This window comes from Solanum lycopersicum, chromosome 9 (assembly GCF_036512215.1).
Source record: "Solanum lycopersicum chromosome 9, SLM_r2.1".
In the NCBI taxonomy this organism is placed as follows: domain Eukaryota; kingdom Viridiplantae; phylum Streptophyta; class Magnoliopsida; order Solanales; family Solanaceae; genus Solanum; species Solanum lycopersicum.
Window position 1 is genome coordinate 51,251,353 of NC_090808.1, and position 144,179 is coordinate 51,395,531.

General features: G+C 34.1%; 7 protein-coding genes across 11 annotated transcripts; 3 read left to right on the forward strand and 4 right to left on the reverse strand.

Annotated features, from left to right (window-relative positions):
• Nucleotides 1–45,277: 45,277 nt before the first annotated feature.
• Nucleotides 45,278–49,704, forward strand: LOC101249574 (membrane protein of ER body 2). Its single transcript, XM_004247019.5, has 7 exons — nt 45,278–45,569; nt 46,760–47,227; nt 47,321–47,404; nt 47,821–47,883; nt 48,112–48,312; nt 48,784–48,845; nt 48,942–49,704. Exons 1-7 carry the CDS (start codon nt 45,371–45,373, stop codon nt 49,374–49,376), a joined length of 1,512 nt encoding a protein of 503 aa, XP_004247067.1. The 5' UTR covers nt 45,278–45,370; the 3' UTR covers nt 49,377–49,704.
• A 334-nt stretch (nt 49,705–50,038) lies between these two features.
• Nucleotides 50,039–54,402, reverse strand: LOC101249852 (uncharacterized). The gene is made up of 2 exons (XM_004247020.5): nt 53,783–54,402; nt 50,039–51,792 (listed from the first exon to the last, which is right to left on the reverse strand). Exons 1-2 carry the CDS (start codon nt 54,022–54,024, stop codon nt 50,397–50,399), a joined length of 1,638 nt encoding a protein of 545 aa, XP_004247068.1. The 5' UTR covers nt 54,025–54,402; the 3' UTR covers nt 50,039–50,396.
• Nucleotides 54,403–74,519: 20,117 nt separating this feature from the next.
• On the forward strand, nt 74,520–75,376 carry LOC101258895 (uncharacterized). The gene is made up of 2 exons (XM_004247234.1): nt 74,520–74,870; nt 74,933–75,376. The coding sequence occupies exons 1-2, from the start codon at nt 74,520–74,522 to the stop codon at nt 75,374–75,376; spliced, it is 795 nt and encodes a 264-aa protein (XP_004247282.1).
• A 998-nt stretch (nt 75,377–76,374) lies between these two features.
• On the reverse strand, nt 76,375–82,902 carry LOC109121049 (uncharacterized). Its single transcript, XM_069289644.1, has 16 exons — nt 82,802–82,902; nt 82,612–82,691; nt 81,810–81,949; nt 80,329–81,155; nt 79,865–80,237; nt 79,706–79,763; nt 79,524–79,616; nt 79,300–79,439; nt 79,102–79,149; nt 78,810–78,857; nt 78,598–78,678; nt 78,067–78,508; nt 77,825–77,966; nt 77,351–77,483; nt 76,755–77,266; nt 76,375–76,670 (listed from the first exon to the last, which is right to left on the reverse strand). Exons 12-16 carry the CDS (start codon nt 78,419–78,421, stop codon nt 76,496–76,498), a joined length of 1,317 nt encoding a protein of 438 aa, XP_069145745.1. The 5' UTR covers nt 78,422–78,508; nt 78,598–78,678; nt 78,810–78,857; nt 79,102–79,149; nt 79,300–79,439; nt 79,524–79,616; nt 79,706–79,763; nt 79,865–80,237; nt 80,329–81,155; nt 81,810–81,949; nt 82,612–82,691; nt 82,802–82,902; the 3' UTR covers nt 76,375–76,495.
• Nucleotides 82,903–83,762: 860 nt separating this feature from the next.
• On the reverse strand, nt 83,763–84,395 carry LOC138338567 (uncharacterized). Its single transcript, XM_069289543.1, has 2 exons — nt 84,375–84,395; nt 83,763–84,305 (listed from the first exon to the last, which is right to left on the reverse strand). The coding sequence occupies exons 1-2, from the start codon at nt 84,393–84,395 to the stop codon at nt 83,763–83,765; spliced, it is 564 nt and encodes a 187-aa protein (XP_069145644.1).
• Nucleotides 84,396–89,696: 5,301 nt separating this feature from the next.
• Nucleotides 89,697–100,211, forward strand: LOC101250151 (transcriptional activator FHA1). Its single transcript, XM_004247022.5, has 3 exons — nt 89,697–90,678; nt 96,404–96,561; nt 99,843–100,211. The coding sequence occupies exons 1-3, from the start codon at nt 90,024–90,026 to the stop codon at nt 100,050–100,052; spliced, it is 1,023 nt and encodes a 340-aa protein (XP_004247070.1). The 5' UTR covers nt 89,697–90,023; the 3' UTR covers nt 100,053–100,211.
• Nucleotides 100,212–120,384: 20,173 nt separating this feature from the next.
• LOC101250625 (ethylene-responsive transcription factor-like protein At4g13040) lies at nt 120,385–126,354 on the reverse strand. Of its 5 annotated transcripts, none has more exons than XM_004247023.5 (7): nt 125,971–126,354; nt 125,021–125,080; nt 124,665–124,795; nt 123,091–123,175; nt 121,202–121,376; nt 120,823–120,944; nt 120,385–120,738 (listed from the first exon to the last, which is right to left on the reverse strand). In XM_004247023.5, exons 2-7 carry the CDS (start codon nt 125,061–125,063, stop codon nt 120,578–120,580), a joined length of 717 nt encoding a protein of 238 aa, XP_004247071.1. In that variant the 5' UTR covers nt 125,064–125,080; nt 125,971–126,354; the 3' UTR covers nt 120,385–120,577. The 5 variants fall into 5 exon arrangements, with proteins under 5 accessions (XP_004247071.1, XP_025888573.1, XP_069144880.1 ...); XM_026032788.2 differs by having other exon boundaries at nt 121,202–121,373; nt 125,971–126,310; XM_069288779.1 differs by having other exon boundaries at nt 125,823–126,153.
• Nucleotides 126,355–144,179: the final 17,825 nt, after the last annotated feature.

A 144,179-nucleotide genomic window follows, 5' to 3' on the forward strand; every position in this document is an offset into this window, starting at 1 on the left:
AGTGTTTGGGGAAAGATCCATGGATGTTTGGGAGCTTTATAGTTGAAAATCAGAGAAGAAAAGTCGAAAAACCCGTCAGATAAGCCTTGGGGCGCCGCGCCTACCACAATCCCCCAGGATAGACTCTGTCCGTCAGGCTCTGGTGCCTCGCACCTCTCAAAGCGCCAGGGTCACCTAGAGTTCCCATTTCTCCCCCATATTTTTGTTCTAGTTCTTAAGTGATGTACCTATCGTTCCTAGTTGATTCGAACACTCTAAAGTACATCTAAACATCATGAAATCATCCATAAACATGAGATCATGATCCTTGAATCCATAATCCAATTCAAGCAAAGTTAAGATCAAAGTCAAAGAAGCTAAGAATCAAGTCTAAAAGTCAATAAGCAAGTCAAACTGAGTTCTTAAAGTTTTCAAGAGTCTTCAACAAACCTTGTTAACTTTGTTTAAAGACTCAAGTTACAAGTTAAGCGAGAGTAAAGAGTTGAGTTTATTCTCAAAAAGTTATAAGGGGACTAAGTAATCCTAAGAGTTACAAACATTTTCACATTCAACAAGTAAAGAGCCTTCGGGCTAGTTTTAAGACAGAAGTAATAGTTTTATGAAATAAAACAAGCAGGGAAACTATGATTTCCAAGACAGCTTTTTAAAGCAAAGTTTTTGAGCGTTAATCTCAAATCACAGAATCAATATGTTTTTAAAACATAAGCACCAATATAAATAATGGGAGTAGTATTGAGCAGCGATGTGGGGATGTGAGTTCATAGTAACTCAAGTCTTCATTCAAACCATGTAGCCATCATGAGTATCAAATGATCATACATTTTAGATGAACCCTTTTCATAGTATACTAGTGGATCCATTAGGCAGTTCAGGTCCTCTACTCTGGCAAGGTTAGGATGGCTGGGCAGCATGGGTCGAGTAACGCTGTATCATTACTATAGCTCTTAAGTGATGGTTGTCGGTTAGATAATCTCCCACAGAAGTATTGTATTTTATATACATCAATTATTTGTATTTTCACATACATCTCAGATATTATTTGTATACTTGTATACATAGTTTACAGCAGATTTCAGTCAGTTTTTCTCTATATTGCATTTACTTTTAAACTACATACATTGAGTAAGAGTTAGTAAATCATGAGTTTTGAACACAGCCAAGGTAAGTGTTCTTTCTTACTCCTTTTCAAGCTCAAGTTTCGTTTAGCATTCCAACTCGCATACTCGTAAATTCAATGTACTGATGCCAGTTGGCCTGCATTGTATTATGATGCAGTCGAATGTAACGAGGATCGACATCCAGCACCGTTGATCCAGTCGAGCATCCAAGAGTCTGTTGGTGAGCCTCCTTACATTCTCGAGGATCCATTTTATTATTTTCTAGTTTAGTTCATTAGGTTGTTGTGGATTCTGTACCAATATCCATCTTCAGTTATTAGAGGCTTCATGAACAAATAGTCAATTAGATTGTTGAATTTGATGTCTCTTTTATCTTACATTTCAGATGTTATTAACTTTGAGACTCAAGTGTCATTTGGCTGGATTATTACATATTGATCATGTTTCCTTGCAAATGAACTATACAGTTTATATTAAGCTAAGTCAAGTATTTCACTGAGTTAAGTAAGTCATGACAATGGTTCGCTCAAGGTCGGCAATGGTCATCGAGTGTCAGTCCTGCCCAGGATGTAGGCTCGGAGCGTAACACCTTGATGGATAGGATATTGATAAGATAATTTCTTAGTAGGAAGAACTTTGGAGATGTTGAGACAACAAGGTGAAATTTTTTTATCGCTCATGGGGTAGGATATCACACTGGACCTTAGTTATGAAGATTAACTGGAATATTTTACTACGATAGCAAAAAGATTTTTCCTTATCATGCTTATATTTCAGATTTTTTTAATCTCAAATAGTGATATTATTTAATCCTTATACTCCAACTATTAAGTTCAATTTCATATACTGGCAACAATCTACTGATAGTTTATTCAAGTGTAACTTAAAGGAGTCTGCAGAAGGTGATCCTGGACCTAGTTACGAGATTTCTTAATTACGAATCATGAGAATAATTTTGTTTATGTTAAAGTTAGAAGATCAAAGGATGAACCTATTTTATTGTTTGAAGCCACAAGTCTCAAGATAGGATAGGAATACTTTGAATGATTGGATGTTTTTATTTATAATTCTATAGAATGTAATGTATGGTATTTGAGTGGTTCATTAGATTATAACCTTAAAAATATATCAAATTACTAAGTTGAAGAATGTAATTTTCAATTCAGTGATGGTGGAAAATAAAAGTAACTTAGACAATTATTTAACTAATCAAATTTTCTACTTTACATATTTGAATCAATTTATCTATAATAACTCATGACAGGAACTACCAATCGAGGCAATTATCATATTAGGAATGAATAATTCCAAATTTATGTATAAGAAAATACCAAAATAAGAAATTTAGATTGATACATCACAATAATTAATTTAATCCAAGTGATGGCATAATTTTCACAGGAAAGATAGATATTGATTATTAGATGTAGAGTTCATCTACAACAAAAGCTTTGAGATGGTATCTATTTTTTATAGTGATGATAAGCTTGTAACTCAACCTGTAGAGAAGAAAATAGCAAGAGAGGTGAAGAATCATATAGTATAAAGCTGTAATAAGGGGGATTAATGGAATTTCATCTTCGTTTGAGTGTGGGGATATCAAAAAACGAAAAGGAGGATTACTAGACTACATGTATTGAGTTTAAGATTTCATCATTGATTCATGATATTTGTGACAAATCTAAATTTCCTTTGTGAGATCTATCCAAGATGAACTTTTTCTTACTGAGTTGTCTCTTTTTCTGTAATTGTTACATCCTCTCTGTGATCCCATAAACAAATTTTTGATCAATTCACCAAAGATTGAAGATAAAGCGGCAAAGTTCACGAAGTCATCCATCCAGAAGTTTCCTAATCTGTCAACATCTACTTTTTATCTTTCTGTAAATTTTGACTTTGTTACGAAATAGCTATTTTGTTAATTTCCTTTTGGATCAAGTATTTGGCTTGGTTATTATTGGACCTTTTTATTTTAAATAAATGAGTATTTTATTGATATTTAATTTGAAAAAAAAAAGAATTTGAAAGAGAAAAGAATATTATATTAAGTACTAGCAATAAAACAAATTGCCTATAAAGAGCTGAAAAAGTTCACATTGAATGACATCTTTTAAGTATAAAGATAAACTCTTATGTTTTGAACTTGTCTTTTAAAATCTCTTGATATTCAATTATCCCGTATGATGTATGCTAAGGGACTTGTATTGGATCTTCTCGGCGTCTTATATGTCATGTTGTGCTTAGGGTATACTTTGGGTCGTGACAAACTTGGTATTCACATCACAATATTTAGAAAGGTCCTAGAAAGTCTCATACGCCATGTCGAGTAGAATCCTGTTCATGAGTGTGAAGCGCATGAGATTTGCGAATGGGAGGCTATAAGATATTTAGGGAACTCCACTTCTTTCATTACCCTAAAAGTCGTTTGATAGAAGTTAACTCTATAATGTCTCTCTCCTAATACTCAACCAATGTCTACATGTTATGGACACTCGATGGGCATATGTTGAAAGGAATACAGGAGAATATGGAACGAAAAGATCTTCCTCAAGCTCGTCAAGTATTGGTCAACCTTTTGGCCGAGCAAGTAACTATTATAGATTTCAGGGCTACTTTTCGAGTGTTTTATCAAGCCATGAAGGTTCCAGACAAGAGGAAGGTTTTTTCCCAGTGAACCCAAATTTTGGTATAGTGGCATCTAAAGTGAGCGATTTCACTAGAATGAATCCTCTGAAGTTTTATATTTCAAAGGTCGAGGAAGTTCCACAAGAATTCATTGATGAAGTGGATAAGGTGTTGATGATCATGGGAATGACATTGGTAAAAAAGGCTGAATAGGTCGCTTATCAACTTAAGAGTGTTCCTCAAATTTAGTTCAGCCAATGAAAAGAAGAGAGGGCGGAAGATAAGGGTCCTATTGATTGGGAAAAGTGTAAAGTAATTTTTCTTGATAGATTCTTTCCCCTTGAGATGAGGGGAGGAAAAGGTGCTTGAGTTCATCAACCTTCGTCGAGAAAATATGTGAGTGAAGGAATATGATTTTAATTCACCCTATTGTCTCGATATGTTGCTACTATAGTTGTGATCCTAGGCAAGAATGAGTAAGTTGTTTCGGGTGCGTCCGAAATGGTTGTTATGGAATGTCTCACAATCATTCTTATTAGTGATATAAACATTTATTATCTTATGGTTCATTCTCATCAAATATAAGAGGAGAAACTTAAGGAAAGCTTTAGGGAGGCAAAGAGGGCTAAGACCGGTGATGATAACTTCTCATATTCAAAGTTCGATGGAAATAGTTGTTTTAAGTTCAATAGAGGTTTTCCGGTTAAGGTTCCTCCAATTCTCCACCTAAGTTCAAATATAGGGTGTCTAACCCTAAGCATCAAGGAGGAAATAGTGGTGGATATTCATTGTCTCTGTCTACTTTTACTAGGTGTGGAAAGAAACACAAGGGTAAGTGCTTAGTTGGCGTGGATGGTTGCTTTAACAGTGGTAAACATGGTCATAGAATAAGGGATTACCAATCACATGAGACCAAGGTAAGAGAAGGTAAGCAAGCTCCTCATTATTGTTCGGGTTCAAGTGCTCCAGGGAGAGTCTTTTGGGATGCCATATGTGGCTATGAGGTTTGATATTTTTCCAAAAGAGTTGTTAGATCATTTTTCATCTCTTACACAAGTTGATCATTTATTATGCCTAAGAGAGTCTATAGTAAGTGTTACATCTCCTTGTCCCATAGAGTCACTCACGTTGATGTAGAGCTTGATATGTTATATTTTAATGTCATCCTTGTTATGGATTAACTGCATTCATGTTATGCTTTTGTTGATTGTAGAAACCGTTTGGTCAATTTTAGTTTCCAAACAAATGTATCTTAGAGTGGACAGGGGGAAATTCTATGCCTAAGAGTCAGTTTGTTTCTTGTCTTAAATCTAGAAAGATGATCTCTGAGGATTTCATATATAATATTTTTCGGTTAGGGATATGGATTCCAAATTCCCTACTCTTGAATTAGTCCCCAATTGTTATGAGATTTCGTAAGTGTTTCCCGATGATCTATAAGATGTTCCTCTCAAAAGGGAAAGAGACTTAGGTATTAACCTACTTCCAAATATGCAACCTACAACTATTCCTCCTTATCGTATGTCTCTAGCAGTTTTAAAGGAATTAAATAAGCAATTGAATAATTTATTGGATAAGGATTTCATCCAACTGAGTATCTATCTATGGGGTGCTACATTTTTGTTTTTTAGGAAGAAAAATGGTTCGCTCCGTATGTGTATTGACTACCAACAATTGAAAAAGGTCATCTTTAAGAGCAAATATCCTCTTGCAAAGATAGATTGTTTTCTTGATCAACTTGAAAGAGTAATTTACTTCTCTACGATTGACCTCTAATCGCGTATTCATAAATTGAGGATGAAGAAAGATGACATTCTTAAGATGACTTTTCGAACTTGGTATGACCATTATGAGTTTTTGTAATGTCGTTTGGTATGAATAATGTTTCGGACGCATTTATGGATTTGATGAATAAGGTATTTAGACCATACCTTGGTATGTTTGTGATCGTGTTTATCGATGACATACTGATCTTCTCAAGCAACGACGATGAGTATATTGATCATTTAAGTATCATTTTGCAAGTACTCAAGGACCAATAACTTCTTGAAAATTTTAGTAAATGTGTGTTTTGGAATTTATTTTTGGTAATGGTATTGAGGTAGATCCTAAGAAGACGGATGCAATTAAGAGTTGGCCTAGACCTCTATCACCTTTGAATATTAGAAATTTTTTGGGTTTAGCCGAATACAATAGAAGGTTTGTGGAAGATTTTTCTTCGATTGCCTATCCATTAACGATATTTGACCCAAAGAAGATTAAGTTCATATGGTGAATATCGTGTGAAAAAAGTTTCCAAGCATCAAAAGATAGACTTACTTCCGCTTCGGTGTTTACCTTAGCAGATGGAAGTATGGATTTGCGGTTTATTGTGATCCATCAAGAATTGGGTTAGGAGATGTCCTTATGCAAAATGAGAAAGTCATTGCCTATGCCTCAAGACAACTTAAGATTCATGAGAATAATTATCCTATATATAATATTGAACTAGTGGAAGTTGTGTTTTCTCTAAATATTTGGAGGCATTATTTATATGGTGTTCATGTAAATAGTTTTACCATTCGCAAGAGTTTGCAAGTTTGTGTTTAAGCAGAAAGATCCAAATCTTCGCTTAAGGATGTGGTTATTGAAAAATTATGATATGAGTATTCTCTATCACCCCGACAAGACAAATGTGGTGGCAAATGCTCTTACTCGGTTATTAATGGATAATGTTGCTCACATTGAAGAGAATAAAAAAGAATTGGTTCGAGATGTTCATATATTGACCCGATTGGGTGTTTGATTGTTTAACTCTACCAAAGGTAGTGTTATAGTACACAATGGTTCAGAATCGTCCTTTGTGGAATATGTGAAAGCCAAGTGAGGTTTTAATTCGACTTTGGTTGAATTGAAGGAAGCAATACAAGAAGTTTATAGAGATTTTCTCCTAACGGGAAGATGGTGTGCTTAGGTGTCAAGGTCATTTGTGTATCTGTAATGTTGATTACTTGAGAGGTAAATTTTCTTGGGAAGCTCATAGTTCTCGATGTATTGTGACTTTTGGAAGGTCTATTTGTGGAATGGGATGAAGAAAGATATTGCACAATTTATGGCTAAGTGTCCTAATTGTCAAAAAGTGAAAGTTGAGCATCGAAATCCTAGAGGTTTGTCTCAAGATATTATCATTCCTACTTGGAAGTGGGAATATTTTAATATGGACTTCATTGTTGGTTTACCACACACCGGGCAACTATATGAATTTATTTGGGTCGTTGTGAATAAAATGACCATATGAGCTCATTTTATTCCCGTAAATGTCTCTTATTCAGCAGAGGACTATGCTAAGTTGTACTTGATAGAAATGGTTAGGTTGCATGGAGTTCCCTTATACGCTATCTCCCATTGTGATAATTAACTCACTTCTCAGTTTGGAAAATATTTCCAAAATGGTGTTGGTACTCTTGTTGAGCTTAGTACGCCTTTCATCCACAAATTGATAGGCAAGTGGCGCATACTATCCAAACCTTGGAAGATATGTTGAGAAATTATGTAATTAACTTCAAGGGAATTTTAGATGATAATTTCCCTTTGATCGAGTTTGCATACAACAATAACTACCATTCAAGCATTGGTATAGATCCATAATGGGCTTTATATGGTAGGAGGTTTTGATCTCTTATAGGTTGGTTTGAAGTGGATGAAGTTGCCTTGATAGGTCCTGAATTGGTATATGAAGTTATAAATAAAGTTTGTCTTATGAGAGAAAGGTTGAAAACAACTCAAAGTCGACAAAAACCTTATATCGATGTTAGAAGACGAGATCTTAAATTTGATTTAAATGAATTGTCTACTTCAAAATTTCACCCGTGAAGGGTGTAATGAGATTTGTAAAGAATGGATGTTTAGTCCCCGCTATGTTTGTCCATATCAAATTTTGAGGCGTATTATTAAGGTTGCGTATGAACTTGACTTGCCTAATGATTCGGCATCGGTCCATCAAGTTTTACATATATTTATGTCAAATAACTGTGTTGGAGATCTGATATCTATATATATCTTCAAAAGTTTTGAATTTAAGGAGAATCATTCTTATAAGGAAGTTCCACTTGAGATTTTAGACCGGAAAGTTCAGAGGTTGAGAAGTAAAAAAGTTAATTTTGTAAAAGTTTTATGGAGGAATAAGTTAGTTGAGGGTGCTTTTTAGAGTCCTAGGCGGATATCATGTCACTTTATCCTAATCTCTTTTCTTTATCCCTACTCTAGGGTGAGGTATTTAGCTCCTCATGGTTAACTCTTTTAGTGTCACTTGTCTTAGATATTCCCATGATTTCCTCCTTATGCATGATTCATGAAAAACTTAAATTTTAAGAAAATGAGTTAACTTGATTGATTTCTACATGTTCATGTGCATTTGAGTATGAATTGCATATAGACTTTATGATATGATGTTTTGAACATGCTTTAGCTTGGATTTGATGTTTCCTCTTGGATATGTGCATTTATGTGATTGAATCTATGTTGAATTGTTATATTATGTTCCTACCCTCTTTATAATTTCTTGAATCTCATTCGAGGACGAATGTTCCTAAAGAGAAGATAATGTAACACCTCAAATTCAAAAAGAAGAAAATTACAAATTTTGCAGGATCTGTTCCCAGAATGAATGGTGCCACCAACTGCCCGTAGGTAGCTTCGTGGGCGACTAGTCCAATTTTTTCAGAAGTGTCAAAGTTTGAGTTCTTTCCTAGGGTTCACCAGTATGGTTTGTTGTCCTCTGCACGACTCGTACATAGGGATCGTAAGTGAGCCCTAAACTTTGAAATTTTTTAGAGTGAAAAGTTGAGACCCACGACTGAGAATGCACGACCCATAGGTAGAATCATGGACCATACGTAGGTCCGTCATTGAGAGTCCAAAATTCATGGTCTCTGAACTCACCGACGACCAACCAAGTTTGTGGTCTGATAGCGAACCATAGGTCTGTCTATTGGTAAGGTCGGTAGCTATTTTTAGAGGTTTTTTTGGGTATTCTCTAATTATTCTAACCTAATACAATGTTGTTTTACCCTCTATTATAAACCTTATACAAATATTTCACCCCTAAAGTCTTCTAATCCAATTCATTATTGAAATTCCTAAAAGAAGAACAAGTTTGCCATCCCAAATATTGCTCTTTATAGAAGCTTGAAGAAGAAGACTAGGATTTCAAGTCAAGTCTCCAATTCCATCATTGATTTCAATGTTTTGGAGTATTTTCGTTAACAGGGTTCATAAATTCCCTATTTGAGTTATGTTTTTCTTCAGTTGACATGGAACTTTTCAATTATGATATTATTGATTGATTTATATCTTTTTATGCATGTGTAAGTTAAATCCCATGAACATATATGAAATTTATGTTTTTTTAGAATTAATAAAATGATTAAGTTTTTAAATCATGAAAGATGAGTCTGCGATGATATGCACTCCCTTATAAAAATGATTAAGTTGTTTTGAGAGCAAAAATTATATGTCGTTATTGTTGTGTTATGAGAGGATTTCTCATATACACATTGAAGGAATGATTGTGAAAGGGTTTTTTCACATAAAGGATTCTTAGAAATGAAATGTTTTCTAAACTTAACTTTGACACCACCAAACTAACATAAAACTAATTCTAATTTATGTGTGCGAAGAGATGGACAAGAAATAGAGGAATCCATGACAGCCTGAAAGATGTAGTTCACCCTTGGATTCAAAATCAAATTTCCCTTAATTGAGGTCTTAAATTTGACCCCGGAAGATTCCGCCCATTCAACAAGGAAAAAATAAGTGTAGTATCAATACACAAATCATAATGTAATGGTAGGATCGCCCGACTAACCTAAGATATGAATGTAAATAGTTTACTATAATATAGTAACATAGATGAATGGATACAAAAACAAGTCACAACCCACAAACTCTCACTTACATGTCATGACAAAATGATACCTGGATCCATGTCTCACATGATAACAAATGCAAATGTTTGATTCTCTTATAGAACCACAATCACATATCTAGACCTCTTATGGAACCCGAATTCAAATTGTTAGTGTAACACCGCGGTACTCGAGTTATCTATAGTTTGTGTACCAGTTTGTTACCCAAGTTATCTATATTTAGCATACGGGCTTTGTACCTAATTCAAGCAACAATCAAGTACAATCACATAGCAAAATGAATTAGACTACTTAAAACCATAAGCCGGAGTAACAAGTTCATTGCAAAAGATTACCAATATGATGTCATATTGTTTGTCTTTCTACTTTGCATTACACAAATAATACTACACAGAGTAGACATGCAAACTGTGACATCTCGTAACTCGTAATATAATTGAATAAGCTAAGAAACTAAAGTTTATCATTTATGGAGAGAATAGTAAAAAAATATCTGGAAAATTTTCTTAGTGTAAAAAGTGAGTTTTGGTCATTACAAAAGGCCATAAATTCTAGCTCCAGATGAGTTAGAGTCAGTTATTTATATAGTTGGAAAGATATCGGAAATATGTTTTCAATGCCGTTGGTTTTGTGCATTTTCAATATCGGCTAAGGGAGATATGTCTATCGAAAGTTGGGTTGTGTGACTGAGAAAAGTCTGAATTCGAATTTTAGTAAGGGTAAGTAGTCTTTTCACCCTACTATTTCCTAATTCATTTTAAGGGTTTATTAGGTGTAAAATCGAGCCTTAAGTCAATTTTAGAAAATTGGAATACGCTTAGGACTTAGAGAAAAGAGAAGAAGGATAAAGGAGAAAAGGCCAAGAATTAATCAAGAATGCCAAGATCTTCGAGTGAAATTCTTTGGGAATGATCCTTATATGGTATGTGAGGTACTTTTGTGTTGGGTTAGTTCACCCACACACCAATATGTTTTATCCATCGAAGTTTGAATATATTGAAAAATGAACATCGAAATTTTTTATGAACAATGGTTAAATTCTTGTTGGTTGAGTTGTAATATGTTTTAGTTGATTGGATTCATGTTTATGTAGTGTTTTCAGGTTTAATAAATTGAGTATTTAGTTTATTAGTGATTCTAAGTGATTGGGGGTAAGATTCAGGGAAGTTAGAAGGTTTACAGATGAAAAACAGACAAGAAAAGTCGGAGGTCCCACCTGACTGACCCTAGGGCACCACGCCAACCAGAGCCCCTCAGGACATCCTCTGTTTGACAGACTTTGGTGCACTGTTCCATCCAAAGTCTTTTCATCAAGCTCTAGCACTCCATGCCTCTCAGACTGCCAAGGACGCTTGGAGACCTCATTCTTTCCATATCTTTTCATACTAGTTCCTAAGTGATGTACCTACCGTTCCTAGTCGATTTCAATACTCTAAGGTACATCTCAACACCATGAAATCATCCATCAACATGAATCATGAACCTTGAATCCATAATTCAATTCAAGAGAAGTTATGATCAAAGTCAAGGAAATTAAGAAGTCAAGTCTAGAGATATGAAGTAAGTTAAAGTAAAGTTTCTTAAAAGTTTATAAAAGTATTATTTAAACGTTTTAACTTTCTTTTAAGGCTCAAGTTTCGAGTTAAAAAAGATTAAAAGTTGATTTCTTTCTTTCAAAAAAGTATAAGGGAACTAAGTATTCCCTAAAAAGTTGATGTCTCACCTTGGGGTGCTCCAGTCTTATATGTGAGAAAGTAGGATGGTTCCCTTATGATGTTTATGACTACCGCCAATTGAATAAGGTGACCATCAAGAATAAGTATCCTCTTCCACGGATAGATAATCTTTTCGAATAGCTTTAGGGTGCTTCTTTATTCTCGATAGATTTCAAATCTAGCTACCATCAGTTAAGAGCCAGAGAATGTGATATTCCAAAGACAACCTTTAAGACCAGATATGGGCATTATGAGTTTTTGGTTATGTCTTTTGGGTTGACAAATGAACCAGCAACATTGATGAATCTTATGAATAGAGTCTTCAAGCCTTACTTAGATATGTCTATTTTCATCTTTATTGATGACATACTATCGAATGAAGAAGATCATGCTAGTCACCTTAATATAGTACTTTAGACTTTGAAAGAAAAGGAACTATAAACCAAGTTTCCAAGTGTGATTTTTGGCTTAAGTTCGTGGCATTCTTAGGCCACATAGGTGATGGGATTAGAGGCAAAACCCAAAATATTGAAGCAATTCAAAAATGAAGGTTAGTTGAAGGGTTTTCATCTATTTTGTCTCCCTTTACTATGTTGAATCAAAAGACAGTAAAGTTTCAATAGTCTGAAACTTATGAGAAGAGCTCTCAGGAATTTAAAAAGAGGTTGACTACTGCTTCAGTTTTGACCTTATTGGAGGGTACTCAAGGTTTTGTAGTGTACTATGATGCATCAAGAGTTGGTTTGGGTTGTGTGTTAATGCATAAAGACAAGGTTATAGCTTATGCCTCCACACAGTTAAAAGTTCATGAGAAGAACTACCCAACCCATGACTTAGAGTTGATTGTGGTGGTTTTCACCTTGAAGATATGGCATTACTATTTATATGGCGTTCATGTGGATATATTCACTAACCACAAGAGCCTACAATATGTGTTCACCCAGAAGGAGCTCAACCTTGGACAAAGGAGGTGGTTAGAACTACTCAAAGATTATGACATGAGTATTCTTTACCACGCAGGTAAGGCTAATAAGGTTGTTGATGCCTCAAGCATGTTATCCATGGGGAGTACTGCCCATGTTAAGGAATAAAAGAGGGAGTTATCTAAAGATTTGCACAGACTTGCACGCCTGGGAGTCAGTCTTATGGATTCCACAGAAAGAGGGATAATGGTGACCAGTGGGGCTGAATCATCACTACTATATAAGGTTAAATAAAAGCAAGAACAATACCCCATTTTATTTGATTTGAAAGTGAATATCATAAGCAAAGAGTATTGGTTTTTGAACAAGGGGGAGATGGTGTGCTGAAGTACCAAGGTAGATTGTGTGTACCTAGGGTGGATGACTCTAAGAGAGGATCATGGAGGCGGCTCATAGCTCCAGATATTCCATTCATCTAGGCTCCACCAAGATATACCGCGATTTGAGAGGATATACTAGTGGGAAGGTATAAAAAAAGACATTGTTGAGTTTGTTGTCAAGTGCCCAAATTGCCAACAAGTGAAGGTAGAACACCAAAGGCTTGGAGAATTGGCTCAGAAAAAAGAATTTTTGTAATGGAAGTGGGAGATGATTAATATGGACTTCATCACAGGCTACCCAAAGTCTCGTAAACAACATGACTTTTATTTGGGTAATTATCGTTAGGATGACAAAATAAACCCACTTTTTGCCGATAAACACTACCCATTCGGCCGAGGATTATGCTAAGTTGTACATTCAAGAAGTAGTAAGAGTTCAGGAGTCCCGGTCTCCATTATTTTAGACAGAGGTGCATAATTTACTGCTTAGTTCTGAAAGTATTTCCAAAATGGTTTAGGTTCGAAGGTGAACTTAAGTACTATTTTTCATCCTCAGACAGATGGACAAGCATAGCATACTATCCAGACTTTAGGATATATGTTGACGCTTGTGTGATTGATTTCTAAGGGAATTGGGATGATCGCATACCTCTTATTGAGTTCTATTACAACAATAGCTACCATTCGAGCATCCAAATGATTCCATATGAAGCTCTTTATGGAAAAAGATGCAGATCTCTTATTGGGTTGTTCGAAGTTGGTGAAGCAAGGTTATAGGACCAGATCTAGTTCACCAAGATATGGAGAAAGTGAAAATAATTAAGAGAGGTTGAAGACGACATAAAGTCGCCAAAAGTCCTACACAGATGTTAGGAGAAGGCCGTAAGAGCTTTAGTTGGATGATTGGATATATCTTAAGGTTTCACCCATGAAGGGGGTTATGACATTTTGTAATAAGGGGAAACTTAGTCCCCGGTATATTGGACCTAATAAAATATCCAAGAGAGTTGGCAGTGTAGCTTATGAGTTGAAGCTACCACAAGAGTTAGCATCAGTTCATCCAGTATTTCATATTTCTATGTTGAAGAAGTGTATGGTGATATTTCATTAGTTGTACCAACTGAGAATGTTGGGATTAAGGATAGTTTGTCCTATAAAGATATACCATGTCAGTATCTAGATCGCCAAGTTCGCAAGTTGAGAACAAAGGAAGTTGTGTCAGTTAAGATCATTTGTAAGAACTAATTGGTTAAAGAAGCAACTTGGGAAGCTGAAGAGGAAGTGAAGAAGAGATATTCACATCTCTTTGAATTCGGAGAAAATACAGATCAATGTACTAATTATCTTCTTAGTACTTTATGAACTATGAGTAAGAATGATTGTTAATTACTTTTGGAGTGTTAAGTATTAAACTTGTTGTAACTATCCTTAGCAGAGTGAAAGAAATCTCATTCGAGGATGTATGTTCCCAAGGAGGTATATTGTAACATCTCGTAACTCGTAATAGCCAAGATTACGCTAAGGAACTATAGTTTATCATTTATGGAAAGAATAGGAAAAAAATCTATAAAATATCCGAAGTATAAAATTGAGTTTTGACCATTTTCAAATGGCCAAAAATTCTATCTCAGAATGAGTTAGAGTCAGTTCGTTATATGATTGGAAAGCCATTGGAGATATCTTTCCAACGTCGTCGAGTTTGTGCATCGTCGTTATCGGGTGAGAGAGATATGTCTATCGGAAGTTGGGCTACGAGACTGAGGAAGGTCCCAATTTGGATTTTAGCAAGGGTAAAGTTGTCTTTTCACCTTACTATTTCCTAATTAATTTTAAGGGTTTATTAGGGGTAAAAATGAGTCTTAAGTCAGTATTAGAAAATTGGAATATGATTAGGGCTTGGGAGAAAAGAGAAGAGAAGAAGGTGAAAGAAGAAAAGACCAGGAATTCATAAAAAATGCCAAGATCTTTGAGTGGAATTCGTGAGGGGTGATCCCTATAAGGTATGTGAGATACTTCTGAGTTGGGTTAGTTCACCTACACATCAATTTTTTTAATTCAGTGAAGTTTTAATAGATTGAATGATGAACATCGAAATTGTTGATGAACAACAGTTAAATTCTTGTTGGTTGAGTTGTAGTACATTTTAGTTGATTATATTCGTGTTTCCGGGATGTTTTTAGGGTCTAATCTATTGGGTATTGAGGTTATTGGTGATACTAAGTGATTGGGTAAGATCGATGGAAGTTTAGAAGGTTTAGATATGAAAAACAGAGAAGAAAAGTCAGAGGTCCCATATGACAGACCCTGGGGCGCCACGCCTACCAGAGCCCCTCAAAATAGTCTTTGTCTTACTGGATCTGTCATGCCGCGCCATCCAGAGTGCCTCAAGACAGTCTTTCCATCAAACTCTGCCGCTCCATGACTGTCCGTCAGGCACTAGCACTCGATGCCTCTCCGTTAGGCTCTGGCGCTCCACGCTTCTCAGAGCACCGACGACGCCTGGAGACCCCGTTCTTTCTCTATCTTTTCGTACTAGTTCCTAAGTGATGTACCTATCATTCCTAGTCGATTCCAATACTATAAGGTACGTCTAAACATAATAAAATCATCGATAAACATGAATCATGAACCTTGAATTCATAATTCAATTTAAGCGAAGTTAGATCAAAGTCAAAAAAATTAAGAAGTCAAGTCTAGAGCTATGAAGTGAGTTAAAGTAAAGTTTCTTAAAAGTTTACAAGAGTTATTTAAACTTTTTAACTTTGTTGAGGCTCAAGTGTCAAGTTAATAAGAGAGTAAAAGTTGAATTATTTCCTTCAAAGAAATATAAGGAAACTAAGTATTCCCTAAAGAGTTGATTAAGATAAAAATATTCAAGTCAAGCAAAGAGTAAAAAGTTAAGTTCATTTCTCAAAAGATATAAGGGAATTAAGTATTCCCTAGAAATTTTATAAATTATTTTACATTTAACTTAAGAGGAAACTGAGATTTCCCGACAGAGTTTTGTAGAAAAACAAAAAGGGAACGTTGTATCAAGAGGGATTTTTCAAGCTAAAAGTGTTGATCAAATTATCTCAACCCAAAGGAAGGACATTATTTTAAAAGAATGAGCTAAAGTATATTTTTTGAGTAGTATTGAGCACCGATGTGGGGATGAGATTTCATATTAACTCAAGTACACATGTAAACCATGTAGCCATCATGGGTATTAACGGGTTATACTTGTGAGATGATCATGTAAGTTAAGCTGGTAGATCCTCTAAGTTGAGGAGTTCTATGCGACGGCAAAGTATAGGACTGTTCTAGCATCATGGGCGAGACGTTGTATCACCACATAGGCTCATAGTGGTGGTTTTGAGTTAGAAAACCTCCCACAGAAACTATATTACTTTCATATATAAGTATAGTTGAGTTTGTTATTGCATTTCTTTAACGAACTAAATTGTTTTACTGTTTTACAAGCTTTATATATATCGCATGTGTTTTAAATTGCTTTATATACATACATTGAGTTGAGCAGAGTCAAGGTAAGTTCATCTTATTCTCATGAAGATTAAGTTGTTGTTAAGCAATCCAACTCGCATACTTGTACATTATGTACTGATGCTACTTCTCCTGCATCGTCTTATGATGCAGACATAGGTAACCAGGATTAGCATCCAACGTATCATTGATCCAATTTGAGCACTTAGAGTCAGTGGTAAACCTTCTTGCATTCTGGAGTATCCTTTTTATGCTTTCCAGTCTTTCTATTTCAGAATGTTGTAGGGTCTTTCCTAACATTCATCGAAGTATTCTTAGAGGCTTCATAGACGGATAGTTAGTAGTTTAGTAGAGTCTCTTTTATTTCAAATGTTATATTTGAGACTTACGAGTCATTTTGGCCAAGACGTTAAGTTAAGTAATTATGAAGATGTTCTTGTTTTATTATTGAGTTAAGTATTCCGCTGATTTAAGTAAGCTAGTCCAAGGGTTTGCTCAAGGCCAATAATGATCATTGATATCGGCCACGTCTAGGGTGCAGGCTCAGGGTGTGACATAAACATACATATATCAAAAGTATACAACAATCACTACCTCGAATTAAGCCTTTTAAAAACTCTAAATAACCTGATCTTTTCCCTTGAGAAGTGGTTGGCCTTGTTTTTGGTCTAAAACAAACAATATAAACAATAATCAATCACTAATGACCTATTAATTACCCGAATTTTTAACAAATCCTAACCTTATGCCAAAAATATGATCCACTTTCCCAACTTAGAGCTTTTTCCATCATCAATCATGCCCTTCCCCCCATGGTATAACTTAGATTCTAAGGCTTAAGAATCAATGCATGAGGTTGAGGAGTCAAATTCGTGAAAAACTAGTACAATCTACCCTAAATTTCCACTTCCAACCCCTAGAACACAAAGTGGAGAAAATAAGAGTTTTGAGGTTGTTTCTGCATAAATTCCGATTTAACCCACTATAGCAGCCTAGCTCGCTATATGGCGCAGTTAAAGAGGAACTTACCCTGTTATAGTGTTGTTCACAATCCACTATAGTGGGAGGCCTTCCGCTATAGTGTACTCGACAAAATTTCATAGATTCAAACTCTGAAAAATCAAATTTTCACAACATGACTTATTCACTTGATGTCCTGAATAAACCTTCCAGGCAAGATTAATTTCGGGGGTTATAATTACACAATTTTAAATCTAAAAATTCATATGAACTCTTTAATACCTTAGATATAAGGAAGCATCATTTCAAACTCAATGACACACCCCACATGTTCACACATGTCCCCTAAACCTCCTATCCCAATGAACACTCCGGAAATCCTTGACCTAGTCTAGAGCCTCACATGCCTAATGATGATTAAAATGATGTTTCCAGAACTAAACTAATATAATAAAGTTGATAGAATTAGTATATCTTAAATTTAAAAGAAAGATCTTGACGTCCGGAAACTAGTGAAATTGAACTAGTAGACGTCCTTGTGTTTTGTGAAGGTTTGGGAGTGTCATATGAAGTCTAAAAGTTGTAGAAAGAAAATAGGTAAAATAATGTTTATAAGGTCAAAACGTCCTGTCATGACTCCCCAAGGACCATTCTAAGTGTCTTTCAAGAGGACCCGAACATTGGTAAGAGGCTGCCAAAGCAACCTGCATACAACCAAGATGTGAAGGTGCCTGCGCGTCGCACAGCCATCACTGAGAAGGAAAAAATTTCTCGGGACGTGAGTCCTTCATGAGGCTCACTGACTCGACCCGAATTTCTATTAAAAAAGATTTGGAACCTCCCTCGTGATGCACAACCACTTTCCAGATTCGTTCGCGTCGTTTTTAAGTCAATTTGACTTCACAAAAAGACCCAATTAAGTGAGAGGTATTTTGGGTAATTAGAGGGTGACTATATATTGATTAAGGGTCAATTTTAAGTCATTTTAACCACTCAAATATCTCTTACTTCTCTCTAAATTCTCTCGCTAACTCAACTACCATTGAAGAGCATTGGAATCTTGGAGAAGAAGGTCAAGTTCTCAACTTTTCTTCTCAAATTTCGTGGATTAAGTCTGCATTAAGGTATGAATTAATCACTCTTGGGTTTACTTTCTCCAAGAGGTCCATTCAAAGTTGATTTCTAAATCACCCAATTTCAAGGGTTTTTCTCTACAAATGGGTTTTCTTCTAAACTTAAAATTGATGATCAATTGTGACGAGTTCTGATTACCCATGGTTAATTGAGTGTAGATTGTTTATTAATTAATGTTAATTATGGGATTTTTGCTTGGATCATGTCCTTTCCCTAATTTCCCCAATTTCTCTAAATCATGGATCTTGCTTATGAATTGATGGGAATTGATGAATGTATTGATTATCAAAGTTGTTTTAACTATTTTATTTCATTTATGGATTGCCTAGGGTCATGTATTGTTGGGATTGAATATAATTCATGATGAACCTTTTTCCCTATCCCTAGCTATCAATTGGACTTGTATATGATTAGGGTTGTTAGAATTAGTTATATCATTGCTTAAGTCACTATATTATGATGATGATGAGTGGGTTATTGGATACTTGTGATGAATTGAGGGTAATATTCTTGATGAAGGCTATGGAGGCTATTTGGTAAGACTTGTGATCCTCTACTCTTTACTTCAATATTGTTGGATTGTAAATGGTAATGATGTAATGCAATTAAAGTATTAATGTGGTTAAGTTAGGAAGATATAATATGATGACTATAATAATGGCATGATATGGTTATGTTGAATGTGATATCATGTTGAGGATATATTAATGCAAGTTTGAAGATGATTTCTCTTGTGTGCCTTAGATGATAAGATGATGATATGTTGGTATCACTAATGATGGTTGAGTAATGAAAGGAAATTCTCATCCTATGTCTAACGAGCTAAATGATACGCTATACAAGGGGGTTAGTCTCATGTGACCTAAATTCAGCTATGATTGTTAAGAAATGACTTAGTGACATTTCAAAAGGGACTTTAGTTTGGCACCGAGTGATCTTATCAATGAGGTGTTGACTTCCTCTAGAAGGGCGATGCACCAAAAATTCTCATAAGATGAGGGCTCCAATTGCTAATGGGAATGTAGAGGGTTCAAGATATAGCTCCTAGTTCCTTAACTATGTTGCATCCATAGAAAGACTATCTAGTGGATCCACCTAGAATGCAATGTTAATATTGGTCCTAACTTGACAAGTAGACCACCTTCTTTCAGTTTAGGGTTTCATGACACCGAATACCATGTTTAACTAATATGGTTTATTGTCGGTTAAGACGATTGTTCTCGAATATAAAATGAAAGTAATAAAGTGAACTCTTACTAGGGTGACTTAAGGGGTTCTTCTAAGTATAAGTAGGGGTATGAGACTCTACCTATACATTGAACTATATGTCCTTGAGGGAAGTCCAAGGAGGGTGTTGTTATGATTTTAATTATATTCATATGTTGACTTTACATGTTGATGATCCTATATGATGTTAGTTTCTCTTATGAATATGTTATTGGTCTATATTGACATATATGATGATGACTACTCATGATGCTATGTTATGTGAATTTAGGCATTACTTATGATCATTTTCCTTCTTTACTTGGTTGTGTGGGTTATGGGACTTCACATGAGATTGCACTTGTATGCTTGGGATGGGATTGTTGGTGAGGGTCTTATGAGATATGATGATATGAACTCTTGTGCATGTATTGTTATTATGAAATTATGTTGGAGTTACTTTGGCTATGGTCTTGATTTGCTACTATTCATGTTTTTATGACCTTATGTTGATAGTGTCCATGTTGCCTTGACTTCATTGATGATGTTGGTCTTGTGTTGCATATGGATTTGTCTTAATAAATATGTGATCATTAGCTTGCACATGCTCTTATTTGTGCATTAAGGCTTTCAAAAGGTACTTAGCATGACTTGAGAAAAACGTCCTTTTAACATGATTTCAAATGGTTTATGTGCATCTATTCACTTGAGAAAAACGTCCTTTTAACATGATTTCAAATGGTTTATGTGCATCTATTCATACTTAGTACAAGTGGTTGTACTAACACATATTCTTTATGTTTCTATAAATATGTAGGTACGGGCCGTTGAGGTATCAAGGGCAATTGCAAGGAGAGTTGAACATATTTACCAAGTCAATTGGTGAGTCCTCAATATTCGAGGATGGTGCCTTCTAACTAGCCTAGTCGGATTTGCTATAGTCTACAAACATTCTTTCTTTCATGTTGTTGAAGATATTGTTGTAAGCCCTATGTGGCAATTATAGATTTGTGTGAGGGTTATCCCCGAATGTTATACTTCATCTTAGATGGTTAAATGTGAGACGTTATTATTAGACTAAATCCTTATATGTTGATTATATTGTCTAAACGAGAAGCTTATGTAAGCTTCCTATGCGAGGAGTCTGAGTAAACTCCATCAGTAGTGTGTGAGAGGTCTATGTAAACCTCAATATATAAAAGTTTTAATTTTTCCGCATTTTTAACCTATTAAATATAATGATGAATGTTAAGAGGCTAGTTTTAGTCCTCTCCGAGGACGACGACGCCGATTACGTCTAAAGGGTGCCCCCCCGGTCGTGACACCCAGATTCCGTCTAAAGCTAGCCTGACTAAAAATATTTAAGTCGCTATCTGAAAAGCTTTTTTGTCCAAATTCTTTCACTATTGTCTTACTCATAACAATCGAGCCTAGTCGTCACATTGCTACAAGTATGATTTCTTCTTAATTAATGTCTTCAATTATATCCCTTAATTAGACACAATCATAAATTAATGATTTTTAGTTATATCTCAGATACATATATCTACATGAGGCACATATATGTATCTGCGGCCCAAAGTATGATGTAGACGTAATATTACAAATTGGCGTAAATCCAGTTAATTTCCATAGATTCTGCATTTGTTCTAAAAATTCAAAATAAATATACAGTTATATAGATGCGAACATATATATATATATATATATATATATATATATATATATATATATATATATATATATATATATATATATATATATAAGAATGGCCCAGTGGTGTTTATGCTACTTTAAAAAACTTGTGTTCCTTACATATGAGTTTGAACCCACTTGATACACGCAAGAAGCAGAGTTAGGTGGGGTTCATGGGTTTCGACAAATCTAATAATCTTTTCCTTAATCTTGTATTTGTACTAGAAAGTTAAATAAATATATTTAAAATGGGTACTCGTTAGTGAGTTTGATGGTTATTATTAGCTTGAGATCGAAGTCTTACTCGTAATTAAGAACCCCCAAACTCAAAAGTCTGATAATCTCATGACCCGAACCCAATTAAAAGATACTCTTTTTTTTAAAAAAACGGGTTCAAAAATTCTCAAAGATCTTGAGCTTCTCCTTTCCATAGTGGTAAGGCCCGAATGAAACCACTTTTGGTTCATAGTCCTCTTTGTTTTCCTTATTCTCTTCTCTCATCAACCATGTAACTTTTTGCATTTATCAGCATTTTCTTCCACTAAGAAAAAATTGTTCAATTTCAGTTAGACTTCACAAGTGAACAACTAGTATATTAATGGACAAATTACAGAAATCACATACTTTTAATGTAAAAATTACAATCTATCCCTTAAAAGTTTATAATTACATAAATTCATCAAAGAAATACAATAATATAAGCGTTAATACATTAAAAAAAAGGTCAGATACATTAATGGCCAAAAAATTAAAGCGCCGATGCATTAAACGGAGGGTCGAATACATGCGTTGATACATTGAAAGAGGATCGGATACATTAATGAAGGCTTCAAATATATTAATGACCAAAAAATAATTAAAGCGCTGATACATCAAAAAGAGGGTCCAATACATGTGCTAATATATTAAATGGAGGGTCGGAATACATTAATGACATTTTTTACTTAAGGGAAAAATGAGAAATTTTGGAGATTTGTAAAACTTATAGGGGATAATGGTAATAAATAAACTTATTTGTAAGATTTTTGTCATTATTCCTATATTAATTGGGTTTGGATCATGAGGCTATGAATATGGGCAGGGATGGATGGGGCGAAATTTAATGAGTTGAATTCAATTTTATTCAATAGGATGTCACGTAATAAATTAAAATAACTAAAAAATAAAAGACACTTAATTTTAAGAAAATAAAAGACACTTAATTTTAAGGGTAAAAATAGACCCAAAAAAGATGGATTAATGAGCATTTTTAGTTCAATAGGTGAATGAGGAATTCTTTGTTATCCTTCATTTGTAGTTTCTCATTCTCTTTTTTTCTCATGTTGAATTATGCACATAACATAAATCTTTGTAAATTGATTCTTAAAAAGCATGTTGAAATTTTAATCTGAAAGTGTTTTTACAGAATAGTGGAGAGGATCTTCATATTCAACTTTCATTTTAAAAAATTATGAGTATAAATAATAATTAACATTCAATAATTAGGCAGAAGAATATCACATTCTCTTAAATAAAATAATATCTCTAAGCCAAAAGCAGACATTCTAATTTTGACAATTACTACTTAACTACTTATGGGTCTAGCCAATAATTTGGAGACCAAAGTTCACAATTTTCCAGCCATAATTAAAATTTTACATCAACAATAACTAACTTCTCATCATAGTAAATGGAAATTTGATGCATACAATTTATAAGTTCTAAAACATATCATCAATTTGGTACATATGGAAATGATATAAATGCTTGATATATTACGAAACACACTTGCAACCATCATCATAATTATTATGTTAATTATTTTTATTATTGTATCACCTGTACATCTTCTTTTAAACCTAAGAGAAATATTGTATATATGATTTATGAAGAGAAAAGAATAATACTCTTTTTTTCATAAAATTTATCTTTAAATAATTAATATAAAAGGAGCAACACAAAATTTTAAAAATGACAAATTCTAGATATATGCTCAATTTGAAAAATGAATATTTATATTCTAGATATATGGTCAATTTGAAGAATGAATGTTTATATTCTAGATATATGCTCAATTTGAAGAATCAATGTTTCCACAAATAAATAATAGACTAATAAGATCAATAGATTATACAATATAAACGAAAAGTCAAATAAAAATACATTTTAAAAAATCATATGTGATTTTTCTTATTGAGTAATTCCTCTCACTACTAATAAATAATAATCTCAAAAATATATTTAAACTAAAGTAAGGCACTCTATCGCTAGTCACATATCAAATTAACTAATTAATCTTTCATTATGAATTTCATCAATAATTAAGAAATATAGTAAAACATGAATTATATTGTATAACTCTAATTTTCATATAGGACGCAAGATATTCCAATAGAAAACAAAATCATAAGAACGCATATCGATCAAAATATTAAAAAAGGATGTACAAAATACAAAAGCTTGACAAGACGGAATGGATAAAAACAAAAGAAAATTACTGCAATACAAAATGTTGAGCAAGACTAATTTTTTGCTTCATAAACTCTCATCATCCTCTTATCACTTACATGAAGACCATGCTAAGTATTTTATAGCAGTAGCTAGGATGACTTTTGAGTAGGTAAAATTAATTTACCCTATATTAGTTCGATGATTTAAGTCCATATCAGATTTATTTTAAAAAACTCTTCAAATACTCATTATTTTTACAACAAAAGAGAAATGAATTATTAATGTGAATTTGATTCATGCGCTGGTTTAAATGAGTTATTTATTAAATATTTAAATATATTTTCTAACATTTGTTTAAATTATTTTAATATAAGGGTAAAATGGTAATTCAACTTTGAGCTTTGAATCTTCCCACTTAAAATAATATATGATATATGACATTATTTATCCTTTTCAACTCCCTTTGCATTTTATTTCTTCAAGTCTTTGATAGTTAGAATAATATTCTATTAAAAATATGAATCAATAGATGAAAAGTATTGAAAAAAGTAAATTATAAATATTCTTTTATTTCTTCGTAACTTTCCATATTAAAGTAGGGTATACCAGGTTATCAACTTTTTAAATCAGATTCTATGAATCTAAACTCTTATCTTATTTGAAATTTATCGAGTTGTTACTTATAGACCTATATTATTGATTCATATAATAATTGTCTCAATGAATGTTTTTCAATGTTGAATTAATAAAGTCTTGCTTAAAAATAATAATTAAAAAGGTATTTGAAACAATCATTTATAAAAATGATATCAACGAATAAAACACATCTAAAAATTTAGAAAAATAAATGAATATTGATAAAATTTATTTAAATTTTAAGCCTCTAATTAATTTCACTTTAGGCCTCGAATTACGTTAAGTCTGTAACACCCTGTATCCAAAGCAGGCCAAAAAACAGCTTTACAGAAAAATCTGCAAGTGCAACTAACAGTGGTATCGACGGACCGTAGCCTGACCCACGATCCTCATGCATATCCTTCGATGGGGTCAAAAACTCCCGAAAAATCTCAGCCTAAGAAAATTGGTTAAGTGTTGGTCAATAGATGGACATATGGTCTGTATGTCAGACTACGGTCTATAGTCTATGACCATCGATTGAAACCCTACTCACCCACTCTCTTACAAGTGCCACGTATGACCAACACGGTCCGTAGGTTAACCCACAATCCGTAGGTATGACCGTAAGGTGGAATTAGTAGATAGTTAATGGGGAAGTGCAGTTGAGTCAATTTCAAATGGTCGAAACTGTTACCACAAAATTAATTAGGTGTATCATTACCTATTTACAGATAGATAATTGAGTTATCTTATCATAGCCACCGACCTTGCTAAAATCAGACCTCTGAGTAAAAACTTATGCCCATTTTAATAAATGCCTGTCGAACAGGCCCAACCTACGGACCAAACAATGAACCGTCAGTTCTGGTCGTCGTTTGGTCCGACAACAACTTACCCAGGGGTATTTTGGTCTTTTTCTACTTCGTTTAAACCTTAAGATACATCGTTTTGACGCTAAATCAATTTATTTTAGTCAGTTTAAGTTTAGAAATATAATTATTACTCACATAAGTCAAAATCATAAATCAAAATTAGAAAATTAGATGCAAGAAAGGAGAAAAAGCTCAAGAACCCTTGTTCAAGAACGAAGAAAGTTTCAAGCAGTTCCAGCCCCGAAATCTAAGTGTTTCTCTGTGAATTTCATCACCAGGTATGTGGGATTTGACTTGTGGGTTCTTTTAACCCATTTGGTCCTTAGTTTTTAGTCAGTTTTTTGATTCCCATATCATGATTAGACCTAAGATTTCTAGAACTTAATGAGCTTGTTAGTTATATGTTCCAAATCATATTATCATGTTATTATTCACTTTATTGCATGAATTTCAGAACCCTAGCTATGTATTTCTTTAGTTCTTGAATTACACATGCTAGGTTGGATATTTCAGTTACTTCAGATATACATGCCTCAGTTATAAATGCATAATTACCATATTAATTATTGCATTCTCAGTTTGCATGTTCAGTTTTGAGCTACCCAGTATTTATAGAAACTCGGTCATAATTAGTTAATCACATAAATCAATGGGATTAACATAATACCGAGTTGGACTTGGGTTCACCCAACCTAAATTAGTCCCAGAACTACTAGCCAAGTAGGTTGTAAGTCCCCTCTGTGGGTAATCAGTTTAGTGATCACGCCAGCATGCCATTATACCTTTGGCAGGTTATATTGGGTCCTCTCGATGGGGCCTATACATCGGACCCCACATTTAGCTCATGTGGTTTTATTATAGGTTGTAAGTAGCTCCCACATTTCAGTTAGACTCTCTTGCATTGGCCATTTATCAGTATACTCTGTATTCAGTTTCAGCATGGTATAAATTGTTCATTGTATTTAGTTAGCTTAGAAAATCAACAAATCATGTTGAGATTATTATACTTGCTTATGTGCTTATTCAGTTATGTTTTATTTCATTTTTACTCTATTTTACGTTCTCAGTACCTTTCAAGTACTGATGCATATGTGTGTTACTCTTCTCGTGATGTAGGTTCAGGTTCTCAGCAACCAGATCACGCATCAATCGATTTCAAATCTTCAATTCAGCAGATTCAGTGGTGAGTCCTCATTCTCTGAGGACAATAGCAATGAGTTCCCTTTCAGTATTTAGTCTTTTAGTTTTAGGTTTTGCTTGATTTAGCTGGGGCTTGTCCCAATATTTCTAGTTAGTTAGCGGCTTATCTCAGACACAGTTAGTTTCAGCTTAGTGTTGAGTTAGTAACTTCATTGTATTAAACTCATCAGTCTTCGTATTATATCAGATTTTGCATATGGGTATTCCCTATCTTTTTCATTATAATTTATGACTTAGCTTCCGCATCAGTTTATTATCTTTAGTATGCTCATGATCATGCCACCAGGGTTAGATTGGGATCACTTGTGGCCGTAGGTTCCGTGTCTGCGTCTTGAGGGTAGCTCGAGGCATGATAAAACTTTGTAGCTTTAAGTGTCCTAGGATGTCTGAAAAGTCGCACTAAGTAGAGTCCTTTTCATGGGTGCGAAGTGCATCACATCTAATTAGAGGGAAACTATGAAGTGTTTTACAAAAAACTTCACTTTCTTATTACTTTTATCATGCATAAGGTATGATCTGATTCCATTCTAACTCGACGTTGTGTGCTTAAGATCATGCCTTCTCGTGGAGCTTAGGCATGGAATGCTAATGCATGCAATGCTAATGCATTTCCTCTAGTACCAGATAAGGAAGTTCTAATTTAGAATTTCACAACGCCAATTCAGTTTTTGGCTCAGAGTATGAACAACCAGAACAATCAAAAAGTTCAAGTTCCTACTAATAGAAATGATCGATAAGTGGCAGTCAGAGTTTGTGATTTTGTTAGGATGTATCCGCCTTAGTTTTTAGGGTCACAGGTTGGTAAAGACCCATGAAGTTCATTGATGAGGTCAAGAAAATATTTTGTGTAATGCAAGTAACTGGTAGTGATAGGTGAAATTGGCATCCTACCAGCTTATGGATGTGACTCACATATGGGAATTCACTAAGTGGAAATACAACAGGGATGACTTTGTCTTTTGTAACTCAGTATAATAGGTCAATTTAGTGTTAGTCCAGAAACTCTCTCAAAATCTTTCTCCATCTCTACTCCAGTCGGTAACCGAGTTATATCTAGACGGGTATACAGAAATTGCCCTGTCACAGTATCTCAAAAAGTCACCTCACCAGATCTTGTAGAGTTAGAAATGGTAGACTTTGATGTCATTCTAGGCATGGATTGTTACATTCATGTTATGCCTCAGTTGATTGTAGAACCAGGATTGTTCATTTTTAGTTTTCAGATAAACTTATCTTAGAATGGAAGGGTATTAGTTTAGCACCTATGGGTCGATTTGTCTCTAACCTGAAGGTCAAAAAGATGATCTCTAAGGGTTATCTCTATCATCTAGTTTGGGTTAAGGATTCTAGCTCTGTAACCCAACTACTGAGTCAGTTCCAGTAGTCAATGAGTTTCTAGAAGTATTTCCAAAAGATCTTCCTATAGTCCCTACCGAAAGGGAAATCAACTTTCGAATTGATCTCCTTCAATATACCCAGCCTATTTTTATTTCTCCTTACAGAATGGCTCCAACAGAGCTTAAGTAGTTGAAAGATTTGTTGAAATACCTTCTAGATAAGGGCTTCATTAGGCCTAGTATTTCACCATGGGGTGCACCAGTATTGTTCGTAAGGAAGAAAGATGGTTTTATCAGAATGTGCATTGACTATAGACAATTGAACAAGGTCACTATCAAGAATAAGTATCCCATTCCCAGGATTAATGACTTGTTTGATCAACTTCAGGGTTCTAGTCACTTCTCAAAGATAGACCTCCGATCGAGATATCATTAGCTTAGAGTCGGGATAGTGACATTCCGAAAGTAGTCTTTAGAGCTTGATATGGTCATTAAAAATTTGTAGTTATGTCGTTTGGACTAACCAATGCTCCTACAACTTTCATGGATTTGATGAACGGAGTATTCAAGCAATACTTGGACTTGTTCGTTATCGTCTTCATTGACGATATCCTCATTTACTCTAGGAATGAGGAAGAACATGACGAGTTATTAGAGAATTGTTTTACAGACTCTCAAGGATCGCCAATTATTCCCTAAGTTCAGCAAATGTGAGTTGTGGTTGCAATCCGTTGCTTTTCTTGGTCACATTGTATCTATTGAAGGGATACGAGTGGATTTAAAAAAGATAGATACAGTGAAACAGTGGCCCAGACCAACCTATGCTGTAGATATCAGAAGTTTCTAAGGTCAAGCAGGTTATCATAGAAGGTTTGTGGAATGATTCTCCTCCATAGCCTCGCCATTGACTAGGTTGACTCAAAAGATGGTCAACTTTCAATAGTCAGATGATTATGAGAAAAGCTTTGCAGAATTAAAAATAAAATTGACTACAGCTCCTGTCTTGACTCTACCAGAAGGTTCAGATGGTTATGTTATCTATTGTGATGCATCTAGAGTTGGCCTAGGTTGTGTGTTGATGCAGAGATAAGGTTATTACGCATGCTTCTAGACAACTTAAGATGCATGAGAATAACTATCTAACTCATGAACTCGAGCTTGCAGCAGTGGTGTTTGCACTCAAGATATGGAGACACAACTTGTATGGTGTTCATGTAGATGTGTTCACTGACCATAAGAGCCTTTAATATGTGTTCACCCAGAAAGAGCTGAATCTTTGCCAGAGGAGATGGCTTGAGCTCCTTAAGGATTATGATATTAGTGTGCATTATCATCCTTGTAAGGTGAATGTAGTAGCAGATTCTCTTAGTAGATTATCTATGGGTAGTGTAGTCCAGATTGAGGAAGAAAGGAAGGAGCTAGTGAAGGATGTTCACAGGCTTGCTCGTTTAGGAGTTCGCCTTATGAGCATATCAGATAGTGTTGTAATAGTTCAGAATGGGGCAGAATCTTCTTTGGTAGTGGAGGTTAAGGAAAATAAAAAAAATGATCCAATTTTTCTTGAACTTAAAAATGCAGTCCACAATCAGAAAGTGGAGGTTTTCTTCCAAGGGGGAGATGGTGTACTTCGATACCAGGGTAGATTGTGTGTTCCTGATGTGGGTGAGTTGAGAAAGTACCTTGCAGAATACCATAACTCTAGGTATTCTATTCATCCATTTACCACTAAGATGTACCGCGATCTGCCGGAAGTCTAATGGTGGAATGACGTGAAGAGTGATATAGCAGACTTTGTGAGAAAGTGCCCCAATTGCCAGAAAGTCAAGGTAGAACATCAGAAACCAGGAGGTATGAATCAAGAGATCGACATTCCTACTTGGAAGTGGGAAGTGATCAATATGGATTTTATCACAAGGTTATCGCGTACTCGCAGACAACATGACTCAATTTGGGTGATAGTTGATAGGATGACTAAGTCTTCTCGCTTTTTGGTGGTCAAGACTTCATATTCGGCAGAAGACTATGCCAAGCTTTACATTAATGAAATTGTGAGGTTTCATGGGGTTCCTTTGTCTATCATCTCACATAGAGTTCCTCACTTTACCTCTCATTTCTTTAATTCATTTCAGAAGGGTCTTGGTACTCAAGTTAACCTTAGTACAACATTTCATCCACAAACGCATTGGCAGGATGAGCGTACCATTCAGACCTTAGAGGATATGTTGAGATGTTGTGTGATTGATTTCAAAGTTAGTTGGGATTATCACCTTCCTCTTATTGATTTCACCTACAATAATAACTATCATTCTATCATTCAGATGGCCCCTTATGAGGCTTTATATGGGCGTAGATGTAGATCTTTTGTTTGTTGGTCTGAAGTAGGTGAAGCAGCTTTGATAGGTACAGATTTAGTCCTTTATGCTATGGAGAAAGTGCAACTCATTAGATATAGACTTAAGACAACCCAAAGTCATCAGAAATCTTATGCAGGTGTAAGGAGAAGGGAGCTAGAGTTCCAAGTTGATGATTGGGTTTTTCTGAAAGTCTCACCTATGAAAGGGTGATGAGATTTGGAAAGAAATGGAAGCTCAGTCCTAGATATGTAGGCCCTTACAAGATCTTGAAAAGGGTTGGCAAGGTGCCTTTTGAGTTAGAGCTGCCAGCAGAATTAGCAACAGTGCATCCGGTCTTCCACATATCACTCTAAAAGAAGTGTGTGGGTGACCCAGCCTCTATAGTGTCATTAGAGAGTGTGGCGGTTAAAGATAATATTTCTTGTGAGGATGTACCAGTTGATATTCTTAACCGTCAGGTTAGAAGGTTGAGGAACAAAGAAGTCGCTTCAGTAAAGATTTTATGGAGGAGTTAGTCCATAGAGGGAGCTACTTGGGAAGCAGAAGCATCCATGAAAGCCAAGTATCCTCACCTCTTCCCTTCTGATCCCACTCCAGTTTGAGATAATAGTTCCTCTAAAGTTTTTCAGTCATTCATGCATAAATTCAGTCTTGGAATCATGTTCTCACAGTTGATACTTGCATTTTTAGCGTATTTGCATGGTCTCGGAACTCAATTCAGTCAAACTTAGTTCTCAGTGTTTAGTAGTAGGGTTTGCATCTCTCTCCCTCTATTCTAGCTAGTTTAGTCTTCATGCGAGGACGAATGTTCCCAAGGGGGTGATAATGTAATACCCCGTATCCAAAATAGGCCAAAAATTAGCTTTACAGAAAAAAATCTGCAGGTGCAACCAACGGTGGCATCGACAGACCGTAGCCTGACCCACAATCCATCTTATACATCCATCGATGGGGTCGGAAACTCCCAACAATCTCAGCCCAGGAAAATTGGTTAAGTCTTGGTCGACGGACTAACCTACGGTCCGTAGGTCAGACTACGGTCCCTAGTTTATGATCGTCGATTGAGACCCCATTCACCCACTCTCTGACAAGAGAGACGTATGAACAACACGGTCCGTAGGTGGACCCACGGTCCGTAGGTCTGACCGTAGGGTGGACTTAGCAGACAGTTAAGGAGGAAGTTCAGTTTAGTCAACTTCAAGTGGTCATAACTCTTAGAAAAAATGAATTAAGTTTCCCATGACCTAACTACAGATGATAATTGAAGTAGCTTTACATAGCCACCAACCTTGCTAAAATCAGACCTCCGAGTAAAATGTTATACCCGTTTTAGTAAAGGCTTCTCTAACAGGCCCAAGCTACGGACCAAACGACAAACCGTCAGTCCTGGTCGTCGTTTGGTCCGACAGCAACATACACAGGGGTCTTTTGGTCTTTTGCCACTTCGTTTAAACCTTAAGATACATCGTTTTGACCTTAAATCAATTGATATTAGTCCAGTTTAAGTCTAGAAACATAATTAAAACTTCCCTAAGTCAAAATCATAAATCAAAAGTTAGAAAATTAGAAGCAAGAAAGGAGAAAAAGCTTAATAACCCTAGTTCAAGAACGAAGCAAGTTTCCAATAGTTCCAGCCCCGAAATCTAAGTGTTTCTCTGTAAATTTCATCACCATGTATGTGGGATTTCACTAGTGGGTTCCTTTAACCCATTGAGTCCCTGGTTTTCAGTCAGATTTTTGATTTCTATATCATGATTAGAGCTAGGGTTTCTAGAACCTCGTGAACTTATTAGTTATATGTTCCAAATAAGATTATCATGTTATTATTCAGTTTATTGCATGAATTTCAAAACCCTAGCTTTTATGTATTTCTTTAGTTCTTGAATTACACATGTTAGGTCAGATGTTTCGGTTACTTCAGATATACATGCCTTAGTTATAAATGCATAATTATCATATTAATTGCTGCATTCTCAGTTTGCATGTTCAGTTTTGAGCTATCCAATATTTATAGTAACTCCGTCATAATCAGCTAATCACATGAATCAATGGGAGTCGCATAATACTGAGTTTGAATAAGGTTCAACGTACCCAAATTAGTCCCAGAACTACTAGACAAGTAGGTTGTAAGTTCCCTCTGTGGACAATCAGTTTAGTGATCACGCCAACATGCCTTTATACCTTTGGCGGGTTATATTGGGTCCTCTCGGTGGGGCGTATACATCGGACTCCACATTTAGCTCATGTGGTTATATTATCGGTTATTAGTAGCTCCCACAGTTCAGTCAAACTCTCTTGCATTGACTATTTATCAGTATATTTAGTATTCAGTTTCAGCATGGTATAAATTGGTCATAGCATTCAGTTAGCTCAGAATATCAGCATATCATGTTCAGATTATTATACTTGTTTTTGTGCTTGTTCCGTTATCTTTTATTTCAGCTTTACTCTATCCTACATGCTCGGTACCTTTCAAGTACTGACGCATATGTGCGCTACATATTCTCGTGATGTAGGTTCAGGTTCTCAGCATCCAGATCACGCATAGATCGATTTCCGATCTTCAGTTCAGCAGATTCAGTTATGAGTCCTCATTCTCCAAGGACAATAATCATGAGTTTCTTTTTCAGTATTTAGTCTTTTAATTCCAGTTTGTGCTAGATTTAGTTGGGGCTTGTCCCAGTATTTCTAGTCAGTTAGAGGCTTATCTCAAACATAGTTAGTTTAAGCTTAGTGTTGAGTTAGTAACTTCGTTGTATTAAACTCATCAGTCTTCATATTATATCAGTTTTAGCATATGGATATTCCCCTTCTTTTCATTATAATTATGAGTTAGCTTCCGCATCAATTTATTATCTTTAATATGCTCATGATATGCCAGCATGGTTACCATGAGATCACTTGTGGCCCTAGATTTCATATCCGCTTCTCAGGAATAGCTCGGGGCATGACAGAGTCGCCCCTGATAAAGCCACATATTAATCTTGCAAGTTCAAATTAATTTTAAATATCAAATTAGTTTTTCTTTTTCTCATTGGTAGAGTGTTAATTACATGAAAAAAATTTCTTCACAATTTTATGGATTAATAATATATATATATATATATATACACACACACTGTGGTTGCCTTGAAAGTGATTAACATGTGCTTCATCATAATAATGGAGGTGGGATAATATGGATAATCTAGTTCAATTAGTAACTCGATCCACATAAAAAAACTATTGTCAAGAAAATCATATCTTGATTCACACAATAGCAAAGTGATATTTAGTGGTTAGGGAGGGAGATTCTAGTCTTCTAAATTCCATCTCTATAAGTAAGATGATTGAATTCTCTTTAAGTAAGATGATTGAATTATTTTCTTCTGCAGAATTATTTAATGATCATTGAGTTAATAATATCATTATATTTAGAATTACTAAAGTTTTTAGCGATATTTATATAGAGTGTTAATTATAAATATTAATATTTATTATTATCGTTAAATATAATATAGCGGAAATTTAATTCTTATGCTAAATTTTTTATTTATCATAGTGTAATGTCAATTAGATGAAAATTACACGGATAAGCTAACATATACTAGTTACTTAGTTAACATAGCTACATTTTACTTAACTTACAATCATAATTACGTGACCCACGTGCATTTGTATAATTCAACTTGCTACTTGTATAAATTCAGAATTTGTAATAGTTACCATAACTTGTATATAATCATCATGTTGATATATTTGATTTGTTTAAAGGGAAATGCACAAATACCCCCTCAACCTATGCCCGAAATCCCAGAGACACACTTATACTATATTAAGGTCCTATTACCCCCTGAACTTATTTTATAAGTAATTTTCTACCTCTTTTTGGCCTATTTGGCACTAGATTGAAAAAAAGTCAACAAGCGTAGGGCCCACAAGATAGTGCCACGTAGGCAAAAAGGGGTGGAAATTATTAATAAAATATGTTCAGCGGGATAATAAGACCTTAGTATAGTATAAGTGTGTCACTGAGATTTCGAGCATAGGTTGAGGGGGTACTTGTGCATTATCCCTTGTTTAAATTTATAAAAAATTGTAGATACTTATCATGTTTGTATATTGATAAGCGAATCATACAAACAAAAATATCCATAAAAAATAGAGTCGTCCAATATGGACTAGGCCCGTTGGGCCGGCCTGGCCTAACCCAGGATTTAATAGGGGTGGGCTAATTTTTGGAGCCCATTTAAGAAAAGTATTTTTTAGCCCGGTCTGAATAAAACTGTTGATTTGTGGGGCCTGAGAAATATTGATAGAGTCGGCCCGTGGTCAATAAAAATTAATTAAAAAACATAATATTATATTAAAATTTAAAACTAGATAGTGTTCAAACTCAAAATTAACAATTAGGTTAGTATTTATATTTAGATATTTATACTTTTACTTGAAAAACATAATAAATATTATAAAGATAATTTTATTTGTGAATTTGATTAACAAGTAGTTATATTAACATCATGTAATATTATTGTTGACACTCAATTTTGACCCTTCATGATTGGAATTAAATTTCGAATTTCTTATATTCTAAATGACTTGAAATAACTGATTTTATAAAATTTAAAATATTTTAAAGATATTTTAAATAGTTTTAAACATTTTTTTATAATTTTTTATGTAATATATATGTTTTATATATAATTATCACATTTTGTAAATATTTCAAAAATCATCTGAAAAAGATTTTGCTTTTGCATAAATATTTTGTTTATTAGTTTAGTTTAAATTATAGTTAATATTTTTGAATGAATAGTTTGATGAAGTTAATTATTTTAATCAGTTAAAAATTTAAGAAGCTTGTTAATTAATCTTATTTAGATTTTAGCCCATTTTACAAATTAAACTCAATTTGGCTATATTCTTCACAATTCAGTGGACCCATTCCCAAAATCTTGGCCCAACTTTTTAATTCACTCAATTTTTTTTTTGCTTCCATTTTCCAACCAGCCCAACACCTCAACAAATTCTCCATTTTCTGATTCCTTCAGCCCATTATTTTAAACCCCGTACCCGACCCACTTTTATTTTTCACAAAAGAAAACCCATCCCACAATTCCAATACACACGTATACAGAAACCACCCAGACGACCCGACCTTGTTCATCTTCTTCGTGATTGACCCAGAAACGCAACAATACCAAAACACCCTCCTATATGGGTTCTTCTTCACACGAGGAGACGCGTGCACGTACCCAGTACTATTTTCTTGTGCTTCGTCTGCATATGCCCTTTTTACGTCTATTTTCTCAAATTTGCAGGCTATTCAGACTTCTCCTTTCATATTTGTTTGAGTTTCCACTTCTCATTTTGCATGTCTTAGTTTTGTTTTCATGCTTACGTAGCCTTGGATATTAGTGCTTTATGCTTCTAACAGACATGATCTCCTACACTGTGATAATGGTGTTCCATGTTACCTTGACTAAAATGTGTCTCATTTCATTTCATGATTCTTAATGGTTCGCACTTTCTTAGTCTTATTTGCTTAAATAGTTTAAAGACTTAAAAGTAAATCTAACATGACTTAGAGTGTTCAGCTCATTATTATTATTATTATTATTATTATTATTATTATTTGGATATTTTAGAAAAAGGAATTGATGTTTAGAGCAAAATCTAGTTTACTGTCAGAATATAGCTTCTCTATTTGCAATCTATTATAGTGTTAATTTTCTATGTCTCAAACTTCTCACCTTATTGTCATATAATGTGTTGTTTTGGTTTGTTAGGAGGCAACCTTTATGTGCATTTTTAAAACTAAACATAGAAATAGCTTCCTAGTGTAATAGATTGTTTTGTTTGATTCTAACTAGTTTTGGTTAAGTAATATTATTGTCATGTCTTTTTTAATTCCAACGAGAAAGTTTCGCTTATTGAATTTTGACGTTCTGCTTCTAAGATTTCATGTCCTGACTAAATGACAGTTTTGTTCCTTCAGTGAAGGTGCCTTTATTTCTCTAAATGATATAGCTCTTGTTAGCTTAAGTTTGACACTAGATTGCTTTCACATATGCTTTCCATACTTATTTGCTGACTTTCTTTTGTTTAAACTAAAATTGTGATTATTTCTTTTTCGATTTTGCATATGAGGCAAAGGTATTAGGATTGGAAGATATACTCCTTGTTTTTGTTTGCTTCCTCTTACGTTGGGCAGACTTAGTTTTCATTATTAAATGTTGTTAAGACTTTGTTTACATGTTAAGTTAGTATCAATCCTCTTCTTGATTATTTACTAATTCATTTTTTTTTCTCTTTTCTTTGCACAAATTACTCCTATATGCTATATTATAGCTTCTCGCAAGTGTTTGTATGGTTAATTTCCCTTGTTCTTGGCAAATGTATGAGCTTGTCTTGGTTGTAGATAATTGGTTAAGATTCAAGTTTGGAAAAGGTTTGAAATGACTGCTTCTGAGATTTACTTTTCTAGAACTCTAATCTGAGCATATGAAAAATTGTTTCCTTACTCCTCTGTTTCCTCTTAAATTTTCATTGTTCTCATTAGTTCTCATATAATGTTAAGATTTGTTGATCTAAAGAGGTATTGTCTTTGGGGTGGAAAAATGATTTTGTTCAATTAAGCCTGAAAATTCTATTGCTTAAACTCTTATATGCCAAATTGAAACCATTGCCTTCTTAATGTTCTTGTTTAAGATTTTATTCGTTTATGTGTCTGTTATCTGAAATTGGATTCGCTTATGGAATGGTTTCTATTTGAATGGTATTGGGCGAAAAAATTTGTTAGCTTTGAACTGTCGTCCCTTAGAATGTATATTATTTTGCCCTTACAGTTTTGTTTGATATCTGCATGTGAATGTATAATCATGTTCATGCTTTCCTCTTGCATTTGTGTCACAGAATATTGTTGTCTATTTGATCTGCTGCTTGCCGAGACAAATGGTTCGAACCATTTTCTTGTGCTTATAATCGAGTGTTAGTTAGGGTAAAATGGAGGTTGTAACAGCTTGCTTGGACCGTCATACTTATCTTTAGATTTAGTTTTCACATTGTCCTATTTTTTTGTTCAAAATTATGATAAGTTATGTCCTAGAAAATGGCTTTGTAAATGTGCAAAGCTCTGTGTCAATGCCTTTCTGCCTCTTGCATGATTGTTTGAGTTGGAATATGACACTCATAATTATTTTCATGGCATTTTGTTGCTTGCTCAAATTTCTTAGCAGTACCGTGTAGTTAGGATCACTATGGTTTAGTTTCTTTATTCGTTTTAAGAAATCATATTTTATTACTTTTAAAATATTATTCACTGTGTTTTGGATTCTTTGCATGATGATAATTAGATCGTTAATTTGACTTGATATTATTCATGTTGAGGTTCTAATTTTACTCTTTTGTTTTCCTCCTCTTGCATTAACACTCTCTCTCTCCAAATGAGTCCAATGGACTCCCTTCGCTTGCACTCTCTTCTTTCCGAGTCAAATCTCCACCAAGACACGAAAGGAATGTTAGGTTGTGGAGCCTGATTAATATATATGACTGTTTACGCGGTTTAACCTCCGCGGTGAGGTTGCCAGTGGGTTATGGGGGCGGGAGCCCCTCATCCGAAGTAGGGTTTCGGGGCAGCGCCCCGACCTAAATTTACGTTTGTACTATTTATTCTCCATTTATTCACTGTAATCAAAAATACTCTGATTTATTAATATATATATATACCCCACCGCCGTGGAAGTTTACTCGCGGGGTGTTACCACGAAATATTGGTTTCTCTCTTTCTCTCTCTCTAGATCTCTCATCTCTTTCTCAAGAAAGTTTTTGTGTTCATCATTCATCAAGTGTGTGTGCGTGGATTCGATCCTAACAACAAGTATCAGAGCTAAGGAGATTCAACACGATCACTGAAGATGGATAGTTCAAAGCTTGAAATTGAGAAGTTTGATGGATCTGATTTCAGTTTCTGGAAGATGCAAATTGAAGATTATCTGTACCAGAAAGATCTTCATGAACCATTGACCAGGGTGAAGCCGGAATCCATGACGGAGGAGAAGTGGAAACTCAAGGATTGCCAGACTCTAGGGTTGATCTGGTTGACTTTGTCAAGAAACGTGGCGTTCAACATCGTGAAGAAAAAGACTACATTCGGTCTGTTGAAGGAACTGTCCAACATGTATGAAAAATCATCGGCAATGAACAAGGTATATTTGATGCGTAGATTGTTCAATTTACAGATGTCTGACAATGGATCTGTTTCTGATCATATAAACGAGTTCAATATGATTGTGAGTCAACTCAATTCTGTGGATATTAATTTTGAAGATGAAATTAAGGCGTTGATTTTGATGTCATCTCTGCCCGAGTCTTGGGATACTGTTGTTGTTGCGATTAGCAGTTTCCTTGGATCTAAGAAATTGAAGTTTGATGAAATCAGTGATGTTGTTCTCAGCGAAAGTATTCGCAAACGAGAAGTGGGAGATTCATCGGGCAGTGCTCTCAACGTTGACCGAAGTGGGAGAAGTAAGACGAAAGGCCAAAATCAACATGGTTGATCAAAATCAAAGAATCGAGGAAAATCTCCGAACAGATCAAACGTGACTTGTTGGAATTGTGGAGAAAAAGGGCACTTTTGGACAAGCTGTACAAAGCCAAAGAAGAAACAAAATCAAAAATTTGGAGATGACAATGATTCTGTAAATTCAGCAGAAGACATTGTGGATGCTCTAATCCTTATTGTAAACAACCTGGTTGAATCATGAATTTTGGATTTTGGTGCATCTTTCCATTCGTCTCCAAGCAAGGAGTTGTTCCAAAATTTCAAATCTGGAAATTTTGGAAAGGTGTATCTTGCTGACAATAAAGTCTTAGAGATTGAAGGAAAGGGGGATGTTTGTATAAAGACGACCTCGGGAAACCAGTGGACATTGGAGGATTTCAGATATATTCTTGGGCTCAAGAAAAATCTGATCTCTGTTGGTCAGATGGATAGCATGGGATATGCAGCAGAGTTTGGGAAAGGTTCGTGGAAGATTGTGAAAGGTGCTATGGTAGTAGCTCGTGGTACCAAATCTGGAACCTTGTACACCACTACAGGGTGTATTAACATGGACGTTGTTGTTGAAGGTGCTTCCGGTTCATGTCTGTGGCACAATAGACTTGGACACATGAGTGCTAAAGGAATGAAGATGCTGGTTGTAAAAGGAGAATTAGAGGGTCTGAAGTTTGCTGATATAGGTCTTTGCGAGAGCTGTGTTATGAGCAAACAGAAAAGAGTAAGCTTCACAAAGACTCCTAGAGAGCCAAAGAAAGTGTGGTTAGAAATGGTTCATACAGATGTTTGGGGACCATCTCCAGTATCATCACTTGGAGGATCCAGATTCTATGTTACCTTCATTGATGATTTCAGCAGGAAGGTATGGGCTTACTTCTTGAAGCATAAGTCAGATGTGTTTGCAACTTTCAAGAAGTGGAAAGCTGAAGTTGAGAATCAGACCGGTTTGAAAGTCAAATGCCTAAGGTTTGACAATGGAGGAGAGTATGACAAATCAGAGTTCAAGGCATTCTGTGCAGCTGAGGGAATCAGATTAATGAGAACAGTTCCAGGTAAGGGAAAGCAAAATGGATTTGCTGAGACAATGAACAGAACATTGAATGAGCGTGCAAGGAGTATGAGGATACATTGTGGGCTGCTCAAAACATTTTGGGCGGATGCTGTGAGCACAACTGCATACTTGATCAACAGGGGACCATCAGTTCCTTTAGGGTTCAAGATTTCAGAGGAAGTGTGGACAGGAAAAGAACTCAAGTACTCACATGAGGACTTTTGGTTGCACTCTTATGTTCATGTTGATCCAGAAAAGAGAGACAAGCTTGATGTCAAGAATGTGAAGTGTTACTTCATAGGCTATGGTTCTGATTTTTTTGGTTAGAGGTTTTGGGATGACAAGAGCAGAAAGATCCTGAGACATTGTGACGTGACATTTGATGAGTCTGTCCTGTACAAGGACAGAGAGCAAAAGGTTTTAGAGATTACAAAGCAAGTGAGAGTTGAGGTTGAGTTGGAGAAGAGTAACCCCAGAGATGTCGAAGTAGATACTCAACCAACTCCTACTGAAAAATCTGAAGTGGAGCATGTTACACCTGAGCAGGTATTAAGGAGATCATCCAGAACCATTAGGGCACCAAATAGGTATTCACCTTCATTACACTATTTATTGTTAATTTATGAGGGGGAACCAGAGTCTTTTGATGAGGCCCTACAGGTGGAGGATTCGATCAAGTGGGAGCAAGCCATGGATGATGAGATGAGGTCACTTGAGAAGAACGACACATGGGTGTTGACTGAGTTACCTGCAGGGAAGAGAGCTTTGCTGAACAAGTGGGTGTTCAGAATCAGGATTGAACCAAATGGCAAAAGAAGGTTCAAGGCTCATTTAGTGGTTAAAGGATATTCACAAAGGAAAGGTATTGATTGTGCTGAAATATTTTCTCCTGTTGTGAAGTTAACCTCTATTCGAATTCTGTTGAGTATTGTTGCATCAGAGAATTTGCATCTAGAGCAAATGGATGTAAAAACAACATTTTTACATGGAGATTTGGACAAAGAAATCTATATGCAACAACCGCAAGGATTTGTGGTTCCAGGCAAGGAACACATGGTGTGCAAGCTCACCAGGAGCTTGTATGGACTAAAGCAAGTACCAAGGCAGTGGTACAATAAGTTTAACTTCTTCATGATCGAGAGTGGATCCTGCAAAGCTGAAAAGGATCCTTGTTGTTACTTCAAGAAATACACTGATTCATATGTCTTTCTACTCTTGTATGTGGATGATATGTTGATTGCAGGATCTAGTATGAGGCATATTAACAATCTGAAGACAAGGTTGTCTGCAGCGTTTGAGATGAAAGATTTGGGTCCACCGAAGCAGATTTTGGGGATGAAGATTTCTCGGGATAGATCTGCTGGAACTTTAAATCTATATCAGGAGGTGTACATTGAGAAGGTGCTGAGCATATTCAGGGTTAATGATGCTAAACCCAGGACTACTCCATTGGCAAATCACTTTAAATTGTCAAAGGAGCAGTCACCCAAGACTGCCAAGGAGCGTGATCATATGGCACTTGTTCCATATGCTTCAACAGTTGGGAGTTTGATGTATGATATGGTCTGCACTAGACCTGATATAGCACATGCTGTGGGAGTTGTTAGCAGGTACATGGCGAACCCTGGGAAAGAGCATTGGGAAGCTGTGAAGTGGCTTCTGAGATATCTGAGAGGTACATCCAGTACTTCACTTTGTTTTGGCAAAGGCAAGGTGACTCTACAGGGTTTTGTGGATGCTAATCTTGGTGGGGATGTGAACTCGAGCAAGAGTACATCCAGGTACATTTACACCATAGGTGGAACAGCAGTGAGTTGGATGTCCAGGCTTCAGAAGTGTGTTTCTCTTTCATCTACTGAAGCGAGTATGTGGCAATAGCTGAAGCTGGGAAAGAGATGATATGTCTGACAGATTATCTGGAGGAATTGGGCAAGAAGCACAGCGAGAAGATTCTTTACTCAGATAGCCAGAGTGCCATAGAGTTGGTGAAAAATCAGTGTATCGTTCGAAGACAAAGTACATCAGAAGGCGGTACCATTTTACTGGCAGGGCAGTAGAGGATGGCAATATGTTCTTGGAGAAGATAGAGGGTGCAAAGAACCTGGCAGACATGTTGACGAAATGTGTTGATGTTGAGAAACTGGGGTTACGCAAAACCTTGATTGATCTTCTATAGTTGTTGCTACAGATGTTGCGGTGCGATAATGATGATGATGATGAAGAGATTTTTCTTTTGATAATGTATTTTTTGGATGACTGAATCAGTCTCCAAGTGGGAGAATTGTTAGGTTGTGGAGCCTGATTAATAGATATAACTGTTTACGCGTTTTAACTCCTCGATGAGGTTTTCAGGGGGTTAGGGGGGTGGGAGCCCCCCATCCGAAGTAGGAATTCGGGACAGTGCCCCGACCTAAATTTTACGTTGTACTATTTATTCTCCATTTATTCTCTGTAGCCAAAAATACTCTGATTTATTAATATATATATATATATATATATATATATATATACCCCACCGCTGTGGAAGTTTATTCACGAGGTGCTACCACGAAATATTGGTTTCTCTCTTTCTCTCTCTAGATCTCTCATCTCTTTCTCAAGAAAGTTTTTGTGTTCTTCATTCATCAAGTGTGTTTGCGTGGATTCGATCCTAACAAGGAAAGCTGTTGTGATCCAAAAACCAGCAGCAACAGTAGCTCCAAAGAGCTAAAACGAGGAGCAAAAAATTGGGTTAAAACCCATAATTAACGAGGCAATAGCAGCAGCCTTTAAAAGGCTAAAAACTGAAAATTTTGGACTTCCAAAAAGTCCAATTCGAACTGCAGCAGCAACATCAATCAGAAGGCTGGGACATGGGCTGAAATAAAAATTTTAGCCGCCCTATTTTCCTTAAGTTCCCTGCTATCATTTCTATTTTTTTCTTAACTTAGATGAATCTTTGGAGTTTTGCTTTATAAATTTCTGTTTCGCCATCTTTAAGTATTTAGATTTTCCAAAGTTATTTCAAGTTAAGCGACTTAAGCTCTTAGGCTAACTTGAGAATAATTTATGTTCTTTCATATTTAGTAGTTAGCTTTGAATCCATATTTCGTGAATTTGAACTAGCCATTTGGTTCAAAATCAATAACTTGGATAATTATTAAGTTAAAAGATATTTTTGACTGTTTAACACCTTAAACATCTTCCTTACTTATCAAGTTAGTTGATCTTTATTTATTTTCATAAAATAATTCTATCAAGTGACCTTAAGTTTTTCCTTAAAATTAGCCAGCTTTAAAATTTGTCGGTCAACTACGTGTTAGCGGATTCTCTAAGGTGCCTAAACCCTTCCTTAGAGAATTCGTTGAACCCTTACCCAAAACTCTATTTTATTTTATATGTTTTCTTTCAAAAAAATTTATTTTAAATGGTTTTCTTATTTTTTTTTCCTAAAAAATAGGTGGCGACTTTCCAAATTATAAATTTTTTCCAAAACCTTTAACAAAAATGACCAAAGTTATGCAATCGGCTTCAAAACCTTTTAGTTTTTGAAATCGGGTCGTAACAATTGTTTTGTCGATATTTATGATAATATTTTTAAATTATAATTTATAATTTAAGTTAATAATTATAAAAAAAATATAAATTTTTTTTAAAAAAAAAGTGGACCGTTCTGGCAAGCCTGTAGCCCACGTACTTGTGGGTTGGACCAATCATTTTCTGGCCAGCACAAAAAATGGGCTAGCCCGGCCTGATCCGTAAAATGTCAAAGTTTGTATGAGTTAGCTCGGATGAGATGAACTAGCCTATATTAACAGCTTTAATAAAAAACGAAGATATAATTATAAAACATAATTAAGTAAAACGTAGGTGAAATTTCTGCCACTAAGTTAATTAAGGGCTCGTTTGGCCATAAATTTTCCAAATAATATTTGAAAAAAATTTGGCAAATAATGTTTGTCCATACAATTTTTCATTATTTGGCAAATATCCCAAATTTCTAAATACTAGTTTTTTCTAGTATTTGGGTCAAATCTCATTATTTGGGATATTTTGCAAATTAAAATTTTACCCCAATCTTTTATCATTTACAAAAACACCCTCTCTATTAGTTGTTTGCATTGTATTACATAGTTTTTTACGTGAATATCAAAATAGTGATGAAATGTTTAGTGAATATTATATAATGATATGATTATTGATGAAAATTATTAAAAATTGGCTATAGGTAACAAAGTCATGTGTTTTGTCTATTTCACGATGTATGAAATGATACTTGTTGCATTCACTTCAAATTACCACATTGCTTTAATGTCATGGACAATATTTGTTATTCTTGTAACGAACATCCAATTGACTTGCAATACAAACTTTTAGTTAGTATTTAAAACTAGTGTGTATACATCATATTTTTCTAAAAAAGTGAAATATATTTTTCAAATCTTATGGTCAAATACATGGTGAAATTTCACTCAAATTTTTACTTAAATAATATTTGCCAAAAATATTTGAAAATCTATATGACCAAACACTAGCTAAAATGAGTAGGCCTAGCGTGAATCTCACATCTGAAATCAACTAAGTCAGGTCAACTATGTATGTAGACTGTAATGATGACCTAGTACTTGGATTTAAATATTAAGAAGTATACTAGTATTAAATTGCAAGAAACTTGACTAAAGACATTTAGACAGGTATAGCCACGTTGTAGACATTACATATAATTTATTCAAGTCTACACTAGATAGAAGAATCATTACCTGGAGACAATCTGTAATTTTCAAATATATGTCTAAAAACAACTACTCCAAGATCCTTTTTAAGATTATCATGTTCCTTTGTCCTTAGCATAACCAAAATCAATAGTTAAGTACGTACGTTCATATATTGATGTGTAAGTTAATTATTTCGTATTTTAATTAAAGTGAAGTTGGAATTTTTATTAAGGTAGAGGAATATTTAGAGGGCTACTGCACGTTAACTCATATATATGTATTATCATTGTATTTTTTTTATATGTATAAAACTATTTAAATTGTAGACGTGTGAACTTATGTTTAAAGTATCATACAGTGATTAATGCAATGATGATTAGATGATCCTTCCGAGTGAGATTAGAAACTTAAATGTTACATCTATTTTGCTTAAATATCATACAGTGATTAATACAATGATGATTAGATGATCCCTCTGAGTGAGATTAGAAACTTAAATGTTACATCTATTTTGCTCTTTTTTTTAGAATTGGGTAATACCTCTCTAAATGAATATTGTTGGCACTTAGTGTTTTAATTATTATTTTTTTCTTCCAATCTTTCAAAGTCTCAAGTCTGTTATATTAAAATAAAATCCTAAAAGAAAATTATTTTATGTTTAATGATAAGAACCTAAAAATCAAATTATATATCTTAAATCCTTCTTTTCGTAACATATATAGTGACTCATCCACTTTGTAGAATCATCGACACGCCCCTGCATTAAGAGAATTCAAATATGAAAGAAGTTGATAGAGTTCAACATCTACTACATATATTTATAACTCCCGTCTAAAAAAAGAAAACACTTAATTATCATATTTTTTTTTCCCTCTTGTATAGAACGAACGAACAAGTAGGCGTTTACATGTTTTTTTCACACTTCTCTCCTAAGTCCTAACCACCTTCATTTATTACCTATTTTTTTATTAAAAAAAAAACTAAAATAAGATTTAATAATTGACTAGATTGTTTTCTATTTATATCACATGAATTTGGGTTTTAGAGAGATACAAGTTGAGTTGTAGCGTGCTGCATACCATTTCACAAGTCTTAGTGCCACCAAAAAAAAAAAAAAAGTCCAAATTGACATTATGGCAATGGAGGTGGCCCCCCAACACAACTGGGCTGAGATGGTGGAGGAGACGGTGGAGGAGGCACTCATCATACGTGGGGCTCGACGCTCTGCCAACGTTGATGGTGTTGTTGTTAATGAAGATAAAGTATCCTCTGGCAGCGATGGGGAAGAGGCTAGCAAGGACAAGACTAAAAATAACATCTACTTTAATGAAGGTAAAAAAACTTCTATCGTCTATACTGCTTTTACATCAATAGAACTGAAAATTTTAATACAATACTTCACTTTTGATGTCAGTAACTTCTGTTTGGAGAGAGTAACAATTGATACATCCTAGATTTAAGAGTGAAAAAAGGAGAGTATACTCTCGAACTTAAATATTTTTGTCATATATTTTGAGATATTGATATTTTTATCATAAAAAAATTAAAGCATATATGTTTTTTATATTAATGCACATACTTATATCATAATTTTATTCATCGACTCGACATTAATTTAAATATTGAATCGACGAATAAAATTGTGTCACTTGTCCCAATATAATGTTACACGAGAACATATATATAATTGCCAAATCAAGGCTTCTTAATTGAAGTTTGACTTTAGCTTTATACCAAATAAACGATTTTGTGGGAATTTTTTTTTTGGTATTACTATATTTGTCGCTTTATTATATTTAACTATAATAATAAATATAAGTATTTATAATCAATATTCTATATAAATATAATTAAATTTTTTATTAATTTTATATTTAACTAGATTAATTCAATTGTTGCTAAATAATATTGCATCAATATTAAGAAATATCTATTGTCAAAAATGTCTTTTTTATCGTAGTATAGCCCAATTTTAAAGTCAGCTAATAGCTAGATTAAACTATAGTATATGATGACGAAATTAGGATTTTAAAAATCAGAACCTCCTAGCAAGTTTATAGCTAACAAGACGTGACTGATATTGACCCTCCTCTATATTTCCTTTGTTTTTTGTTATTATAATCTATTAATGTAGGCCACTTCAATTTTTGGCAAACCATTACTATTTCCTTTTGTTTAACAATAATAGCTTAATTATTGGTAAAAATATTTATTTATTAATAATTAACACTCTTAAAAAGGTAATATTAATATCAAAGATCGAACACACAAGTCAAATAATTTTTGCAATTTGTTAATCACTACACTAAACATTCACGGTATTACAATGTGTCAAAACTATTCACTATACAATATAATTTTAGTACGAAAAATGAAATTTGGACCACGTTTCCTCTGTATCCCAAACCTCATCTTATCTTAGTCCAAAATATTTATTTCGCGGACTGATAGTAATTGTTTTAATAATTTCTCTTTTATTTTACTATACTAGCTAGTGAAGTTAAGTTACCTTTTCCTTTCAGTAATTGACGCTGTAGACTTTCACGTTGTTCTGAATGGTGAAAATCATGGTAATGGAGATATTATTTGTGGTCCACCTTCACTAGGACACGATGAGTCGGAAAATCCTAAGGGTGAAATAATTTCTGATGTATGTAAGCCACTTTTATATGGACAAAATGATAGGGAAAATCCCAAGGGTGAAATTGTTGCACAAGCAACTACTTCTTCAATCAGCAAAGGAAGTGGAAATGAAACAATCATTGAAGAACAAGTTGAGGAAGAAACGGTTGAGTTGGAGTTTTTTGACACAACATCAGTGGATAAGCTAAAACACACACATAATGCATACTGTCCGAAGTGTAATTCTCATATAACTAAAGTTGTCCTTCGAAGGGTAAAACGAGAAAGAAGGATTATAATTGAAACTCATGGCCAAAAATCCGAGCTACTTGGATGCCTCTCATGCTTCAGTGTTTTCGTACGTATAGGTATATATATATATATATATATCTACAACTTCTATTTTCTTATGATCAACACATGATGATGACTGGTATGTGTATCTTGTTCAATTTATGCAGGAAAGAAGCTCAATCCATTCCCGATATTTGGAAATGGAGGAGGAACTACTAGTACAGAACCACATCTCCCAAACATAAATGAAGGTATTTAGTCATGATAACTACTTTCATGTATGATTAGTTGAGTCATTGATTTGTACCACTTTCTAGTTCAAAGAGTTGTGGATAACATTAGCACAATGCATTTGCTTAGCTGATCAAGCCTATAAGTTGGAGTTTTGTATTTTTCACATGTATTACTTTACTTCAGCAAATTAGTATTGTTAAACATTCTTGATATTGTTAGTTACCTGCCCTGTGTCTCTCAACATTCTTGTAACACGAAAAAGATCTTAATCTTCTCTTTTAGCCAGTTTCAACATTTGAACATGCATATTGGTTAGTGCTTAACATGTCAATGGCAACAAGTTCTACATGTACTGCATTACTTGTTGAAAGTGACATGAGGCAAAGACTTATTTTCTTTCTACTAATCTTTGGGAAATCGGACTACTTTTCAGGTGGCTTCATTCCAGGGATAATGCCTCCCAAGAAATCACCAACTGAAATTATAGAGGATAAAGGTGAGTTTGATGGAAAACTTAAAGATATGTAGCACAACATTTGTTTTCCAGTACTCGTGTGGTGCATCAGATTTTTCCAATCCTATACATGTATCATTTGAACATTATTACTTCAGCATATATAGTTGTATGTCAGTTGAGTATTGTGAAGCATTAGAGATTAGGTGTTCATTATGTTACAAAGTTTGTAGGGAAATATGTTTTCATAGATATAGCTATATAATGCAGGAGATGATTGCCGAATTCCTATATTGGAAGACCCAAGAGCTTCTCCATCAACGGTGAATCCCAGCTACCCACGAAGACCAGTTGAAGTTAAAGATTCCAGATCACTGGAGATTGTAAAATGCATAGTATATGGAGGTTTAATTGAAGCAATCACAAGCTTGGGTATTGTATCCTCTGCAGCTGCATCTGATGCTGACACAAGTAAGTTATTGAGACTTTATTTTGATGCTGAGCTTGTTAAAGAAATGGACTTTGGGCCTAACTAGCTCAACCCCAATTTCTAACTCACGGGGGAGGATCTTTCAAGACCAAATAAGTAGTAAAGTAGACTATGTCTTCCAACTCAACCCCACCCCCTCCTGCAATTGGAGCATGGTTACTATAATATTGGGACCCAACATGGGGTAGCCTAACTCAATCCCAAAAGCTAGATCATGAAAGAAAGATCTCCCAAGTCCTCATCCCACCATCTATGTGGGACTCAATTACAGAGCTACTACAACTGAAAAACCAAGAATTATGACTTCCATGGATTTGGATAGTGCTGATGCTTAATTGCTGATAACAAAGCTAATAAAACTGGAAAAAAAAAACAAGGGTTTTAATTCTTTTCGCTCCTATATCTTGACAGAATAAGAATGGCTTACGTATAGATTTATCTTGATACTGCAGTGAAGATTGTTACTATTGGAGTGGCGAATTTGATAGGTGGACTTTTTGTCATTTGTCAAAATGTAAGTATTGTCTTGTTTACACTTGTTGACTCTTGTTCTACCTTCCTTTCTGCTTCTGCTTTAGTTCTTGCTTCTTAACTATTCTCAAACTTGCAGTTGGTGGACTTGAAATATAGTGTTGGAGGAGGTTCCAATTACCAAGTAGATCGATATGGAGAACTACTTGGCCAAAGAAAACATTTCCTCCTTCATGCTACTTTTGCAATTTTGTCATATTTTGTGTTTGGACTTATCCCCCCTGTAATATATGGCTTCACATTTCGTAAGAGTGATGACAGGGACTACAAGCTTATAGCAGTTGCCGTGGCTTCTCTACTGTGTGCTATTATACTTGCTGCTGCAAAGGCCTATACACAAGCAGCAAATAAGTTCAGTAAATACTTCAAGACTATTTTGTCTTATGTTATAGCTGCAGGTATGGTATCTGGTGTTGGTTATGCAGCAGGTCATTTGATTAAGAGGCTCATGGATGACATGGGATGGTTTGACTCAAAGCCGATTTCACAAAATCCAGCCTGGGCATCCTATTGACACCTTCTCTGTGTTGTTAAATCCTGAATTCCTTCTTCGGCGAGCTTTAGAACCTCTGAGAATTTGGTTAAATGAGTTTTTGTATTCTTTGTTCCTATGTGATATTCTGGTGGATGTTTTTGTAGCCTCTACTTGTGGTATTCAACTTGATCTCAATTTTCCTGGGATTGTTCCCTGTTATAATATTTATAAAACTTACTTGGGTGGGGGTATACACAGTTTGGCCATAACTCATTGGCTGATGGTTGTTCAATATTATCTCATTATGTATTATATTGTATTATCTTTTATTGTGTTGTGTTATATCAATATTAAGTTTATAAGTGGACAGAGGTGGTGCGGATCCGTTTTTTTGAGCTTGGGGTGTACATTACAAGTGCACTGTTTTGTAAGGCTAAAATATTCAATAGCCTGTTTCTGAACCTTTCACAACTCTGATGGAATATGTGGTAATGTTGAAAGTATTAAAGTATTCTCGTTGTGGTTTTAACAAAGTAAGTATTCCATAAGGCAATAGGAATTAGTATAGACAGTGGAGTTGGACAATCAGTTTATGACAGTAATATTAAGGATATTTCACCTATTAGTGTACCTCATATTCAACGAGCTCTTCTAATATAAAATTAGAAACATATAAACTAACAAAGATTGCTCTTCTAATATAAAATTAGAAACATATAAACTAACAAAGATTTCATAAAAGGTAGACAACTCAACAGATGATAAAGAAAGAAATATTGTTTTTTTTAGGCTATCTGTACTTTATCTCTTCCACTAAAAAGTACTTTTTTCTACTATTAATAAGAGGCACACATGTCATGAAGACATGTGTGCTTGCAGCCATAAATTTAAGTATCCCATAGATCCTCAGCTGTACATCACAGATGATTAGACTGCCTTTACTAAAATTTTCTTCTTCTCGAAATACCTTTGCACATGTAGTCACTATAATTAGTTACAGTGTAAGCCCAAAGAAGGAGAGCTTGGCTCAAAAGAATGATTTTATCTAAAGTTTGTTAATCAGAAATTCCATTTTGGTGATGAATTTGCTGCACTTTGACGGGGTCTGGTCTGTGGCTCCAAGTTGTTCCGTTTCTTCATGATTGAAGATACCGTTGGGTTAAAATAGTCACTACTCCTTTGAGAATTCGCCCCTTGGGAGTAGACTTTCCTTACTTGCATGCTGCTCCTCTGCTGTTGTTGTAGCATTGCTCTGCGAGCACCCACATTTTGTTTGGCTGTTCCCCATCTGTTGTGGTTCACACAACTTTGGCTCCTCCCTACCTGTTGAAACCTTCTTCCTTCTTTAGGACTTGGAAAATTTCGACTTTCAGCAGTTTCCGCAGAATACATTGTAATCTCTCCGTCACTACTGTATCCATTTTCCATTTCCAATATCCTTATAGAAGAAGAACTTGATTGAACTTCACTCTGGATCCCATTTACAGATCCAGTTGAAGCAATCTCAGCATCTGCCACAGGATTGGATTGCCATATAGTACCTTTTCTAACTGGATGCTCCAAGGGAGGTTTGTTGACAAAATTTTCACCAAAGCTGGAACGGATTCTTCTGGCAGGTTGCGGTGAGCCAGAAAATTTTGCAACCCTGGGTGGAAAGTTGATATCTAAAAGCTGGATGTGAGTACCTTCCTTCATCTTAACTGGTACTGAAGTTAAATTTGGTGACTCATAAATTTCAGGAGTTGGAATTCCATGTACACTACTGACAGCATGAGGATCAGTAATTAATGCTTCCCCTTCCATATTAGTTGCAACTGCGGAACAGCTTGGGCCAGACTGCTCTCGAGGTTTTGACAATCTGTTTGATGATGATGGAGTCCCCCCATTTTCAGCTTCAGTTGACTTAAAAACACGCCTCATCGTGAAGGAAGCACAAGAATGATCACTCTTTTGACCAGCTGACATCAACCGAATTATTGGTAACTTGGGTTTGTTGAGGTCATCAAGGTTGCCCTCCCAATGCTGGTTTAACCAGTCACATATTATGGGGATAGGTATACCAAATTGCATGGGACATTCCTTCTTCCTCGATGATGAAGAGGATGCTGAAGTGGTTGAGGATTTTGAGTTGGGAGATGTCGCAAGCTTCATAGGGTCACATACCATGAATGCAAGATTGCCATGAGCATCAAAACCAGCAGAACCTGGCCTCCAGCTTATGCCATCAGTTGACAGCTTTATAAGATTATCAGTGGCTATTATCACTTTTCCTTCACCAACTGTCAACTCCTTCTCCTCGCTATATCCTAGCAGGTAAATGACATTACCTAGCTCCAAATTAGGTTTGGAACAAGTTTTTAGGTAGTGAGGCTGCTGAAGATGTGCATTTGTGTCTCCATCCATGACATCAAGGCCAACTATTGTCAGATCTAATATAGAACTGGTTATAAAGAATCTGCAATAGAAGGGTATAAAATCAAATGCATGAAATTGAGACAGCTAGCAAAAGGCAGAACTTGTGTTACCAATGGACAAAATTATAAAGAACTAGAATGCATAAAAGCCTTCACTTATCAGCTAGCTAAAAATTTTAAGATGTACTGAATGTAACTTATAGTCACTCAAACGTTATGTTCTTCCCCAGATAGAATGCCCATTGATCTTCAGAAATACATCAGATTCTAGTGAACTATTTACATGATCTTCATCCTATCCTTCGAGTTTCTTCATCTCTCTATGAAATAGATCACTACATGCAAAAATTGTATACAGGGATTTCTTAACTTTGTTTTCAGAAGATCATATGTGATATTAATGCATGGTACTCTTTGTGAAGCTGCTTTATTTTCGTATTCTATGAAACCAGAGCACACACAAGCAAGACACCAATACTGTTGCGCGCACACATGGTACAAGAGTCATAATTAAATTCGACCGGCGAGACCGGTCGGTTCAGCCGGCATGGGACCGCGCCAAACCGGGCCGGGTCGACTGGGACATAAAACTGAACTGTCCCATCCCACGTCCCCTTGCCAGGCCTAGTCATGACCCATCTGATAACCTCCATGTTGGAACACCAACTAGCCGAAATACCAGATATCATAATACCATGAATTAAATGAGTTAACAAAATTGTCAAGACTTCTGTTAAAATGTCAGCACTAGTAACTAACAATCTAAATTTCATCAATGTGTGATTAGGTCGGAAAAAGAAATATCCATCAGAAATCCAGATCTAATTTATGACTGACTATATTTTGACAACCTTGTTAGTACAAACGTTATTTTTAAATTTTGGCGACTCTGTGCAAGAAACTCCGTATAACAATCATCAGAGACACAGTAGAAACTATCTCATACTCAAACCTTGACCAACTTTTTAAGAAACTCCCCCATCTTTTCGGTAACAGGGTCGTAGACAGCTAAATACAATCCTGTGATGCTAGTTATTCCATTTCTAATAATCAGCGATCATGAGGTTCTTATTTATTCATTTTCCCTCTCTAGGAGGCAAATGGTACAAGCCAATTTCAATACACAAATACAGACAAGCTTTCTGCCTTCTGCTAGTATGAAGCAATTTCATGAATTAACATCCTCACGGGCTTAACAGAAACAAAGGGATCACGGAGATTATTGACCATCTTTCTGCTGAGTTAGATACATAGCAACAGCTTCCATTATGGTCACAAAAGTTTGAATACTAACAAATGAAACATTAGCAGCTGCTTCTTCCTTGACCTCATACTCAATCGTGGCTTTGGTGATGCATGTTGTTTCAGACTTCTCTATGACATCAAAGCGGACCTGAAAGAACGTGAATCCGTGATCAAGAATCCCACCTTCCACCACCAGAGCTACTTTTACCTTTTTCTCATCATCCACAACAGTAAATCTTTCCTTGGAATAGGTAAACAGCGGAGTGCCAGGTGGAAAGGTTAGTTTAAGGACTGTCCCAGTACCGCCATCACCTTCAATTACATCAACCTTGTGTAGGACATGAGGGAGCTCTTTGACCACAATATTGGCCAGTTGAAGCGTGCCATAGACCTTCCAAGCTTCACTGGCAGGCACAGCTACTTCAATCTCTTCAGAAATTGTTCCAAACATAATATTTGGTGGAAGGACACTAATAGTTCAAAGATAGAAGTGTTTAACTAAATGAATATGCTCTTTCATGTACCCCCTATGTATATAAATTCCAAATCAAGACAAAATTGCACGCAAAGAGAATAAAGTTTCAGAGATACCAAACACTCTGGTTAAAGCCAGCCGACCAATTATTCAATGCAGTTTTAGGTACAACCAACATCTGTTAGGGCCTAACAACAACTACAACTAATTTTATACTAATGGAACTCCAAGTCTGGAGGTAAAACGTAGAGGAAAACATTTTATCTTTTAGTGTGTGAACAATACGATACAATAACTGTTACTAGACGGACCTGTGGGGGAAAAGGCAAGCGGCGACACCATTTTGGAGGCGGATCTCAGCAGCTTCAGCAGCAGCAACAGAAGGGAGAATAGCATGAGTAGTGAGCAAAAGATTCCGGTGGATCAAGAAACCAGTAGCAGCACCAGCAATATGTACCATAGCAGGACCTTTAGTAGAAAAAATGGAAGCTTTCATTCTCTCAGACTTGCCACCACCATTACAGAAACACCAAGAATCTACCAAAACCCCCATTTGTTTTTTTAGGTGAAAACTCAAAATGGGGTTTTTCTTTTTCACAATTGATCCAGAATTGAAGCTAAAAATAACATATTTTCCAGCTCACAATGAGTGTTTTGTCACTCCAAGTAGCCTCACACTTGTGTACAGTCCATAGCATTATTCTGTTGTATGGTTGATAGAGAAAGATGGTACTTTTTGGTAGTTGTTAGAGAGAAAAGTGGGACAAGAAGCTAGTAAAACGCTAAAAATGGGACCTTTGTTATCCTAAATATGGGAGAAAGTAAAATGTATTGTCTGAACTCTGAAAGAAGAAGAGAGACGAAACTGGAAACACGGCTACTTCTCGCCCTCTTTTTCTTCCTTTATTTTTTTTTTTTAAATTAGGGAGGCATTATTGGCATATTTGATGAATAATTTTGTCAATGAAATGGAGGTTCCACTGTGTAAAAAATTTCTAAGAAACTAAAATTAAGTATTATGCTATAATGAATTATATTATATAGTATTGTACATTTATATTATGTTCTTTGATAAATATCATATCTGGACAGTGTATATTATTTTTAATTGTTACTGTGACATTCTAAAGAATTAACTCCTACTTTTGAAATAGAATTAGACTTTTTAAGATATCACGAAGGAGGATTTGTGAGTTATTTTAATAAGTGTTAAAGTTAAGAAAGTTACGGTATAAAAGTTGTTCTAAATGTCAAAGAGGAATTCTATGAGATTTTCGGTCAAGTGTTCATCGATTTTCTCTCGGTATATGAAGAGTTAGAGAGTTAAAAACGTTGTGAACGATTTAGTGTGTTGGAAACTAGACTCATAAATCTTCGTTTTGATAGTTCATGGACATTATAACTCCTGATATATTGAGAGAAAATTATTGAGACATATAACTCAAAGTCTCTGAAAATTTCTTAATTGCACTAACAATAACTTTTGTCGACTTTTAATTCACAACTTCCTTAGCTTTTACACTTAGCATACAAACATTGTGCAATCAAAATAACACAGAAAGCATTCTTCCTAATATGTTAAGAAGTTTAGTCCTGTTCCAACAGTACGAGTCAACTCCAATGTCCAAAGGGTGGGGGTGCTATAGTTACATGTTGAACATCAATAATTTGAATAATAATTTTTTTAAACAAAATAATAAGATATTGATAGAGCTGCTATAAATAGATAAAGTAAAAAATAAAATAGAATTATTAAATAATAAGCAAAAGACAAAATTAAAATAAAATATTAAAGTGACGATATGAATCACGAATCGTGATCACACCAAATCGATCGTAACACAAAATAAATATTTATCATTACATAATAATGAATTTAAACAATGTTATACAATTAAAAAAAATAATTAAAATAAATTTTATATTTAGATCAACAATACAATAGTTAACGGTGATCCGATCACTTTGATAAATAATGTATTCATGGTCTGTTTTATTAAATTATTTTGATTATCCTTTGAAATTTAAGTTTGAGTACTACCATTACTTAATGATAAGATTTTTATTCGATATAAAATTTAAAAACTCTTAATTTATTAAAATGAACTATTTTTTTAATGTAAAAGTCAAAGAAAATAAAATAAAGAGAGTGTTATTAATTCATTGAGTAAGTAGATTATCTATTTAGTTTATTAATGCACTACTAAGTTCATATATGTATATTTTAAGGTGATATGAACCTTGGTGGATAACTATGTATAATTTTAAGGTGATATAAATCTTGGTGGATAACTATGTATAATTTCAAAGTGACATTTGGCTATGGTATCTCAACACTATAAATAGAGATACCATTAACCATTTGGAAATACACTTGAATAAGAAGAAAAGTTTTCTCCTCCGTCTACTTCTCTTGTCTTCTCCTCTTTATACTTATATTATTATGGCTTGACTTTATAACACGTTATCAGCACGAGACGCTAGCCAATTGAGATTGACTTTTAGTTTTTCTTTAACTCATATTTTGGTTTATCTCGTTATGAGATCAAGGTATTATATGCATAAAATCATATATGTATTTTCTAAAATAATTTGTGATTAGATTGCAATAGTGTCCAGTCACTAACATTGACCAGGAACCAAAGGCATATATTACTATTGGTTGAATATGGCATATGCTATACAAAATTTCTTAAATGAAAGAAGGTATAAAGTTTTAATAGCATGAGTTTGAATATTATCTTAATTATTTTGAAATACTCAAAGGGTGAGTTATGTTGCACTTCAATCTATTATACCATTAGTTGAGGGTAATACGGTGGATTAAAACCCTACCGCACCAAAAAAGATAAGACATCAAGTTAAAGTTCGGATGCACCATAATGAAAATATTTGAGGGTAAGACGGTAGATTCATGATCTATCGCACCAAAGGTAAGACATCAATTTGAGTTTTGATGCATCATGATGATAAGGATTGGGTTCGAGTCCCATAGAATTATGGCATATCATGTCTTACATGGATAAGATATTGAGGTTGAGTCTCAAAGCACCATAGTTGATGATAAAATGATGATTAAGGCAAAAATAATATATTTTAATGAAAATTCTTGAAATTCATCCTATTGAATTTGCTCCATTCCTTGAAAAGAATGTGGTAGCAACATATAATAACTTTGAAACACTCTAGTTGATTTGCTCCATTATATCATATGGATGTGGTAGCAGTAAATAATAAGTCTGAAAAACGACAAGTGATTGAATGTATGAATAAGGGCGTGGATGAACAAAATTATAATAGTTATCATTGTGATAATTATAAAAGGAAGAACACAATGGGTTCTCCAAATATTGCATCAAACTGTGAACGTAATTTTTATCATCATAATGGTATGAAAGTTCATTGGACCGGTGGTCATTGTGCGACCTAATAATTTAATAAATTTATAAAAATCCTTCATCAAAAGAAAGAATATAAAGTGGTGGTGCACTTTATCTTTCAAAGTGATGTTAAGGTGGATCATGCAAGCATGTCAAATAATAGGAGATGACATAAATAAAAGTTTATTGTCAACTCACGAAGAGATTGTGACCTGTAATAAACATTGTGAAAAATGTTTGCCTATTATTGAAAGTGAATATGACAAAATATGAAGGAAAAATATGAATAAGAACATATTCATGTATGGTTAGATATAAGACTGGTCAACGGACCGGAACCGGGTCACCGGACCGGAATGAACCGGTACCGGACCGGACCGGAATCCGTTGACCGGAATTTTGACCGGTACCGGGATGAACCGGACCGGAATTACCGGGATGGTTCATCGGTTCCGTCCCGTTCCACTATATACCGGGACGGAACCGGAATGAACCGGAACGGACCGGGATGGAACGGGACGGGATTAACGGGACGATATTTTTTAAATTACGAAAATATAATTTTTTTTATTTTTTAAGTATAAATTAATAGTTTTTAAATTTATACTATAATTTTTAACTTAAGTTTATTTTAAAGATATTTTATTAATTTTTTTTATTATTGTTAAGTTTGCAAGTAATCTAATAAAGTTTTCAAAATTTAAATCTTTTGAAGTTTATACTTTATAAGTTATTACTTATATTTATTAATATTTATTTTATAAGTTATATTTATAACTTGTATCTTGTAAATATTAAATAAATAAAATTTGCAATTTAAAAAAAGTAAATTAAATTACAAAAATTAAAAAATATCAATTTAATTTATTTAAATTTGTAACAAATTACAATTTCAATTTACAACTATTAGTAGAGTACATAGCTTACGCAGCCACCTTCTAGGAAGGGTTCTGTTTCAACTATGTCTCGAATGTAATACTAATAGTTGTATAGTCCAGTAAATCCTCTTTCTAACTCAGCTAGGGATTGATTGTGATCAACTTCTGGTCTTGGTAAAGCTCGTTGACGATCTTGAATTTCGATGCCATCGTCACTACCACATCCAATAGTTGAATCTATGAAAAGTTCAAATTGACTATCTAACTTTGGAAGTCCTTGATTTCTACGCTCAGCATTTATCCAATCTCTAAATAACACTGATATCTCCAGGCTGTCTTCTGCTAACGAATATCTGTGGTCTCCAATTTGAAATCTTGCCGCGCTGAAAGCTGCCTCCGAAGCTACTGATGATCCTTGAATTGCAAGCACATCCTTCACCATCCTACTAAGTTTTGGATATTGAGCTCCACGATTTCTCCACCAGTTCAATAGTTCCGGTATACCATTATCGTTTGTAATATCATCTGTACCCTGTTCAAGATATTTAACAAATTCACATTTATTAGAAGAGTCAAGACCAAGTTTATGTTTCACTCGTCCATGAGCACCTACTTGATTTGTAGACGTTTGAGGATTTTCAACATTATCTAAGAATGAATATTTATCATACATTTCTTTTGCAAAGTATTTTATACTATTTTGACATGTTACCAAATCAGGTTCTTCTTCAGGTTGAATATCTAAATTCTGATAAATGCATTCAACTAAAGCTTTTGTACCATATTCTTTATATTCGGGGTTGAAAAGAAGTGCAGTTAAATAAATTTGAGGAATAGGAAAAAAATATTTTTAAAATTTTGTAATTATAACTTCAATAGCAGAGGTGAATAAAGTATTTGTTTTATATTCAGAAAAAATAGATGAAATCTCACATATGTGTATTAAAATTTCAGAAATAGTAGGATAATATATTCCAGAAAATTTTTTAGTAGCATCATAAAATGATTTCAAAAATATTCTAAGTTCATTTACTTCATCCCAATCACTATCATTAATTTTAAATTCAGGATAAGCATTATGATTATTAAATAGCGTAGTAATAGGTTGTCTATATGCATAAGCAACTTCAAGCATATCATAAAAGGAATTCCATCTAGTTTTTACATGCTTCGGAACTTTTCTAAACGGAATTTTAAATGCATTACAAAGTTCTTTAAATTGATTAATTCTACTACTACTATTCATATGAAAAATATAAAAACAAGCATTATCAATTTTATCACAACTATTTTCAAATAATTTCACACCGTCACTAACAACCAAATTTAATATATGCGCGGCACATCTAACATGAAAAGCATATTTACTAATAGGACAAAGTCTAGGTTCTAGCAAATTAATAGCATTTAAATTAGCAGAGGCATTATCTAAAGTAATACTAACGACTTTATCACAAAGACCAAAAAAATCTAAAATTTCCAACACAGTAGTAGCAATATAAATTCCGGTTTTTTTCTTTTGACAAATTTTATAACCAATAATTCTTTTTTGTAAATTCCAATTATAATCGATCCAATGCGCAGTAACAGTTAAATAATCAAAACCATTAGGACTACGACCCATATCAGTAGTAATAGCAACTCTACAATCCATTAGTTCAAAATAGGCACGTAAATATTGACAATGTTTTTCTTGAAATTCGAAAATATCTCTTTTTACCATGCTTCTTGATAAACCTTGAAAACTAGGATTATATGTTTCACGAATATAAGCAATAAAACCCGGATGTTCTCCAAAACTAAAAGGTAAACCACAAACAACAACCATTTTAGCAAAGTTTTCACGATCACGATCCTTGTTATAGGTTCGATGTGTAAGAGGACCACTTGGGTTCGAAGTATTTAACTCACTTTGAACCATATTTGATCCTCTAACCGATTCTTCAACATTACAATTTCCGCCAACTTCAAGAGAAGACATATATGCAAACCACTCTTTACTATGCTTGTTAATCAAATGTTTTTTTAATCCCCCCGTTGAACCTCCCGTCCCACCAGATGTATATTTAAAATGTTGTTTACAAAGATTACATATACTAAAAGTTTTTTCTTCATTCAAATAACAAAATTTCCACACATGTGATTTTAAAGAACGTTGTACCTTGGTCTTACCTCTAGTTGGAATAATAAGGGGACGAGTAGTTCCAACCGGAGGTGGAGCTTCAATACCTATACTATTGACTGTATTGAGGTCGGCGGCGGGGCTAGTCGGTGTATCATCTAAATCTACTTCTTCATCTAAATTTAATTGTTCATCCGTTTCCACTTCTTCATTTTCTTGATTAATACCATAATATCTTTCATAGAGTTCATGGGGAGTCGGACTATCTGAATTAATATTTATAGGACCGGGACGGGAAAAACTAGTTTCATTCACATGCGTAAATTCATCTGTATTTATTCTAACAAGAGGAATTTTAGATTTAGACGAACTAGCACCTTTGTTAGTTTTTTTAACTAATTTTTTTACTGATTCTACTAGACCTTTTTTACTTCCACTTTTTTTAGAAGACTCCATGATATAAAATTATAAATTATAAAATACGAAACTTAACAAGAACAACTTACAAGTTAAATAATAAATACAAAAAATAAATATAAGATTAGAGAGTGGAACGAAGTTACCAAACGTTTGTATAAGAACAAACGATTATAATGAAAATTAAAATATTGATGTCGAAACTTGAAATTTGAAGAAGATTCCTCCTCCGAAATACACCAAATGACCAAATGATATAAGTTATACTTATAAATATGAATGTAATTTGGAAATATATATTCTCTCAAATACTCAGATTATATTTGTAAGTTGTAAACTTGTAAATAAAATTTTTTTTTACACACAACTCTAATTTATACAACAAAAAGACTAGCCGTTTTAATTTTTCCGTTTGGGGTGGGGGGGTGGGGGGGGGCTGCACTGCAGCTGCATTGCTTTATGCAGACTGCAGTCTGCAGTCTGCAGGGCGGGCAGGGGCGGGCAGGGCGGGCAGGCGGGATTTTTGAAAAAAATTTAAATTTTAAAATATAATTTATAAAAAATATAAATATAAATTATATAAAATATAAAATATAAAAAAATTAATATATATTAAATAAACCGGACCGGAACCGGAACGGACCGGACCGGAACCGGAACGGACCGGACCGGAACCGGAACGGACCGGACCGGAACCGGAATGAACCGGGATGAACCGGTACCGGTACACCGGTACGAAACTACGGTTCCGTCCCGTTCCGTGTACCGGTTTAGAATATCCCGGCCCGTCCCGTAAGCAACCGAAACGGGACGAACCGGAACGAACCGGAACGGTACCGGAACGGTACCGGTACGTCCCGTTCCGTTGCCCAGTCTTAGTTAGATATATGTCACAATTCACCTCTACGGGAGGTTTGAGAGAAATAAATAAATTATATTTGGTAGGAATGACCAATGGTCGTGTACATTTATATGTCATAAATATTGTGGCATGATTATTTGAACCACCGAAAGCCCAAAAGAAATGAATAATTCTTGCCTATAAAGGTTGTGGCCATTATTGTGTGGCAATATAAATTTGTCATTGGTTTTGTATTTATGGTACAACAAAGTAAAACAAGAAAAATGTCTTGCTCGTAATAATTTTGACCATGACAAATAATAATATAATTTTTCTCCTTGAAGGAGAAGTTCACCATATGGATGGTGTCATGGAATATGTGATAGTACACAAAATTAATTGCAAGGTCTAACGAGTTGTGTTATAACAAGAGGAAAAATATTGAGGTTGTAGCAAGTCTCAAAAGAAATTTTTTAAGTTTCGAATGACTTAAAAATAAATATTGAGACTATAAATTGTGAAAAGATTTATTATGTTCAGATTACTATAATCGAAATGGATTATAAATATTCATGTAAAAGATTATCCATTTTTTCCTCTTGTTTGTTGAACACAAACATGGACATACTGATAAAGTCACATGCAAAAGTAAATTATAAGTATACTAGAATAATGATCAGTTGGCATGACATGTCGACCATTCTGATTTAAATGTTATGCAAATGTAATTGAGAATTCATGTGGATTTATATGATGAAGAAATAAAAAGTTCTTCAAGAATTCTCTTGTGTTGCTTGTTCTCTTGATAAAATTATCATTTTACCAAGGTTGGAATTGTATTACCTTAGATTATTTGAAACATATAAAAAGGTAAATATGGGTCATTCACCTGTCATGTGGATCATTTACTATATAATTGATGTATCTATGCAATGGTCACATGTGCTTTGCTGGCAATATACAAATTGATGTTTGTAAGATTGTTTGCTCGATTGTTAAATTAAGAGCATCGTTCCAATTATGAAATTATACAAATAATGTTGGTTGACTTAGCAGAAGTTGTAGCCTCCAATTATAGCTAAATCATGGGTATGAGAGCAAAACTCTCAAATAAGATTTGGTATGAGATAAATTTATTTAACATGTATCAAACACATGTATGCATCAAGCCAAAAAGGTTTTCCCATCATACTGGTTCAGGTTCAGAAACCAAATAATTTTCATCTAAATTTTGATTGTGTGCTTATGATTTTAATTATTCCATCACGCACAAAGATGAATTTCCAAATAAGGTTGGAATAAATTTAGATTTTCTAACATTAGGGGGAGAGATGATTGACAACTTAAAATTATTTATGAGGTTAATTATGAATTATCTAGATTCTCGTTAAAATAAAATGTGAACTTGAAGTTCAAGAGATAATTCTTTTGCATAATGTTGCAAACCTATTGCCAGATTAATTTACTGACCCTTTTTTATAAATTTAGTTGCAAATGCTCCAATGAGAAGTCTTGAAGGACAAAGTTTATGATACGCTTGAAGCATAATAGACCGATCGATTCCAAATATAAAATTCCTTGAAGAAGGAGAGGAGCAAATGCTTAATGGTCATAATAATGAGGCAAGTGATATAAAAGAGCACCTTGACATAACACTTCATAATACCTGCGAAAAAATTCAGGTACCTGAAAATGATGAAGAAATTGAAGAGACCTCGATAAATTATGTCATATTGGAATCAATATAAAATAACTGTTGAAGGTATCTTTGATATGAAGTAGCGCTCAATCAAAAAAATTATGACGAGGATCTTGAATTTAAATCTGTCATAGAGTATGGACGGATAAATGATTGGCCAAGTAAAATGTGTAATTCAAGTGTATTTTGTTTCACTTAGAAAAGTGATGTTTGGATTGATAGTCCATAAATTAAATTATAATGTCAGTGGGGTACAAATAAATTATTATGTGATGGTATAACCGTAAGAATAAGTACGGCTTGTGCCTTGGGGCATAAAGATTTATCGAAAAAATCCTGACATTATTGGAGATGTTTCGCCTATGGTGGAAGCAATGAAATTTGCTTTGATCTGGCAAGATATGAAAACTTGAATGCATATAATGAATAATTATCATGTCTAGCTAGACAATACTAAATGGTATATAAAAATCCTTGAAGTAATTGAGGTGTCTGAAACATATAAGAGTTTGAAAGAAACTTTTGCATACAGCTTCAAGAATCCTTATATGGATTGAAATAGTCAAAGAAGAAAAGGTACCGAAGAATGACCCTAATTAACCTTGCATTTTTATGAAAAGAACTTGCTAAGACAGAATTTTTTCTTGACCTACAGATTGATAATTTGATAAATAAAATATTTGTCTATCACTGCACATACACATAAAAGTATTGATGCAATTTTATATGGATAAATCACATTCATTGATTACCCCAATGATTATTAGATTTCTTGACATAAATAAAGATTGAGTTTGATTTCAAAAGAAGGACAAAAAGTTTCTTGGTGATGAAACTCCATATCTTAGTGCAATCGGGATACTAATACATCTTGCTAATACTACTCGACTAGATATCTGTTTTGCAGTTTATTTACTGGCAAAATTCAGTTTCTTCCCAACAAAAGGACATTAAAATGATGTTATGTACATACATGAATATCTTTGAAGGACTGTAGACATTGAAATTTTGTGGGACTCTACTAGATGCAATTCGAGTTGAGACACTGTAAATTGTGTTCAACTCAAATAAGGATTCTTGGAGGCTACTCAATCCTAACCCTAGTTTATGCCTATATAAAGGGTACTAAATTTCCTTAAAAGGCATCTCGAAAATTCCATAAAGAGATCAAGATCTCGAATACCCCACAAGTTGATGGATTATTCACATAGAGAGGTCAAATCTATATCATCCTAGTTCGAGAAATACGCCACTAACTGCCCTCGAATCATGGATAAATCTTAGGAGAGTAGAATCAAGGAATCAACAGAATTGTACTCACATTCTATATTGATCAATAAAATCATGTTTCTTCATATTTTATTTGTGATTGCAATTTATTTTCTGTCACTTTAAAATTTATTGTCAACAAATTGGCACGCCCAGTGGGACCAAATCTGCCTCCATCTCTTCTCTCTTAAATCAAATCTGAAAATTTGAAACTCCAAAGGTGGAAAAATGAGTACTTCAAACCTCGTCTTTGAGTTTCATCAAGTCTACACTCCGACAAGCCTCGAAGCAGGGGGCAGTTGTAGAAGTGAAGTTGTATTGATAAATCCATATTAAATTTGGATTAAATCTTAAATCACCATACGTTGACCAAGTCAAATTACTGGTTGATAAAGTCGGATTAATATCTATGTCAAAATTGTAGACTTAAATCAAATCCAAATCACTTGGGTCAGTTCATTAAGTTGACAAGATGAGCCTTATTCATGTTCTTCAGCCCTAGGGGTAAAAATTTCTCAGACCAAAATACCCCTAAAACCCTAACTCAAGCCTATATAAAGAGGTCTTATTATGACCAGAAGACACACAAAAAGACATACATACAAAAATACATAGTTGCTCTTCAGTGGTGATCTGCAAGTCTTTCGCATACAAAGAAGTCTTCATTCCAAGTGTTGAGCCTCAAGTATTACATCAAATCAAAATCAATCCATGAAGAGTTTTACCTTGATTTTTGAATATGTTGTATACTTTGATGTCTAGTTTCTATAGAAATAAGTCACTTATCGTTTGAAATCTTTTACACCAAGATAGAGACGTTTTGGTGGGATTGCAGAGAGCTATAAAAAAAAAGACAGATCTGATAACAAACTTCAAAAATCAATTACCGTCATTTCTGAAGGGTTTTGATTTTGAATTTTGAATATGTCATAGCTCTCTGAGCCTATTTTCTGGAACATCAAACGAATCATGATTTTGATATTTCTACAACAAGTTATGAACTTTCTACCGCAGGCATGCTGTGCTGAAAAAAGTGTAACGAAAAATGAGTTTTGTATGCCTCAATTAACAATCAATTCTTGTAAGAGCATATGTATTTATAGAAATCAAAGGACATAAATTGTGTTCCTACAAATTATGAAAAAGTATGAAGATAAAAAATTTATTTACTACCAATTACGGAAATTTTCCATGGGAATCAAATAATGAAAATTCCATGGAAACCAAATTATGGTAAATTTTCATAAGAATTAAATTATGAAAATTTTCCATGATTTAATTTTCATAGAATTTCCATAATTTGATTCCCATGGAAAATTTTCATAATTTATAGAAAATAAAATTTTCATCTTCATAATTTTTCACAATTTGTAGGAACATAATTTATGTACTTTGATTTCTATAAATATTTATGCTCTTACAAAAGGATTGATTGTCAATTTGAGGCGTACAAAACTCAATTTTCGTTACCCTTTTTTCAGCACAGCACGCCTGCGGTAGAAAGTGCATAACTTGTTGTAGAAATATCAAAATCATGATCTGTTTAATGTTTTAGAAACTAGACCCAGAGAATTTTTGAAGTTTGCTATCAAAATTGACAGTAATTGATTTTTGAAGTTTGCTATCAAAATTGACCATGCCGATATGTTGAGGTCAACATTTACCAGAGTCTTCATGACAATATTCTCTAATTTATAAGAGGTCATTTGACTTTCAGTTGTTTATCAACTCATTTTCGACTTGAAGTGTTTCAAGCTCTTGAAAACTTATCATTTGAAATTTCTTCATAGTGTGGTAATTTCATTTGGGTCGTCGCTATAAAATGACCACCAATTCAATGAGTAAGGATTACGTCCACAAGCTTGACTTGGTGATAGAGATCTTCTGGCTTCGATGCAAATTTTAGGCTTTCACTTAAATAGAATGCAAGGAATTCAAATTTTCATGAAGCGAAACTATTCTCATTCGGGCATATTTTTATGTATCTCCTGAGAAAATTTTACCATAATTTGATTTCTATGGAATTTTCATAATTTAATTCTCATGGAAAATTTTCATAATTTAACTTATCATAATTTGTTTTTCATGAAAAATTTTTATATTTATTTCTTATGAAAACTTATCATAATTTGGTTTCCATGGAATTTTCATAATTTGATTCACATGGAAAATTTTCATAATTCGTAGGAAATAAACTTTCCATCTTCATAATTTGTAGGAACACAATTTATGTACTTTGATTTATATAAATACATATGCTCTTACAAGGATTGCAAGTCAATTTGAGGCATACAAAACTATATTTTCATCACTTTTTTTCAGCACAGCACGCATGCGATAGAAAGTTCATAGCTTGTTATAGAAATATTGAAATCATGATCCGTTTGATGTTCCAGAAACTAGGCTCAGAGGGCTATGACATATCCAAACTTCAAAATCAATATCCTTCAAAATTGAAGGTAATTGATTTTTGAAGTTTGCTATTAGATCTGTCTTTTTTTTTGTATAGCTCTCTATGCAGTTCCACCAAAACGTCTATATCTTGGTGTAGGAGATTCCGAAGGACGAACGACTTGTTTCTATAGAAGCTAGACAAAAAAGTCTTCATGAGTTTACTTATCTACATATTTACCGAAGAGACATATATTGATTGAGAAGTTTTTTTTATCATCTACATGGAGAGATAACATAAAACTCTTAAGTCAATAGGATCATATTCATCATGACAAGCGTGAGAGCATGCCATGATTTTCATCATGACGATTTGAAGCTTCATGCAATTGGAACTGTGAGACACATCATTCATCATGCCGATTTGAAGCTTCGTGCAATTGGTATCGTGAGACATATCATTCATCATGACGAACGTGTGAGCATATGCCATAATTTTTGTCATACCGATTTGAAGATTCGTGCAATTGGCACCGTGAGACACATCATTCATCATGACGAGTGAGAGAATATATGCCATACTTTTCACCACCGATTCGAAGCTTCGTGGAATTGGCACCGTGCGACACATCATTTTATCCTTTTTTTTGCAGGTTTATGATGATGAATTGCATGTGGATCATCTTATTTAGAGTTATGGCTTTGATGATGAACCAAACATGAAACATAATTGGTGTCTTTTCTTTTGCAATTGTGTCTTTGACGATGAACCACACTTGAGATCTCTTTTTTTTGTAGCTTCAACTTTGATGATGAACCATATTTGACATCTCTTCTTTTGTTGTTTTAACTTTGATGACAAACCACACTTGGTACCCCTTCTTTAGTAGTTTCACCTTTGACGACGAACCAACTTTGGAGTCTCTTATTTGGAGGATCATGTAGAGAATTTCTTCAAGTCATATATAGAGTATGATACTTTAAGATCATCAAAGATAACTAAAGAATCACATGAGAAGGTTCTCTCTGATGCGCAAGGTTGTGTTGATGGTGCAAAGTTGGCACATGAAAAGTTGAATATATCCATGGAGATGCTTCGAACAACTCTAGAAGATGTTGAGAAAGACTTAAAAGCTTTATCTTCCAAGAAAAAGAAGGTCACCAATCCCATAAATAAATATCACGAGAAGTTGCCCAAAAATCAAGAGAATGTCACCACTACGGAGGGCGAGCTTTATACCATTACGCAAATAATGTGATGTCTAACGATGAAGTTGAGAGATTAGACAAGCTATAAGAGGCGATTGAGAAAAGCCACCAAGAAATCATAAGCTTCAAACTTTTTTCCGTAGTTAGATTTCTTTTATTTGCTTAGAATTTTTTTGATTCACTCATTAGGGTGTAGTATTTTTTTTTGAAGCAATAAAATAGTGACTTATATTTCAATAAGAAACTCCTTGTCTTGAACATTGAATTTTGATTGTTTCTTTCCACGAGCTCCATTTCTTTATTGGAAAAAAGACTCCATAAGCTAGCGTTCATATGAGGATTGCAACAAAATGTTACTTTTCAGTTTTTTTCAACTTCGCGCACATGTGAGCTTCTTTATTGGTTGGAAATATAACTAAGAGATCTTTGATCTATGTAAAACTCAGGTCCATGGAATTTATGGTTTATTACAGAATGTTTTTTAAAGTTGGGTCAAAATATGAGTGCTTGAATCTTCAGATTTCTTCAGCTTTGTACAAAAATCACATCCATAGGATTTACGATTTAGTGCAGATTTATCTTCAAAGTTGGCTCAAAATCTGAATGTTTAACTCTTCATTTGAATGAATCAACATGATGTTCACATGGCGACATTATTTTTTTTTTCTTATGATTGAACGTAGAGTAAAAATACTCTAAGCTACCTACGTACCTCACTGAAGAGGATCAAGTCATAACGTAGTTCAAAAAGTGAGCTTTAGTTTTTATTATATTTTTTTTGCCTAGGCCTCCTCTTTCGAGATTTTCAACTTAGAGGACATTTTTTTAAGTCGTGTTGACACCCAATTTCGACCCTCCCCAGTATAAATTAGTTCTCGAGCTTATTAAATTTCCAAACAATATAAAATAATATAGTTGGTATATTTTGCGATTATTTCTCAAAATATTTTAAATTTTAGTAAGTATTCTATTTAACTAATTTAGCTTAAATTATGGTTATATTTTGAATCACTATTTTACAATTTAAATAATTATATTACTAAAATAAAATAAAAAAATAAAAAATTTCGTTGATTAATTAATACAAATTCGTTGATTTAGGGTTTAGCCAAACTTATTCTCTTAACTCAATTTGGCTATTTATTAAATTAACCCTTCTTAAATTTCCAATTCAATTTTGGGCCATTTACAAAATTTTCCTTTTTTCAAATCCAGGCCCACTTTTGATTACAGCAGCCCATCTCACTTTCCCTAAAACATGGCCCATTCCGTTTTAATTTAATTCCCAGCCCAACCCCCATTTCCTTCATAGCCCATTCCCTTTTAATTTAAGGGAAAATTGTATAAAATAGCAAACTAATAACCTAAATTAAATTGAATAGCTAGGGTTTGATTTAATTGTGCTTCATAGCAAACATTGACAAAATTTTTCCAGGCGTCTCTCTCCCAGAAGTCTCGCTCGCCACTCTCCCATTCTCGCCTCTCTCGCTTTATATACAGAAGTGTATAATTTCTGTTTCTGTTTTGTATAAAGCGAGAGAAAATTGTATATACACATGCAAAAATGTATATCTTCGTGTTATACACTTAATTATATAATTTACAAACATTTTACTTCAAATATTGCAGAGAAAAAGTCCAAAGAATTATACAATTGCGAATTATACAATTGCAGTGAAATACAATTTTTTCTAGCTTTATACAACAGAAGTTTATATATTGTGTTTCTGTTTTTGTATAAAGCGAGAAAAACATATATCTTCTTGCTATACACTTATAATTATGCAATATACATACATTTTAATTCGATTCAACTGTATGCAAAGCTAATTATACAATTGCAGTGAAATAGGCCAGCGAATTATACACTTTTATATGTATAGCAAATTATACAGTTTTTATGTTTGCTATGGAGCGCAATTATGCAAAGTTTGCTATATTACACAAATATGATTTTTTTGTTTGCTATATGTGAAAGTTGCCCTTAATTTAATTCCAGCCCACTTCTCCCAAATCCCTTAAGACCCGACCCAAATCCCCCCTCCTTCTTCCCCTTTCACCAAGCGTTTCCCAGAAATAATAAAAAGAAAAAAAGAAAAAATGCAGCCAGCCCTCTGTTCTGGCCTTTTCCCCCGCGCGGCTGCAGTGTACAGCGCTTTCCCATCCCCTCTCCCCTTTCTCGTACAAATAGTACGCCTAGGTGTCGAAATCTCCTCTCCCCTCTCGTCCTTTCCCTCAAATCGGATGGTTATCCTCTTCAATCCGTTGAAATTGTACAAAGGTCGACAACTTTCATCCCTATCTTAAGGATTTCGAATTCAAGTTGGGAGGTGAAATCACGATCTTACCCCAGCCTTTTTTGAGATTTCCTCCGCTCTCCACCATTCGAAAATCGTTATCCATGGCTATATATATTGTCATTTGCTCACTGTTGGGAGGGGATTTTTTTTTTGGAGAGAAATTTTTACGTCTTGTTATAGAAAAGAAAAGAATTATTGAAAGAGTTTATTCATAGGAAGATTTTACAATAGTTTAAGCACACCTATATATCTATTGAAGTTGAATTCAAAACAGAAAGATTGCGGAGTTTTTATTATTATTATTTGAATTCGAAGTTGTGTAGTGGAAGGTCATTCGCGTGCTCGCACTGTCCGGTTCGCTGCTTGTAGAAAGGTAATGCTTTTTTTTTCTTTTCTTCCTTTTACTCATGTTTTGCTTAAGTGATAAATGCGATACAATGAATGTTGTTGGTTCCTTTGTTCCGTCCCTGTTTTGGCTTATTCATTTCGATTCTTATACTCTTCTTCGAAAGATTGCTTGGTGTGATTGATTCGTGCTTATTCATTTCGATTCTTATTACTCTTCTTCGAAAGATTGCTTGGTGTGATTGATTCATTGTTGAACACGATGGGATGTGTGTTTTGGTTGTTTGCTTTGGTTTTTCACTGTTTTTCCTTACCCGTTTCAACTTTTTACCCCTCGTCGAGAGATTGTTGTTGGGATTTCTGATTAATCATTGTTCATCGTCTTAGTTACGTGTTTGAATCATTTGTTTTGTTGGTACTGTTAGTGATAGGTTTCCTTTTAGTTTCAAGTTCCTGCTACTGTTTTTGAGTTTAAATGTTTGGCAGTATTGCCATTTTTCTTGTCTCTTTTTCCTATACTCATTGATATGTTTTGTAAGTGCTAAAAAAAAATTCTTTTATTTATTATTAAGCTTCATTCTTTGCCTGTTCTGTGTTAATATCTCTGCAATGCTCATCTGTTACTCACCAAATGTCTATCATATGCATGTAGTTTCGCTTATTTCGTTAAACTCATACGTTTGTATATCCACACCGTAGTCTTTGTTTAGCTGTAAGAAATGTTCATGTTTCCCTCTATATTAAAGTAGTTCTAACTTATATGACTAGTTGGGGTTATTTGATGTCAATTGTACGGTTTATCATAGTCATCTTGTTTACTGGTGATATTAATGTTATGATATGATATTGAGCTCTACCATCCTAATTCCTTCTCTTTTGTTTGTTTGATTGCATGTGAAATCACTTTCGAGGTCCCATGGACTTCATTCCCATCTCTTGCACTTCCTCGCTGAGCCATGAAGGCTCAAAACATCTTCTCGAGTCAGCCAACCCCTGAAAGGATGTACAGGTCAAGAGAAACCAGCAGAAACTGCTGGAAAAGTTATTGCAGAGATTTGAAGAACATGTATACAGCAGTATACATGTTTTATACAGAGTTGTACACTGATATACAGGTCAAAAATGCACAATAAATCCAAGTTTTTAATATGGGTCAATGACAGGGAAACTACTCTCTTGAAAAGGAGTTTTCAACTTTCGAAAGTTGAAAAACAGGATGATATACATCCTGTATACATAGATATACAAGGACAATATACTATAGAGATGCTTAAAAAATATGTTTGGCAAGAGAGCGTACAGGGAAGCTTATTTTAATTAGAATTTGGGATTAGGCAAATAATGCGGACGTAGGGTGCAGCCCGTATACATTAGTATACATTATTGGGAAACGATATACACTTGTTAAGTAAGTTTTAAGAATTATACAGGTACAAATACGCAGAGCAATGCAAAAATACAGGGGAAAATAATGGAAAATATGTACTCAAACAGCTGCATGGCTCAAGAGGTCCAAAATGGGTCAAATATATACTGTATACAGTATGTATATATCTGTGTATACCCTTCGTGATTTTTTTCAGGAATGGGCCAGGGCCCTTCAGCAATTTTTTAACAGGCCCAAGGGGCCAAAATGTTTTTTGCAGGAGTTTTAATTTGTTGAAAGGGCCCAAGTCCATATTTGAAATTAGATAGGACAGGTGGGCTAAAGCCCAATGGAATGAATTTGGGCAATAAGGCCCAAGTTCAGATTTTTTTCTCCTCTATATTTATTAGGGAATTTTATCAAAACAACAATATGTTAGTATTTTTGGTGACACAGTAACAATATTTCAATATTTAGTAATACTAGCATGTTTTAATTATTTTAGATTATGAATACCGTATTTTTTCTTTTAATATGGTATGTATATTTATAAAAAAAATTACAGAAAAGATGGAAATTAAAACATAAAAAAGGTAAGTAGCATTAATAATCCTTCGGTTACTTTTTAAAAGCTGTATTTTTGTCATATATTAATTTGAACGTTTTTTTTTCTTCACTGTTCTTCATTATTATGCACCAATTAGTAATCCAATACGGAAATTATGCACCAATGGTATTAGTAATCCCATACGCAAATCACTGTTCTTCATTATTATGCACCAATTGGTAAAGAAGCTTTATTATACAAATCGAATTCTGCCAATATAATCGAATACGGAAATTATTTTAAAGCGTAAATTTTCGAATCCCACAACAACAATTTATTCCTTTCGGTTTTATTCATACTTTGGAGATCAGGTATCTTTTTTAAATTTTTTAATATGAATACGTTAAATGTTTGTATGATTTGAATTTTTTCTTTAAGTTCATGGTATGTTGCGTTTATATCAATATAAAAAATCTGATTTTCATTTTTTTCCCTGCAAATTTGCTGCTTTATGGGTGATTTTATTTTAAAAGTTGTAGTATTTTTTTTCTTCTGAAAATCGCTGATTTGTTAACAATTTGCTAACTAGTATTATATGTCTCCAAGTTAGATATTAGCAAATTGCTATGTTGATTACAGTACGAATTCGTTAGCAAATTGATATGTTGATTATATAGAATTTGTTATTGTAGCCATGGGAAGCATTAGTTTACTGGTCATGCATTCTGGGAGGTGGAACAATGAAAATTGCTATGTTGATTACAGTACCGAAGCAATTGTGTTAAAAGAGCATGCGACATTTAGAGAACTAATGGATCTTGTTTCAAAGCAAATTTGTGTTGACTTGAGCTTCAACATTGTGAAACTTAAATATAAGATAGAGGGTAGTACTTCACCTCTGGAAATACACAACGACATGGGCGTGAGAATGTATGTGTCGTTGAAAAAAGATAACAAAGAATTGTCAAAGTATCCTATATGTGTATCCGTATTTGTGAATGACTGTCAATTAGCAGATAGAAATATGTTTGAAGATGGATTCGAAATGTGTGGGCCTGGTGGAATAGATATAGTTGATACAGAATCATTAGTGCTTAGTGTGCCGAACAATAGCGCTAACATGAATTGCGACATTATTACAAACGTCAAACATAAGGTAGTGTTGGAAGATCAAGTTTATAAGGACAAGGGAACTTTAAAGGCTGTGATGACGCAATACGCTATTGATCATAGATTCCAATGGAAAACGGACAGATCGAGTCAAACATGGTATGTGTATTTGAGTTGGATTCTCTTTTAAATTTTTTGTCATTATGTTTTTTTACATTATATTAAATATTTATTTGTATTTTACCCAATTCTAATATGGTGTTATTCAAACAGTTATACACTTGTTTGTGTCTCTGATAATTGTGGGTGGGTGTTGAAGTCGTCAAGTATCAATAAATCTGGAATGTTCAGAATTAGAAAATTTGTAGATGATCACACGTGTCCATTGAAAGATAAGGTTTATGAATAACGTCAAGCAACAAGCAGTCTTATTGGAGGTATGATACAACCCAAGTTAGTTGATCATAAAAGGAAGTTGACGCCAAAGGATATACAACAAGATGCCAGCTTAGCTCTTGGAGTAAATGTATCATACTCAGTGGCGTGGAATGCTAAAGAAAAGGTTTTAGTTTCTTTAAGGGGTACCCCATCTGGTTCTTATGGTAAACTTTCGAGCTACTTATACGTATTGGACGCTACCTACCCTGGATCTCATATAAGGATGAAGAAAACCAATGAAAATCAATTTCTTTATCTTTTTATTTCGCTCTTCCCGTTCATAAAAGGTTTTGAGTTTTGTAAACCAATTATCATAGTTGATGGCAGCCACCTCAGGGGACTTACAATGGAGTATTTGTTTCTGCAAGTACTGTTGATGGAGCAGGTATTGGAATGACAATATATACACTTTGTTTTGTTGATTATTATATTTATTCTATATGAAATAAAAACTTTATTAAATGTTTTGTGTGCAGGAAATATATTGCCACTTGCATATGGAATTATTGATTCTGAAAATGATGCATCCTGGACTTGGTTTTTTGAACAGTTTAGAGAAGTGCATGGCGTTAAATATAACATGTGCGTTGTGTCTGATTGAAACGAAAGTATCATAAAGGCAGTTTCGAGGGTATTTGATGGAGTTCCTCATTATGCCTGTATTTGGCATTTGTGGAAAAATGTGAAAACACTATTTAAAAAGTCGCACAACAAACTGTCGGAAGTTTTTTATGGGATGGCAAAGGCATACAAACAATCTGAATTTGATGAACTGATGGAAAAGGTTGAACAAGTTGATGTTCGTGTAAAAAATTACTTGGAATCAGCAGGTTATGAAAAATGGTCTAGGGTGTATGCAACAGTTGATCGAGGAATGGTTATGACATCAAACATAGCTGAGTGCATAAATGCTTGCCTATTTGAAGCAAGGGAATTACCGGTATACGATTTTCTTGAGGAAGTAAGACAGATGTTTGCAAGATGGAATTTGAAAAATCATACGTCTGCTTCACATACATTCACCACACTTTGTGGTAGACCACAAGAGATGCTTGTTGCTAATGAAGAAGCATCATTACGTATGAAGGTATGTTGTTACGATTTATATGTTCATCAAAATTATATGACATAAGTGTTTTATTTTTGTAGGTTGTGCCGTCAAATAACTATGTGTTTAGTGTTCATCACGAAGGTAGAGCCTACATTGTTTGTTTGGAAAATAAAACTTGTACTTGCAAAAGGTTTCAAATAGATGAAATACCATGTTCGCATGCTTGGGCTGTTTTAAAGAAGAAACATTTTGATGTTGGGCCATATTGTTCCGACGTGTACAAGCCAAGTAACTTGTTGAATACATATAGCATTTCAATTTGTCCGTTGCCTGATCAAAACGAGTGGAATGTACCTGGGTATGTTAAGGACCAGATAGTGCAGCCTCCAAATCACAAAAAGCTCCCTGGAAGGCCATCCAAAAAGTATCGTGACAAGACGTATAGCGAGCTATATGGTAAGAAGAGAGAGAATTCTTGCAGTACGTGTGGGTTTAAAGGGCACAATAGGCGTTCATGTAGGAATGAACCACGTATTGTATAGTTAATGATGTTTCATATTTTGAATATTTTTAGAGTTATGTTTCTTCCAGACTTCTAATGCCTTTTGGGTAATAAAATAACATGGAATTATTTGTCCATGGTTGTATCTTTAAATGTAATCGCTTTACGTCTTCTGTCGAATAATATTATTTGTATTCGAAACCTGATTGGATATGAATGAATACAATTGTTGTATTCTCCTATTTTGAATTCGGCAAATAATTTTTTTGTGTATACGTTTTCTTTCGGGAAGTGTTCATTCATATCCATGTATTCAATATATATTATCTAATTTTTATGAGTGAACTTGTATGTGTCAAATACAAAACCTTTGCAGTTACTTGTATTCCAATTGAATTGTATTTAAAAAATAATAAAAATTATATTTTGCAACATTTTAACACGTCCTCAAAAGATATTAGTACCCAGGATACAAATACATTTCAATAGAAAACGAAAAAAAAAATCTGTATTCGTTTTTTTATCTACAATGTTTGCGTAAAATTGTATGTTTAAGAAAACAAAATCAGCTTAAAGCATACAATGTTTGCATACAATTTAACTTGTATTCAAGTTAAAATGTATTTATAATATATTATAAATTGTTTTTGTAATAGTTTAAAGCATACAATTTTTTTTTTGGTATACGTGTTCTCTCTAAAAGTATTCATATTCCCTATACATATTCTATATTTTTTATGTTATTAGTATTATTAATTGTATTTACAATTTAATATCAAGTCTTACATCCATTTGAAACATATGAATGCATACATTTTGTTATATTATTTGGCATTGTTTTGGTATACCTTTTATAACGAAATGTATTCGTATCCATGCTTTTAATCTATAATTATATTTGTTCTATATATATTGTATGTTGGTAGAATCGTATGCATGTTGGTAGAATCATATGTATTGCGTTTAAACATAAAAAATGAGTTTTGTGTACCCCACATGCAATACTTAAGCTTGAACACTTTAATATTGACCTAAAACCTTTGAAACCATAACTTCAAGATTTTATACATTAATGTCCAAGTACAAATCAAAAAATGGACAATAACTAATCTATCTGAATTGTATCAATCTCCTCCATTGCTACATTGAATCTGCTATATCATGGAGGTGCTTCATTGTCACTTATTGTTCCGGTATCATTCTTTTGTTGGCCATAATTCCAAAGAAGTGTAGCATATCTTGACCGTAAACACGATGCATCCAAAATATTCGCTGGAATACCTTGGCCGTATGACAGGTATTCGGCAAAAGCTAGCATATAAATACCACAATCCCTATAATATAAGAAATTAAAAGTTACTACACAATATAATATTGATAATTTGATGATATTAAAATCAAAAGAAACACAAACTTACATAGACCCATGCGCCTGTTGAGGAACATTGTCTATGAATACTACATTAAAGAACTCGTTCTCTTGTTGAGCTTGCGATACATCAATTCCTTTATTGTTGTAATATTCATTGACTGATAACTTCAAAGGGATCAACTGAGACAATTTAACTATCTCTGCCCTGATAGCTGCATCGTGACCTGCTGCCCTATATGAGTCATACACGTTGATACATTTATCATTCAATGATATCACAGCCAACACCCAATGAAATTTCTCCTTGACGTGGACAGGAACAAAAACATAATCAATCTTATGCCAAGGTGTAGCAGCATGCATTTTGTACCCTCTAATGTATTCACCAATGACATGCTCTTCATCGGCACAACCAACATCGCTATCTAAATCCAAATATTTTTCCCAAATAGCAGAGATCTTTGAACTAAATACACAATCTACAGTTGTGTATTTATAGCTCCCTCCAACATCATACTTGGCTTTTTTCCGTAGATAATATAAAATCACATCAACATGCTGACAAATTTAAACACAAATGTATAAATACTATAACTACTAATCAATCATTGTTTGTAATTATAAATGCTAAACAACTCTTACCGAATTGTTCAATAACTGTCCTTTGAAAAACAGATTAAAGAACCAATTCTTATTGTCCACTATGAGAACGCCAAGGTTAATGGCCACAGAAATTTCAGCTAGATTCTTCTTGTAATGGTCTTGATCATGCTTCCTAAAAACAGAATAAAAATATAAACAGTATACCATTCATTAAAAAGATAAAGTAATTACTATCAACATTTAAATATTAAAAAAAATCAAGAAAACCTATATATAAGCAGGCAGCACCTAACAATAACTGTTGTTGAAACACAAACAAACATTTAACCGGATACAAAAATTTAAACAGTTATGTTTTAAAAATATCTTATAATTATTCACCAATGACTTATATATAAGCAGGCAACACCTAACAATAACTGTTGTTGAAACACAAACAAACATTTAACCGGATACAAAAATTTAAACAGTTATGTTTTAAAAATATCTTATAATTATTCACCAATGACTTACTTTCTGTCATGCTTTGTAAGTAAGCCATCTCGGATCCATGAACGAAACGCATCCCACAACGTTATATCATAATCGCCAGATATCAAATCAAATATAAAAGGGTGTTTCAATTCAAAAATGTGAGGCTGACTTGATGAACTACCTGAAATGGTTCAAAAAAACTATAAATTAAGTACACACTAACAGTAGCAATAAAAAAATGATTACATTAACAAAAGTATTAAAATAATGGAATACTGTACCAACAGATGATCCAAAATTGGTCAGATACGGAGATGTATTATAAGGACCTGGACGTCTATTCCTACGCGTAGGTAATGGCGTCTGTTCATTATTGCTGATAGGTTGATCTATCATCAAATTTTCACCGTTCGTACCCAATTGGACATCGATAATGGCCTGATCTGCCTTTGTTGTAATGCATCCTGCAATTGTTGTTGGCAGCTGTTCGGTGTGCCCTTTTATCACAGTTGAATGTGGTGTAATGCTACTCTTTATAGAGTTGAGACTAGGCATGAATTGATCGTCCAATTCAAACTGTGAATCGGTTGTCACTTTCATGTGATCCAAAATCCGGATAGGGACTGGACATGGCATTTGTTCAACATCATCCTCATGAGATTTTTCAGATACTCCAAGCACTTTTTGTGGGGGTATATCAAATACAAAACTTGGTTGATTTACCTATTAATTTCGTAAAAATAACAACACCTTAAAAAGTAATGACCCAAATAATGGTATAACAACTGTACTTATAAAATTAAATAACATACTCTAGGAATTGTATGTCTTGGAGCAATTAATTCATAATCCACTTCAATCAGATTTCGAACAGGGGTGTTGATACAAAAAACCTTATAAAAATGAAATTGTCGATATGATAATGAACATTTATTGAGACTGGAATTTAAGGCAAATTTGTATAATGTGATCACACGTTAGGATGTACGAAAAAAAACATAAACTTGTCTAAATCCTGACTTACCTCATGATCATCTGATTTGGGATATATTCCATCTGAATTGTTGATTGTCTTTAAAACAAAAAAAATAACAAGAAACGTGAAATTTTTTTAATGGATACAAATAATGAAAAGTCATTTAAAGTTGTAAACGATAATAGTTATAATACATGTAATAAAAACGAGTTAAGATTGCTAGATACAGTTTGATCCTAATCATATAAATGTATAATTATATAAAATATGGGAGGCTTATTAATGATGTTTATTACACAAGTATTGAGTTTAAAAAATGATACACAAATTCTTGACTTACATGGGGCACCACATTTGTTGGTTTACTGTCGTTTGAATCCTTGAGTGTCTTGTAAAAATATAAAAATCCAATACACATGTAAACAAATATTAAAAGTTACGACTTCATAAACAGTGAACAAATTCAATTTTTTCGTAAAAAACACCAAAATATGGATCGTATATACAACCTAAATTAATAATAAAAAACTACGAGTACCTCTGAATTTCCAGATTCCAATTTGTCACACTGAGATACAAGAACTTGATTTGATGGAGATTCTTTATTGAAAGTGTATGGTGGTGTATACCCATCTTCATCATTTGATTTTGGAGGGACAATATGATCATCAGAATGCTCTGCTTGTGTTATATTGCAACGTAAATCATTAACGAAAGTGTAAATTTGAAATACGTTACATCATTTTTTTGTTAATAACAAACCTCCTGCTCATCCCGTTTTGTATTGATGGCTGCCAGAACAGTTTTGAAGTTGTCGTTGATCAAATTGCGAATTTCAACAAACTCTTGTTTTACCTAGAAATATGACATAATGATGTACGTTATTTAAAATTTATAATTGTAATAAGTGTATAAATATGAAGGATGTACTATATGGTAAATACTTCTTTTCTGAAATCTAACAGCTCTTTCACCCAGCCTTCCACTTCAGATCCGCTTGTTCTCTGAAAAAAATCATAATCACTCGAAAGTTGTATATTTGTTAGATATGCATGTAGACATTCAGTTTGTTTTAAAAATAACCTAATTTAACTTGTTATTACCTTTTTTTGACTCAACATTCTTTTTCATCGGCTGTTTAATAGCAATTCGAGGTTCCAATTTTTTTGCAACCTGTTTGGATCCACCAGTCACCAGCTTCTTTGTCCTTTTTCTAAGAGGCGACGTTGAGGAACCAACTTTTTCTTTCCTTTTGACCTTTACTGCTTGTAGAGGAGGTGCTTGAAAATCATCTTCAGAATCTTTGTCGTCACAGCTTTCCTCTCGTTGATCATCATCTGTATCAATTATTTCATCATCTATATCATCATCTGATGAATCTGAATACTGAGGTGGATCTTGATTTTCGATACCCTCCGGTGGCAGTTGCAATACTGCAAGTTCCCTTTGATTTGGTGTAATGTTCCTGAATTTAATCTGGATTCCAAACATATTGTTACTATTATAAATAAAACCAATAAGAAAACATACAACTTGATGATTATTAAATATATGTCAAGTTAAGTACCTTGTTATTAACATCACTAAATATGGTGTTCATAAGTTTCTTGTATCTACGACTCTCATTGGTCGTCTGCCAATTGAGCAACCTTGGAATACGGTCATCAACCTTTTGAGCGACCTAGAAATCATTACTCGAGCTGCACTCAAACAACCATACTTGTAGTACAATAGGAATTCTCCTGATTCTGTAAAATTGCTTTTTACCATTTAACCTCTTGCTCAGGCTCTTTATCAACAAATAGAAAGCTTTTTTCCCCATGGAAACTGGTTGTACCTTCCACTTTCAACAAGATCAAAATATAATCTAGGCACTTTTTTTGTTGATCTTTCACCGGAAAAAATCACTGTCTGAATGAAGTATAAAATTGCAAACTTCAGGCCATCCTGATCGTTCTCCCCCCACACTTTTCGATGAAAACTCCTCATTATATCAATTTTTCTGATCAACTTAACACCCTCAAAATATTTTTCCATGAAACTATTTGGTTCTGACTCGTCAAATATGAAGTCAGTTTCTTCGTTGACACAATTTAATCCACTGATCAAAGCAAATTCTCTCAAAGTGAAACGCAACGTAGATCCATTTACACGCATTACAAATGCTTGGCGAGAACTACAGTTGAGTTCTAAAGCCATGCAACACCTATGTATTTGTCCGCGAGCACGACATTGATGCATTTGCATATATTTACCAAAGCAGGTGCTTTCACAGAATACATTGTATACATGTCCATGTAAATACTTCATCAAGTCAGCTTTTATGTCATGATTAAAGAAACAATGAATATGGGGAGCTTTTTTTGGTTTATTTTTGACATAAAATTCATTTGCCTGCACATGTTCAACAATAAAATGAATACATACTTAAAAAATTTCTGATATATGACTCTATTACTAGTTAAAAAAATAGAATATGATAAACTACATTGTAACAAAATAGTGAATGTTAATTCAGAATCATGAATATTGATGACATAAAAAATAAAATAAAATAAATAACAAACAACAACTAAGCTGATACAATAATTCTATCAACATTTGAATACATAAATATGCTGAAGAGAACATAACTACATTATTCACCAATCTATATATATGTATACAACAAATAATATAGTATTAAATTAATTAATTTATCAATTTCTGCTGTAACAATAATATAGTTAATTCTGTTAGTAAAACACATCATAAGGTAATTTTGAGATTAACTAATTTAAATTGAGAGTTTCTTTTTTTACAAATTCAAATTATGGGCAAAAACAATGGCTACTATAATACAAAAACACCTATAGGGGCAGGTTCATGGTAATATATGAATCATATGATTTGTACTTACTTTTGATATTTATCAAATCACATTTAGGGATACAATTTTTTTTTATGTATTTATACTATATAGTTTCCAATCTGAAATACATGAAATTTCAAACACAAAAACCAACTATAGACATAGCATAAAAATTAGTTTCGTTAATAATTTATTACCTCTTCATCGTCATGATGTAATACTTCATCGCTTGGATATTTTTGTTGATCAACAGTGGTTTTATAGCACGACACTTTCCTTTTTTTTGAAGAGCTATCAATTGTCATTTCATACTCTTGTGCCATTCTCACCACAGATCCTACATTTTCGATCAATCCTTGAGTAATGCACAAATCAAAAGAGGGAAATTCTGGAAAATTTTGAACGTTGTTGTTTATACCTCTAGTAATTCTGACTGAATCAGCCATTGCTTAAAAAACACTGTTTTTTTTTCCTACAATTCAAAAATCTGAAGAAGAAAAAAATATTTTAACAACTGCGTATTTAAAATCAAACAACAATGATTCTATATATATGAATTTTCATAATCTACCTAATCTTATAAATTGAAAGAAAATCACAAAAAATATACAAAAAATACAAAATCATAAATGTATATTAAAACAAAAATCACATAAATTGTCCATAAAGTGTTGATATACAAAATCATAACTTTAACAAAAAACGCAAAAAAATCGAAACCAAAATTTGAACTAACCTTGCCACCACGAAATCTGCTTTTAATAATGAATATAGCTCAAAAATCTTCTTAAATCCTTGATAATCAATTGCTTTTCATAATCTACCCAAACTTAAAAATTAAAAAAAAAAAACAGAAGATATATACAACAAATACAAAATCATAAATGTATGATTTATATTAAAACAAAAATCACATATATTGTCCATAAATTCTTGATATACAAAATCAGTACTTGAACAAAAAACGCTCAAAAAATCGAAACCGAAATTTAAACTAACCTTTCCACCACGAAATCTGCTTTTAATAATGAACCTATCTCTAAAATCTGCTTGAATCCTTGATAACAATGGCTTTGATTCTGGAAAATTTGAACAATGTCAGAACTTGAACAAATAAAGCTCAAAAATTCGAAATCGAAATATAAACAAACATTTTCACCACGAAAATTGCTTTAATAATAAACCTAACTCGAAAATATGCTTGAATCCTTGATAAAAATGGCTTTGATTATGGAAAATTTGAAGAAGGAACATGAAATTTTGGCTGAGAATTTAAAAATAAAAATCAATTTTTACCTTTCTTGGTCTTTACACGAGAAGTAAAATCATTAATTTCTTTTCTTTTTTTTCATTTAATGTTATTGGACCGTATTTGGTCCAATCAATGTATTTCCATTTATATATTAATTTATTAATACTAAAATACTTTAAAATCTGAACATATACATATTTTATAAAAATACGTATAATAAATATAACATATTGCTATTTTGTCATTTTCATTAAAAAAATTTAAAATGATGTTATTTTGATTAATTATGTTCTTAAATTTGTCTTAATTGCTAATTTTTCCTATTTATTATTTGTTTGAATTAATTAGTGTTTTGGTATAATTTAAATAATCTCCTAAAGGGTAGCCACTTTTCATAATTTTAAATTTTACTATTTTATTTACTTATTTTATTTTATTTACTTTTATCACAAATTAGTTTTCCTTAAATTAAATCCCTTTAAATATCTCCTTTAGAATTAAATAATAATAATAATAATAATAAAATGAAATAAAAAATATTAAAATAAATTTTCTCTTTACTTAAACAAAAAAAAGTCATTTAGTCAAATCGTCGGTCAACCGCAAGTTAGCGAGCATCCCGAGGGCCTAATACCTTCTCGGGATGTAAATTGAACTTCGAACCTTTTTCAATTGATTTTATCTATTTTAAAATCTTTTGAAATTTTTTTCTTGATTTTATCAAAAATCAAGTGGCGACTCCGTAATTTTGAAGGTCGATTTTTCTTAAATAATAAGATTAATTGATTTTCCGAAACATAGTCAATTTCTCCCATTTTTAAACATAATAGTAGTATTTTTAAAACAAAACAAGTCGTACACAATATATACTCTTGCGGGCTAGGAGTATGACGTCGCTTCAAGGATAGTACTTCTTCAAGAATTTTCCATTGATGGGACCAATCCGCAAGCCGTCTGCATTCACAAGTTTGTAAGCTCCGCTTGAATAGACTTCTTGAATGACGTATGTTCCATCCCATTTTGAGGTGAACTTGCCTTTTGATTTATGAGATATGATAATTGGTCTTCTAACTGCATGAACTTGATCACCAACTTTGAAGGATCTTAGGCGAACCTTTTTATTGAAAGCACGAGAAAGACGAGCTTGGTAGCATTCAAGACTTTGTTGAGCTTCCAAACTTTTGTCATCGAGAGCTTCCAAATCTTCAAGACGGAGGTGAGCATTATCTTTTTCAATAAGTCCCTCTTGGATGGCAAACCTCAATGAAGGTATTTGTCGTTCAAGTGGAAAGACTGCTTCAGTTCCAAGGTTGATTTCTTTCAATGCGTCAACGGTCACCTTTACTCCTTTTTCAAGTTCAGGTGACGCATCTTTTGTATCTTCAAGTTTGATCAAGATAGATTGTGAGTACAATTCTGTTGATCCCTTAATTTTATTCTCCTAAGATTTATTCATGATTCGAGGGCAGTTAGTGGCTTATTTCTCGAACTAGGATGATTTAGATGTCACCTCTCTATGTGAATAATCCATCAATTTATGGAGTATTCGAGATCTTGATCTCTTTATGGAATTTCCGAAATGCCTTTTAAGGAAATTTAGTACCCTTTATATAGGCATAAACTAGGTTTTAGGATTGAGTAGCCTCCAAGAATCCTTATTTGAGTTGAACACAATTTGTAGTGTCTCAACTCGAATTGAACGCATCTAGTAGAGTCCAACAAAATTTCAATGTCTACAAATGTCCCCTGCTTCAAGGCTTGATGGAGTGTAGACTTGATGAAACTCAAATACGAGGCTTGAAGTGCTCATTCTTCCACCTTTGGAACTTCAGATTTTCAAATTTAATTTAAGAGATAAGAGATGAAGAGCAAATTTGGTCCCACTGGGCGTGCCAATTTGTTGACAATAAATTTTAAAGTGACAGAAAATAAATTGCAATCACAAATAAAATATGGAAAAACATGATTTTATTGATCAAGATAGATTGTGAGTACAATTTTGTTGATACCTTGATTCTACTCTCCTAAGATTTATCCATGATTCGAGGCAAGTTAGTGACGTATTTCTCGAACTAGGATGATTTAGATTTGACCTCTCTATGTGAATAATCCATCAATTTATAGAGTATTCGAGATCTTCATCTCTTTATGGAATTTCCGAGATGCCTTTTAAGAAAATTTAGTACTCTATATATAGGCATAAACTAGGATTTAGGATTGAGTAGCCTCCAAGAATCCTTATTTGAGTTGAACACGATTTTTATTGTCTCAACTCGAATTGAACGCATCTAGTAGAGTCCCAAAAAAATTTCAATGTCTACAAGGACCATAGGCACAAATTTATTATATTCTGAAAAGTTCAAGTCAGAGCTGATTGGTTACGCATATGCAGAATATTTATCTGATCCGCGTAAAGTCCGGTCTCAAAAACGCTATTTGTTTGCATGTGGAGGCACAATAATATCTTGGAAATCAATGAAGCAAATGTTGGTAATCACTTCTTCAAATCATGTAAAAATAAAAGTCCTCCATGAATCAAGTCGAGAGAGTGTGTGGTTGAGATCAATGACACACCATATATAAACCACAATGTACGAAGATAATCAACTGCAAATGAACGTGTCCACAAGATGATTGTTGTTATGAACAAGTTGGATAAATAATTTACTTGCAATATAGTTACGAGGTCATGACGAATAGAATGATATTCAAGAATGTATTCGGCTAAGCTCAAAGTCTTGTCATATACATGAAATAAGATAATGATATATGAGGATGGGTTCAACCATGCAACATCTTTGTGAATGTGATTTTATCACAAAGACAATGTTTATATCAATATTTGAGAAGTCTGTGTACAAGACTGAAGATTTCATCACAAGAAATTAAGTGATGTTTTAATTAGGGGGAGTATACTGCGTGTTGCACTCTTTTTTTCTTGACCTAGGTTTTGTCCCACTGGATTTTTAATGAGACAACAAATAATGTCTATCAAAAGATATGTGTATTTTATTTCCTTCACTAGAATTAATTTCCCACATGATTTTTTCTAATAAGGTTTTAACGATGGACATTATCTATACACATACAAGGGGGAGTGTTATAAATCCATTGAACAAGTGGATTGTATATTTAGTTTATTCATGAACTACTAAGTTCATGTATGTACATTCCAAGGTGATATGAATTTTGGTGGATAACTATGTATAATTCCAAGGTGATATAAACCTTGGTGGATAAAACTATGTATAATTTCAAGTGACCTTTGGATATGGTATCTCGACACTATATATAGATATATCATTCACCATTTGAAAATACACTTGAATAAAAAGAAAAATTTTCTCCTTCATCTACTTCTCTTATCTTTTTTCGTTAAACTTATATTATTATAAGCTTGATTTTATAACAGATAGCACATTATTATTATTTTCTTTCTATTTCTCTCTTCAGTTGAATACATTATTATTTCTTTAGGAATCAAATAAACATTCCGTTAACCATAGGTTTTCAAATTTTTAATTCAAGATTTATGATTAAATCTTATCTTGAATATACATATTGAATAGCCTACTATTTTTGTGGGAATGGATAAAGTGTAGTAGTTTTTCTCATTTTATTGGTCAAAAGATTAGATTTTGAATTTTTTTTCAATTCGAGAAATAATTTCTATTGATGATCAAAATGATTGTTTTTGTAATTACTCAATGTGTATAGAGTGATTTTTAGGGGTTGTTTGGTATAAAAATTAATAATACAATAATTAGTAATGTAGAAATTAGTAATATAGAATTTGTTTATTTTTATAATTGTTTGGTTTATTACTTCCCATTTCCACCTAATTTTGTGCTTAAATCAAAACTCTAAAAAAACTTCTTTTTATTTATACTCTTGAATTATTATGAGATTATCTATTTATATAATTGGGTCAAAATAGATAACTCAGACTATATTTTTGGTGGCTTTTTAACTAGCTAGGAGAAGAATAATTTTGTCGTCATGTTTGCTATTTTCTCATTTGAATTATTTGAGGGTAAAATTGTCAACTTAATAAATTGATCACTCTCAAAACATTAATTTTCAATTTAAGAAAGATAGACCATCTACTTTTAAAATCTAAAAAACACTAAACAATAGAAAAATTGAATAATCTATCTAAGTTAGTAGAAAATTTAAGTGATATTTTTAATATGTATGTAATTTTATAAATCGTTTAAAATACAAATAATTAGAATATCATGTATCAACAAATAATACATTCAATTAAGATCACATATGTCATGTTGTGATTATTTTTCAATTAGTAAATATTAAATAACTCATATTTCAAATTTGTATTGATTCTTATTGTATTTATTTAGCAACAATCAACTCTCTCTAAAAAATGAAATTTGTAATCTAATTTATTTAAATAAATTTACTAATACATATGTAAACATAAAATCAAGAAAATAAAAAAAATGATTAAAAGATTTGAGGGGTATTTTTGTTTTTACGTGATTAATCACATGTATTAAATTTTATATATTAATAATACCATCAAATATAAGGTATTAGTATCCTATAATACCCGACTCATATTTTATTTTTATTTTTTTTGAAAAAGAATTAAGTATCAATTTGAAAAGGAGCAAAAACAGCATATGTTGTAACTATTCCAATGTATATTGTTTTTCCCTTTTAAAATAGGGGTTGAACGCTTTTCAAAGAATATATGTGAAGAACACAAAACATAAAAAAAAATGGGGGAAGGAATTAAAGATGAAATTTCTATCTTCTTCACTGATATTAACAAAGCAAAAGTGACATTCAATTTTGAAACATAGCTTTGATTCCTTGACACTCAAAGTTAGGCTTGGAGCAACCTTTCACAAGACTTCATTATCATTCCGCTGTTGTTAACATATACACATTCTCGTTCTTGTTACGAAATTCTTACAGTGGTATCAAAGTCAGGTTAATTGCATTATATTCAAATAATATAATTGTTCATGGCTTGAAGTCACATCTTTATTGTTTCAAAAATGTAATATCTAATGATAGATCTAATATTTATTAAAAAAAAAATTGAAGGGTGTGTTTGGGGGGGGGGGGGAGGGTAATCAAATTTTTTGTTACAAATTGATTTGTCTGAACGTGGAGAAGATTTAGTAATTTTTTTGTTCATAAGAATGAACAAATATGGTGAAAAAGAAGAAGTAATAGAAATAATCTAATTTATACGGGATATAAATTAGGATGACGTTGCTAAATAGAAAGAAGTTATTAGTCATTTATATAAATAAAAAACGAAAATTACATTAAAAAAATCGCCCTTACACTTAGTAGCAAAATTTGCTTTAGTACTTAAACTACATGAGCATTTAAATACCCCTTATCATCTTCGAAGTGATTTTTTTTTCACTCTGAGACTAACAACACTCTCACCCGCCACATAGGCGCCACATCATAACCACATAGTTACCACGTCATTAATTTTTAATACTTTCTTACTTATTCATTATTTTTTTATTAATATTTTTTAAAATTAATTATATCAATTAATTAATTTATAAATGCATCTTTCTTCTTCCTTGTTGTTCATCATTTCAACCTTCAATATTTACTTTTCTTCTTCTTCACTATTCAACAATGTTTCTTAAATGACTAATGAAAAAATCACTATAATATCCACATTATCTTCTTCGAACTCACTCCACGAATTTACCCTCTTGGAGATAATTTTTTTTTGAAAGCCAAGTTTTTCTTGACAACTCAAATAAGAAATGAAGATTGCATAAGAAAGTTGATTAAAAAAAATATAGATTCTATGCGAAATATTTTAAATAGATCTGGAAATCAAAATGGGTCACTCAAATTTCAAGAAAGTTTATATTTATGTAATCAACATGAATAATATAGAGCGAAATCAACTCAATACAATGACTTTGATATTGAATTTTACGGATTAGTAAAGGACTATTAAAATAAAAATATTTTTTTTTGAAGTGGGAGAAAGATGTAGGAGGAGATGTTTCACCGGAGAAAAAGGTGTGAGGAAGATGACAAAATGAAAAGAAAAAAATTAAAGAAATTAAAAGGGGGACCCACTAATTCTGTATACCTCTAAATAAATTTTTTTACATATTTAGAGAGTTAATATATCAAGAAAAACTATTTTAAATATTAATTATATATTGACCAATAAAAAAAGTCCATGTGTAGGACTTTAAAAAGATTCATCTTTTTTTTTTACGCGCTTTAAGGAGAGTACTCTCACTTTTCCTGCCACGTCATCACTTAGGGAATATTTAAATCACTTGAAAAATATTAAGGGGGTATTTAACGCCCCTGTATTTTAAGGGTTAAAGTAAATTTTGTTGTCAAATTTAAGGGGATTTTTAAAATCCAGAAGAAAGGGTAATGCTTAGATGAAGCTAATTGAAGCTGAGAAAAAAAGAAATTGAGTTTAGAATTTATGTCAATAATGATGATAATGACATGAAATCACAATAGACAATAACTTTGGTATTTTTGTTTTTGTTTATGCCCTCACTCCTTCACGAACTTTTTAACCACCATCACTATTCTGTTTTCTTGATTTGTTGTAACAATTTTTTTAATATTCTTATAAATTCAGAAGAAAGAGTCATCAATGAATTCATTCAAGCGAAGATGAGAAAAAATAAAAGCAAAAACGGAGTCATTTAAGCGAGGAAGAAGAGAGAAGACACATAAAAATAGTAAAATAAATAAATTACACGTGAAGACTTGTACAAATCTAACAACACATGCGCACCATGCTGGATTGTGTGACTATTTATACTGTGAAAGTAGTATTATTTACATTCTCAACAAGAAATATAATAAATTATGATGATAATTTGAACATGTTCAAAACAAATTTCAAGTAAATAATACCTTTAAATGTTAATATATGGTAACATATCATACCGTAGCGTGTCATTCCCCAATAAGTACTCTAAGTATAGTATAGTGAGTATTTACTCCAAGGTTTAACAAAGTAGGAAATCCCAAGCACACTCTTTTGTCCTTCGCTTGTCAAGTCTGCAATGCCCAGAAATTATCTTTCTGCCTTTTCTCATTCCGTTGTCATTCTATATAGAATAGAATAGCATAGCAATAGAAATCAGCTTAATTATCTTGTTTGCCTTATGAAATGGGAAGTAGCAGCGGAAGCGATGTGGAAGCAGGATTCGCCAAGCTACAAGGCGAAGATTTCGAGTATTACATGCAGACATACTCCATAGTCCTCGGCCGCAACTCCAAGAAGTCAACCGTCGATGTTGACTTATCCTCTCTCGGCGGCGGAATGAACATCTCACGTCACCACGCTCGTATCTTCTACGACTTCCAACGCCGTCGTTTTGCCCTCGAAGTATTGGGGAAGAACGGTTGTTTCGTTGAAGGTGTCCTCCATCTCCCCGGTAACCCGCCGGTGAAACTAGATTCACAGGATTTACTTCAGATCGGAGATAAGGAGTTCTATTTCCTTCTTCCAATTCGTAGTATTTTAGGTGGACCAATTGGGCCTAGACATCATGTGAATGTGAACTATCCAGCAGGGGGTTCTCCTATGCTGCCGCATCATCAGCCGCATATGCCCTTGCCTCCACCAGTGGGTTATGGTGGGGTAGGGAAGAAGGGTTTCTTAAGAGGGAGGGAGTATTATGAAGAGGAGTATGATGATGATGATGGTGGGGAAGCTGGTTCTGGAACTAAGAAGATGAGGAGAGGGGATGGTATTGAGGGTGGTGGGTATGGATATGGCTCTGGTGGTTCTAGTGGGAAGATTGCGGTTCCTGCGCATCTGGGTGAGTAGTTTTATCTGTTTCATTTTACTTCTTTTCAGTAAAAATAGCCTCTTTATTGTTAATCTCGACTTAGATGATATATTTGGACATCGGTTCTTGTTTTCATTTGTATTGTTACATTCAATTAAACTCTTCCTGCACTTCCCTATGACTGAGATTTCGGTGGGGGTATATTCTCATCAATTATTTGCTCGCAATACAGAAGATTTTTGTTGCTTGTGAAGCATCAACTAGTTAAAAACTCATCTTTAGTTGGTGTAAATAGGTATTGACCATCTTTGCTGACTGTAAATATAACTATAGACATTTCTGTGGTTTATGATCTGTGATTCGCTTGGACAACTTTTGTGGATATGTATTTTAGCTGTTGAATTAAACTATTCTAGTTGATACAACGGAGAGGAAACTTTGTATATGGTGATTGTTAGTTCTATTTCCTTAGTCCCTGCTGATGGATTTATGGGATGCTTACTGTAGGTAAAAGACTCATTTATTTTATATAGGCCTTTGTTAATAGTTTCTGGAACAAAAAGATGTGTAGATTAGGCTTTAAACTCTTTTTGTTTTTACAAATGAAGTTTTCAGATCATAAGTTTGCTCCTGCTCTTAAGTGACATTGTTGATGTACTGTTGGTCCTTAGCACTAAGAGTACGCCAGTCGCATTGTGACAGGGAAAATAACTTGATAGGATTGACTGTAATGCCTGTGTCTGTGTACCTTTTGGTGCATAATGCTTCTGGAATATTCAAGTCCATTATACACTGTTTAGGCTTTTTCAAGGATTAAAGTTTCATCAGTGATCTCTCTCCTTTTTTGGGATAATAAGCTTCAATAACTGTAAAAGGCATTTTTCTGTAGCCTTCTATCACGAAGAACCAGCTCATTAACTGGTTGTGATTTAGTATCAGTGTTCCAATGTTTTCCCTTTGATATCTCAAAGCCCCCACCTGTTGATCGGTGTCTGATGATCCTTTCTGCTAGACTATCTTCACCTGTCTAATTTAGTTTCTTAGTGTTATTTCTTGTTAGAGTGGGTAAAAGTCCAACATTGGTAGGGGAAAGGATTGGTGGTCTCCTTATATGAACTTGGGCAATCCTCCTCTCATGAGCTAACTTTTGGGGTTGAGTTAGGCCCATGTGCCATATCTTTTCATGGTATCAGAGTCAGTTCCATCCCCGTTTGGGCTCCCGATTCACGCTCCAGCTGGTCCTGGGCAGGAGAGTGTTAGAGTGGGTAAACGTCCCAAATTGGTTGGAGATGGACTGATAGTCTTCTTATAGGGACTTTGGCAATTTTCCCCTCATGAGCTAGCTTTCGGGGTTGAGTGAAGCCAGGTGCTATATCTTTGTACTTTCTAGTGGTAGTTACCAAATATGTTACCAATCACGACACAAATCTTTGTTTCTCAGTAGTATTATTTGATAAGTAATCAGGTATTTTATTGATCGAAATGAAAAGCCAGCATTAAAAGAATGCTGTACTAAATAACTCCAGAAAGGAGAACCTTACCGTGAATCTAAAGAACTAAGAAAGTCAATCATAGAATTGAGCTCTAAAACATGTAACACATCTATGTTGCAGAAATACACACTTTAATTTAAGATTTTAACTATATATTCCTACTTGTCTTCAAACAATCTTGCGTTACTTTCTCTCCATATAGCCCATCACACTACTGCCAGGATGGAGTTCCAAATTATGCTAGGATAGCTGAAAATCCACCTGCTGTATTTTAGGCATGCACCAATGAATACCCAAAATAATAAGGAGAAAGTGCCAAGTCTGTCTAGTGAAATGACAATGAAGAAATAGGTGATTGACATCCTCCGCTTCCTCTTCACAAAAAGAGCACCTGTTGCAAAGTATAATTTCTCTCTTTTGAACATTGTCAAGGTTGAGACATTTCCCATATCCAAGAGAAGCATTTGAGTTTTGGGTGCCTTATTAATCCAAATAGTTTTCCAGGGCTAAGCTTTGTTTCTCAGTTTATGACCTTAACATTGTCTTAATTTTGAAATGCGCTCCATCCAGCGTTTGAGTTTTTTTATCACAACTCATATCAAACCCAGGTTTGAGTTCTTTTGCTTCCTGTAACCTTTTTTATTTTTGGAAACTCGATGTTCAACCAATCTTGATTTTTCTTAATTATTGTCCAATAGCAGAAGAAATTACAACTGGGTCCTTTTTATTTGTTTGATAAGGGACAACACACTTGGGTCCATGTATTTGGAAAGGCGAGGAGCCTTACTTAGAAATCCTATATGCTTTACCGAATCTGAATGAATCTCCTCTTCAGTTCAGAAAAATGAAGTACTTGAGGACCTTCTGTCTAAATTAATGTCACCAAGGACACCTCTCTTGACACCAACCTTTGTCACCAAGATTTTTAGCTGTAAACCTATTTTTTCAATTTTCTCATGAAGAGACCCAGTTCCTTCCCAGCACCTCCGCTGATTCAATTTCTCCATCCTCTAAAGCTAACCACTCCTTCCCCATCAAGCCCCAAAGCAACTGAACCCACTCTACCCAGCTCTGCCACCTTATCTTCCCCCAAGTGAGTACTACACAATCACCCTGTGCATTACCCAGCCAAGGTAATCCCTTTGTTTTCCTCACTCCAAGCACCCCCCTTCCCCAATTCAGGCCCTGCCACCCTCTACCCTCGTCAACCCCGCTAGTATTTGAGAAAACCAGTTACTCCCTCCGTCCCATTTTATGTGACAACATTTCCTTTTTAGTCGGTCCCAAAAAAGAATGTCACATTTCCTTATATGGTAAGTATTTAAAGGTATAATTTCTCTTTACCCTTATTGGTCCCACTTAATTTTCTATTATATTTATGAGGAGAGAGAAAAATGAGTTACTTTTTTGAAGGGCAATTTGGTAAACATTTCAAAGTTTTCATTATTTCTTCAAATCCGTGTCGGGTCAAATGTTGCCACATAAAATGGAACGGAGGGAGTATTTAGTGACCGAATAGGTTTATATTCCTTTTGATTTTCCGTTGTTACTTTTGGGGTGGAACACATTAAATAATAGTAAATGAAAATAATTGAATGTCGGAGCTCCTCTCTTTCTATATTAGTATTGAGTCTTCAGCCAACTTATTTTTCGCTCAATCAATGATGCTTATATTTTCTTCCTTTATCAGTTATACTGGCTAATAGATTGTTTTTGACACATTTTTCAGATATCAGTGATCTTAAGTTGTAAGAACTGTAAACTACTAATCACTTAGTTGAATAATCAGGTAAATGACCAGTTGTGAACATACAAGTAGAAACAGCCGCATTAGCTTTTTCACTTAAACCCGAGAATATGTGTACTACTATAAATTAAAATATTATACATGCTGACTATAGTGGCCATTTTCTATCTGTTGATATTCGTGTGCAATTGGAACCTAAGAAAATACTTGAAGTAAGAGATCGACATCTACTAATTAATGATCAATGAAGTATAGCTCTAATTGCCCTATTTCAATAAAGGTGCAACAGTAATACTGAATGAAATAAATTATTACAAAGACTAGCCTGTAAACTCTACCATTACATCTTTCTTCTTTTAAATTTGGCCTAACCCATCTGTGGCCACTTAAATTTGACACCAGTTTTCACTTAGACACATTAACTAGACTTGGTTCATTTAGACACCTCATGCCATGGCCCACTATATCAATTTGACACTTTCTGCAGACGTGTTATAGTGAGTATCACACTCACTTCTGGCGCGTGAAAAGCTTATTTAATTGATTTTTATTTTTTTGCTTCTTCTTTCCCAATTTTTAACCACCATCTCCCTAAACATCAACTCCTTACCTGGAGAAGTAGATTCGATGGTGCTTATTAGTTAAAACAAAACAGCTAAGATTATAGTAGATCAAGCTGTAATGATTTGATTTATGAAAAACATAGAACCAGCTGAGGAAACAACTGAGGAAGATTGAACAAGATGTGTCTTGCACGAGTGAAGAACTGATCCTAAACTCGAAAAGAAGGATTGCACTGAGAAGACGATTTGCATGGGGGAGGGTCGGGGTTCGGGTGGTGGGGATGGTGGGAAAGATGATTTGGGGGGAGGAGGGGTTGAGGATATAGGGTGGTGGGCATGGCGGGGAAGATGATTCTGATTTTGGGGTGGGGGTGGGGGGAGGGATGGGGATCAGGTGGTAGGGAAGGGGATGGTGATCTGGGGGTGGGGCTGCTGGAGAAGATAATCTAGGTGGGCTGTGTGTTATTATTATTTTTTTAATTATTTGGTTTAAAAAATAACATTTGTGATTGACTGATTGGCCCTTTTTTTTCTACTCAAAATTCATTATTTAACAATTAGTCTCAATATATATGCCACATGTCTTCATTTAAATAGCCACTTTGACATGTTATCGTTGAGTGTGTTACATACACCTTAGATATTTGGCTGATATTCAATGAAGTGTAAAAAAATGATACAATGAAGCATGATATGAGGTGTCTAAAATGAACAGAATCTAATTTAGGTTTCTAAGTGAAAATTAGTGCCAACTTTAGGTGGCCGCCGATGGGTTAGGCCTTTAAATTTTAAAATTTAATTTATATCTATCGATTAAAAGAGATATTGCTTTTGTTTTCTGGACTTAACTTTTGAGGAGCTAAAAGCAAACATTCACCTCTTTTAGTTGGCCTTCTTAAAATATAAAATTACAAATGTAGTAGTCATACCTAGACCTTTGTTTGCTTGGATATAGTAAGTTGTTGAAGGAATAGTCGATGTGCAAGAAAATTGGCCCATACACCCCTGATGTTGAAAAAGAAGATAAAAAAGGATATCTTGCTGAAAAGGAAGGAAATTGCCCTGACCCAAGGGTGTGACTTAGTGGTCAAAGAAGTGGTGGAGAGTCATGAGGTCTCAGATTCAAATCCCATCGGAGGTATCCTGTGGAATTAGTCAAGGTGCGCAATAGATGGCCCAAACACCATAGTCATTAAAAGAGGGAAGGAAATTGTCCTGCCAAAAAGAAAAGCAATCTTTGCAAAATATTTTTTAAAGATGACTCATGATGTTGAACAAATCCATATGCCTTTGCGACGAGGCATTTAAACTTCTTAGGCATCTAATAGGGGCTCATGATCACTATTACCAACATTCTTAAGGAATCTATCGCTGATTGACGCTAAGAAGGATAAATAGATACTCCCTCTGTTACGATTTGTTTTTTTTAAAAAAACTTTCCTTTTAGGTTGTTTCAAGAAGAATGCCTCTTTCTTGATTTGACAACTCTTTAATTTCAACATCCCACATGGCATATTTAAGACTACAAGATTAAAGGGCATTTTGGTATGTTAGCCATATCTTTAGTTTAAGACCACGCGATTGTTAGGTAGGAAAGACTAGCAGTTTGTCTGGTCGGTCTCTTTGTATCTTTCTGTACTATCTTGATACTCTTTCAATAGAACTTTACCTTAACAAAAAAGAAAAAGAAATGTACACATTAAACCTTCTTGTGATCCAGGGAAGAGCCATTTAACATATATACGGAAGGCATATATATGAAAGCTTTAGTAATGTTCCGTTGTATCTTATAAAAGTGTATTCTGGTAGACTTGTAAATAATAAAGAAGTGTATTCTGGTAGAGCACATATTCAGATTTCAATGATTTGTTCTGTAAATGTTGATTTACAGCTTCTATCTTCAGAACTCAGTATTTGATTCGTTGAATTTATTTGGCCTAAACTTCTTGCAGATAAGAAGATAGATGGAATATCACGTGTTGAAAGAGATGCTGACAACCAACAGCTGATGCAGTTAGAAGAGAAGGACGTTGTATCATCTGTAGCAAATGTGCTTTCTGACCTCTGCGGTCCAGGAGAATGGATGCCAATGGAGAAGCTTCATGCTGAGGTAACTTCAAATTTAAAAATCTCGTCACATAAAGACCAAAACATTATTAACTTAAGACTAAACTACAAGCATATGGAAAAGTTCTGCTTATAAGTTTCTCCCTCAGTCGATAGCAATTACTTTCATAGTCCAGAAGGAATTTTTGTTTAGGCCTATTAGGTGCAATAATTAGGCCAGGAATTTTTGAGGGTCCTATTTGTTTCTATCTTTTTCCTTGAAAGACAATTCTGTTGCATGTGTTGGATAATGTTCTATGCTGATTTTCTGCAAATGCCTATGATGTTTCTAGGGGTACATATCTTTCTTGTTTTACTGTATTGGTAGTACTGATCAATCAGTGTTTGGCATATTCTCTGGTCATGAACTGAACTCAGGGTATAAGTTTAACTTCTTTTTTCTCTGGGTTCTTCTTAAACAATATTTAGGACAAAGAAATTATTTTCCTGCCTTAGGTTATTAAACTGTTTAGATCTATGCTTGATGCTGCAAGATATTCCTCCCTTTTATTTCTTCATCCTTACCTTGTATCTCCTTTGTTCGTCTTTATTATTTTGGGATTTTTTTTTCTGAGAGTAGGAGGGAAGGACATCTACCCTGGTTGGTTTGATCATCTTTTTGAGCTAAAGCTGCAGTGCTCTTTCTACACTTCCTTTTTTCATTTAATAGTCTGCTGCTTCATGATTGCTTTTTCCTGAACCAGATCCATGTCTGACATAATTTTCAGAAATCAGATCCATGTCTGACATAATTTTCAGAAATTAAACCTTGCACAAGTACAATGCTTTATGTTCCCAATTTCCCCTTGTAGGCATTAATACTTTGAGAGATGACACATATAAGCTCATATGTTTAGTTAAGTGACATTTCCTTTTATTATTGTAAATCCTTAAAACTTGACTCAGTCTCGTACTACAAACTGCTTGTCCTATATTTTTTAATTTTTTCTTTGGTAAAAAAAAGATTTTATCAAGTTTACCAGATGTAACCAGCACCATCTTAGTGCTGGAGTACATAAAATTACAATCCAGGCGATGCCTTTAGAGGGTTAAGCAAAATCTATTAAAGGATCACATCATATTGTGCTTTCAGTTTATATAAGAAAACTAGTAGAAGTGCAAAAATTTGCATTTTGTTCTATGAATAACCTCTGTTTTCCCTTTATAACACCTAGCGTTCACGTCCATCCATACTACCCAAATCAGACATGCTAAGATTGTTCTATGAATCTCTTTTGCATCCCTTTTCAGACCCGAAACTGTTCAGTTTCAAATTAGTATTTAATAGAAGAAGGCATGGCCCATATCATGCCAAAAATGCTGAACTATAAATTTCCTAATTGAGTGGTAACTTGACTATGGATGAAGAGATGCCTGTCTCTCAATTTCATTTGCAGATGTGAAGCATTTTCTGCAAATACTCAGCACTCTTTTCTGCAGCTTTAGTTTTGTCAGCATAGCTATCTTCCATCAAATGTGAGATACCTTGTAGGGGGACTTCGTTTTCTGCTATTTGGACATGCTACCTGAGATCTGTAATTGAGCTTTTTAACAATTATTAACAATGAATGCTGCTGTTTCCGGACAAATTATGGAGTTGAACTCCTTATTAGCTCCATTGAACTTCTTAGAACCTAACCTTGATATTTCCTGAAGAAATTATGAGTAAACTCCTAAGTTAACTACAATGAACTTCCTAGACTCCCAAGTAGTTGGGCAAATTCTTCTTCCAATCATTGCAATCCTTCTGAAACAAATATTCTATCCATAATCTATTTTGCACTGCGATATGGCAGTGTTCAGCTAAGCTGAGATCTGGAAACTAATCTGTTAATGGTGTGTTCCCCATCATTCGTTACATATATATTATATATACACACACACACATACATACACTCAAAAGTATATTCTTCTACTGTTCCTAACTTATACTCTTGAGTATTAGCATATAAAGCTTCCCATTGGTTCCTGATGTGCGTTTAAAAACTAATTTGATATGAGCCTGAGACACCCTTTATGCTTCAGGAATGTACCATATTTGTCTATCACCACTTTTGTGTAGAGAAGTTCCTTGTTGTCCACAGCCTCTTTTTAATATACTTTAGTTAGTAAGCATATATTCCCTATCTGGTTCTCCAACTCAAATAAGTATGACTGGTTTCCACTTTACCTAATGAAAAGATTTCTCTTCCTATAAAAGTTCTTTCTGATTTGGTCCGGTGCTTTTCCACCTTTGATGGGTGTAGTGACATCATATGTGTTGGCAGAACATTCATCACATATTAATTAAATTCTACCTCCCAATATCAAATACCTTTCCCTTCAGATTATTTCTTCTTTACCTTCTCAATCACACCATTCCAAATGTTCAACTTATAACCAGCTAATGGCATGCGAAACAAAGCTATGTTGCGTGGTCTTTTTCAAAATGTCGATGGATGCATGTCAGATCCTCCAAATGTAGTGCATTTGCAGAGGTTTCAAAAACCTGAGAAAGAGGACGACTGAATGCAATAAATACCATCAGTTTGAAATACCTGAAAAAGATCTTCACTGCCTCCTATATAATGTTTCATTCCTAAGAAGAATGGAACTGAAAAAGGATGTCAGGCCTTTCATCTTGGCAGGGAGTTTTGCCACGAATCAATGCGAAAATACCTAATAAAAGACTGAACTGCATAAATTAAAGCCCTCTTTTGGAATTCCAACGCATTGCACTCTTGGAATTCCACACCAAGTGTGCAAATTGCACTGTGCAATCATTGACTCTTAATTTCCTTATTATTAAGTCTCTAAAGCCATTTACGAAGAGGGCTTTAATTTATGTTGATGAAGGCCTGATACTCAGAGAAGAATTCCCAGAATTTATTGGAGTGTTATGGTTGCTTGCTTGTTAGGCATGGATTATCAAACTTTTGCTTGAAATTAGGGTGCTGTGTAGATAATGTCGGAGTATTATCTTTTGCAGCTTTTGAACTGGAAGGAGGAGCAAATTTTTAGCTGTATGCTTTTCCTCTTGTTTATAGTTGTTGATGAGTTTTTTCTTCATTACATGTGAAGTTGCTGTACTCTTTGTTGACAATTTGGCTCTGTTTGTCTTTTCTCTAAAAAAAGAAAAGAAGATGTGAAAGAGTATATTATTTTGTCTTCCCATCCTGTTATCGAATATCATTGCCTTCTTGTTTGCCATAGTTGTGTGAAAATTTTTCTTTCTCAACTTTTTGATAGTTGGCTTATAAATCTTTTTAAGTTGTCATAGTTGGATTTTTGAATAACAATGTGCAGTTGGTGGAACACTACGGCAATACCTGGCACCATAGTCGTGTGAGGAGATACTTGACATCTGAGGACTATCCTAGCGCTGAAGCTAAATCCAAGCCATGGTATGGATTGCTGATGCTTTTGAGAAAATACCCAGAGCATTTTGTCATCAATACACGTTCCAAGGGACGGGTCACTTTGGAGTTTGTTTCTCTCGTCTCACTTCTTTCGTGAAAGCTTTATAACATCTCAGCCACTTCGTCGTTGTAAATTAAGCTTTAAGTAGGTTGTGAAGCAACGCTTGAAAACTTTCCATCTGGGGGCTCAAACTTGTCTAATGACACATGAAATTACTGCAGTTTTTTATTTGTGTCAATTTACTGTTGCAGCAAATATTGCGGTTCCCTTTTTTTTTTAAATAACCAAAAATCCCCCTTTGAAACTCGGATCATAATGAGCCCGCACCTCCACCCTTTATTATTTATGGTAGAATTCGAACCCATGACATTAATAATAATGTTTGTTCGATCAGTCTAATCACCTCTCCCTGAAGAGCATCATATATAAACAAATGTATATCCAAACTATGACATAACAACAGAATAATTCTTACTCCCTTAGCATGAGCACAATATTGAGGATACGTAACATGGAGTGATTGCTCCCGAGATTTTGAAAGACGCAGAATGTTGAACACAAAACCCGCCCAACTTTTGAAGTTGAAGAAATGCTTCCTTCTCAAATAATTTTAAATGGTGAAAATCTTCATGATAACATCCATACGGAAAACAAAGTGCCCCCCAAGTATGATAAGTTGATAACATTTAGGTTATTAGGTTAGGAAACATGTAACAAATAAGTTGAAAAGTTCAACTATAATCCATATTTATTGTTGAAGAAAGGATATACCTTCAAGTGAGGAAGAAAGAGATATATATATTCAAGTCAGGGTTGACAAAAAGAATTGTAGTTCGCCAATAAATGGATGAATTACTTTTAAGATTTGTGTAATCTTGATTTGGGTGAATTTGGAGTTAAAAGGAGACTACGAAGTTAAAAAATGGGAGTTGTACTTAGCCCATAAATTGAAAAATTGTTTGTTTTGGGTACCAAACTTCGGTACCAAAACATACACTTTTTGAACCTTAAACACCAAAAGTGACCCTCTCTAAACAAACACCAAAACCGATAGTTTGTCAATTTATGGGCGAACTACAACTACCATAATTTAACATCGTAGTCTCCGTTAACTCCAAATTAATCATCCAAACAAGTATTACACAAATCTTAAGGTAGTTCGCCCATAAATAGGCAAATTATAACTCTTTTTGTTAATCTCGCTCATGTGAACATATATTTCTTTCTTTCTCACGTGAAGCTATATCTCTTTCTTAGACAATAAATATAAGTTATTCACTTCACGTTTTCTCATTCACCTTCTACTTTGTCATATTTTATATTTTGAATTTCGAAATTTGATAGTCATGTCTAAACAATCCGGAAAGTCTGTATATTCAGTTAAATCAGATGTTTGTAAATGCAAAGATTACTGTAAAATGAAAAAAAATTCGAGGCTCCGAGATATTTCGATCGTTAGTTTTGGAGTTCTGCGAATTCAAAGGTAAAAAAATTAAGTTGTCCACTTCAATATATTCGAATATTCACTTATGTCTTGTTTTGCTATTTCAAAAAATGATGGATGCAATTATTTTCGATGGATAAAACATATTCTCATAAATGAAATTAATACCACTCTTTCACGGGTAAACCCTCTTTCGATGGTGATACAACAATTTCACACATCAATATGAATATTGTAGAAAATAAAGGGACATTGCTAATAAAATTAAAGAAAAAACAAAATGAGCATATTTGAGAACTTCTAGAGTCAACAGTACGAGGCGTCGTATATATGAAATGAGCATTGCTCCAGGTCGCATGACACACAACGATGTAGTTGAAAAATTGATCATAAGAGGAATCGTTGTCTTCGCTGACCTTAGTAGTTTTTTTTATTATTGTTGTAAGCACATATAAATAGTGAAATTTATTATATGAAAAAACTCCTAAGTTTTTTTTTTTATACTTTCATTACTTTTTTAAAAAAATTATGATTTTATGTATCAAAATGATTTTAAATACACGTAATATATATATATATATATATATATATATATATATATATATATATAACCTTAAAAGTATGAACTCTCTAACTTTTATGTTAAATTATTATAATACTCTTAACTTAAGATAGTCAATTTAGTATATCTTGTATATTTTATATTATATTTGTTTATTTGTTCTATATTATATTAAAGTTGACACCTTTTCACATTGATGAGTAGTGATTTTTTCGAAGGATTGTGACTTTTGTGATAAGAAAAAATATGCTCATGCTCATACTACTCTTTGTTAACTATAAATGGAGGGATTTCCTCACATTTTTAAACTAAGATTTGTTTTATGTTTTCCATTTTTCTCTTCTTAGAAACTGAGTTTGATTTATAGACTTTGACAATCTCAAAGTTCAAAGAATTTGAACACTCCCTGGCGTGAATGTTAAATTTATGAATACTCCAACTAAAAACATTGAATTTAATATATCTTCTATATTTAATATGACTACTTATTTATATTATATTATAGCAAAAATAAGAACTCCAACAATGAAATAATAATTAAATAATGAACTATGGGGAAGGAAGAAGAAAAATATATTTAATTAAGAGGTGTAACTAAGATATTTTAATAGTGGTTAACTTTTTTACATCCACTACTCATAGGAATTTATACCTTATAATTCATTTTATAATTATTAACTTATTAGGTGATCGGGGAACGTGTGGGCTAAAGCTTAAAAAATATTCAAAAACAAATTTTAATTTTTTTGGTGGGAAACGGGGATAGAGATAGCTAGGGGTTGAGTGGGATAAAAAGGTAAAAAAATCTAAATTCAAACTATTTTTCAAAAATAAAATATTAAGTTAATTCTTTTGTCGAGGAAAGGGCTAGTTTTTTTTTGTGGGGTGGGGTGGGGGACAAAAAAATTGATTCTTTTTTTTTTAAAAAAAAATTAAAATGTATAATAGGGAGGGTTAGGGTACGACGTAAGAAAAAAATATATAATTTGAAAAATTAAGTTGATTTGAAAAACTTTTTCTAAGATATTCAAATCAATCAAAAAGAGAAAATTGAGAAATATTTTTTAAAATGAGACGTAAAATGAGTAAAGTAAAGAAGAAAATATATTTCAAGAAAATAACAAAAAAAAGTCAAACGTGATTTGACTTTTGGACGAAAATTTAGATGATTTTGGAGTCGATAGAAAATTGTGGTCTTTTACACTCTGTCATGTCATTCGTGCAAAAAAGAAAGGCTTAAATCATATGCAGCCCCTTAAAGTTGTCTGTATATTTCACTTGGACACCTTAACTATATGATGTCCCTATTGAACTCCTCAATGGTTCAAAAGTCATACCTATTGGACACAAAATGCTGACATGACAAAAAACGTGTGGTTTACTCTCTTTAAGTGTGTAAACGTACCAAAATAATTTTTTTTCTCTTTATTTCATTAACTTTTATACCTAAATTAATATTTTTTTAAAAAGGAAATTATTAACAAAAATAAAAAAGAAAGAAAGAGTCGTCTTCTTCCCCTGCATCCCAATATTCCCTCACCTGCAACTATGCTCAATTCCTCATACACCATTTTAATCAATTTTGTTTCGCACATGAACAACCCACCTCATTCCTTGCGCCTCTCTCTTTCTCTCACACTTTACGGTTCTTTTTTTTCTTTTTTCTTTTGTAGATTTACGTCTCAAATATTGTTCGGTCAATTATTTGTTACCAGAAAATGTTATAATCATAATCATTCCATGACCAAAGCCACGAAGGTGATGCACTGCATATGTCAGTGAAAGGGATAAAATTGAATCAAGGAGAAGAAAGAGGTAAGACGATGATTTGTTGGTGTCGTCATTGCCGCCGGCGCCGGTAAAGAGGAAATGGGTCGGGCAGGGGGTTGAATAAAATAACAAAAACCAAAAATAAATTTTTATATTTATAAAATTATTTTTAAATTATTTAAATAGAGCTTTTAAAAAAAATTGATCTCAATCCACATGTCATCATTTTATTGGTGGGTAGTTTTTTTAGAAAATTCTTTTTAAACTTTTTTTAGTTATTAGTAAATAAACTAAAATAGTTCTTTTTTAGAATATCATTTTTTAAATAAATTTTTGGATTCATATGCCACATGTCATCATTCAATTCATCAATTTGCCATGTCACTGCCATGTCGTAGTGAGTATAGTACACACATCTCATATATTTGGCTGATCCAAAATAACAAATAGATATCAATTTTAAGGGGTATAGGTGTTCAATATGTGCTAGCCCTAGTTGAAGTATCTAAATGAATTATGCGGACAACTTTAAGGGCTGCAGATGACTTAAGCCTAAAAAAAGTGGCATGTCAAATAGCACTGCTCTTAATAGAAATAGTGATAAAACACCTATATCAATAACTATTTTTTAATGAATGTTTCAAATTAATCTGTAACAAATAAAACTAAGAGTAGTGCTAAACGACAATACAATTTTTTGGCATGAATAGACAAGACAAGGGTAAATGACCAAATAGCTTTTTGGCTCCAAAATCGCTTGTTTTTTCCCTCTAAAAAAGAAAATCACTCTTGACTTTTTCTTTCTTATTTACTCTCTCTTTTACTTTACTCTTTTTTTCTTCATTACTTCACTCATCAATTTGATTTTAATTTGTTGATTCATTTGTTGTTGGATTCATATAGTTTTAACAAGATGAATCCGAATAGTCAGAATAATCAATTAAACGAAGTATCGAATAATATTTTGGGGTTAAATGAGGATGAAAGTTTGTTGTCCCAAAATTATGAAAATTTCAATGGTGCATACGATAGGCCTGAAAAAAAAAGCAAAAAATTCTCGTGACCTATAGCTAAAAGAAAAACTAAAAAAATACCTAAAATTGGGAACCTAAACTTAGATTCAAACTCGTGACCTATAGACTATTCGTTTAAGCTTTAGCCATTTGCGCTGCAATAACATTCATTCATAATTATGAAAGGAAATGTATTTACTCACTTTCATATCAATTGTTTATTGAATATCACTAGTAAATTAAAAATGAGATATTATCAATAAGTATAGTCTAATAACTACTAAAATTGTGAAGATAAATTGATCAAAGATTGACACGTGTCATAACTAATTGTGTTATCCGATTATAACTTGATCATGCATATATAATCACACTCAACTGACTTATATTTGTGAGGAAGCATAACTCATATAATACTATATCATTTACATTTATTTTCATCATATGTCGACTTATAATAACGAAAAATCTTAATTTTTGTGAAACAATCCAAATATTAACTTTTACAATCTTATTTACCAAAAAAAAAATTAAAAAAAAATTAAATCCAAAAAGTTTCAAAGAGTATTTTTTTTTTTAAAAAAAAGACCTGAAATTGAGACATAACCTAGATTCAAACTCGTGACCTATAGACTATTCATTTAAGCTTTAACCATTCGCGTTGCAATAACATTCGTTCATAACTACGAAAGGAAATGTATTTACTCTCTTTCATATCAGTTGTTTAATAAATATCACCAAGAAAATCAAAATGTGATATTATCAATACATATAGTCTAATAACCCCTAGTACTTGAAGATAAATTGATCAAGTTTGACATGTACCATAAGTAATTGTGTTATCCGATCATAACTTGATCATGCATATATAATCACCTTCAATTGACTTGTATTTGTGAGGGAGGATAACTCATATAATATTATATCTATTACATTGATTTTTATTATAATGATTCGACTTATAATAGTGAAAAATCTCATTTTTTATGAAACAATTCAAATATAACTTTTACAATTATATTTACCAAAGTAATATAAAATAATTTTTTTTAAAAAACCTAATAGCTTCAAAGAATCTACTCTTTTTTTAAAAAAATACCTATAATTGGGATCTAACCTAGATTCAAACTCGTGACTTATAGACTATTCATTTAAGCTTTAACCATTGAATGCTACAATAACATTCATTCATAATTACCAAAGATAATTTATTTAGGGAATTTAAAATGAGATATTTAGTCTCTTTATATATCACAAGGGAATTTAAAATCAGATATTACCAATAGATGTAGTCTAATAACTACTAAATGTGAAGATAAATTGATCAAAGGTTGACATGTACCATAACTAATTGTATTACACAATTAAAACTTGATCATGCATATATAATCACATTCAATTGACTCGTATTTGTCAGGGAGCATAACTCATATAATACTATACCCATTACATTTATTTTCATCATAATGATTCTACTTAAAATAATGAAAAATCTTCAATTTTTTGTGAAACAATCATTTAAAATTTAAAATTATATTTACCAAAAAACTATGAAAATTAAAAATCATTTAATTCCTAAAAGCTTCAAAGAGTCTAATTTTTTTTTTTTTACAAAAATACCTAAAATTAAGACCTAACCTAGATTGAAACTTGTGATCTATAGACTATTCGTTTAAGCTTTAGTCATTCGTGTTGCAATAGCATTCTATCATAATTAAGGAAGAAAATTTATTTAGTCTCTTTATATCAGTTGTTTAATGAATATCACTAGAGAATTTAAAATGAGATATTATCAATAAATATAGTCTAATAACTCCTAAAATGTGAACATAAATTGATCAAAGATTGACACGTATCATAACTAATTATAATACACAATTATAACTTGATCATGCAGATATAATCACATCCAATTGACTTGTATTTGTGAGGGAGCATAACTCTATGATACTATATCTTTTACACTTATTTTCATCAGAATGATTCGACTTATAAAAATGAAAAATCTTCAATTTTTGTGAAAAAGATCCAAATATATACTTTTACAATCTTATTTACCAAAAAAATAAAAAATTAGAAATTATTTAAATCCTAAAAGTTTCAAAGAATCTAATTTAAAAAATATATATATCAAAATTGGGACCTTATCTAGATTCGAACTCGTGACCTGTTGACTATTCGATTAAACTTTAATCGCTCGCGCTGCAATAACATTCAGTCATAATTACGAAAGAAAATTTATTTACTCTCTTTATGTTAGTTGTTTAATGAATATCACAAGGAAATTGAAAATAAGATATTATCAATAAATATGGTTTAATAACCCTTAAAATATGAAGATAATTGAACAAAGATTGACATGTATCATAACTAATTGTATAACACAATTATAACTTGATCATGCATACATCATAGCATGTTTGTTCATTGATAAAATATTAGACATTAAATCTTTAATATTGTAAGAAAATAGTAAAATCGTTGCAAATAATTTATCATATTTCTTTAAAATAATTAAATTCTTAGATAACGCGTAATATGTTTTTTTGAAGGATCCTATATAGATGTAGCTTATCAAAATTTTATAGTATCATATATCTTTGAGAAGTCCACAAAAATCAAATAACAAGAAAAATAAAAAAAGTTAAACCGATGAAAAATTTCACTTAGCTTGAAACTCAAGATTAAAATATACTATAAATTAGCGGAAATAATATGCATTATATAGGTATGTATGGATGCTTTCCTTTTTCTAATCATGAAATTAGTATCAAAACTTATGTAATTGTTTGTCAAGAACATTGATATTTTTTTTGTTAAGAAATCATAAATAAGATAATATTTTTATTAATTTACATTTAATTTTTTAAAATTTATAAATTTTTTTACGCTTACAAAAAGAAAAAAATGTTATAACAAAATAAAAAAATTGTAGTTAATTATATTTTTATAAGTTAACAAATAATTTATCTAACTATTTTTAGTAATATAAATAATTAATTTCGAGATGAAAAAATAATTTAAAATGTTAGAAATAGAACGAATATATTCTTTTTGGATTTCATATTTTCCATAAATAAAATTATATAAGTCTAGAAGTAGAGAAATTTGGAACATTAATTGGAAAAAAAAGTCAAAGAAAAAGAAGTAAAAAAAAAAGAGTAAGAAACAGAAATAATCGTTAAAAGAAGAGAGTGAAAAATAAATTTGGGTCATTTTCTGCGATGGGACCCAACACTTTTCAAATGTCATAGTATAAATGGAATTTCATACAAATATTGTTAGCCACCTTGTAACGACCCGTTTAGTCGTCTTGAGCAACAGACTTCAATTCTGGAAAAACTGGCAGAAGCGACGGACCCCACGACGGACCGTCAAGGGCACGACGGACCGTCGCAGGGTCTCGTTTCAAAACACTTAGAAAATCTGAAATTGGGTACTGAAAATCGACTCTCTGAACTTCGTGACGGAATGGCAGGACGGACCGTCACGGGCGTGACGGACCGTCACGGAGACTTCAGTGAAAATCCACTCTCTGAACTTTGCGACGACCTGCAGGACGGACCGTCGCAGGCACGACGGCCCGTCACAGGTTGCGCAAATCCCAGGCAGAATCGGATTTCCTTACACGTTTTAAGGGACGTTTTTGGACTATTCTTTCCTTAATTATAGATTTCGTGGGTTTATATTAATAACTCAAATTCTTGAGGGTTAAAAGAGGTAACCCTAAGTTAATTAGTGGGGTATTATCGCCATCTTTTATTCTTAATTATATACTAATTAGGGTAAAAGAAAGAGGGTTTGAATAAGAAAAATAAGAAAGAACAAAAAGAGACAGAAAAAGAAAGAGAACGAGTAGAAAGAGAGAGAAACGAAGAGGATAGCAAGGATTCTGAGAAGATAGCTTGTTGATTTCAATTCTTCGGTGGAGGTAGGTTATGGTTATTTCATGCTATTCGTAGTAAACTCTTAATAGTGAATGATATGTGTTAGTAGTATTGTAAACCCTTCTATATGCTTAATTGTATGCTTGCATGAATGATGTGATTATGTAATTATGAATAAATAAGCATGATGAAGCTATTGAATCCCAAATCTTGAAAAGAAACCCTAATCTACTTTGATAATGATGATGCCTTGGTATGAAAGAAGGCTTGATGAATGAAAGTAGTGAGATTAGGGGATCGGGTGCCACGTTCCGGTACCAGGATAGAATATGGATCGGGTGTCACGTTCCGACACCAGGATAGAATATGGATCGGGTGCCACGTTCCGGTACCAGGATAGAATATGGATCGGGTGTCACGTTCCGACACCAGGATAGAATATATATGGATCGGGTGCCACGTTCCGGTACCAGGATAGTATATGAGGATCGGAGTGTCACGTTCCGACACCAGGATAGAATATGGATCGGGTGCCACGTTCCGGTACCAGGATAGTATATTGAGGAGCGGAGTGTCACGTACCGACACGAGGGGAATAAAGATAATGAATCTTGAAATATGATAATATATCCAATCTAATGAACTAAATTCCCAAATGAGTATGATGAGGAGGTGTGAGTCCTCATTGATGTGCTTGGTGTTGTAACCAAGGGTTATGGTAACTATAAATGCTGCATGTTAAGGATATTAGTTGATTTTATGATATTGCTTAATACATACTGTTCCCTATTTTGAGTTGACCGATGATATCTACTCAGTACCCGTGGTTTGTACTGACCCCTACTTTTATGTTTTTCTTCTTGTTATTTGTGGAGTGCAGCAAACGTGTCGTCATCTTCGACTCAACAGTAACTCAAGCCAGTCTTCGTCACACCGGATCTTCAGGGTGAGCTAACGCATCTAGCTTGGACTGGATCTTCTCCTTCATGTCTTGATGCCTTGAACCTCCGGCATGGACTAGCTTCTTATGTATTTTTAGCTTTTAGAAACTCTTAGAATTAGTAGTTTAAAGTAGATGTTCTTGTGATGATGACTTCCAGGTTTTGGGAATAATAGATGTTGAATATTGATAGTTATTGAATTGGTTTTTATTAATGAGTTTAAGTCTTCCGCATTATTTTCTGTTGATGTTACATTGAAATGTTAAGGTTTAGATTGGTTGGTTCGCTCACATAGGAGGGTAAGTGTGGGTGCCAGTCGCGGCCCGGATTTGGGTCGTGACAAACTTGGTATCAGAGCATTAGGTTCGTTGGTCTCATCACACAAGAACAGGTCTAGCAGAGTCTTAAGGAACGGTAGGGGGACGCCTTTACTTTTCCTTGAGAGGCTATAAGACTTTAGGAAAATTTCACTCTTTCATTCTTTCTTTTGTGCTACTACTTGAGTCCAATTGGTATCTAGGCGATACGAATTGGTATCTGACCATCTTCACTCTCTTTCGCAGATGGTTAGAACTAGAGCAACGACTGCGCCAACACCAACACCAGCACCGGCGAGACAAGGTGCGTCTGAGCCAGCCACTGGGGCTGTAGCTCGAGGAAGAGCAGCGGCAAGAGGCCGTGGTAGAGGTCGTGGGAGGACGTCCTCTAGAGGAAGAGGACGAGCACCTAGCCCATCTGATACTAGGGCAGTGACTCCCCCACCGACTGAGGAAGTGATAAGAGAGGGGGAGGATGGGGTGAATGAACAAGTGCAAAATGAGGAAATGCCACCCCAACCTACCCCAGAGATGATCAATCAGGTTCTGGCTTATCTTAGCGGGTTGTCTGATCAGGGCCAGACACCCCCAGTGTTTTTTCTGCACCAGCACCTCAGGCTCCGGAGGTACAACATGCGGCTACTATGGCTCCCCGCATGGATGTTCCATTGGAAATAGGCACGTTTCCACGTTTGACTACTGGGCCTATAATGACAAATGATCAGCATGAACTTTTCAGTAAGTTCTTGAAATTGAAACCTCCAGTCTTCAAGGGTGCGGAATATGAGGATGCTTACGATTTTCTGGTTGACTGTCATGAGCTACTACACAAGATGGGTATAGTAGAACGGTTTGGTGTTGAGTTCGTGAGTTATCAGTTTCAAGGGAACGCCAAAATGTGGTGGCGGTCACATATTGAGTGTCAACCAACAGAAGCACCACCTATGACTTGGGCCTCATTCTCTAGCTTGTTTATGGAGAAGTATATCCCCCGAACTTTGAGGGATAGGAAAAGGGATGAGTTCTTGAGCCTAGAGCAAGGTAGGATGTCGGTAAATGCTTACGAGGCTAGGTTTCGCGCACTATCCAGATATGCCACCCAATTATGTTTCAGTCCCCAAGAGCGAATTCGCCGGTTTGTGAAGGGGTTGAGGTCAGAATTGCGGATTTCGGCCTTACAGATAGCGGCAACGGCAAAATCCTTCCAAGAGGTGGTAGACTTTGTGATAGAAGTGGAAGGAGTGAAGCCAGACGACTTCACTACGACATCGACATCAAAAAGGTTTTGAAAGGGAGGTGAGTTTAACGGTACTTACACTAGAGGACAGGGTTCGGGAAGTTACTCAGTCCGACCAATTCAGTCTTCACTACAGACTGTAGTTGGGGGTCCACCTCCGACCGGTCAACACTTCTCTGAGAGACCTATGTATGAACCCAGAGAGTGCTATGGATGTGGGGAGATTGGACATATTAAGAGATATTGTCCAAAACAGAGTTACAGACCTCCAAATGTTAGAGGTAGTGGTGGTCATGGCAGAGGCCGTTATTCTGGAGGACGTGGTGGTCGAGGTAATGGTGGTCACCAGAACGGCCGAGGTGATGGGCAACCTGGAGCCACTACATCACAACATGGTAGGGGCAACGGACAGACAAATGATAGGGCCCATTGTTACGCTTTCCCTGGGCGGTCTGAAGCGGAGGCAGATGCTGTCATCACAGGTAATCTTCTGGTTTGTGATTGCATGGCTTCTGTATTGTTTGATCCTGGATCCACGTTTTATTATGTATCTTCCTCATTTGCTAATGGTCTAAATTTACATTGTGAATTACTTGATATGCCTATTCGTGTCTCTACTCCGGTGGGTGAGTCTGTGGTAGTTGAAAAGGTATATAGGTCTTGTTTGGTAAACTTTGTGGGGAGCAACACTTATGTAGATTTGGTTATCTTAGAAATGGATGATTTTGATGTGATTCTGGGTATGACTTGGCTTTCTCCGCAATTTGCAATCTTGGATTGTAATGCTAAAACGGTGACGTTAGCCAAGCCTGGGACAGACCCGTTAGTGTGGGACGGTGACTACACTTCCAATCCGGTCCGCATCGTCTCCTTTCTTCGTGCTAAGAAAATGATTAGTAAAGGGTGTTTAGCTTTCTTGGCACATCTCAAGTATGACACTACCCAAGTACCTTCGATTGAGTCGGTTTCAGTAGTTCGTGAGTTTCTGGATGTGTTCCCTGCAGATCTTCCTGGTATACCACCGGATAGGGATATTGACTTCTGTATTGATCTCGAACCGGGCACACGCTCCATTTCTATACCCCCTTATAGAATGGCTCCCGCGGAGTTAAGAGAGTTAAAAGCACAACTTCAAAAGTTATTGAACAAAGACTTTATTAGACCAAGTGCATCTCCTTGGGGTGCTCCGGTTTTGTTTGTAAAGAAGAAGGATGGGAGTTTTCGAATGTGTATAGACTACAGACAACTAAACAAGGTAACCATAAAGAACAAGTATCCTCTTCCCCGCATTGATGACTTGTTCGATCAGTTACAAGGTGCTTGTGTCTTCTCTAAGATTGATTTGAGATTCGGTTATCATCAATTGAAAATACGGGCAATGGATGTGCCAAAGACTGCTTTTCAAACGAGGTATGGGCATTACGAATTTGTAGTGATGTCTTTTGGTCTAACGAATGCCCCTGCTGCGTCATGAGCTTGATGAACGGGATTTTTAAGCCATATTTGGACCTCTTCGTGATCGTATTTATTGATGATATATTGGTATACTCAAAGAGCAAGAAGGAGCATGAAGAGCATTTGAGATTGGTATTGGAAATGTTAAGGGAGAAAAAACTTTATGCCAAGTTCTCTAAGTGTGAGTTTTGGCTAGATGCAGTGTCCTTCTTGGGGCACGTGGTTTCTAAGGAAGGAGTGATGGTGGATCCTTCTAAGATTGAAACAGTGAAGAATTGGGTAAGACCCACTAATGTGTCAGAAATAAGGAGCTTTGTTGGGTTAGCTAGCTACTACCGCCGATTTGTCAAGGGATTCTCTTCTATTGCTTCCCAATTGACGAACTTGACTAAGCAGAATGTTCCATTTGTATGGTCGGATGAGTGTGAGGAAAGCTTTCAGAAGCTCAAGACTTTGTTGACTACCGCACCTATCCTTACCTTGCCAGTAGAGGGTAAGAACTTCATTGTTTATTGTGATGCATCCTATTCTGGTTTGGGTGCAGTACTAATGCAAGAGAAGAGTGTGATTGCTTATGCCTCAAGGAAACTAAAGGTGCATGAACGTAACTATCCGACTCACGATTTGGAATTGGCTGCGGTGGTGTTTGCATTAAAGCAATGGAGACACTATTTGTATGGGGTTAAGTGTGAGATCTATACGGATCATCGTAGCCTACAGTATGTCTTTACTCAGAAAGATTTGAACTTAAGACAGAGGAGATGGATGAAGTTACTAAAGGACTACGATATCACTATCTTGTATCATCCGGGAAAGGCGAATGTTGTAGCGGATGCTTTAAGTAGAAAGGCGGGAAGCATGGGAAGTCTAGCTCACTTGCAAGCTTCTAGACGCCCTTTGGCTAGAGAGGTTCAGACTCTAGCTAATGACTTGATGAGATTAGAAGTAAATGAGAAGGGAGGATTGTTGGCTTCTGTGGAGTCAAGATCTTCTTTTCTTGACAAAATTAAGGGAAAACAGTTTGATGATGAGAAACTAAGAAGAATCCAAGATAAGGTATTGCGAGGAGAGGCTAAGGAAGCACAAATCGATGAGGAAGGTGTTTTGAGAATCAAGGGAAGGGTATGTGTACCCCGCGTCGATGATTTGATCAGCACTATTCTGACAGAGGCCCATAGTTCAAGGTATTCTATACATCCGGGTGCAACCAAGATGTATCGTGACCTAAAACAACACTTTTGGTGGAGTAGAATGAAGCGTGACATTGTGGATTTTATTGCCAAATGTCCAAACTGTCAACAAGTAAAGTATGAACACCAAAGGCCCGGAGGAACACTTCAGAGAATGCCCATTCCGGAATGGAAGTGGGAAAGGATTGCAATGGATTTTGTGGTTGGTCTTCCAAAGACAATGGGTAAGTATGACTCTATTTGGGTGATTGTTGATAGGTTAACTAAGTCTGCTCATTTCATTCCGGTCAAGGTGACTTACAATGCAGAGAAGTTAGCCAAAATCTATGTCTCAGAAATTGTTCGGTTGCATGGGGTTCCACTCTCCATCATATCAGATAGAGGTACTCAGTTTACTTCTAAGTTTTGGAATACATTGCATGCGGAATAGGGTACTAGGTTGGACCTTAGTACTGCGTTCCATCCTCAGACCGATGGTCAGTCTGAAAGGACGATTCAAGTGTTGGAGGATATGCTTCGTGCGTGTGTGATAGAGTTTGGTGGTCATTGGGATAGCTTCCTACCCTTAGCGGAGTTTTCATACAATAATAGCTATCACTCAAGCATTGACATGGCTCCATTCGAAGCCTTGTATGGTAGGAGATGTAGGTCTCCCATTGGTTGGTTTGATGCATTTGAGGTTAGGCCTTGGGGTACTGACCTTTTGAGAGATTCGATAGAGAAAGTGAAGTCTATTCAAGAAAAGCTTCTAGCGGCGCAAAGTAGACAAAAAGAATATGCAGATCGAAAGGTTAGGGACTTAGAGTTCATGGAAGGTGAACAAGTCTTGTTGAAGGTTTCGCCCATGAAAGGGGTGATGCGGTTCGGAAAAAGGGGTAAACTAAGTCCAAGGTACATTGGACCATTTGAAGTACTTAAGCGAGTAGGAGAGGTGGCTTATGAGTTAGCCTTGCCTCCAGGGCTGTCCGGAGTACACCCGGTATTCCATGTGTCGATGTTGAAAAGATACCATGGGGATGGGAATTACATTATCCAATGGGATTCAGTTTTGCTTGATGAGAACTTGTCTTATGAGGAGGAGCCTGTTGCTATTTTAGATAGAGAAGTTCGCAAGTTGAGGTCAAGAGAGATTGCGTCCATCAAGCTGCAATGGAAGAATCGACCGGTTGAAGAAGCCACTTGGGAGAAGGAGGCGGATATGCAAGAAAAATACCCATATCTGTTTACAGATTCAGGTACTCCTTTTCGCCCTTGTTTTCCTTCTTTTGATCGTTCGGGGACGAACGATGGGTAAATTGGTATCTAATGTAACGACCCGTTTAGTCGTCTTGAGCAACAGACTTCAATTCTGGAAAAACTGGCAGAAGCGATGGACCCCACGACGGACCGTCAAGGGCACGACGGACCGTCGCAGGGTCTCGTTTCAAAACACTTAGAAAATCTGAAATTGGGTACTGAAAATCGACTCTCTGAACTTCGTGACGGAATGGCAGGACGGACCGTCACGGGCGTGACGGACCGTCACGGAGACTTCAGTGAAAATCCACTCTCTGAACTTTGCGACGACCTGCAGGACGGACCGTCGCAGGCACGACGGCCCGTCACAGGTTGCGCAAATCCCAGGCAGAATCGGATTTCCTTACACGTTTTAAGGGACGTTTTTGGACTATTCTTTCCTTAATTATAGATTTCGTGGGTTTATATTAACAACTCAAATTCTTGGGGGTTAAAAGAGGTAACCCTAAGTTAATTAGTGGGGTATTAGCGCCATCTTTTATTCTTAATTATATACTATTTTTTTTATTTAACGACCCTTGGAGTGGGTCAGGGGCTTAGCAACACCCCCAGGCCTTAACATTCATAAAAACAAAATTTACATGAAGGGGGACATTAGGCCTTACCTTCTATCATTTGGTGGTTAGAATTGACTTATCAATAAGATTAGTCAATTCAACCTTACAATAAGATGCAATCAACAAAATAAAATACCTAAAAGAGGACTCCTCTTTTTAATACAATATTCTAAGAATGCATAAATGAGGGATACTATCCCTTTACAAGAACTTATAAACAAGGAAAAACCTATCTATTACAAAAAATAGGTTTAAGTGATATTGAAGCCACAGATTTGTCATTCATATAATTCACTATGGAGGATGTTTGATTCTCTTTGTTTTCTTCCTTCTGAAATTTTGTATCCCCATTTTGTCTAATATGTAGCTTCCTCTGATCAATCCAGTTAATTGTTGAGTAGTGTAGAAGTGTTGAATTATGTCTAAATTGTGACTCCACTTTGCTAACAAGTCTGCAGTGCCATTAGCTTCTCTATATATGTGTTTGCAATGAAAATATACCAATTTTCTGCTTATTTGCTGAATTTGCTGGACAATGTTTTGACATCTCCAAGGTATACTTATTGTGTTGTTTATCCATTTGCATACCAGTTCTGAGTCTACTTCCATCTCAATGCATTTGTAGCCATGTTGTTCACACCAATCCAATCCATAGAGGGCTGATTTGAGCTCTGCAATATTGTTAGTACCTAAGCCTAAAGGTAATGAAAAAGCATATATTATTTTACCTTGGTGATCCCTTACTATACCTCCACCTCCAATCTTTCCTGAGTCTTGTATAGCACTGCCATCAGTATTGAGTTTGTACATGCCCTCCAATGGTTTTTTCCAGCCTACCATTGTAATTTGAAGTTGCTGTTGACAATGATCTAATATATTGATCAAGCTGTCCCAATTCTGTTTTCATGGTATGTTGGGATATACCATTTTTACTACCTGCATAGTATCTTTAAAAATACCATATATAACTCTATGAACACTGGATTTCTTTCCTCCATATTTTACAGCACACCTGTTCTTCCATAAATTCCAACAAACAAAGTTAGGCAAAATATAATTAAGTAACTTATATACCTCATTTTGTCTAGGCTGATTTATCCAGCATAATAACAGACTTCTCAAGTCTGTTTGATTATATAATGCCCCAAGTTTAGCAGCATCATAATGCCAAATATATTTAGCAAAATGGCCAGTAATCAGTATATGATTAATATCATCAGTGCCTTTCTTGTGACAACAATAACATTCAACCTCATTTCTTCCTAACTTCTGCAGATTTTCATTAGTTGGCAATTTGTTCCTCAAGGCTCTCCAAATAAAGAAAGATACTTTGAAAGGAATGTGTTTATGCCAAATAATAGTATTAATAGGATCCTTAACCCTCTTCTTTCTAATAACTTCCCATGCAGATGCAATAGTAAACTTACCATTATCTTCAGGTGTCCAAATAGCATTATCTGTATTCTCAGGATTATAATGAAAACTGGTTTGAAGAATATCAGGCACAAGTATAGGAGGAACATTTTGTCTAATAATGCTTTCATTCCAAGTACCATTCTGCAGAAATTCAGAAACAGTACTATTGTTTAAATTATATACTAATTAGGGTAAAAGAAAGAGGGTTTGAATAAGAAAAATAAGAGAGAACAAAAAGAGACAGAAAAAGAAAGAGAACGAGTAGAAAGAGAGAGAAACAAAGAGGATAGCAAGGATTCTGAGAAGATAGATTGTTGATTTCAATTCTTCGGTGGAGGTAGGTTATGGTTATTTCATGCTATTCGTAGTAAACTCTTAATAGTGAATGATATGTGTTAGTAGTATTGTAAACCCTTCTATATGCTTAATTGTATGCTTGCATGAATGATGTGATTATGTAATTATGAATAAATAAGCATGATGAAGCTATTGAATCCCAAATCTTGAAAAGAAACCCTAATCTACTTTGATAATGATGATGCCTTGGTATGAAAGAAGGCTTGATGAATGAAAGTAGTGAGATTAGGGGATCGGGTGCCACGTTCCGGTACCAGGATAGAATATGGATCGGGTGTCACGTTCCGACACCAGGATAGAATATGGATCGGGTGCCACGTTCCGGTACCAGGATAGAATATGGATCGGGTGTCACGTTCCGACACCAGGATAGAATATATATGGATCGGGTGCCACGTTCCGGTACCAGGATAGTATATGAGGATCGGAGTGTCACGTTTCGACACCAGGATAGAATATGGATCGGGTGCCACGTTCCGGTACCAGGATAGTATATTGAGGAGCGGAGTGTCACGTACCGACACGAGGGGAATAAAGATAATGAATCTTGAAATATGATAATATATCCAATCTAATGAACTAAATTCCCAAATGAGTATGATGAGGAGGTGTGAGTCCTCATTGATGTGCTTGGTGTTGTAACCAAGGGTTATGGTAACTATAAATGCTGCATGTTAAGGATATTAGTTGATTTTATGATATTGCTTAATACATACTGTTTCCTATTTTGAGTTGACCGATGATATCTACTCAGTACCCGTGGTTTGTACTGACCCCTACTTTTATGTTTTTCTTCTTGTTATTTGTGGAGTGCAGCAAACGTGCCGTCATCTTCGACTCAACAGTAACTCAAGCCAGTCTTCGTCACACCGGATCTTCAGGGTGAGCTAACGCGTCTAGCTTGGACTGGATCTTCTCCTTCATGTCTTGATGCCTTGAACCTCCGGCATGGACTAGCTTCTTATGTATTTTTAGCTTTTAGAAACTCTTAGAATTAGTAGTTTAAAGTAGATGTTCTTGTGATGATGACTTCCAGGTTTTCGGAATAATAGATGTTGAATATTGATAGTTATTGAATTGGTTTTTATTAATGAGTTTAAGTCTTCCGCATTATTTTCTGTTGATGTTACATTGAAATGTTAAGGTTTAGATTGGTTGGTTCGCTCACATAGGAGGGTAAGTGTAGGTGCCAGTCGCGGCCCGGATTTGGGTCGTGACACACCTATTAAGCACTATGAACTAAAAAATAATAATTATATGTCGAACTTTTCAAAGATAATTTTATTTTTAAAGAGTAGTGATTTTACTTTTGAGGGTAATTTGGATACAAGAAATGAATGAACTTACCAGATCACCCTTAACTTTTCAACTAAATTACAAAAACATTTAAAATTTGTTATTCGTGTCGAGTCATGCCAAAAAATTATCTTGTCAAATATAATTTTCCGTTTCCGTAAAACTAAATGGAGAGTAATTTTCAAAAGTATGAATTATGACACATCCTTATCTTTGGGAAGCTAGGAGTTAGGTTGGTGGAATGGATGTGCAATCATAAAGACTTTAAAATTAAATGTTTGGAAGTGAAAAGTAGTGTGTGATCTCTCAATGATAGACCAGCTCATTCCAACACTTTGGTAACAAAATCAAACGTGGATAATTCTTACTCGTCCAAACTTCTTTTCCAACACAAACTGGCCCATATGGATATCCATATGTGTATATTAGACTTTTATATTAACGTTACATTTTATCCCTATCTTTTGAATATAAAGATTTTTTTAATAGATTCTTAGACTAAAAAAAGTTATCAAAGCAGAATATTAAATGAAAATAACAAGATACATCAAATAAATGAAGCAACAATAATACTAAAAAATGAAGAATAAGGTATCACGCTAATACTAAATAAAATACAACCAAATAAGGAGAAGATGTGTAAAGGAAACGGACCCCGACCTCTCCCACATAAAATATGAAAGCCCTTTATACTTACTATCCTTTTACCTAATTCTCGATCTTTTATATCTTTTTATTTAAGGACATATCTTCAGTAAACTAAAGATGAGTTATGTCTTTTGTAATCACTTCCCTTAGTTCTTTTACATCTATGTTTTGTCTAATCACCTCTCATAATTCTTTTTGATCTTTATGATTTTATCTCTACCTCTCCTAAAATCTATTATAATCAATCTCTCACACCTCCTCACTGGTGCATCTGTGCACCTCCTCTTGATATGTTTAAGCCATCTTGATCTTGCTTCCCCATCTTGTTCATCATGGAGGCAACTACCACCTTATCCTATATAACATTTTTCTTGGTGTTATTCCTCTTAGTCTGCCCAGACATGATCGAACATTCTAGTCTCTAAAGTGGCATTAAACAACCCACAACTATATTGCTTGCGCTCTTACAAAATTCCACCAAGATCGTACCCACTTGATCCAATTGTTCTTCCCCTTCTCATCCACTGAATTTTCCCCTTTACCTCTACAAACTTTATACATCTACAACATATAAAATTTCTACAACTCTCAAAATGCTCTAATTCCCCAACACAGTATTCATGTCTCCCTTATCATTCAAGAGCATATGAAAATACAGTTGGCATCTCCATTTAATGTGATATCATGATTGTAATAGTCATACATGTAATAGCATCTTTAATATAATAACATAATCTAAAATTCATACAATCGAACCTAGCTTGTCTAGTTGTTATAGTTGTATGATTGTACCTCATCATATTTCATGATATCATAAGTAATTTATATGCATGAACAAAACCTTATTTTAGTTTTGATCATTTTACTAACTCACAACCTACTAAATCCTCTAATCATATACACTTATATGACCAAAAATTCATTTATTTCCTTCTCATATTCCATTTAATCATATAGGTAAGGGATGCTGATCAAAGTCACCTTCATATGCCAAAGTTCATCAAACATATGACAAAAGGTCTTGAGGCATATACAATAGCACTTGTTATCAAATTCAATTAACTTTGCCAATAGAAAATAATGTATCATCATCCACCCTAATAGGGGCATCTATATTTTTGTAAATCTATATGAATACCAGAATCATCGACTTGTAAGTACGTGGCTGAACAGCTTAACAGAATCAGTAGAACTAATTTTTTTGGCATGCACAAAATGGAGGGGAGAAGAGGGGATCAAGAGAACAATATGTCGTGCTCTATATCTTCAGAGGCTGAAAAACTGTTGCTTTCCGGCTCCCCTCCCTCCTCCTCTTCCTCATCCTCCTCACTGTTCAGTGCTGAAGTTAAAGGCTCGAATTTCCTCCGTGCACCAGCCCCACTTCTTCTTCGAGTTTCTGCAAAAATGTTTCATCTGATTAGCACTGTAGCCACCAAGTAATGCTACTATGACTAGAAGTGGCAACAGTATTGGGACTCACTCTTATTAGTAATCGCAGAACGTGTAAATGCCAAAAAATCATCCCATTTGAATTGTCTTAGTTCCTGCTTCTCTTCCTCGGAAAGCTCAAAATTCGGTTCCCTCCCACACATAAAAGCGGCCCTACAAATACAAGGGAAAAAGAAAAAATCCATCCATATTAAAGCTTCCATAGAAGAATCATCTAATAGCAATAAAACTGCACAAGGATCTTGTCGCTGTAAATTTCTGAAAATTGGTAGATGAACCCTAGGAAACCCCATCTTATCAGATACCAGTAAGGTACAAGCCTGTCGAACATTTGAAATTTTTAGCATCATGCTGAAGGGGGAGCAGAATTTAACAAGGTGAAGAAAATAAATTGGCAGGCAGTATGATACCTGTCATACAGTCTAGCAGCTTCTTCTTGAGTGCCAACTGTACCCAAGTGGATTTGTTTTTTATCAACCTTTATTGCAGCTTGCCATTTCATATTTTTAAAGTAGACACCTCTCATGAGACATGGTTCTTGGTTTTCAAAGTGCTTTCTCCTGTGTCGCTTTCTGCGTTTAACTTCTGGAACAGCAATGTACAAATGTTATTTCATGGGATGCAAGCAGCACTTCTAAAGACACAAGAGATCCCTTAGCGCTCAATGTGAATATTCCTGTGCTAAGATTTATGGAACTAGAGTGTCTTCCAGTCAAGCCAAGAGCTGGTGGTTTAAGTAGTAGTATTCAAATAGCTCCCAACCAATTCAAATGTTGATTCAGGTAAAGAACAAAATGGAGCAATTAGTCATTTGATGAAACTTTTTGATGATAGATATGTTGATGACAGCAATCAGCAGTTAAGTTTCAAGTGACATCCCACAAAAATGAAATATTGATATTCTAAGGCCAGAAGAATTGTCATACAATGTGTACTAGATATAGTAGCCACATATGGCTTCTCAAAACCTAGATTAAAGAAGTTATGTACCATGACTATTGAGGAACAGAGGAAGCTAATTAATTATTCAAGGTGATTCTTTTTTTGTATTTACGAGCATAGAAAAGCAGAGCAATCACACACATGCAGTAAAAGACATCGTCAATATATGTGCTTCCAATGTAGTTCAAGGCGCGCTTTAAGCACACTTAAGCCCTGAAGCGAGGCTCAAAGCGTGGCGAGCGCTTCGCCTCACTTTATGTGCGCTTCAATGTCATCCTCAAGGTTCTAAGGCTAACTTTTCCTTGCCAATGAGCCTGTTTTGAAGAAGTGACACTAAGCGATTGATATTTCACTTTATCATAAAAAAAATTCAATTTCTTTGGTCTTATATTTGTCATGTTTATAATTATTAATGTTGGACTAGACACACACACACACACACACACACACACATATATATATATATATATATTTGTATTTTTTTCTCCCTTTGCGCCTTTTTTCATTAAAGCCCACACTTTATTTGCGCTTTGCACTTAAAGCCCCAACGGAGCTGTTTTGCGCTTTTCACCTTTGACAGCACTGTGTGCTTCATGCTGTTGAGATTTCTTGAGTTTTTGTCTGCAATAGAGAGTTGCTTCGCGCTGGTCAATTAATTATCATGTTTTCATTTAAATATACTTGAAGAAAATTATTCATGAACAGATTTATAGGATTCCACTGTGTCCTCATCAGTCTGGCTATTACACAATAAATGAATCAGCTGGTAAAGTTAGTTAGCTTTGCCATATTAGTAATTAGGTAAGACTGTTGATTAGTTAGAAGAAGGTAGCAGATAAGATTCTTTCTCAGGTATATATATGGCATTGTATCATTACAGATTGAATCATCGACTGAATGTTCGAGTAAACTTTCCTATTGAATTCTATGCTTCATCATCTTCTATCCTTTCATCCACCATTGCTGAATGACTCGAGCTTTCCCCACCCCTCAACCCCGTGTTCTAATCTTCCGCCTTTTTTATTTTCTTATTTACCCCAGATTTTTCCTTACTCCTTTCGACCAGCTTTATTTAAGTAGCAGCACTAGACTTCGTAAAACACAACAGTTCCCATCAGTTTATATGAGATTACAACTTTGTTTCAGAAGCAACAAAATTTTAAAGTCAGATAAACAAGCAGCGGGTCTGAACAATTATGTGCAGTCATGTTGAAGATACCGACACAGACATATTTGAATTTTGTTGTGTGTACCATAAAGATCTGCATCATAAAGATCTGCAGATCTACCCTAATATAATGAAATAGAAATACAGTCAACCAGGTGATCAAACCATCATTAGTATATAAGCAAAAACCTGGAAATTGTTGAGCGGTTTGCTCCATCAAGGAGCCAGAGGCATGACTATTCGATGATCCAGGAACAACTTTTACAGCAATTTTCTGGAGAGCATTGAATCAATAGATTAGAATAAAAAGAATGCCAGCAGAACTTAAGAGTTCAATAAACAAACATGAAATTCAATGGTCGGGTAGAGGATCCCACATGATCCTTTGTGAATTAAAATCCTATTGACTGGGAAGAAAATATACATGTTAATCTGCTCACTGTAATAGTGACAGTTGTGCCTTGACGTATTAGTAATCAATTATTCTTTCCTTGCTGTAACTGAAGCAGATGTTTGGAGAGAATACTATTATTCAAAATTTAAAGCTGGACAGAACCTAAGATATTTACAGATTTGGCTTCATCATATCACTTGACTTTATTTTACTAGTCAGAATGCTATCAGTTATAGGCCATAAACTGTGAAAGGAGCAACAAACATGGTCGGCTATCCACTAAAATCTCATTGCTTGGAGACATTAGTGATAAACCTCCTCCAGTGGACACATTATCTTTTTCCCTTTTGTGTGTCATAGCCAGTATTATTTACACAGAGAAACAAGTGAATTGAATTTGCTCCATCAGACACAAAAGTATTTTTCAATGTAAGCTTTTTCGGCAGAGAACCTAGAGGACCCCTTCCTTTTCTGCATGAAATGATATGAGGAACAAGCTGAAACACACACAATACAGCACAGGACATAACAGCATAACAACAGTTGTCATGTCTTACCAAATGCGGTAGAATTTTCACTTAAACTTCCCTCTACAAGACACAAAATAACTACCTATGCTGAGGAAGCCACTTCCACTAATTTGATCGGTACTCTGGAAATGTTTTACGTAATTCTGAAGATAAGAATCAACACATTTAGCATAGATCTTCGCTTCCTTATTATTGAAATTAGTTTGCTTAAGCACAATGGTATGGAATAGCAACCTATGTTTAGTAGGAAACATATTAAATAAACTCTCAAATAAGTTTTATCCTAGCAGATTAACTTAGTGATATTCAAACGAATCAATCTTTTCATGATAACCCAAAATAGAAGGAAATGGAACAGAGACAATATCCCTTAGGAAGGTCGCATCATGTACTGCTTCTTCAAACGAATCATCCATAAGAACCATTTGGCTGAAAACTACTTCATTTGCTAATTCAAGACACAATTGACTGCAGGCAAAAGATCCATAGAAGAAGCCACCCCAGTACTATAGAGACTTCCCTAAAATTGTCAAAAGGTGATTCCATATTGCTTCTATTTCATTTAAAGATTAATGATGTCAGTGTTTAAACTATTACATCCTTCTTACTTGATCTAGTCTTCAAAAGATTATATGGAGACTTTTGAAAACAAAATCAGGAAAATTTAGACATTCATGCTCATGCAACATATTAGCACGATAGTGAAGCATATAGATAATGCTATCACTTCTCTTTCAGATACACTAAAATTACTAATTGAAGGGATGCAACAAGAATAATGAGAACGCCTTTAAACTAATATATAGTAGATATACCAAACATCAATAAACTATTCATACCTCTTTTGACTCATCAATATCAGTTGATGGCATTGGGTGTACACTAGTGGGTCTGTTGCTGAAGAAACGATGTTCTGCGAAGTGCCCATTCTCAGAGAATTTTGGCAGTGGAACCAAGAAGGCGCTCCGTCCTTCATAATCATTTGTGTATCAAGAAAAGTTATCCAAAAGTATTGCTAAACTTGTTAAGTAAATTCACCCAAGAGTGAAAAATATAAATATATAAAAGTGAAAACAGGGCATTCTAGTTTACAATAGATAGAAAACTTGGCAACTGTATTTTACGAAGTATAGAAACTATGCATCTACCGGACTTCAATGATTATTATAAACCAAGATACACTAACTTTCCATACCAGAGCAAAGTCCTAACAGCTTGCGCCTTCGGATGCTCACCATAGCTCACCAAATTATGCCTAGCAGAATTCCAACAGCACGAAAATTAGAAAGTTGGAGACGCATTTTTGCATTTGCAAATAGCAGAATATTGCCAACTTGTTAGGTAAAGTAGAACAAATGCCTAATCTGGCCCTTAGATTGCTGGGAATTGATATCATGTATGAAACAAGATATATTTACTCATAAAACACAGTGTAAGTGAAATCTGAACTGTAATTCATAATATATTATCAGCATTACACATATGATCACTTCCAGAACAAAGTCAGCAGCTTGATGCTGGGGAGATGTAGCTAAAACTATGACAACACAGTTAAAATCAAGATTCTGTCATTCCACACTACTGAATCTACCTGCTGATAAAATTAAGCCCCAAAAACAATTAGTGGAAATTTTAGCCTTGCATAGAAAGAATGATAACATTTAGACTAGTTAGAGGTCAATATTGTCACCCTGGGGTTGGGAGATTTTCACATTCCATACAAAGAATCTTAAACATTCAAGTGACATACCAAAGACTAAAAAACATGAACCCCCAAGTTGCAGCAGGCATTGAAGATAATTTTTACATAAAATAAAGCAAAAAAAAAAAAGTAGACCCTGTTGGAAGATAAGGTTATGTAGACCAAGTCAACCCTCACCAACCTACCACCTTTTGTGGAGAAGAGAAAATTAGAAGAAGAAAGATGCAAACTTTCCAAGACTAGAGAGTATAGACATCAAAACAATCAGAGAACAAAGGGTAAAAGAACCACCCACATGAAAAAGAAAGTAGCATTATTTGTTATCATCCAAAGCACAATGACCAAGGTGAGTAATAGTAACAAAGAAATTATCCCACATGTTAAACCATAAGTCAAAAGTAACTCAAAAGAAACAAAACCAAAAACCAAGAAAATACTAGTACCTTAAAACTACAAGAGGAAAAGTAGTTGAAAATCAAGAATCTTGAAATGGGGATTTAGGTGGGGGAAAAAGAAGGGATTTTTTTTTAATTCAAGTTGAAAAGGGTTGAGAAAGAAGAGGGTGTGGTAGAAAGAGAGAGAGAAAGAGGTGGAGATTGTGTTTGTAGAAGTAGTTGTTGTTACTCATGCATCTACCACCTTTTGTTTTTATTTATACTCTCATTATGTCTTTCTTTTCTAACACTGGGCTGGCTGGCTGGCTGGCTGGCTGTTGATGCTGGTAAACCCCCTCTCTACTATCTTTAAGGGGTGGGGGGTAGTGGGGTAGAAAGAGATACAAACAAGAGAGTTAATATAGAGAGAGAGATTATAAAATGAGTTGAAACTTCTTCTATAATAATTACTTATAATATAGAATATATATATTACTTAATGACCATTTTGCCCCTATTGTTCATGGAAAAGTCTTTTTGTATATTCATATTTTTCATGACAAAAATACCCTTGATTAATCTACAGCCTCTTATTTTTGAAAAAAAAAAGATCCTAAAAAGAATCATTTTTCTTTAAGTGAAAAAGGAAATGCAATATTTGTGTATTGGATAATTGCGGGGCCCTCTTGAAAATAATACTTTTAAATTTATTAATTAATTATATTTTTTTTCAAAAATTACGTGTTTTTTTTTTTAAAAAAAAAAGGAGTTGGCTTTGTTGTTGGCCAAACACACTTCTATTATATGGTTGAATGACATATGAAGTCATTGAGAATTTTTTTTGAAGAACTTCTTTAGGTTTGGGTATTACGATTAATACATGATTTATTTAACTAATATTTTAAATATATTCTTGTTATTTAATTTATATTAATTTAATATAATAAAGTTGCACCTTCTATTATATAATATTCTGCTAATTTAATTAATTTAGTCAATCTTTGCTACTTGATAAAATTGACTTTTGATAAGGAAAGAGTACCAAGGGAAAAAATAAATAAATAGTGGAGCACTATGTTTTTAGTAGGTACTACAAAAAAAATCTCCAAATCCCAAGCTCTCAATATAGTTAAAAAGAGGTGAAAATCATTTATGCCGTTTAATTTAATTTTAAAAGTTAATTATTTTTCTTTAATTAGTCTCTCTTTTATTCAAATTATCTTTTAAAAAATATCTATGTATCCTTATATAATTAATCTTCGTCCTTTATCTAGTTAAACAAGTGAATAACAAGCAATGCAAAAATAATTAATAAAAATAAAGTTATGTTTTATAACAAATTTCAATTTATTTTTTTTATAAATATTGCACTGATGACAAACATAACTCATTTAAGAGAAAAATGAAGCTTAAACATACACACATGTATGTAATATACCAAATTTCTGATAAATTCATAAAGAATTATTTTATTTATAACGTTAATTAGATTAATAAAGAAAATTAAATATCCGAGAGACAATAAGATATGATATAGATGGATGGTTGGAAATGTCAAAGGCAAAATTTATATTGAATAGGATAAGAGGAAAATACTGTAGATTATTCATAATTTGGATGAAATATGATTTCTTAAGCAAAATTAAGGGTATAAATAGTTTTCACCTTTACAAATAATTAATACATTCTTAATAAATAATAACATTTCAAGTGCATTTTTTAATATCATAAAAAATTACCCTTTTACATTTAATATTTTTTTCTGGGGGACTAGTGATTTTAATTAACGTATTATCGCATAATTTCAATTCTATTCTATGTGCTATTTGGTTATGTAAATTTGACCATTAATTATTTGAAGTGTGTATTTTCGAGCTTTTAAGTTAACAAAAGCTAACTATTTAAAAGAATGAGTTTATTGGTAATAAGAAAATTGAAATTTATAAATACTTGAATGTTAAATTTAAAAAGAATTTGAAAGTTATTAGGATGATAGTCTTAGGGAGCTTGTCACCTATTAAACTCTTTGTGTATTTGACCTTATTAATAATTATTTAAAAGGGAGGAAGAGTGAGTTGCTAATGAATAAAACACAGAACAAACAAAGAAGCAAATGAGATCGATTAATATGTTTAAAATAATCATTTTAATTGTATTTTCTTAAAAAATAAAAATATAATAGTATATACATTATTCTTCAAGTATTAGGAATCACCAACCCTTTATTTTATGTATTTTTAAATTATTATTTTGTTATATAATTAACTTTTATTGATTTTCATAATCAAAATCGCACGCTTCGATTAATTAAAAGTTATTTATGCTTAATCAAATAAGACCATCAACTAAAAACTGAAATTATGTAATAATACAAAGGTTGAAATTGTTATTTTTCCTATTTTTTTTTTTACACTTGTTCGTCTAGATTTGTTGAACTTAATATATATATATATATATATATATATATATATTATATTCCTTTAAAAAAAGGTGTATTACTTGAGTACTTTACAACACATATATTGCTTTTTTGAGAGACTGATTCTGGAACCCCTAACGGGAGGAAATTGGGTAAGATGCATCCCTATTAATGAATAGACTTGCAAAATTTTCTATCTAGCACAAGGGGAGATAGATACTACAAATAGTATTAAAATAGACATACCTTCAAAAATAAAAGGTGATATAAATGTATGTTAGTCGAAAAGCTTTTTTTTCTTTTTGGTCATAAAAGATTACTTTCATGATACTTTAAGTGATTAAAAATATATTGAAAATAGCATCGTTGGTTACGTTTATCTTCAGCAAAAGAAATACATCCCTATAAGGATAGGACCCAATATAATATACTATTGGTTTGTATGGGCTAAGTCAGGACTATGAAACCAATAAGGAACAAAGAAACAAAGAATTACTTCTTCTTCTTCTTTCTTTTCATTAGGCATTATTCGTTTGATTAATTTAAATTTATATTTAAAAATATTAATTAATGAGGATAAAACATATGTATTGATTTTAGATTTTATATTTTGATTTTAAACTCGAAATATTTTATAGCTATTTGACCATAAAGTTTAAATATTTTTTTATTTTATTTAAAATTTATGAAATTGTAACACATTATATTATGATTTTGCATCAGAAAAGAGATTTCAAGAAATAGCATATCTACAGAAATAAAGCTATAATTGATTATATTTTTTATAAAATATTTTGGAAATAATGTTTATGCTTCAATGTACTTAAATACTCTTTTAAAGTGAAAATAATTTAAAAACAAGTATAAGTTATGGATAAATAAATTTCAACGCTTTCATGGCTCTGCGGTGAGGCACAAACTTCATCAACAACATATCTAATGAAATTTCACAATTGAGGTCTAAAGAGGCTAAAATATAAGCAAATTTAGTATCACTTCGTGGAGGAAGAGAAATTATTTTTGAAAGATTCCAACATAAAAAGGAGATAATGAACATAATATAGCAAATACAAGAAAAAGGTGCAAAAATCTACTAGAGAGGAGTCAAAACAATAATAAAATCATGTGATAATCGAGACACCACAAACAATAAACTAGGTTGTATAATTAAAATACTATTAAACAATAAAAATATTTTTTTTCAAAAAAGAAATAAGAACTACCATAATACAACTAGTACCATCGCAAAAACCAAAAACCTAAGCAAGACTCAACGTACCTACTAACATTTTATCTTAATATGTTCCTACTACACCCTCTTTTCTAAGGTCATTTCCTCGATTATCTAAAACTGTGTTATATCATGTCTTATCACCTTTCTCCAATAGATCTTCAACCTACCTCATCTGTTATACCCTCTATAATCAACCTCTCGCACCTGCACATCTCCTCATCACATGTCCAAACAATATTAATCTTGTTTTTCCTCATCTTGTCAACTAAAGAGATACTCCTACCTTATCCGGGATATCCTCATTTCTAATCTTATCTCTCCTCGTATGACCACATCCACCTCAACATCCACATCTCCGCAACATGCTTCTTGTGGAATGAGAGTTCTTGACTGGTCAATACTCTATCTCATACAACAATATCGATCGAACCATCTGTAATGATCCAGTCGGTCATTTTTAGAAAGTTTCACGAATTTACCGTTTTACCCTCCCGATATTGACCCCGAGTATTCTATGACTGAGTTTTGAAAAGTTGATTTTGAACTCGGAGTTAAAAGTTGAGAATTTGGTAATTTTGAGTTTGAAATGCTAAGTTGTTATGAATGTGTTATTCAATGTCTTTTAGAGTTTCAAGTCTCAGAATGGAATTCCGTTAATCCTTTCAGTCTCGAAACCTGAAATATGATCATGAGAATTGTCGATTTCTAATTCGGAGTTTTTTTAGGATTTGAGGTCCTAAGTTGTGAAATTACGTAATTGTGAATTTTTATCCTTTCGGTTGCCTTTGGTCAACATACAGGGTTCGGATGCTCGGATCAAAATTTCAAGTCGAATTTGGGGGGATGATTTTAGGCCTAGATAGGTTTTAGTTGATTTTTGAAAGGTCTCAAGCTTGTTTAAGTCATTTTAGGCGTTGAGTTAGTTTCTTGTGATTTCACGGATGTTGGGCAAAGGATACCTCAAATTCGTGTTTGGATGTTCCATTGAGTCCGAAATATTGAGTATAATTGATTTGCAGATGTGGTTTGAATGTACGGGATTTCAAACGAATCTTGAGGGTCTTTTCGAGGTTTAGAGTGTTGAGTGATTTTCTAATTTCTGTGTTTTGGTGCTCTCCGCTTTTGTGAGGCTCGCTTTAGCGAGATTAGTTTCGCATTTCCGAATAAACCTTTGCTTAAGTGAACTTCACTTTAACGACCTTCACTTAGTGATCTTCGCTTTAGCAAAAGCTGTTCGTTTTTGCGATGCCCACATTTTAAGAATGATTATGTGGGAAAGGCTTACTTTACTGTTGACTCAATTTGGTCTCTCCCCCTTCTCGCACTATTCCTCTCTACTAAAAAAAGTGATATACTTATAATCTAGAGAACCTTTTCGAGCATCTAATCTTCTCGGGGCAATTAAAAAAAAGTTTTTATCATTGCCTTTCATTCCATTATCATAATTGAATAATTACTTTTCCAAATGGTCAAGTCATAGTGAGATTAAATCCGTAAGCGGACCCCTTATCATATTTTAGATATCAGAGAGAATTTTTTCTTTCATTTTTAAGTCGTATTTCACCATTTTTGAGTTTTGAGAGCCTTGGTGTGGCGATTTTGACCAGATTTTGAGGGAAATCTTTTAGGTAATGATTTTTAACTCTAGATCTTCAATTATCCATTATTATTTATGAATCCACGTGTTCAAATCAAGCTTTTGAAATGAATAATTTGGGGTTATCTTCAAGAACCCGAGATATTAATAAAATAGTGATTTTTTTGAAGTGCTTTTGTTCGCTTTTTCGAAATGATTTTTATTATGATTTCATAAAGTCTTAAACATCAATTTCAAGTATTGTTTTTAGGATTCAAACCTCCATATTGAAATTGAGATTTGAGTTGTTTAACCCATTTTCCTATATAATTGATATAAGAAGTTGTTTCGATGAGTGATTGTAAATACATATATTATAGATTGTGTGACTTTGGAAGTTAAAGACTCAACTCTTGGAGTGATTGTTGATTACTTTAAGGCAAGTGACTTTCTAAATCTTTTTTTCTAGCAGAATTCATGTACTTCTTTCGTTTCTAGTGTGATGGGAGTAATGAGGACCAGGTGAAGGGTTAATTTTCCATTTGTTACATCTAAATGAATGGAAAAGGAGTTGAAATGAAAAAAAAAAGATTACGTGATAAACATAATGATGTGAATTGCTTTTATTGTGACCATTGTTGATTGATTGGTGAAATGCTTGAATGTATGAGAATTAAATTGTGTGAATTATTATATTTTCGATGGGGTATGATATCGCATGTATGCATAGATTGTGAACACCATGATGAGGACATGCAATTATTTGATATACATAGAAAATGATGTAGATATAAAGCCGACGAAAAATGATTCCGTCTAATGATATAAAGCAGTGAAAAATAATTTTTGCTAGTGATTTGATATAAAGCCGATAGAAAATGGTTTCCACTATTGCTATAAAGTCAATGGAAAATGATTTTGACTAGTGCTATAAAGCCAATGAAAAATGTTTCGACTAGTTATTTGACATAAAGACGATGATAAATGGTTCTGGCTAGTGATATTGTGCTGATAAAAAATAGTTTCGATGAGAGATTGATCATTGTGACTTGATATTTTTTATGATTACACGTGACTTACTTGTTAATTGTGATTGATGCACTTGTGCGTGTTACTGAACTACTTGAAATTAAGATTTACTTATTCAAATTGTTTGATTGTGAAATTGTGAATATTGGTCTTGTGAGCCGTGTATAATAGAATTGCTAGGCTTGACTGATTTTTGTGCATGTTGTAGTTTGAGGAGATTCAGTTGGAGTATACTGGTATTCAAATTCTAGCTAGTTGCTTTGTTTAGTAGGTTGTTTGTTGGGTACCTTGTTGTTGGTACATACCCCCTTGCTTCTAAGCTTGTGTATTTTCGAGCCCGGACCCGTGTGATCTCTTTCTTCTTATTCTGATTTCGAGGCTTGTAAAGGATTTGAACAGGTAACTATTTGTCACTTTGACGAGCACTCTTTTTCCTTTTCTTTATACTTTGTTCTATTTAAAAAACAAAGATTGAGACATGACTTATTTCTTAATTCCTCATTTTATATATTCAGTGCCTTGTACACGCGATAATCAGATTTTGTTGTATTATTGAGAATGAATACATTTTTCGCCTTTGTCTTGTTCTTACTTTATATTTTCCGCATTTCTTTAGTTTTCGTGAGTTGACGCTAACTTGTCTTGATATGAAAAGACAAGTGTCATCACGTCCATTTTTAAATCATCGACACCATCACTATATAACACTTACCTTTGAGTTTTTATGGTACTTTCTTATCTCACAAGACTCCATAGGCAAGTCTTTGATCAACTTCATCCATATATCGCCAATATTGTGTGTGACATCATTGTCGATGTCCTTATTCCCTTGAATTATAGAATCAATATACTTGAAATCTATCTCTTTTGTGAATATTTTATGTGTCAAGCTTCACTTTCACGCTATCTCATGCATTACATCATTGAATTTGAACTCCACATAGTATGACTCGATTTGGCTCAACTAAACTTTTTAGCCTCCAAAGTCTGTCTCCACTCTTCTAACTTAAGATTGACTCCATTATGCATCTTATAAACAAAATTATGTCATCCAGAAAATAAATAACATACACCTCGATACCTCATTTTGAATGTCTTGCATTAATATATTAATCTTCAAGACAAATTAAAGCAAATTAAGAGTCATGCCCCGATGACTGATGTAATCCCATCCCAATAGGGAAGTGATCTGAATCTCCTTCCACCATTCTTACTTACCTTTAGCTTCATTGAACATGTCTTTCATAGCCCTAATATAGGCCAACATTACACATCTTGTCTTAGATCATCGCCACAAAACTTCCCTCGGAACTTTATCATAGACCGTCTCAAAATCAATAAACATACATAATTCTCTCTTCTTTTAGTGATACACCCCTTCTCACTCTCATTTCTACCACTCTCTCCCAAATTTTATAATATGACTTAAAAACTTAATACCTATGTAGTTATTGTGATTTTATATCACCTTATTCTTGTACTACGTAATCATTGTACTCTATCTCCATTCCTCAGTTCTTATCCGTCTCCATCCCAATTTAATTCATTTCTTAAAAATTTAATATCAAATCCTACAATTAATTTCAGTTATATCCTTAAATGTAAAATAGTCTTTTTAAATATTACTCAATTTTCAAAAAATATCTAAATATAAATCATTTAATAAACTATATCTTATATCTTAATAAATTAAAAAATAGCTAAACCAACCATTAAAATGAAAGGGAAAGTAAGTGAATGTTTGAATTAATTTATTTTAAGTTTTTTTTTTAACTTTTAATAAGTAGTTTTCTTTTTTTAAAAAAATTCAAAACTGTTTAAATTATTCAAAAAAGTACTTTTAAGCACTTTCTTTTAGGTTGAAATGAAAAATATATATATAAAAAAGTTCAAAAACTAAAAAATTAAATATTCTTTTAACTGTTAACTTTTTTTTATTTTAACATATAAATCGCTTAAATAAAACAATTACAACACCCCCCTAATTCTGATGAATGCAGAATGAATGAATGGACAAATAAATGCAGTATTTTTATCCTAAAGTGATGTTTTACCTGCTATATTCGAGAGCGCTCGTGCGTGAGAATTATAATCGTTACACACGTGTTGACTTGAGATTTGATAAGCTTTCTTTTAAGTGGACGGCTAAAAACAAAATTAGTTTTCTTTCATTCTTATATATGAACTAGGGAATTTGGTCAGGCCTCGCGCGGTCTTAAAAATAAATATTAAAGGATTATTTTTTTCCAATCAATTATATAGTTCTCTTTATTTTCAAACATAATACTATCACTTTATATTTTTTACTTATATATTAATTATGAAGATCGGTTTGAGATGACAATTGAAATGAAACTTAACAAATTTAACATCTATAATCTATTAAATGATGGATAGTACATTATAAATCAATATGTCAAATGTAAATATATATTTTTTTAGTAATTTTATGTTTGAACAGATAGTTAATATGTCACTTTCTACATTTTGTTGGAATATCAATGAGTTTGAATCTTTATATTACAACATATACTGCGATATACTTTTTTCTTGAGTATATAAGAATTATATTTTAAAGTAACTGAAAAATACTAATGAAATATAGATACACATCTTATTATTCTTTTTCGTATTGATATGATAAAACTCCTTTGAATATTTCATTTTTCAATCGTCTTTGTTCCTTTTTCAAATATATAATTTAAATTTGTATGATTTTTGCATGAATCACATCTATTGATATTTTAGATTCTTTAGTTGCATTTATATCAAAGATAATTGTTATCATTTGTCAAATTTGCTTTTTCAGAATGTTATCCAAAATGTTACGCTATTATTAAGTTTAATATATTCAAACTCGAATGAGAAGATGTATTTTTTTAATTATTAACCTTTTTACTATATTTTAATCTATAACTTTTATATGAAATATAAAGATAAATAGATTTATATAAACTACGTAAAAATATTTGATAGATAATAAATCTCTTCACATATTATATGTATAGAATAATAAAATTCAAAAGTTAATTAAATTAAATACTTTGATAATATGCTTTCATTTCAAATATACTTCTTGCATTCTCAAATCAATGATTGCACCTCTTTCTATATGAAATTAATATATGGACCCCCTAAGATATATACACATTACTTAGTATATTAAAATAATTTACAATCTTAATCATAATTAATCAATACTCATATGAAAAGTTTTTTATGTACAAAATTTTGTGTTTTATTTTTATAATATATTAAATATCAAATAAATTATTTTTATAATATATTAAAAATCAAATCTAACTTATTTAGTCATTTGTATTCATCTTTTATTTAAAATTTCAAAAGATACATATTTAACATAAATAAATTAATTTATCAAGTGCATGAATAAATTATTTTGGCATATATTATTTGTCCTATTTTTAAATTTCATAAAATATATATTAAATATTTATATTCACTATTTTATTTATTTTGATCTATATTAATTATACTTCAAAAGAGTTATAAAAATATGATTTTCATAGTATATAAAATACAAGTATTTAATATTATAAATATTTGCGTGGAGCGCAATTAACCTATAAGTAAATCAAAGCAAAAAGAGAACAATTTTGACTAAAAGATTTACAAAATCTTCAATTATGGGATCAACATTTTCATTTATTAGTGTTGACACCCAATTTTGACCCGCGCTGGTATAAATTAATTATCGAGCTTTCTAAATTTTCCAAATAATTTAAATTAATTAGTTTTATAATTTGCGAAAATATAACGATATAATGTTTACATAGTTGTGTATATAGACGGTATATCTTGTGTATATTCGAAAATCATCCCAAAATATTTCGATTTTGATAATCTTTCCATCTTAGTTTAAAATCATGAGTCACTATTTTTAAAATTTTATTACTAGGTAAGTAAGCTCGTTAATGAATTTAGGCCAAACTCGTCTCACTTTAAATCAATTGACCATTCATTAAACTTAAATCTTTTTCCTTAGAACCATTTTGGGTCTTCTCCCAACTTACCAACCCAATTCTGAGGCCAAATCTTCCCTATTCCAGCCCACTTCTTTCCTACCCGACCCAGCCCCATTCCTTAATAACCCGACCCAACCCCAAGTCCCCCCCCCTTCTTCTTCCCAACAGGCGACACCCCCCCCCCCAACAAAAACAGAACCGACGCGCACAGAAGCCCCGACGCAGCAACAACCACGCGTCTCCCACGCGAGATTTCCCTCCCTCTGTCTCTCCTCCCATGTTCTATCCCTCTCTCCCCATCTCCCCTCTTTCTTCGATCCCTTCACCCACGCGACTCCCAGCAGAAGCAAGAAAGCAACAGCCGCGAAACCCAGAAAAAAAAAGCGCAGCAACTGTAGCTACGCGCAGAAATTTCCAGAAAAAGAAATCACCCGCGTCTCCCCCACGCTCTCGTCCTTCGCTCTCTCCCTCTCTCCCACGCGAGCTGCGGAACGGCTCTTTGGGGTCGTTTGTCTGCAAAGCATACGCTCGCGCAGGTCTGGCAGCAGAGGAGGCCGAAAGTTTGTCGTTGGTCGCGGGATTGCGCCACGTAGCTCGCAAGTACTACGACTTGATCTCACCCGTCCGCTTCAATCCCATCCGTTGGAGATTCGGATCTCAAGGGGATATTCCTTTAGCTTGGAAGGGATTATCAAATTTCGAATTCGAAATGGGCCTCAGAAATCGTCCCTCCAGCCCTTCTCTTGAGGAACCTTAATTTTCCCCTATAGATACCCTCTCCGAAAGTGTTGAAGGGGTTGGAATTTTTTTTGAAATCCTTGGGTTGGCTGTTGTTGGTTATGGCTGAAATCCCACCAATATAGAATACAAAGAAGGTTGGATTTTCGGAAATAGAAGTTCAACACGAAGAGCGGTGAGAATTTTTGGGGTTGGAGAAGGGGGAGGTGGGTTTTTTGGGTTGAAACTTTGGAGAAATTTTTGAGAGTTGGAGGTTTTGGTTAAAAGCTTAGGAGAGTTTTCGGGAAATTTCTTGAAGTTTGCAGTGTCTCTTTTGAGTCAAACGATAGTGAGCTCAGCCTGTTTTTCCTTTCCCCTCCTATTTTATTTTATTGTTCGGGTTGCTGTCGAGTCGCCCCCCTCGAATCCAACATCGGAGTGTCATTCTGCTTGAAGCCAGGCTCCGTTCGTGTTCGTGTGGTGGAAGAGTTCGCTGCTGCTCGTACCCGTCCCTACTTCGCTGCTCGACGACAGGTAAACAACTCACTTATGTAAATCTTCTTCGCCTCTCTTGGTTCCAATGTGACGGATTCAGGGTTGAAAACCTTGTCGTATGTTTGCGCGTCTTCTTCATCGTTTGTTTTAATGCTTCATTGGAAATTTCTGGCAGTATGTGGTCGAACTTTGGGGGGGCGGGGGGGTCATGTTCTGTTTATTGTCTTCGATTTTTTTTAGCTCCAATTCATCATGTGTCCTTGCTTCTTTAGTTCTTAATCGCTAAGATAGTAATAGGTTTTGTTATTGATGGCCCTCGTTAGTTTAATTGTTTTTTTTATATATGATTGTTTGTATCCCTCTCGCACCTTGTTGGTATACTCATAGTCTCGCTGAAGACTTGTTTGTCGCGTCAGTTCCTTGTTAACAGCCTGTTCCGTATCAAGTTTCTTTTGTTTGTCGTCGTCTCGCATGGTTCAAACATTTGTGGATCAGTTCGTTTGTTACGCGTGTATGGGATTGTTTCTTTCGTAGCTTGACATATGCCAACCGGCGGCCTCTTTTGCGCTCTCTCTCTCTCTCTCTGTTTTATATTTTTCTTGTTTATGTTTATAATGATATTATGGGTAGTTCATCAATCAACAGTTTCCAATCGTTTTTGTGCTGTTTTCCTGTTGTATTGGTTTTGCTGTTAATATCAGGATGCCGGTTTTGGACCTTGCATGATCCTTAGTCTAATCTACATAGACCCTTGTTTCTCTTGTCTTGAATAAGGATTGTTTAGTAGCATGTATACAGTTTGTGTTTGCTGTGGTAAAATGTTTATGAATATTGCATGTTATATTGGAAATTATGCAATGGGGGATGCATAGTTATTTCCTTAAAGGTTTCCTCCCTTTGTGCTAATCTATCTCTACTTTGTTGCATGTGAAATGTCCTCTCGAGTCCATTTTGGGGCTCTATCTTTCTCTATGCATTCAGAGGAGCCGATAAGGCTCAGAATTCTTTATTTCGAGTCAAGCCATCAAGATAGACATGCCAGTCAAACGCCATGAGGATTGAAGAATTCGAAGAAGTGGATTTAGATTTCTTTTTATTTTATTTTATTTTATATGTTGTATTTTTATTTGTAATGGGCATAAGCCCTTGTCGTCTTATTTTGTAGTTTTATCCTGTATGTTTAGACTAGGACAGGAAATGGCTTTAAAAACCCAAAAGCAGGTGGGTCCAAGTTTCGGTCAAGGCGAACAGAACCCAAAAACTTGGACCCAAATCTCTCTCCCTCTCTCTCTTCTCTCTTTACTCTTGGTTTACGTGCTTGAATATCGTTAGTTCTAGAGTTGAAAAAACTCAAAAACCCCATCAAACGCCTTTTGCTTTATCAAAACTCGAAACAAAAATTGAAGCTTTAAAGATGTTCGAATTTGAAAGTCGCTTAGAGTTAAGTCTAAAAGTTTTAACTTTAACGGAATCTCAAAACGATGAATATGTCAAGACTTCTAAAGTTTGTTTAAATAGAAATCTTAAAAAAGTTCAAAGATTCGCAAACTTAAAGTTAATAAAATAGTCAAATGAGTTAATCGCCGGAAAACCGTAAGTTAGCGAAGTGTCTTAGGTGCCTTACACCTTCCTAAGACACTAATAAGAATTCTGAACCCCCTAAATATTTTCAAGACAAATTTTTATGTTTAAGTTGTTTTGGAAATAAGTTTTTCTTGATTTTTCTTAAAAATTAAGTGGCGACTCCTAAAAGTCAAAAATACCTTTAAAATAAAACAAATTCTTTTCGAAATCCTTTTTTCGATAAAACAGAAATGGCGACACCGCTGGGGAGTTTGGAGGATTCTAACCTTAAACACTAGCTCTATTTGACTATTTGTATTAACTGTTTATTTGTTGAAGTTCTAAATTTTTCTAGAAACTGCATTCTCATGGCATATTTCCGATATATATATAGTATATTAAAGGACGGTTTGCGGAACCGCAACTGGACTTTTTTATACTCACCCTGTTTCGAAATTAGCGGCAATTTATTGGTTAGTTAGGCGTCCAATGGTTGTTGCGAGTTTCAGCCCAAATTGTTCATTTGGGTTCCCGGTCCTTTCAAAAGCCACTCTTAGTCAAACTAGGATAGAGCGAAACCCAAATCCCGAAAAAAATAGCGCATTGGCCTAGGACGACCCAACACCCAAGGAGTGTTGGGCCCATTAGAAAAGACCACCTTGAGTCCATAACGGCCCACGGCCTAAACGGACGTTCATTCGTATGTGTTTAAATTTGAAGGACGTATACATCCCTCAAATCGCTAGGCCAACCCTTGGAAGAAAAGGGTCACATATCTGTTTAGAACGCGCAATATTTGTCTATGTGTTATAACTCCTTATGTGAATATGTTGTTTTATCCGGAGATATTCTAGCTCACTCTTCTTCAAATGCTTTTAGGACCTATAAACACAAATATCAAGTCACTATCCAAAGTGCGTCCAAATATTCTTCAAGTTTTTAGTTTCCTAAAAAAAAAAAACTACTACTCTAATATTTGAAAAAGATTCAGAATTTCAAATCAAAATTTTTTTTTTGAGAAATTTTATCTTTTTCAACTCTTACAAGGAAATTAGAGTTACATCTCAATCAAAATCAAAGTACGGTAACGAAAGATACCGTCAATTTTGTTTCGACTCCAGTCGACATTTTATTCGCTAATCCCAAAGTCAAGTAGACAAATTCCTGTCTATTTAACTATTTCTTTATATTGGTGAGCAAGTTTATCTCCGGATAAAGCAAACTCTTATGTGTTTTCACCCATATGTGATATCTTGTATTATTTACCACCTCCAGGCACTAACATATTGGTCTTTTGAGTTTTTTCCATTGACAGGTATTTAAAACTGATCTGTGTTGGTAAGTTGGTTCATGTTCGAGGTCTAAGGCCCCAAAGATTCCTTCCCCGATCAAATTTTCAAAGAGAAAAGACAACAATGGGGGATAACAATGATGAGATTGACAGGGACGATGTTGTTGTGGCTCAGCCCGTCGCCGCTGACAAAAATGAATTGATTATGCAGTTGATGCAACAGATTGCCAAAATGAGGGTCGAAATGCAATGAATGCAAGATGGGTCTAATCCAGTTTCATCTTTCAACCCTCCAAGAGATGGAAGACCTCCACTCCATTTTCCTCCCTCAAGCACGGAACAAGTTCAGAATCTTCCCTCTAACCCCACTCAAAATCCTCCAACCATTGACTTAACTACCCCCAATCCTTGTCACGCCACATCGTGTCAAGCACCACACCATCCTCAAAATACCAACCTTCAAATCCTCCATCTCCCTCAAAACCAAAATGCGAACAATGCTCAAACCTTCCCCCATTTACAAAACCACAATGCCGATCCTCAAACTTTCCCCCAAAATTATCAAGCCACTCAAAATACCCAGAATCCTTCCATTGATCCACCTATACCTCAAAAGACTACTTTCCAAATCCCAACTTCAAATGAACCTTATGCCGACGATTTCGAGCTTGATCACTATAAGGAACAAGAGAGAGAGTGGAGGTCAAGAGGAGAAGCAGACAAGGTGAATATGAAAGAAGAGGTCAGGAAAGCCATGAAGGAGTTGCACTATATTTCCGAAGTCGATGGATTGAGCTATAAGGATTTATGCATCCATCCGAATCTCGACCTCCCAGAAGGGTTCAAAGTGCCAAAGTTTGTAACTTTTAACGGAATAGGAAATCCTCTAGCACATCTGAAAGTTTATTGTGATCAACTCTTGGGATTTGGCAAAAACAAAGCATTATTGATGCGTCTATTCGGTCGAAGTCTAAGTGGATAAGCTCTGGAGTGGCTTACATCACAGGAGCTGAAACAATGGAAAAGTTGGAATGCACTCGCAAAGGATTTCACGGAAAGATTTGGACATAACGTAGAAGATGCTCCAGATCGCTACTACTTGGAGAAGATCAAATAGAAGTCTACAGAAAATTATCGAGAGTACGCCTTTCGTTGGAGAAAAGAGGCCGCAAGAGTTCAACCTCCAATGTCCGAACGTGAGATCACTGAAATGTTCATTCGTACTCAAGAGCCTGAGTACTATGAAAGAATGTTGTGTATGATGGGACAAAATTTTGTCGAGATTGTCAAAGTGGGGGAAGATTTGGAAGATGGTTTCAAGACTAGAAAGCTCACCAAATTTACCGCATTGCGATCTAATGGAAAATCTGCCAGAATCAGTGATATGGATAAATCAAAAGGAAAAGTGGAGGAGGTAAGTACGGTCACGGCTACTCATATGAGGTCAGCTTCTCAAGGGAAATATCAAAACCATAATGTCAATCAGGGAAAATTTCCTCGCCCAAAATTCAGAAAGGCTCCTAAAGTATTTACACCATTAAGGGAATCTCAGAATCAACTTTATGAAAGGTTGAAAGCAATGGGAATGCTCTATCCTATAGAAGGAAGACCAGCCAATCCTTTGGGAAAATTTTACAGAGCTGACCACAGATGTGCTTATCATTCAGGAGTCGTTGGACATGACACAGAGAATTGTTCAACTCTGAAGCACAAGATACAAAACATGATCAACAACAACTTGATCAATATTGAGGAAAACCACCTGAGTGGATGACATATTGGATGCTCAAGAGTGAGTGCAAGACCTTTCTGAACTGAGTCATTTGAAGATATTCATTCGAGAAGAAGAACGCCCAACATTGGCCAAACTTTGCATATGAAGTTTTGTTACCTTTCTTTTGAAAATGTATCGCACTTTTCTTTGTTTTGAACTACATTCGACCTGAATTCTCAAGAATGAGATACGTAGGTGGCCTATGTCGGCCTCGGTCGTTTCATTATCAAAACTTCCTATTTCGATTAACCCTTGAGAGGGGAACTACGTTTGACCTGATTCCTTCTCCAATGGGATACGTAGGCGCCACAACGGCTCGGTCATAATACCCAGTAAGATTTCCATTTCTCTTCATAATGGAAACTGGGACAGAATTTTTGAGAGGATCTAGAAATGCATTGGAAGTTGGACTTCTTTAACGAGTCAAAACAGAAGACCAAAATTCTACGGAGTTAGCTTTGGGTGGATCTCAAAATTACGACAATCTAGTTTGCAATTGGGAAAGAATTTTTGAGATGATCTCAAAAATTCCACGGATGTCATGTGCTACTTATTGAAGTAAACTGGGACAAATTTTGAGGAGGGGCCTCAAGGTTCAAGAATGAGCAACCTCAGAATCAACAGAGCAGTCATAAGAGTTCTCATATATTTTAGACCGGGACAATTTTTGAGGGGGATCCTCAAAAAATCCCATCAAAGATGTCATATAAAGGACGAGCGAGCGTGTGAGCCAACTGCAAGAAGGATCATGGATACAAGACCAACACAAATCAGTCTTTCAAACTAAGAATTTTTCTTTGGATGCAGGAACATTGAAGTCACACAAATGGCTATATAAAGCTGTCATGAATGACAAAGGGCGTCACTTGCACCCATCATGGACTCATCAACGAAACCTAGAAAATCTTCAATCTCATTTTATCTCTATTTCTTTATATTGCCTCAAGTGATAAACAAGTTTCTTTTTATCTTGCAGGAATATTAAGGCCGAACACTGATAGATTCTTTCAAAGTTGCAAGAAACAAGGTGCAGGAGGATTCACAGTTATGAGTCATGATCAAAGTTACCGTTGGACTCATCCTGGCCTAATCTGGATAAGTCAAATGACTCAATCTAGTTCCACAATTTTACTTTTATTCTTTACTTCATCATTGATACTAATGTTTGGTGTCGAGCTTCGCAGGTGATAGTATTGATAAAGTCGTATATTGAAGCGACATCATTTTGAAGATGGTCAAAGTGACACTAACTTAGAAGTGTTGCAAGGATTCGCCGAGTCCATCACATCAGAGAGATGATGGTGACCAATATCTCTTTGACAGTCAAAATTATCGAATTGTTACAAGTTTTTGATAAATGATTAAAAATGACTGCAACAAACTTAAATTCTGCTGAGTTTGTCAAGGAAGACGAGAGTGTCTTTATTTTTCCTGTGAATGAATTAAGTCGTTCACCTCGATAATTCTTTCTTTTAAAGAACAGAATCATAGTCGCGACGTGCATAAGCGTCAATTTAGTATGTTTGTCGCGTAGCAATTTCGGCGTACTTCGTTTCTTGAATATGTCGGAGTCTCAATTCTAATTTGTTGGGTATCCACCCCATAAGTGGATTATGTGTTTTGATTGGCCAATCAAAGACTTTAGCATATGTTTGTTGGGCGATCCACCCCATAAGTGGTTCGTATATATGCTTTTCCATTTCAGGTTTCTATTCTTGAATCAGATGAAATATTATCGAGCCATCCACCTCGTTACAGTTGGAATATTATCGAGCCATCCACCTCGTTACAGTTGGAATATTATGGAGCATCCACCTCGTTACAGTTGGAATATTATCGAGCCATCCACCTCATTAGAGTTGGAATATTATCGAGCCATCCACCTCGTTAGAGTTGGAATATTATCGAGCATCCACCTCGTTACAGTTGGAATATTATCGAGCCATCCTCCTCGTTACAGTTGGAATATCATCGAGCATCCACCTCGTTACAGTTGGAATATTATCGAGCCATCCACCTAGTTACAGTTGGAATATTATCGAGCATCCACCTCGTTACAGTTGGAATATTATCGAGCATCCACCTCGTTACAGTTGGAATATTATCGAGCCATCCTCCTCGTTACAGTTGGAATATCATCGAGCATCCACCTTGTTACAGTTGGAATATTATCGAGCCATCCACCTAGTTACAG

Bases quoted from the DNA above. Each gene is read 5' to 3' on its own strand.
- LOC101250151 (XM_004247022.5), top strand. From the start codon at position 90,024: ATGGGAAGTAGCAGCGGAAGCGATGTGGAAGCAGGATTCGCCAAGCTA. The intron at 90,679-96,403 runs GTGAGTAGTTTT...AACTTCTTGCAG, and splicing joins TGCGGTTCCTGCGCATCTGG to ATAAGAAGATAGATGGAATA. The intron at 96,562-99,842 runs GTAACTTCAAAT...AACAATGTGCAG, and splicing joins TGGAGAAGCTTCATGCTGAG to TTGGTGGAACACTACGGCAA.
- LOC101258895 (XM_004247234.1), top strand. From the start codon at position 74,520: ATGGCAAAGGCATACAAACAATCTGAATTTGATGAACTGATGGAAAAG. The intron at 74,871-74,932 runs GTATGTTGTTAC...TTATTTTTGTAG, and splicing joins AAGCATCATTACGTATGAAG to GTTGTGCCGTCAAATAACTA.
- LOC138338567 (XM_069289543.1), bottom strand. From the start codon at position 84,395: ATGGATTATTCACATAGAGAG. The intron at 84,306-84,374 runs GTGACATCTAAA...AATAAATCTTAG, and splicing joins TGGATTATTCACATAGAGAG to GAGAATAAAATTAAGGGATC.
- LOC101249852 (XM_004247020.5), bottom strand. From the start codon at position 54,024: ATGGGGGTTTTGGTAGATTCTTGGTGTTTCTGTAATGGTGGTGGCAAG. The intron at 51,793-53,782 runs GTCCGTCTAGTA...CTTCTATTGCAG, and splicing joins GCTTGCCTTTTCCCCCACAG to ATTCTTTATAACCAGTTCTA.
- LOC109121049 (XM_069289644.1), bottom strand. From the start codon at position 78,421: ATGCCATGTCCAGTCCCTATCCGGATTTTGGATCACATGAAAGTGACA. The intron at 77,967-78,066 runs GTACAGTATTCC...GAACCATTTCAG, and splicing joins CAATTTTGGATCATCTGTTG to GTAGTTCATCAAGTCAGCCT. The intron at 77,267-77,350 runs GTAAGAGTTGTT...TAAATTTGTCAG, and splicing joins GACAGTTATTGAACAATTCG to CATGTTGATGTGATTTTATA.
- LOC101249574 (XM_004247019.5), top strand. From the start codon at position 45,371: ATGGCAATGGAGGTGGCCCCCCAACACAACTGGGCTGAGATGGTGGAG. The intron at 45,570-46,759 runs GTAAAAAAACTT...TTTTCCTTTCAG, and splicing joins TAACATCTACTTTAATGAAG to TAATTGACGCTGTAGACTTT. The intron at 47,405-47,820 runs GTATTTAGTCAT...ACTACTTTTCAG, and splicing joins TCTCCCAAACATAAATGAAG to GTGGCTTCATTCCAGGGATA.
- LOC101250625 (XM_004247023.5), bottom strand. From the start codon at position 125,063: ATGGTGAGCATCCGAAGGCGCAAGCTGTTAGGACTTTGCTCTG. The intron at 121,377-123,090 runs GTTTTTGCTTAT...TTGCTGTTCCAG, and splicing joins AACCGCTCAACAATTTCCAG to AAGTTAAACGCAGAAAGCGA. The intron at 120,945-121,201 runs GTATCATACTGC...TTGTATTTGTAG, and splicing joins GCTGCTAGACTGTATGACAG to GGCCGCTTTTATGTGTGGGA.